The sequence below is a fragment of the Pelobates fuscus genome, chromosome 7 (genome assembly GCF_036172605.1).
Source record: "Pelobates fuscus isolate aPelFus1 chromosome 7, aPelFus1.pri, whole genome shotgun sequence".
In the NCBI taxonomy this organism is placed as follows: domain Eukaryota; kingdom Metazoa; phylum Chordata; class Amphibia; order Anura; family Pelobatidae; genus Pelobates; species Pelobates fuscus.
In genome coordinates this window covers 77,643,874-77,788,052 of record NC_086323.1, presented here as the reverse complement: position 1 = coordinate 77,788,052, position 144,179 = coordinate 77,643,874, and the positions used below count along the sequence as shown (strand labels likewise).

Below are 144,179 nucleotides of genomic sequence, written 5' to 3'. Positions count from 1 at the left end.
TTACTTGGCCAGTCAGTTTAATGACAGGAATGAATAAGTAGATAACTCCCTAATTCCCACGGTATTAGGGAGCTATCTACTAAAAGGCTGAAAGACCTAAATTGGTCTTTCAGCCAAATTTACTCATACTAAGTAAAGATTAAAGAGTAAATTATGCCCCTACCGCGAGCCTGTGGCTGCTCACTGTAACAAAAAAAAAATAAGCCCCCCCGGCCCCCACCCCTGAGCGGCGGGTGGGGGCCCCAATGTAAAATAATGGGGGGACCTATTGTCCTCCCCCCGGGCCCCCACCCTTGAGCGGTGGGTGGGGGCCCTAAATCAGAATAAGGGGGGACCTAATGTCCTCCCCCCTGGCCCCCACCCTGAGCGGTGGGTGGGGGCCCTAAATCAGAATAAGGGGGGACCTAATGTCCTCCCCCCTGGCCCCCACCCCTGAACGGTGGGTGGGGGCCCTAAATCAGAATAAGCGGGGGGACCTAATGTCCTCCCCCTGGCCCCCACCCCTGTGCGGTGGGTGTGGGCCCTAAATCAGAATAAGGGGGGGAACCTAATGTCCTCCCCCCTGTCCCCCACCCCTGAGCGGTGGGTGGGGGCCCTAAACAAGAATAAGGGGGGGACCTAATGTCCTCCCCCCTGGCCCCCACCCCTGAACGGCGGGTGGGGGCCCTAAATTGGAATAAGGGGGGGACCTAATGTCCTCCCCCCTGACCCCACCCCTGAGCGGTGGGTGGGGGCCCTACAGTAAAATAAGGGGGGGACCTAGCCTCCTTGCCCCTGGCCCCCACCCCTCAGCGGTGGGTGGGGGCCCTAAATACTAATAAGGAGGGGGACCTAAGGTCTTCCCCCCTGGCCCCCACCCTTGAGCGGCAGGTGGGGGCCCTAAAAAATATCCCCTCCCCCCCAGGTGACTAGGGGTCCCCAAACCCCTAGTCACCCACTCCCCCCCAATAAAAATTATCCCCCTACCTACCCCCCTAACCCTAAAAATAATGAGGGGGGACCTTTAACTAAGAACCTGTAAAAAAAAAAAAAAAAACTTACCATTCGATGTTTTCTTTCTTCTAAAATCTTCTTTTTTCAGCCCCAAAAAAGGCCAAATAAAAATCCATAATAGCCGACGCAATTATAAAAAAGAAAAAAAAAAACGAGCGCAAAAAAATAAAATCCATCTTCACCCATGGGGGGCTCCGCACAGACTGAGCTCTGCAGGGCAGGAGAAGGCTTATAAAGCCTTGCCCCGCCCTGCAATTAGGCTCAGAGCACTGTGATTGGTGGGTTTAAGCCATCCAATCAGAGTGCTCTGATAGGTAAATGAAGAGACTGACAGGTAAGTCTCTACATTTAACTGTCACAGCACTCTGATTGGTTGGTTTGAAATCCACCAATCAGAGTGCTCTGTGTCATTTTACACAGCGTGGGAAAGTTCTTTGGAATTTTCCCACGCTGTGTAATTTGACTCATAACTCTCTGATTGGTGGATTAAGTAACCAATCAGAGAGTTATGAGACAAATTACACAGCGTGGGGAAATTCTAAAGAACTTTCCCACGCTGTGTAAAATGACACAGAGCACTCTGATTGGTGGATTTCAAACCAAGTGTCAAAACGTTGCTCCGGGGCCTCCTGGCGTCAAAACCAAAGCAGTAGGCCGTGTTGGTTATAATGCTCAAAGTAACCCTTTTAATAACTTAATTTATGTTGAATGTCTTAACTGATCAACTAACATGAATTACAATTAGCAGTCTGCATTCTAGAGACTGATTCATAAATGCCACTATCCTAGCAATGTACAAAATTGCTGTTATACGAGTACAGTAACAAAGAAGGAGGTTTCTTTTTTTTTTATAGAAGTATAGCTTTTACACTGTATATAAACAAACAGGTTACATTTACAAATGGCAGTTAAATGGCTTCTAGCCTTGTTGACAATACAGCACATAAAATGCTTTTGTGTTTTTTTTTTAGATGTTTGGGGAAACATTTTTAATTTGCATTTTATACTTCCTGCGTTCTGCTCTAACAAAATGCAAAAAGTAGAAGGTGGAAATGGGCAGTTATTCACTAAAGTGAGACTTTAAAGTAAATTTCAGGCCAAAGTAGCCGAACCTGAAGCATTGCTTACTTTAAGATTTTTTTTTCTAGTTTTGCTGTTTTGGCCTTGAATTTGAAATTGACATTGAATTCTCACTGCAGAAAATAACCCTGAGGGAGATCCTCCATGCATACCCTTCCTTCTATTAGGTGTATTACAAAATGTAACCAGAAAGTATATATTGAACAAAATAAGGAGATATGTTTCTAGCCCTAATAATGTGGGTAAGGAAAGGCAATTGTAACAACTCAAACCACAGTCTCTCTTGTCCTGGTCAGAAAGCGGGTCTCTACAGATGGAGGAAGCACCGTCTAGGGGGATCCTCAGGAGCGTGGTAAATATGGAACGAAAATAAACACAAAAAAGAAGGCTATATAGTCTAGTAAATTGGTGGTATATGTGAAAGGCAAATAAAGTAGATATGCACTTACAATAGGCAGAGCGTGTGTAAAGCTCCTGGATCTGGGACTATAGGAACTATTGGGAGGTAAGCTGTTTATTGAATAGAAATGTTGTTGCTGTTCTGACCAGCTTGGCGTTACATACTCTGTTTTCTTCAAATCCAGGAAAAAATAAGCGTTTGAAGCAAGCAAAAGATGAGGCAACAGCAGATATCGACCAGTATAAGATTAAAAGAGAGACCGACTTCCGTCGCATCCAGACTTCGGTGAGTGAACAGTCCGTGAGAATATAATGAGATATATGGAAATGCAATATAAAAAAAAAAAACTCAATAACCCTCAGCCAACACACTCCACACCATTACATAGTTACATATCTGTGTGTGTCCGTCCCAGATGACAAGTGTCATGGGATGGTGTGCCTGCCTACTGCACATGTACAAGAAGTTGACAAGCAGCCAACCAGGACTGACGGTGCCCAGAGATGCCCAGGAATAGGTTTGGTCAGTCCTAAGTGAGCTTAACAGATCATTGCTACCACTGAGAATTTTGCAAAACACAACAGACAACTGAAATGTAGCTATGGCTTGTATTTTTATTTTACAATAGGTTTCATATTTAATTACAAGGAATAATTGGCTATTTGGCCCAGCCAGCGTATGGCAAGTTAATTACATTACGGCGGTACCCTGCACATTATGGAATAAATAACCAAGCTTGCATTCATTCTGCATTGCTGGACCGCTGAATCTAACTGTGCAGCTTTGATCACCCCAATAAAGTGACGGGTTTAATAACTCACATGCAGTGAGCTTTATGGGAGCTCTTCCTCGATATGCTTAGGAGCTTAACACAGGAGAAAAAAATATGTACGTGTATACAGGTGTTCCAGATGGTAACTGTTCTATCTGAACCAGAGGTATTGGGAGATATGTATGTACCCCTTCAATGGAAAATAAATCATTTGCAATTCATGCCAAAATTTACAGTTAAAATGTAAAACACTCAGGAGTATCCACTAAACACCAGATTTGGTCTGGATAGACCAGTGAAAATGGAATGGCAAATCTCATATTTCCAGAAGCTAATTTGGATTGGAATTCAGTCAACAATCGGTTGGATGCATTCGGTTTCTAGTTTAAAATCTCTGCTTTTCACATCCGAACTCTATACAAAATATGTGACATGGATTATGTACACAGCGTTGATTTTAAACTACATAGAGATCGAATTCATCCGGCAGGATTTACATTCACAAATATGTATTCTTAACACTAATGTGTCCCTCTGCTCCCATGCCCCCCCCCCCCCCCGCCCCCCACTCCCCCATCCATGAAAAGCATGAAAAGGTTAGAAACCCTTCCACTCACTTACCTGATCCAAGTGCCTCGGTGCTGAGTCAAGCTCTGCCTCCACCAATGTCAGCTGGTTGGGGGGCCTAATGTGCACATTAGGCCTCCCCCATATGAACGCATTTGATCAATGCTTTCCTATTGGGTTATACTTGATGCTGGATGTCTTCATACAAACTGTCAAACTCCATGAAACAGCAGGAGGTGCATCTAGTGGCTGTCTGGTAGACAGCCACAAGAGGCAGTATTAACTCTGCTATGTAAACATTGCAGTTTTTCTAACCATATCTTACTGTAATGTACATTGTTTTTAAATCCTCCGCATCCAAAAAATATTACTTAGTCGACATTGTTGATTAAACAAAAGAAATCCACTTTGCTGTAGAGATGCCTGACATTTGGCACGCCAGCTGTTTCTCAACTATCTAATTTTGTGGCTGCGCATTATGGGACATGTAGTCCCCGGCTGTTGGATTTGCAAAGGTAAGCCATCACTCCTCAACTCTGTTCACGCTTTAATGAAAAACCAGCCTGTATTTTAAGATATGCATGTGGGATTTGGTGTAAATGCCCCTAATGGCTGTCAATGGCAAGTGAAGCAGGAGTATATTAATCAAAAACCTAGAAATGGGTGTGTTACCTAATGGCGTTATAAGGAATAAGAGAAATATTTATAATGAAAAAGTAACATTCTAAGTCCTTGAGTAGGTTACGTTGCAAAAAGTGTTCCTGTCCCTTTTACTTATAAGTGCAGCATGTTGCAAAAATCATCACAGCTACAAGACCACACTTACCACCAAGTAACATCATAACAGGAAGCTACGCGTCTAAAGTCCCTTCACCTTATAGACACACCATACAGGCCTGCAGTACCATTGACAAATTCTATCATAGCTTTATATGAAAGCAACTGTGCTACTTCCACAACATAAATGCAAAACAGAGAAAAAGTATTTAGCAATCCAGAGAGGAGGAGAAGAAACACCACTTTCTTTGGTGTTTCTCCTCCTCCTCTCTGGATTGCTAAATACTTTTTCTCTGTTTTGCATTTATTTTCTATAGGGGTTACCCCCCACAGCTAGTAGCAACCTGACAATCTCTCTCTACTCGTTTTTCTCCTTTTTACTTCACATGTTTCAATCCTGGGAAATTGTAGAAAATGCCTACATTTCAGATGTGTGTTTGTTTAATAAAAAAAAAAAAAAAAAAAACTTTTACAAAGAAATCATTTTGGGGGGGATGGTGTAATTTAATTGTCAGTTTACTAAAGTTGGGTATTTAGTGAATTATTCCTTCAGTGTTTCTGTAAATATGTATAAGGGTGACTGCTAACAGTATAAATAATATATAATGTACTGTTCCCTTTTAACAGATAATGGGGTCTCAGGGTAACTTGGCAGTGAAGATAGAGGAACAGACCACAGAAAAGATTCACGCCTACAACGCAAACTACCAGAAATACAGGGAGCTGGTGGTAAAAGAAATGTTGGACCTGGTGTGTGACATTAAGCCAGAAATCCATGTCAATTACCAAGTAAAGGGGTAATGTTTTGGCTTCATCGGCTACAGCTCTGTCAGAGTGATCATTGATCTCCTTTGGAGTGAGAATGGATAAAACCAAGAAGACATCTTTTTTTTTTCCTTATCACGGATCCGGTATAAATGTTGTTTTACAACAATTTAAAATGTTGGACAAATTGGATGAAAATTATTACAAGGGCAAAACTTTGTAGTATACAGAATGTTATATATCTAAAAAATTATCATTATTTTTTTTTTCATATTAGGTAGATTTTATGTTGTTGACATTTCTGCTAAAATAGCTCATCGGCTCAATATAGCTGCTTTTAAAACATGGGAGTTGCACGTCGACACTGTTAACATTTCATTACACTGAGGTCCATAAAATGAGTATTATTGAGTTGGGTAATATATGCCACCAATACCACTGGACATATTATCCTTCTCTTGGTTGTGTAGGTGTGAGACTTGGCGATTTAATGGGGGAAAGGAAAAGCTGGCAGAAGAAATGGAGAAGAGACCACTTAAAACTTGTACACCATCCCAAAATGTTATGAGTTCAGAACTAGCATAGGTACTTCGAAATAAATAGCAGCGGGGTTGCTAAACTGTGCTGTAAAAAAAAAAAAAAAAATTCAAGCAAATTAGACGTGAATTTCAAATTTAAGGCCTAAATAGACAACTTGAAAACATGATTGAAATTAATTTGGATTAGTTTTGCATTCCTGACTATTTATACAATGTGATTACTAAATAACTTGTTATCATGTTGCAAAACTATAATGAATTTTCCCATGGTGTCCATTGACACCTCCATTATACCCCCTAATTGTCCTGTATTCAGTGGCCCAGTCTCAAAATGAGGTCCCTATTTAGCTTGTAGCCCATGGACATTACTGAATTGTCCTCAGCAAACAAAGTGGGATGATGGCTCTCCCTCACCATTCCAGGTTCCTATTTCCCAATGTTGAAGGTATGCTACATGTTAAAAATTTGCGGTCTCCACAATGCCAATATCAGACAATTTGTCAAATTGTATGGACATTTCCAAGTATTTGTATTACCGTAATAAAATAAAAGATAGAGTGCATTCATAATGGCCCAATGTCTGTTATTCTACCTTAAAAAATAAATACAAAAACACTTCTAACAATCACATCCAATAGGATAACAATCACCATGTTATTTTCGATTTTTTTTTTTTTTTTTTGTTATAGGTGACCTGCTAAGCATTGTATGGTATCCTATAAACCAAGAATTCATGCAACTGTTGTTTTGTTTCAGTTTATAGCACACATATTTCATATATATATTCTAATGCCTCGGAGTTAAACTAAAGTATTGACATTTCTAACTGTTGTTAAAATATTTGGCGATGTGTTTAAAATGCATGTGTCCAAAAGAGAACAATATGGGGTAACATAAAATAAAGTACCGTACATGAAAAATATCTAGAGTTCTTTACTGAAATTCTCATTAAAAAATCAATGTATGCTATGAGGTGCCTTTAAATCTTTGGAGGTGTGTGACATCATGTTTGTTGGGGGGAGGATTCCCTCTAGTTTTTTGGATAAGGTTGTGAAATTTACAGTACAATATAATCATTTTTTTCATTCTTTTTTTTCCCCCTATTATTTTGCTCTTAAATGCTTCAATCCACTCCTATTCTTTGCTGTATGAGATTAGGGGAGTATACACAAAACTTGCATTTTTATAGCGGTTCTGCTGTAGAAATATACAAAAAGCAAAAAGTGAACAAACACAAAATATGCAGTATTAGTCTTTCAACACAGCTTAAAACCACCTACCTAAATTAAAACGTTTTGCCTTGAGATAGGTATTTTACATATCCGTGAAAGAATTTAAGCAAGACAGTTTTTTTTCTGCACTGTTTTCCTTTTGAGAATTTCTGGGGTGGTGGTAGAAGACCTGAAGAAGCCTTTTGAGACAAAATAACAACAGAAAACTGTATATTTATAAAATATCTTTCAAATAGTTGTTTTCCAGGAAAAATGTACTACATTTAAATTTCAGATATTTATTTTTCTGATTTAAAATGCAGTGACTGAGAAAAGGGACATATTAACCCTCAAGGGCCAAGATCCTTTATATTTCGATGGCCTGTTTTCCGTGTTGTATATGTGCTAGCCCTTGGTTAGAATGTGTTAAAAATAAGCAGCTGAATTATTTTTTCTGGATTCTATCATGCAACTCATTTCCATATTCTAGTTAGATCCCTAACGAAGACTATACAAGTTGACACTGGGCTGATTTGCATATCCCCTATCTGCTTGCTTTGATACTCTGCCACTAATTGCTCCATATGCCCAAAAGATTGTATTTTCCGCTTTCCACTTGAAATAGCAAAATGCTTTTAACAGTGTGTGTAAAGAAATAAAACGGGAGGTGTGGAGTTTGTGTGTATTAATTAGTTGCTTGTGTTAATTGGTCTGCAAGTGGACAGACAGGTTTATTGCAGCCAATAGTGTTGGACTGCCAAATTACTGGCTGGATGGGCATACTTAAAAGAAAAGAAATTAATTAATTTAAACGAAATTAAAAAAGAGATGTAAAATATCCCCCTCCCCCTACAAAAATGTAAAAAAACGGAAAAATATATTCCATAAAAGAAAGATACATAAAAAAGTTTACCGACAAACAAAAAAACTTTGCTAAAATTGCTTAATAATCTAAATCTAAAGTATTCATTTGTGTATGAGGATGGGATATAGTTTCCTAAAAACAGTAATTTGGGGAAAATAGGTCATTTAGAAAAAATTAATAAATACAAGGCAGCTATAGTTCTAGCCTGGATATTTGAATAAATGTTGTAATTATATTTGCAATACCATGGAATGCAATGCTTAGCATATACCCACCCAGTGTAAACGGAATTGTATTTACTAAACTGTGCAGTGAGTTTGAGAATAAATTTTCAATGTTAAGGCAAAAGTTGCAATTAAAAAAAAACAAATGAAAAACTTTAAACTTGTTGCCATGTTTGTTGCTACAATTCAGTAATTGATCAATCTACTGTCAATGACATTAGCGATTATTCGCTGTCTCCGTGCTATAAAACGTAATTGTTAATGACTGGTAATGATCAGTGGCTGCTGAATGTTTTAACATATCCTAGAGAGGAGTCCTCAAACTCCGGCCCCCCAGATGTTGCTGAACTACAACTCCCATGATTCTCTGGTTATCTACGAAATTGAAAGAAACATGGCTGGTCTCTGGACATTTGGATTACACCGCTATTGGGGTGGGGCATACTTGCTGCTTTTGTTTCCTTTGGCCCAGGCAATTACGTGAAAAATTTAATTACGTAAACACCAGCTATTGGGTCTTCACATCTGGTTTACAGTAGAACACAGAGAAGCTTCTGAATAACATTACATAGAAACATAGACTGTGACGGCAGATAAGAACCGTTTGGCCCATCTAGTCTGCCCAATTTTCTAAATACTTTCATTAGTCCCTGGCCTTATCTTATATTTAGGATAGCCTTATGCCTATCCCATGCATGCTTAAACTCCTTTACTGTGTTAACCTCTTCCACTTCAGCTGGAAGGCTATTCCATGCATCCACTACCCTCTCAGTAAAGTAATACTTCCTGATATTATTTTTAAACCTTTGCCCCTCTAATTTAAGACTCTGTCCTCTTGTTGTGGTAGTTTTTCTTCTTTTAAATATGGTCTACTCCTTTACTGTGTCGATTCTCGTTATGTATTTAAATGTTTCTATCAAATCAGGACTACATACAAACACTGTGATCAAAAGGATCAATAAGAGGGAATATAAACTCCACTACACTCATAAACACCAATAATGGAAATAAATGTGTGTAAATTGTGTGAATGCTTGTGTGGTCATCTTTCTAACCCCTACCCTTTGCAACCACTCTACCTCTACATCTAGACACACATTCACTGACAGTCACACACTCTCACTGAGAGACACACACACTCACTGATTTGACACACACTGACAGAAACATTACCTGACAGAAACATTGACGCACACTCTTAATCACATACACAATCTCACTGATTTGAAACACTCACTGACAGACACAAATGCTGACAGACACACAGTGGTACCCAAAACAAGGAAGTCCAACACTCAGCATTTTAAATCACAACTTACATAATCACACAATTACACACACACACTGCCCCATGCATACCTAGATAGTCACACACAATACAATACACAGACATTTACACTGTCATATGGACACTCTATCAATCACACACAGACACACACTGACAGACACACACACTCACTGACAGATATATTTACTGACAAACACACACACACACACTCACTGACAGATACATTTACTGACAACACACACACACAAATACTGACAGACACGTACTCACACACACACACTTACTGACAGACACACACACTGACAGTCGCACTGAAAGACACACTTACTGACAGACAGACACACACACACACACACTGACAGACACACACATTCACTGACAGATACATTTACTGACAAACACACGCACACACACTCACTGACAGATACATATACTGACAGACACACACTTACTGACAGACACTCTCGCTAACACGCACACAACCACTGACAGAAACATACACTAACACACAATTACTGACAGACACACACACTGACAGTCACACTGACAGACACACTTACTGACAGGCACACACCCTCACTGACAGATACATTTACTGACAAAAACACTCGCTGACACACACACACTTACTGACAGACATACACTAACTGACAGACACACACTTACAGAAACACACACATTCACAGACAGACACATAGACACACACACACACTTACAGACACTTACTGATAGACACATACACACTCACAGGCACTTACTGATAGACACATACACACTTACGCAGTCTTGCAAACACACTCACAAAGTAATTGTATTGCTTGTTGTTCCTACCTTTAGGAGTCTTCTGGGTCCTCTCCCCAGGGTCCAGTGGCTTTCATGCTCTTCCTGCGCCTCTCTCCTCCCTCGCACTTTTAGTGATGCAGGTCCAGAATTATGTGATATTCCAGCTCCCGGCATCACCACAGAGGGTGCGCGAGGGAGCAGAGAGGAGCAGCTCTGACAGTGCTCCCTTGGCACTGCCTGCCTCATTCCTCACCCCGGCTTGGTATATAGCTGCAGAGTAGGCACCTGCCCTCTGGGAGAACCGGCTGGTCACCTTCTGGGCAACCTGTGACAGACCATCAGCCTGCTCCCCGCGGCGCCCCGCACCTCATGACGCTTGTGCGTGGAGCACCCTGTGCACCCGCCCAGGATTATCCCTGTGTGTACGGCACTGCATTACACCTTCTGTCCCTGTGCATCTAACTTGTCTTGTTGTAATTACATTTCTGTTAGTCCAACTATTATACAGCGCTATGGAATTTGTTTGTGCTTTGTAAATAATAACACTAATATTTAATGTATGTATATGTATGACAATTCAACCACAGCTACAATGTATGAAAATATTTATGAATAGATACATATGCATGTGACTGTGCACAGTGTATGTGTTACTACAAATTTATAGTGGAGAGGTTTCATTTCATGTACCAGCTTTTGTTACAGTGACCAATAATTTTTCTATTTAATGTACCAGCTTATGTTACAATGACCAGGTCAAAGTTTAGACCTAAATCTCATTAACAAACTGTGGTAAAACCATTGTTTTCTATTGGTTCCAGCGAACCTGACAGCACTTGAAAAATCTTACTAGGAAGAATGGTCCGATCTTGAGGCATTTTAATGCTCAACGCTCAGAGTGTCAATGTTTGGCCACAATCCCTAACTTTAGCAAATCAACAATTGCCTTGCTGACATAAAGGATTCTTGTGGCTAGAATGATCACACATGATCCAGAATCCTTTACTGAGATAAATGAGGAATTGCACTCAATGCTTTAATTCTGAGCCAGGGTGCAACTAGACCTGGACCCAACACCAAGTCCCAAATCCCAATATAGAGAAACAAGAAAGATATAGGCACTCTAAGGTCCAGTGAAGGTAAAATGTATATGAGCCAAATAACAAGCAGCAATGTTTCGACCTGTGAAGGTCTATCTCAAGCTTGAGCTTTCTCTATAATGATCCAGAATCCTGTCTGATTCTGGGAGTTAGCAGCAGAACCTAAGCTATTTAGGTACATAAACTGACTATATACATCACCTTATATATTGTTGTCTATGGTTTATTCTTTTAATAGATTTGTTTGGAGAATATGTTGCAGACTTGCAGTTATTTAGTATTCTAAATTGCCTTGTATTATTTATTGCAAATCTAATACATTATGTAAGTTTTCATTATATAGCAGAGTATTTTTTCCCTTTGATTCTGTCAAAATCTTTCGCCATATTTTACACTATTTAAAGAGCCATCAGCAGGCCATAAAGTCACTTAGAATGTCTAAAAATATCAAAAATTCTCCAGCCTTTGGCCCTGCCAGTGCATCTAGAACCATTTTATCCATCTCTGATGCTGTGGAATGTTGAAGATAGATATTGAACCTGTATAATCTATTCTGTCGTGATTTGCTCATTGGACTGTTTACAGGAGGCCCAGGTGAAGTTTCTATGCGGTTAGACATAGAATCACACATTTGGTTAGAACTTTAGTATAGTTTCAATTTATACAATTTCTAGTCATTCAGTAGAGTTAGAAGGGCACTGTGACTTTACAATGTCCCAAATGAAACATGGAATCATCATGTGCATAGATTCTACTCAGAAACATGATAAATACAATTTTAGGAATTCAATTCCTATGGGATATGGATGCACAAAAGGGAAAACACCCAATGAACAAAAACTGAGAATGTGTGAGTGAAGAATGCAGACAGGCATGTACAGTATTACAAACGTGTGCAGGACTGTTGGCTTCCAAAACCATGAAAATGTGTAGTGATTTAGGATCTGCTTTTTGTAGTGAATAGCAACATTTGAACACTAGATGGAGCTCTATATACACTATGTTTTCATTCTTGATTTATATGTATATATGTGTATGAATAAAAAAATAAAATTGTAAGGAACTCATGATCTTTCTAAAAAGGGATCTAGTTACTAAAAAGTTGGTATATTGCATGTAACAGTTATAATAGAATTAATTTGTTAAATTTAGTACAAAATAGTCAGGTTGGAAAGGAAATCATAATTTTAGTTTTGTATTTTTGTGTTTTATTTAATCTCCAATATTTTTTTTTATTTTTTTTTTTCAGATGATTTAAGTCACCCTGGTCTAGTATGTGGTAAACAAAAAATCTCTAACGTTTATTAAATCAGCAATAGATAATACATAGAAAAAAATTCAATGTTTTAAATTTCACTAGGGTAGGCCAAAACTTGTTATAAATGTACCTTTATTTTTTAATTTGTGACAAATTGTCCAATATAAGCCTACATTTTTAAGTTTTTAAATTTTTTTTTATTTCTTACCTCAATTCACTTGCTTAAATCTTTAAACGTGTTTCTTTATTTGGTATATGTGTATTGTCCCAGCCTAACCTCCTGCCAGAATTGTCATGCTATAAAATGATTGTCCCTGAGTTTATAAATAATAGTGATATGTGGGGTTTAAAGGTTACAACCCCTTTGTTCATGAAAGGGTTAATGACAAGAGTGCACTAATTAGCATTCTGGAGCAAGTCCTGGGTGATCTGGGACAGAGCCACAGACATGTGGTTATCAGCAAGGGGCCAACTTGGCTTATTAATTAGGAGTAAAGGGGAGAAAATATGTTTATATAACCAAAATACAATAAATGCATGGATGGATAGTTAGATGATAGACAGGCATCCGTGATGGACAGACAGGAGGGCAGATGGGCGGACGGACAGAAGGACGGATAGATATACAGACAGACAGATAGATGTTGGGTTTTATAAATAAATTCAAATAAGTATAATAATATATTCAACTAATATACAGTTAAGGAATAGTCGCTGAAAAGCAAACTAATGATAAATAGCTAAAGGAGGAGTCTGAATAGAGTGAGAGGGATAAATCATGAGACATACAGAGTAAAATGCAGTTCACATTCATACATACATACATATTGTGAGGGAATGCATAATGGACATGGATGGATACCAAAAGACAGCACACACCACACTAAAGATATCAGGGTAGTTATTTTACACATAGGACACGTGTTTATGAAATGTCTCCAAAGGGTACACAAGCTTAATCCTAGTATTTACCAGGACTGTCAGCTGTACAGGAGCTCCCAGTCCCTGCTGAGTTTCAGAATATATTTAATTAACATTTACTTAATAAATAATGGTTATGTTGGCCTTATGGCATTGGTAATTAGAAACCCAGCAGACACAGGCCGTCAGAGCTCCATAGACACCATTTGTGATACTGTAATCATACCCTTTTACTAACAGCGCTTAACAAGGCCTGTGACACTAAGTAAAATACAAAATAAATGAGTCATGTCTTTAGTGTATCTGCAGTTCTAAACCCACAAGTCATGCATTCTCTTTTCTTTTTATAATCATTTTTTTTAGATACTAATTCACAAAAACTTTATCTTTTTATAATCACTTTTCTGTTTAACCTTTTATAAACTATTTCAATAAACTTTATTGGTAAACTAACAAGCTCTTCATTGCGTGTTCTGAACCTCTGACATACCACCCATTATTTGAAATAGACAAAGGTGGACACTTTTGTTTTAGTGGTATGAGAGTGTGCAGAGTTGTTCTGAGAAATTCTAGGTGATTTACTAATAACAATTTATGCAACTGTTTGAAATTTAGAACAAAGCCTGTGTGAGTCTTATTTACAGAGAATTGCTTCTAAACACATGTATTGTAGTTTAAAGACACATTACTGTGAGAATCATTGCTGTTGAGCTCTGTTATACATTCAGACACACTAACAATATGGAAATGTCACTAGAAAAGACAGACCTTAGGATATAAAAGAGAAACAGGGAGATTTAAGCCCAGATAGGGACTGCCACTCCTAAATAGGGAATCTTGGGAGGTATCCGCTGACCATATGTTTGATGGTATGCAGCAAACATCCACAGAAATGTACCATAAAAAGTTATGCCACAAAAATGTCTCAAAGACTAATTATGATGTAATTTAAAAAATATGCCAGTTTTTAGAGAATAGGTCAGTGGTTTTTCAATTCATGGATACGAGAACTTTTGGTTTTGTGTGTTTGTTTTACCTCTTTTATCTATTATTTTCAATAAACTATGTGGCTTGTTTTATCATAATATGTATTAAATAATTAACACTTGTTGATGTATAATTATTGACCACCGATTCCTTTAGTGCAGAGAGCTTTGCATGTTTATTTTTACATGTTCGTTTTACCACTTCTGCTTTTTATCAGCACTAAGGAGTGAATTCACTGAATCCGGAATTGTGAGTAATTAGCAAGGACACTACAAAAATGTGAGGCCATAACAGCGCAATTGGAGAATTTCTTAAACTCAGCTTTTTTTCCAGTTTAGCTATGTTGGCCTAAAATATGAATTTCAATGTAATTCCTTTAGATACACCTCTGATCATGGCCAGCAAGAGTTCATGCACTGGTTCCAATCACAGTATTCATTAACTGGCACCATGCTGACTCAAAAGGGGGTGTCCCCTTCCCCAAAAAAAGACAATTGTATTTATGAAATGAAATTGTCTGGGTGCCTATAGTGCCCCTTTAAAGTGAAGTCTGGTCCTACTGTGGAGTGTGAAACTGACATTATCAGAGTACAGGTGTGCAGTCGCATAACCCATAAGGTAAATGTAGGCAGGTGACTAGTGCTCAGTACAGTGTTTAAGATTCAGATACATTCCCCATTGTATCAGAGGTGCATAGTTATGTCCACCTGCACAGTACTGATAATGATTGGCGATAGTCAAGCAATAGGCAATAAATGTCCAGCTCAACTGAATTTTCCGCAGCATTCCCTTTTATAGGGGGAAGGATCCTGCTATGACCATTTACTTGGAGATGTACTTGGTGCTTCTCATATTTAGTAACTCCCAGCTGTCGAGAATTCCCAGTTTCATTTATGCCGAGAATTCCAGTACATCCAATTCTAAATGGTTGAAGCATGCCGATATCAGATACCTTCCCAGTGCCTACAGATCCAACCAATGCATTTCCCCAAATCATAAAAATCAACATCAGACATATACATATAAATTAATGGTTCATTAATGAGGTGCAGAAAACATAATGAAAGGTATGTAGAAGACCAGGGAGGATGCCAATATGTGGGTATTGTTAGACAGACTCACAATGGGTCATCCTTCCGGGTACAGGAAATGAAAAAACCCACTGTGGAGGAAACATCTTGGAAAACACAACTTACTAATGCCCACCCCTCAATGCTTGATATTGGTGACAGACAGACAGACAGAGAGACAGAGAGACAGAAAGACAGACAGACAGAGAGACACAGATAGTCTAGCCTAGTTGGGATAATCTCTTGCTATTTAATTTGCCCTCCGTTGGGTAAACCTTGCACATGGTACCATTTCCTATAGCAGGGCTTATCCTCCCCCTATGCTCCTTACCCACAGACATGGGATAGTGATAGAGAAGAGGATTAATGAATAAAATGTCTAGAAAGTTACGACAACTTGGGCTGGAAACAATACAGCAACATACTGCTACACTGTGCTCAGTCAGAATTCCAACTGCTCCCTTGGAGTGAGCACCAACACCCTCCAACATACAGTTTGCTGGCAGCTAGCAGGGATTATTGTGAGATGAAATGCTTGGATTATTAAAAATTATGACATCTGGTCTGCCCACTGATTGAGTAGATGGAGGCTGTAGAAGAATGCAAAGATGGTGCCCACTACACCCTAAATCTCGGAAAGGTATAGCATCTATGGGATGATATGGAAAAGACACCTGAGAATTAAATACGTGTTCCAGTATCTTAGATCTTTTTACAGAGAAGGACCTCTACAGGTCTAAAAAAAAGTCCTACGTACCCTGCCACGAAAAAGTCACTTCAATCGATTTCAGTTCCAAATGATATTAGTAGACACTGATATTTAAAGGGACACTTTAGTGACCAGAACAACCACAGCTCATTGTAATTACTTAGTTGTAATCGATTTATTTAAGAAACACTGCTATCATGGGTCCACATTTTAGTTTAATTGAACACTTATTTATTTGGTTAGATTTTTTTTTTGTGTGTTTTAATTCTAAAATCTGTTGACATTTTTTTACAGACTATAGACAGATATCACCATAATAAAATGGAATATAATTAAAACAAATAATTTCGTTTTTTTTTTGTCAAAGTGTAGCGTGCCACCCAGTATCTGGAGCGATAATTAGAGAATAAGACTCTTTATAATTTCCAAGCCATACACACAGCAGCCGTCCTGCTTAGCAGACAAGCCACAGGTTGACCTAAGATATCACTTAGTCTCTCATTAAATAAACCATTTTGCATTTTGCATCTTCAACATGTTATTGAGAGGGGTTGGAGAACTGCCCCACGTCACCTTTGCATTGAAAATAATGAGTATTTATCGCTGATTTCCTTCTGACAGCCATTGGGGGCTCCTGTAACACTGAGTTACCCAGCTTCCAACTCCTCCTTTTCTCCAATTAATGGGATAAATTCTGGTAATTAATGCTTATTGCCACAAAATGACAAGAATAAAGCATGCTACTTCATTACAGAATGCTGTGCTCTCATGCCCTCATAATGAATATATAGTAGAATTCGGTGCATAAGCTAAATGTAAATTTACCGAACACAGTTCTCTGTATAATAGTGTTGTGTATAGTAAACACAGTTCTCTGTATAATAGTGTTGTGTATAGTAAACACAGTTCTCTGTATAATAGTGTTGTGTATAGTAAACATGCTGTGATGGATAATGATTCACAACGCACTGTCAAGGTGGCCACGCTCGTTGTATGGACCATATAAATAAATCATAAGAAAGGCCTACCAAGTGCTGGAATGTGCCAGTCATACATTAGGATAGGAAACCAGACACATTCTGCCCCTTTTGTTCAACCTCAAGTATCCATGTAAACTACTAAAGCAGTTTGCAGAGGGTTTATACACCAAGCCGTGGGAAAATGGAGAGCAATACACAAGGTAATCAGAGGAATAAAAGATAAAAACCTGTAAAATATTATATTATAATATAATAAAAATCAGATCCAACATGAAGTACTTTGTGTTACGCGGCTATTACCCTGACATTATCCCTCATTATCACTCCTTCACCCTTCTAGTTCCCTGCCGTGATGCTTCTTCGCCATCTTAGTTCTGGACCTTTCTGTCCTTTGACCCTGTTAGGTATCTAACTTTATGTTCCTTCACCTTTAAGATCCCTACTTTATTGTATCTTGACCCTGTTAGGTACCTACCTTTTTGTTCTTTCACCCACTAAGCTACCTACCTACGTTTATGTTCTTTCACCTGTTAGCTCTCCACTTTTATGTTCCTTTATATTTAAAGGTTTACGCCAGTGACCAATTCTGCTTTTAGAAGTGATCATGGTGGTAGGAATCTGTTTGAAACGCTGCACATACAGAGTTATTTGCACTTTTGTGCTGGGGATTAGTTACACCTGTTCCGTGCTGCCCGATATTAAAGGGACACTATAGTCACCCACCGGAGCCGCCATCAGAAATTTTGGGACCCCTAACTCAGCTCAGGGTTTGGGCCCCCTGGGGCCCGCCTCCAAATACCGCCCACAGGGTCCGCCTCCAAATACCGCCCAGAGGAATACACACACAGACACAAACACACACACTGATACAAAAGGACACAGATACATACTTACAGACACACATACTGAAACAGAGATAAACGCATACAGGCATACACATACACAAATATACAGACACACAGGCATACATAGTGACAGACAGACACATACTAACATACATACAAACACATGCATGAGGACATAAAAACACATACATGCATACACACTGACATACATACAGACACAGACATACATACACACATACAGACATACATACATACATACAGACATACATACATACAGACATACTGACAGACATACACACATACATACATTCATAATGGCATACAGACATACATACATACATTAAGACTGACATACATGCATATATACTGACATACATATTAACATACATAATTACATACAGACATACATTGATACTGGCATGCATACATACAGACATACATTCATATATACATACATACATACAGACATACATAATGACATACAGACATACATTGATACTTGCATACATACAGACATACATGCATACATATATATATCATACATACAGACATACATAATGACATACAGACATACAGACATACACTGATACTTGCATACATACATACAGACAGACATACATAATGACATACATTGATAATGACATACATACTGACAGACATACAGATATACAGACAGCTCGGCAGTGAGGGAGAGTCGTGACCACTTCCTCCCAGCAGCACTTGCTGTGGCTGCTTTTTTTTTTTTTTTTAAAGGGGCCCGGTCGTGCTATACCACGGCGCTGACCGGGCCCCTGAAGATATAGGGCCCATCGGGTGGCCCTAAGTGCATGGGCCACCTGATGGGCCCCATTAGTGTGCGGGCCCCGGTGCAAGTGCACAGGCGGCAATTCCTGTCACCCCCTGATGGCGGCCCTTGTCACCCAGACCACTTCAACTCAATGAAGTGGTCTGGGTGCCAGGTCCCTCTAGGGTTAACCCTGACTGCTGTAAACATAGCAGTTTTAGAGAAACTGCTATGTTTACATTTGGGATTAAGCCAGCCTCTAGTGGCTGTCTTCTGGACAGCCACTAGTGGCGCATCTGCTTTCCTATGGACACTTTGAATGCGCGCGAGGCACTGCCGCGCATGCGTATTCCGCTCCACTGACGTCAGACGGGGGAGCTGACGTCGGCGGGGGAGGAGAGGTAAGGGAGCCCGGCTGTGGAAAAAGGTGAGTAACTGAAGGGGTTTTAACCCTTCAGCACCACGGGAGGGGGACCCTGAGGGTGGGGGCATCCTCAGGGTACTATAGTGTCAGGAAAACCGATTTGTTTTCCTGACACTATAGTGATCCTTTAATTCTGAGCAAAAATTACATCTGGCATCAGCATGCACTGGATTATCAGTAAGTTCTATCTTCATTTCACAGCTTTTGGCAGAGTGGGTGGACAAATTCACTAGTGCTAAATGTGGCTGGAATTATAACTTGTATTGAAAAAGACTTAGAGTAACCCTTTAACAAGTTTACTTTTTTTCCCCTCATCCTCTTAACTCCTTAACTTTTTGTTCCCTTAAAAAACCCTGTTAGGTACCTACCTTTTTGTTCCTTCGCCCACATATCTCCATTTGTTTGTGTTCCACTTCCGTCACCATTTTAACCCTATACCTTTCTGTCCCTTCACCGTGTTACCTCCCTACTTTCCAGCACATTCTCCCTGATAGTCTCCTAGGTATGTAACAACAACCTCCCTCCTCACACCCAGTATGCCTCCTTGATCACAATGTTTAACAAATGTATAAACTGACCTGTTAACAAACGGCTTCATTGAACTACTACAGTATAATTTAATTGCCTTCTGGACCCCAAACGATTCCCTTCTAACCAGTCCCTAGCAGTCTGCTAAATCTGAACTCATTAAATTCTTACTTTTGTTTTCTTCTTTCCACCCATTTCTTTTTACCCATCACCATCTTCTTGTCCTTCATAATTGTATCTTGTCTATGCATACAATGACTAGCTACATATCACTAAAACATTGATCTCACCCTGTATAAAGCTATTACAACAATAATAACCATTTGGGATTATTTCTTTAATGTAGAGCCTTTTCTGGGTCACTATTGAATATTCATCTGGTTCATTCGAACATGCCCCAAAGTGTCCAAATTGCTTGATGAGCAATAAAATGTGTCCTACTGGGTCTACATTAGTCCAGAGCTCCTGGGTGATATCACAAAGGAACATTACATTCATTATGCATTATAGGAGTAAAAGGGGCTATTTTAACCAGGACGATCTGGATAAAGATGCAGTTGTAAAAGCTAAATATTCCTCTAGTGCAACGGGTTTCTTTGATAGATATGTCTCGTAATACATCTCTGTGTAGGTGCACTGTTATGGCAAAGTGTATGTCTCGCTGGTCTGCTAGAGATCACAGCTTGGATCTGGTGAGACTTTGAAGGGTTTATTTACTAAAGTGAGAAATGAAAGTGACTTCAAAGTGAATTTCAAATGTAAGGTCAAAATCGCCGAACTATAAAAATTATCTGTCAGTCGTGCTTTCAATACGGCCACTGTGGCCTTCCATTTCAAATTCACTTTCAATTCAATTTCAATTCTGACTTTTTTTTTATAAAGAAATCCTTGAGCATAAATAATGGACCTTCTGAGTTCTAACAGGCCTGCGTATGCAGCGTTTGTAAATATCAATGTATTTGAACATATTGTTGGCTGTTTTAAAGATTTTTTTGAGGAATGCATGTGTGTCAGGGTCTCTGCGAAATTCACATCCATAGCCACATCAAAGGTTAGACCCTCGAAATCTTAGGAAATATATTTCTTTTAATTGAAATTTCAGGTCTAATGAACCAGCACGGATACAGAATATGGTGGAAATGGTTGAGATCCATTTTGATTCCTATGATTTTCAAACTGTCCATTTAGTTTTGTAAAATAAAATGTACAAGTTGATGACTTGTTATCGAAAGCATCATAAATAACCTCAGGTTTGGAAGATGCCGAAGTCCTTCACCTTCTCAACTAGTGATAAACAATTTATTAGCCCCATGACTAATAAAAAGGGGCAGACAGGACTCCCTGGAGATGGTGAACATACAGCAATGTGCAATAACATAATATCCACCTTGTTACTCTTCTATTCTTGGGTTAATTTTCACATTTTTGACATGTTTGCAATTTTTTTCTACATTTCTCTGTAAACATAACCCTGGGCTCTTTTAGCATAGGCATGGTTCACCATACTTACTGAATAACAATTATTCCATTGCAGTCTACGGGAAAATTGCTATTCAGTAAACTAGAATCTAGCCCATTATAATGTGTTTATATTTTATTGTATTTCTGATTTATACATGATGATAACTGTATAGTGTTGCAACAGTTAATTACTTAATAAAGCAGAACCCACTTGTATAATTTTGATTTGACAGGCGCACGCCGCACCACGATGTACTATTGATGGCTGGATGTCAGCACCAGCGATCGGACTCAGCATAGAGGCTATGTGAGGACCTCCAGCGTCGCCTAAATCCCCATAGGAAAGCATTGAATAATGCTTTCCTATGGGGAGGTCTAATGCGCGGGAGGAGAGTAGGTGGAGCCTGACCAGCGCCGAGGGACATCGGTAAGTACCTGAAAGGGTTTTAACCCCTTCAGCAACTTGGAATGGGGGTGGGTGGGAGGGAGAGGGGCACTCCAGGGTCCTGCAGTGCCAGGAAAACTAATATGTTTTCCTGGCACTAGAGAATCCCTTTAATGTTTCTCTAACGAATTTCGAATCCTTTATCCTATTTGTCATTAGATAGATAGATAGATAGATAGAGAGTGAGGGGAAAAATTATTTGATCCCCTGCTGATTTTAAACGTTTGCCCACTGAGAATAAAATTATCAGTCTATAATTTTAATAGTGTATTTTAACAATGAAAGACAGAATAACAAAAAAAAAAAATCCAGAAAAACGCATGTCAAAAGAGTTATAAATTGATTGTCATGTCAATGAGTGAAATAAGTATTTGACCCCTTCGACTTAGTTCTTGGTGGCAAAATCCTTGTTGGCATTTACAGAGATCCGACTTTTCTTGTAGTTGGCCACCAGGTTTGCACACATCTCAGGAGGGATTTTGTCCCACTCCTCTTTGCAGATCCTCTCCAAGTCATTAAGGTTTTAAAGCTGATGTTTGGCAACTCGAACCTTCTTCTCCCTCCACAGATTTTATATGGGATTAAAGTCTGGAGACTGGCTAGGCCACTTCAGGACCTTAATGTGCCTCTTTTTTAACCACTCCATTGTTGCCTTGGCTGTGTGTTTTGGGTCATTGTTCTCACCCAAGATTTGATGGTACATGGCCCCATCCATCGTCCCTTTGATGCGGTGCAGTTGTCCTGTCCCCTTAGCAGAAAAACACCCCCAAAGCATAATGTTTCCACCTCCATGTTTGACAGTGGGGATGGTGTTTTGGGGGTCATAGGCAGCATCCCTCCTTCTCCAAACTCTGCGAGTTGAGTTGATGCCAAAGAGCTTGATTTCACGGCGTAGTGTGTTACCAATTGTTTTCTTGGTGACTATGGTCCCAGCTGCCTTGAGATCATTAACAAGATCCTCCTGTGTAGTTCTGGGCTGATTCCTCACCGTTTTCATGATCATTGAAACTCCACAAGGTGAGATCTTGCATGGAGCACCAGACCGAGAGAGACTGACAGTTATTTTGTGTTTCTTCCATTTGCGAATAATCGCACCAACTGTTTGAAGATGGTCTTGTAGCCCATTCCAGCCTTGTGTAGGTCTACAATCTTGTCCCTGACATCCTTGGACAGCTCTTTGGTTTTGGCCAAGGTGGAGAGTTTAGAATCGATTGATTGCTTCTGTGGACAGGTGTCTTTTGTACAGGTAACAAGCTGAGATTAGGAGCACTCCCTTTAAGAGAGGGCTCCTAATCTCAGCTCGTTACCTGTATAAAAGACACCTGGGAGCCAGAAATCTTGCTGATTGATAGGGGATCAAATACTTATTTTACTCATTTACACAAAATATATCCAACACTTTAGTAAAACAATAATGTGATGGAAAAACACACTTATCTTCTTAGATAGTGGTAGCCCTCTCCAGGAATATCCCAGACAATATTCCTTTAATATGGTGCAAGACAATGACAAGCGTATTGGAGAAAGTGGCTGTAGATCTACAAATATAACACAAAACAAAACATAGCGTAATACTGTTGTGAAAATAATAAAATGCGCAAATATAATGAGCACTCACAAGATGTAGTGGAATAAATCGCAGAAGGGTGCCTTCCCTGATGGTATGGGGGGCTACAACCAGGACACCTCTTCTTTTAGCAAACTGCTGCAGGTGTGGAGAGCCGCACTCAGGATACAGGTAAAAAACTGCTTTTATTTATCCAAAATTTAAAATAGAGCTAAAAAAGCCTTAAAAATACAAAGGTTGCTTAGGATTGATCCTACATGTTTCACCCAAAATAGGGCTTCCTCAGGGAACCTCCCAAAATTTGAAGCAACATTATACTAAAAACAATAAAATAATTTAACAAAGTAACAAAATACTATAAAAGGTGTCTTTTATACAGGTAACGAGCTGAGATTAGAAACACTCCCTTTAAGAGAGTGCTCCTAATCTCAGCTCGTTACCTGTATAAAAGACACCTAGGAGCCAGAAGTCTTGCTGATTGATAGGGGATCAAATACTTATTTTACTCATTGACATGTAAATCAGTATATAACTTTTTTGACATGCCTTTTTTTCAGGATTTTATTTTTACTCTATCTCTCACTGTTAAAATACACCTACCATTAAAATTATAGACTGATCATTTCTTTGTCAGTGGGCAAACATTCAAAATCAGCAGGGGATCAAATACTTAGAATGCCCTTTTGTGCTGGGATCTCCTTCTGAATAACTGCATAACAATCATAACCTTTGTTATAATATGTTGCAGCATTTGATTTCTAGCTGCAAAGCCAAAAATCACTGTATACAGGTGGGCATTCTATAAAGTTAAATATAGTATACCTGCATACTAGCACTTTGTCATTTAATTATCAATTCCAGCACAGCCAGATACAGGTAACATTTTACAGGTGAGACAAATAGCAGCACAGCTTATGCAATAAATATACTAATGCAGAATAAATCTCTGTGTACCAAAGAGCTTGCAGTCTAATTATAAAACACAATTTCCCCTGTCCCCTCTGGCCTTTCAGAGATTAAAAATGGATCTTGTCTTCCCTATTTCAGCAGGAGGAGGACATCTTTTGAGGCAGAAAGTTTTCTTTGAGTATGTTCTCGTCTTATTAATGCTTAGGGAAAAGAAATAACCATTCATTATTCATATCCATCCAGGGAAAGGACATTGCAGGACTGGATAAATCCTCACCTAGGTGACAGGAGGTGACAGAGGCTTCAGTTTTATGGCTTGTGCCCTGTCTGTTCATTGTGCTGTGGGCCAAGCTAGAAGAGAAGGCTGCTCACTAATGACCGGTGTGATATACGTGTAACTGCAGATTCTGTGACATGAAGAGGCCTCTGCTGAACACTGTGTTCTCTAGGAAGGATCAGAAAAGGGGACATCTCACGTAGTGCTGCATAGCAAGAATTGGAGAGGGCGATATAGCTGAAACTCAATATCACGGGGGTTCTTTTTTTAATAGGCCTGGAAAAAAGCAATACAGGAACAAGTTTACTTTTTTGGTACACGGCATTGAAATTGGGTCACTTGGCTCAACGTTTGCCTGTCCACCCTTACACATCCTTACATATCTATAGTTCCGAAAGGTGTTTTCTTTCCTTGGGTTATACTAGGCCGACAGCCTGATTCTGTTGTATTAGCAGTTACACAGTTGGTTTGAGTTCATTGGTCTGGGCCTAGATGGAGAAGCAGATCAAGTGCGATATGAGGTTATACCAGGAGATTTAAAAAAAAAACAAAAAAACATTTTTTTAATCCCTATGTACATTTAAATAACTGGAGTTTTTTTAGTATCATTCCAATGGCCATTTGAGTGTAAGCTCACCTGCCACGTCAAGGCAAAACCTCTTATGTCAGTACTACACTTACAATTCACCTTGCTGTCTTCAGCTATAAAGTAAAATCTCTAATAGGACAGAGAGGGGCATTGTAGTACAGTGCCATATTTCACAGTTTTGTTTTGTTATTTAAACAATACATCTTACTTTTATATTATGAGGATGGGCTACATCCTCATAATATAAGTTTAGTGTCCAGAGGAGCTTTGGGAAACCAGTGACAACAACAACTTTTATCCTTTGCAGGGGGCACCATTTTGTTTGCTGTTGAAATTCCAGGGACGTCTTTAGAATGGAAAAATTTCCACTTACTGGAAATTTAACTAGCTGGCATTTTTAACTATGGGCATAAATGGCTCACAAATTGTATATTATTATTTTTTTTTTTTATATATATAGCGCCAACAAGTTCCGTAGCACGGTACAATGGGTGGGCTAACAAACATGTAATTGTAACCAGTCAAGTTTGACGCACAGAAACAGAGGGGTCGAGGGCCCTGCTCAATGAGCTTACATGCTAGAGGGAGTGGGGTAAAATGACACAAAAGGTAAGGGAAGTAGATTGTAGATCGGTATATGGTCCACTGTGGCTATCTCAAAACCAACCTTCACTTTGTTACATTGTGCAGTTGCAGATATAAAGTTTAGCAAGTACGGGGTAGTTTTACAATGAAGAAAGTCAGAAACTCGGAGGCAGGGCATCTTAAAAGGAAGACAGGAGGAAGACAGGAAGACTACATAGGAAGGTATGAAGATGGAAAGATGCCAGGTTGTTGGTAGGTAGGTAGGTAAATCAGTAGAAGCTTCAATTATTATGGTCCTGGCATAGTACTCCTGTGACATCAGCAATAACACATGGATTCTACTTACAATTATATTTAATATTGTGTATTTAAAAGATAGGGGATGTCATTGAAATGTTATGAAAATATGAGCAGTATGAGGGTCAGGGTTAGGCACCTTATGGTTAGGTCTGTTCCACAACACGTTGAACCAAGTTACACTGGTGGTGGCACATGATACGTAAAAGTTACACTTCTGAATATTGGGAATGCACACGCTTTTTACTTGGATCCTTACTTGGTGCCACGCATAACGAGGGTGGCATTACCTTATTTCCAGTGAAAATAGACAATAGTTGAAACTTTGCCTTTTTGTATGCATTAAGGTCTGCACTAGATTTACCGTTGTATGCCTGGAACACTCTTTCTATTGGTAGATCTGTGTCACCAACAACTTGGACACAGGAATTTGTGGTAATGACCATGCATGGTGTTGTGTATGGTGATTCATCAAACTGTCACTTATTGTCTGGTAGTAAACATGTTGTCACATCAGTGTCTCCTTCCAGATGGTAAATTTGCCAAATCAGGTCTGTTCCTCCTATACCAGTATATAGGTATTTACAGCCAGGTGAGGTTTGGTTAGGGCTGCTTAAACAAAGCGATTTAACTCCTAAATGGCAGAGAATTGAGCAGCGAGACTTGAGGGGCGTGACCTAAATACCAAAACTGCTTCATTAAGATAAAGTTGTTTTGGTGCTTAGAGTGTCTCTTTAAACATCAACTGGTCTACGATCCTGTTACATTGCACATTGCTGTGGAATCTGTAAGAAAAATAAGATCAGTAATAATATATTTCAACCATTAATGTGCACTGTAAAAGCAAAACAAAAAAAACACATTATTTTTCAAGTCACTTTTCCTTTAACTCCTTCGTTTCAGATGCCTTACCAAGACAGTCATTATATAAAGGAATAAAGAAATTGGGAACATGATTTATTTTATTTTCCAATTCTATTATTTGGGTTGTTGTGTATTTCAGTGGGTATTTTAAAGAAAACAAAGGATATATCTATAGTCCTTGAAATATCTCTGACGACGTATCCTGAATAATTATCATGTCAAAATTCCAATCACATACAAGTATATTTCCCTTAAAACTCTCCCACTCAGGTCTCCTTACTCCGAAACCATCTCCTCGCTCTCTCCTGGCCAGCAGGGACCTCTGAAAACGGTATTACCAGTTTCTGTGTATTTTTATTAGCCTGGTGGAACAATAAAGTCTGAAATCTTGGTAAATATGCATTGTGTGAATGGATTATGCTGACTTGAATAACTTTACATCATGAATCAATTGCAGCACAAGGTCCAGCTCTCTCATTAAACCTGCCTCGGTGGAGTTCGTACTGGCTGCTATGTATTGATTCTTTGTTTATAGTGTACATAGTGGTCTCGCAGTGAGGGAAACCCTCCGGTTTTCTAAATCTTACAACACTGAAACACATAAATGTATGTGTTAATAGGTGTTAGCTGAACTGTAAATGTTAATAAGTGAACTAGTAACAGGTTAGTACAAGATGATTTAAGATCAAGGCATGGAGCAAAGCTATAAAAAAATGTATATAATGGTTATATTAGCATTTGCCTTATTTATTTATGAAAAATGATCATATGTGAATACTATTTATATTACCACTATGTAGTAATGCAAATCCTGATTTAACACAGAGTATAATAACTCTATGACTTAATACAGTATATGATCATTGCATAGACCTGCCAAGAATAATGTACATTGACGTTGTGGCAGGCTTATGCAATGTATGATCATATACTGTAACGGAACCCCTATTATTTTTTGCCTGTGAGCTTTCAAATTGCTGTTTAGTGAATGAGTGAATGTGTTGGATCTTGTATGTTATGTACACAAACACACAAGCTATTCACACTCATAGGTCCTTTATGTAATGTGCTCTATGAAAATAAATGAAGGTTACATCAAAAGATTGACATTTTGGCCCACCCTTGGGTCTTTATTAAGATCATACAGTTGTGCTCAAAAGTTTGCATACCCTTGGAGAATTGGTAATATATGTACCATTGTTAAAGAAAACATGAGTGAGCAGGCAAAACACATTCCTTTTATTTCTTATTCGATTTATATTCAACTGTAAGTTATAACAGAATGGCACGATCATAAAACAAATCATGGAAACAAAGAAGAAAAATGAAATGACCCATGTTCAAAAGTCTGCATACCCTTAGTTCTTAATACTGTGTTTTCACCCCTTTAGCACTGATGACAGTGTGCAGTCTTTTGTAATAGTGGAGGCCCCTAATCCTTGCAGGTGGTATAGCTGCCCATTTGTCTTGGCAAAATGCCTCCAGGTCATGCAAAATCTTTGGTCGTCTTGCATCACCCGCACGTTCGAGATCTCCCCAGAGTGGTTTGATGATATTAGGGTTGGAACACCGTGATGGCCACTCACCTTTTTCTCCTGTACCATTGGAGGGTCAACTTGGCCTTGTGCTTAGGGTGAAAAACATCAGTAAGTCACCACCATGCTTCACAGTGGGATGGTATTCTTTTCACTAAATACAACAACAAATGATACCGCACTCTAATATATAAAGTAATTATGTAAAGCAGATACTTGCAAATATAAATTTATTAAATATGTAGAGATAATAAATATCTCAGAAAATAATTCCTATAATAAATAATGTACATCCCATCTCACCATGAACACCTTAATAGCAATAAATACATGAGTCCATCAGCAGAGCAATGTTGAAAAAGATGTATATAAAAAAAGGATATATCCAAAATATGAAAAAAAGGAAAAAAGGAAAAAAAGGCAAAAGAAGAAAAAAAAGAAGAAAAAAAGAAAATATTTACAGTCCGAGTGTGTACACACTGATGGTTGTATATAAATATCTCTCCAATCTCCAATGCTCTATGGTTTGATCTCACCAATATTTGAAGTTGGTAATTCTTTTATTGACGATTAATCCAAAGATAGGGCATTATCTCCGGTCTGTGGCAAATGAAGAAGTGTCCAGTCAGTCCTCCTGTGTCTGCTGAATGAGGTAGAGGGTCTCACTGGGTCGTCGGTGGGGTGCTGGGCTGCGCGCTCGGGATCCGATGATCCCTTCAATGGCCCTGTCGGAAGAAAGTGTAAGGTGCTTTTTATATCCATACGGCGTGCCCGCCCTCTCTCACGGGTAGCGCCAATATGACGTCATATGTTGTTCGGCATGGCTGTGCTGCGTTGAATAGAGCTCTTAGAACAACTTTATTGATACTTTTACAAACCTACACTTTGTCCCAACTTTATTGACAAATACATAGACAAATTTAAAAACATTAATAAAGTGAAAATAAAATCAAAGGTTATATTGATAGATAATCTTATAATTGAGGAACATACAGAGGTATGGCTAGTCACACTAGACGTCCAGTCATTATATACATCAATTACCCATGCCGGAGGCATAGGGGCAGTAGAATGGACATTAGACCAAGATGACACACTAGCAATATTCTCTGATACAAAGAGATATATCTTGGAACTATTACAATTTGTCTTAACCGAAAATGACTTCCTATTCGAGGATAAGTATTATAGACAAATAAAAGGGACCGCTATGGGCTCGAATGTAGCCCCTACCTATGCTAATATGTATATGAATAGGCTGGAGGAACTGTACATATACACCACTCCATTGTTCAAGAAATGTATTACATGGAAGAGATTCATAGATGACGTGTTTGTTTGTTGGGGCGGGACAAAGACACAACTAGATACATTTTTCAACACTTTGAATATGTTAGACCCCAATATCAAATTCACAATAACCTGTGATACAGGGTCCGTACCATTCCTCGATACCCGGGTACATTTGGTTGACAATAAGTTATACACCAACATCTATACCAAACCCACGGACAGGAATAATCTCCTTGAATATTCGAGTTATCATCCACAACATCTAAAGGATGGTTTACCGTATAGCCAACTCCTAAGAGTTAGGAGAATAATTTCACAAGAAAATCAAGTAGAACCAGGACTAGATTTGATCTGTAAAGAAATTATTGATAGAGGCTACCCACCAGATTTAGTTAACAAACACAAAGAGAGGGTACAATTCATGAATAGGAGTGTAATACTTAACCCCATTAGAACCGAAAAGAAAATTGAGAGAATACCCTTCATATCTCCGTACACTCCCTATAGTAGGGACATTAAAAATATTATTTTGAAACATTGGAATATTTTTGAAGGAGATATTAATCTTCCAATCGAGTTTGCAAATCCTCCACTGTTCTCCTATCTTAGGGCACAGAATTTGAAGGATAAATTAGTTCATTCAGACATCGGTAGCAACAAAAAACAACTGAGATTTTTCTCTGAACCAAAAAAAGGCACTTTCCCATGCCTGAACTGTAGACATTGTAATAGCATCATCAGGGGTGGATATTTTGCCCACCCACTATCAGGTAAACAATTTAAAATCTCTGATTACTTTACATGTAACTCTGATTATGTGGTGTATATATTGAAATGTCCCTGTGGTTTTCTTTATGTTGGAGAAACTATAAGACCAGTTAAAGAGCGCATTGGAGAACACAAGAGAGACATCAGAGCTGCTATACAAAAGGGAACATGTGTTAAACCGGTGCCTAGACATTTTATACAACACGGTCACAGCGTTAATCAACTACGCTTTCAGGTGATCGATACTGTCAAGCCCTTACGCAGGGGTGGTGATAGACAAAAGGCACTCTTATGTAAGGAGACCAAGTGGATTAGTATCTTGGAAACATTACATCCACAAGGTTTAAATGAGGACTATGATCTGAAACATTTCTTATAGTAATCGTTCTAACTGTTGAACTCAGTATTATATGCTCTTCATGTAGCACTGGGTAACCATTATAACACTATCATTTTATATTTTCAATATCAGATTTTGACCAAGATTGGTCCGCCTGGCTCTCTGTCTCTTTCTATGGCTCTGACCATATTGACCAACGTTGGTCCGCAACCCGATCAGAAACGGGGTCCACATTCAGAATAACCACGGATATATTTCATGGGTTACACCACTGGTGAGTATGTCTCTTTTTTTAAGTACTGGGAGAAGTGGCAAACAGTTCATCTCTAAGGGTATGTTACAATGGTACAGTTCATTATAAAATAGAGAAAAATATATTTTTATTCCAATCATAGTTTATTCATGTATCAAATACGTTTCACAGCAAATAAAATATTTTTGTGTTTTTGTACATAATTGGACGAACACCCTGAGATACACCACCAAGGATTAATCTCTGTCATGGGAATAAGGAGATGTGTCTTTAAATTTGATAAATTTCACCAACAATTGTTTTTCCACATGTCTTGCCCTGTGGAGTAGATATTTCCTTTCATTGAATTATTTGTTGTACTTCCTTGCACTTTCTTGGCATAAGAGTCCCAGTAACAAATCAATATTGCACTTTCTTGGCATAAGAGTCCCAGTAACAAATCAATATTACATAGATGCTATGTTTTGGGTTGCAGTTGCATTCAGAAATATAGATACTACACAGCTTTATGTCTATGGAAAGTTTAAAAGAAAATTTAATGAAGGGACTATGTCTCTTTAAATGTAGTGGTGAGCGGACAACGGTCATATTATCCAACCGTAAAATGGATACACATAATCTGTGAAACACATTCCCCTTCCAGTAATTTACTCTATATAAAATATGCTATTCACTATAACCTTTGATTTTATTTTCACTTTATTAATGTTTTTAAATTTGTCTATGTATTTGTCAATAAAGTTGGGACAAAGTGTAGGTTTGTAAAAGTATCAATAAAGTTGTTCTAAGAGCTCTATTCAACGCAGCACAGCCATGCCGAACAACATATGACGTCATATTGGTGCGACCCGCGAGAGAGGGCGGGCACGCCGTATGGATATAAAAAGCACCTTACACTTTCTTCCGACAGGGCCATTGAAGGGATCATCGGATCCCGAGCGCGCAGCCCAGCACCCCACCGACGACCCAGTGAGACCCTCTACCTCATCCAGCAGACACAGGAGGACTGACTGGACACTTCTTCATTTGCCACAGACCGGAGATAATTCCCTATCTTTGGATTCATCTAATCGTCAATAAAAGAATTACCAACTTCAAATATTGGTGAGATCAAACCATAGAGCATTGGAGAGATATTTATATACAACCATCAGTGTGTACACACTCGGACTGTAAATATTTTCTTTTTTTTCTTCTTTTGCCTTTTTTTCCTTTTTTTCATATTTTGGATATATCCTTTTTTTATATACATCTTTTTCAACATTGCTCTGCTGATGGACTCATGTATTTATTTTGCATAGTGGATAGAGGGCTCTCTACCATATAGTGTCTTTTGGCACGCACTTAACTGACATTGTCGGATTGTATTGGTGTCTATTTTTGGATTGTTTAGTATATTTATTGCTATTAAGGTGTTCATGGTGAGATACATTATTTATTATAGGAATTATTTTCTGAGATATTTATTATCTCTACATATTTAATAAATTTATATCTGCAAGTATCTGCTTTACATAATTACTTTATATATTAGAGTGCGGTATCATTTGTTGTTGTATATATTACTTTGAGGTATCAGGAGTGGGTTACCCAGATATCCAGCACCTATCCAATGGAAGAGTGCCTGTACACTCCCTTTTACTTCTTTTCACTAAAGGCCTTGTTGACCCCTCTCCAAACATAGCGCTTATGGTTGTGACCATAAAGCTCTATTTTGGTCTTGTCATTCCAAATACAGTGTGCCAGAAGATATGAAGTATGTCAAGGTGTTGTAGGGGATATTGTAACCAGGCATTTTTTGTGGAATTGGCGCAGTAAAGGGTTCTTTCTGGCAACTCGACCATGCAGCTCATTTTTGATCAAGTATCGTCGTATTGTGCTCCTTGAAACAACCACACTGTCTTTTTCCAGAGCAGCCTGTATTTCCCCTGAGGTTACCTGTGGGTTTTTCTTTGTACCCCAAACAATTGTTCTGGCAGTTGTGACTGAAATCTTTCTTGGTCTACTTGACCTTGGCTTGGTAATAAGTGATTGAACAGTACTGAGTGGCATTTTCAAGGCTTTGGATATCCTTTTCCTTCTTTATAAACTTCCATTACCTTGTTATGCAAGTCTCTCGACAGTTCTTATCTGTTCACCATGGCTAAAAAACTCATTGAGAATTTATACACAGACACTAATTGCAATTTAAAAAGCCACAGGTGTATGAAATTAAGCTTTAATTGCCATATTAACCTGCGTGTGTCACCTTGTGTGTCTGTAACAAGGCCAAACATTTAAGGGTATGTAAACTTTTGATCAGGGCCATTTGGGTGATTTCTGTTATCATTATGATTTAAAAAGGAGCCAAACAACTATGTGATAATAAATGGCTTCATATGATCACTATCCTTCTATACAATAATTATTTTGTATGATCAGTCATATATTTAAAAACAAAGCCAAAGTTTCACAATTTCTGCCAGGGTATGCAAACTTTTGAGCACAACCGTATATAGGATACATACTCCATATATATATACATATATGGAGCACTTATCCCAGGCAGTACTCGGATATATATGACAGTCTGCCCAAAATTAGTGGAATATGCACTCTCAAATGGCACGTCACATGGGACATTTTAATTATGGAAGCATTTTAATAATGGAAGCAGTGGAGACTGGTCCATACCCCCATTAGGTTCAAATATATTGGCATTCTAAGGACCTCTGATAAATGTGTGCTTGAATAAAACGTGTCTGTCACAATTATATCTGCAGTTTATTCTTTTATTGGTTACTGTAGATGCCGCTGGTTTTGAACAGAGCATCAACAAGTCAGGGAGGGGCGGGAAGCTTCCCAGCCACCACTAAATGGCAGATGAAAAGGAAACAGACAACTCAATGCACAATACATACAGTGACAGTCACTGCATGAATGCAACACACACACAATGACATCCATTCTGACAACTACACAGTGACAGCCTCTCCACATACAACCCACATTAGCCGCCCAACACGCAGCCTCCATATTCATTGAACACATATAACTACCCCAAAAAAACCTCTATGCACAACACAACACAACACAGAGTCTCACCACACACATTCTCCCTAGTCAGGCAAGAAAAAAAGTGACTGAAGGGAAATGCATGAATTACGACTATTGGGAATTAAATATGCTGCATTTACTCTAGCTCAGGGGTAGGCAACCTTCGGCACACCAGATGCTTTGCCAGCATTATGGCTGTTAAAGCATTGTGGGCGATGTAGTCCACAACAATCTTGTCCCTGACATCCTTGGACAGCTCTTTGGTCTTGGCCATGTAGAGTTTGGAATCTGATTGATTGCTTCTGTGGGCAGGTGTCTTTTATACAGGTAATGAGCTGAGATAAGGAGCACTCCCTTTAAGAGAGTGCTCCTAATATCAGCTCGTTACCTGTGTAAAAGACACCTGGGAGCCAGAAATCTTGCTGATTGATAGGGGATCAAATACTCATTTTACTCATTGACATACAAATCAATTTATAACTTTTTTGACATGCGTTTTTCTGGATTATTTTGTTTTGTTATTCTGTCTCTCACTGTTAACATACACCTACCATTAAAATTATAGACTGATCATTTCTTTCTCAGTGGGCAAACGTTCAAAATCAGCAGGGGATCAAATATTTCCCCCCCTCACTGTATATACATACATCACTGCAGCAAGGGGCTTGTTAAACTGCTGGCATGATAGCATTTTCAGGAAGTGAGCAACAAGGTGTTCAGGGGTGTTGGTGTGTTCCAGGCAGGATCATATTAAGATGCTCTTAGGATGCTCTTGTTAGTCCCAATCCAGCTCAGTTTGCTGGAAACTCTAAATTAAGTAGCAGTGACATTACAGTCACTGAACAAATGCGAAACCAGTAATGGTAGAACCCTATCACCAATAGCCCAGGATCCATGACTTTTTAACAATGTACATTATTTAAAAATAAATGAAATTGTAGTTTTGTTCTTTCATACAGGTGCCCATGTGCAATGTGCTAGGGAATGTATAGATTCAATATAATTACGATAAAACGGGTTATGAATAAATATTGCTGAGGTTGCTATCACATATACATCTTTTTCGGCCTTTTCTCTAGTGCGCCAAAATAGTTTGTCTATCCTTCATTTTATTCCTATTGCTGATTTTTTGCACATCTTTCTTCCTATAATGATTTCATCATTCCTTATATTCACAAAAAAAGAAATCTAATAAGTAATAGATTTGAATCAAAAAGGCACGTTCACAACTTTATTTATACCTTAAACAAAAAGAAAGAAACAATGAAAACTGCTCTCACAGTGGTAAGAATATTTATCAGAAAAAAAACACTCATTCTTATACATTGTGAAAGAAATTTTTTTTTTTTTTTTTATAATTCTTTATTTTTCTTGTGCATGTTTATACAGTTAACATCTTGCCTTGCTATGCCACAATAGCTTGAGCAGGCCAGTTAGGTACAGTGGAATTGACATGGCATTCGATTGACAGCACATTTTTTATATTGATATCAGAAGTAACAGTTATGTCAAAAGAAATGTGGTTTTAAACTATAAAGTAAGATAATTCAAGCTTAGTCTCACGTAAGATTAATTATGTACTATTAACGTTTACACCATTATGCATTAACGTCGCCTTGGATCCCTAACATAGGAGGCTTAATAATAAGATTAGCAGATTATAGTACAGTAAGTAATAAACTCGCCACAACATGAAGTTTACTAGTTATGAAGTACCCGTAGATTATAGTAAGTAGTGATCATGCCAAAACATAAAATTAACTAGCTATGTGACCTCAGTAGATCGCAGTATGTGGTAACCATGCTATAACATGAGGTTGACCTACTATGAGACCTCAGTGGAATTTAATAAGTGGTAAACATGCCATACATAATATGAAGTCAATTAGCTGTGAGACATAGTAGTAGAGTTTGGACTTACTAAAACATAGTAAGACGTGGAAGTTTATGCTAGACAGTGTGTCTGACCGTTAACCCTCATTAGTGGACGCTTGGTTAGGGCTCATGTTGTAAGTAACTAGCTAGGTAATAACATATATAACGTGATATACCACTGGAGTTAAATCTTAACAAAAAAAAAAGAAATATATAACATTACGAGTAAGGGTTACATATATATCAAGCTAAAATGAAAATGAGAGTCCGTAAAGTTCAACTCTTACATGAGTGATCACAGGCAGGGACAGGTAAGGTGTTTGCATATTATAGCAAGAGTAAGCCAAGTAATGAAGTGGAGCTCCTTCCCCCGAACAGCAAATGAAAGGGTATGGGGCAGGAGGGATTGTTAGGGGTTCCACTCGCTTCCTTCAGCCGATGCCGCACATAGTCCAGAGTCGGTGTGGCTCCGCTTTCCTCCCTCTTTTTATTCGGTTTCTCTCCCCAGTGGGCTGTGAATGAGCTCTCCGCTGGTTTCGTCCCCCTGGGTTTTGTCTCGCTGCGTCTTGGACAGCGTCGCCGTGGGCTTTGCGGATGGTAGCGTGCAGGTTTGTACTTTGCCGGTCCGCGGTTTCTGGGACCGCTGAGTGAGGGGTAGATCCGAGCTTGTCCCGTGGCACGGGTCGGTGGAGTGTGGTAATCGAGTGATCCGGCTCCATTTCCCGCCTCTTTTTTGAGCTTTGGCGCTGATTTATTTTGGGAGTCGCTCTGGGTTTGCGCGGGGGATGCCATTGCAGGGTGCGTCGTGTGGACGGGCGGATCCACGCCACCATCTCTCTCATTGCCTTCCGATGAGGTTGCCTTCTGGCTTTGAGCTTTGCCCAGAGGTAAGAGCATAGCAAGCTTATAAAGTCCCCTGTGTGCTTGGGTGGTGCGATGCGTGGGTGCTTGGACTTAGGCCGCATCCGCGACGCCATCTTAGTTGGGTCCTGTAGTCTCCGTCTGTTTGACGACTGAGTCGCTTGTGCAGGTATGATTGTGGGGGTATTCGTCCCCAGCGGGGACCGGGATGTCCCCCACCGGTCCATAGGGGGGGTTAGCAGGGCTATGACGGGTTCCCGCTTAGGAGTACGCCCCGGGCCAGGAGATCGGTCGTCTTCCTCAGGCTGCAGGCTTTGCTCCGGTTTAGGCCGCATGGTCGTGTGAGGCTTTTCCGTGTTGTATCGGTGCCGGGGTTGTATCGTTATGTTCCCAATGCTGTTCTGTGACTGATCCCGGTCACCGGTTGCCGCTAGTACTATTGTATCAGTCGGTAGCTTCACACTTTTGTCCGTGGTTGCTGGAGCTCTCAGACTGTGCGGCTGGCCATCTTGGCTGTCAGGCCCCGCCCCCGTGAAAGAAATTTTTGATCAGAAAAAAAATAAAATGGAACACGCACAAATAAAATGGCGGAAGAGGCACAGTAAGGCCTAATTAGAAGCATGAAGAGAAGTGAACATGAAAAGCCCTGGAAAAATCTATTTCAAGTAAAAGCTAAATTCTAATACATACATTGCAAAGTTTCATGTTTACATTACTGTGCCTTTGGAATACAAAGATAAACAACTATGCAAAGTGTGCGCTGCGTACAAATTCCAACAATGTACAAGCTGACTGACTTTGCTCTCCAGAATTGAGGCATGTGCCTTTTGGGAGTTAAGCAAAGCAGGGAAATGGCAGAAAAAGATAGGATTCAATTTATGCCTTTAACAACATGTTGGCTAGCACAATTGCAATTCTTTGTTGAAGGCAACCCACTGTAAGAAAGGTAGGTAAACTGAAGCATTATAGTCCTTTAACTATGGATGCTTTCGGAAGAAAAAAATTATGTTATGGCGAGGAATCAAATCAGGATCTAAGAAATAGGCAATTCAGTTACTGAAAAGGAGAGGCGCGTCAACCAAAAAGAGGTAATGAAGGCGTTAACAAATGAGTCATTTTACACTATAAATGGCTCTCTGAAATTCAAAGCTAAAATGCTGATGTGAGGAGAAATAAATATGGAATCTTTCGAGCGAATACCGAAAATTGGTCTTAGAGATAAAGAGATACTGCGTGCTCGTACATTATGTTAGAACTCCAGAGGCTAGTTTAATGCATTGTAGATCAGTAATGAAAAATTGCATTTCTGCTTCAATAAATGAAGATGTCTATGCAGAGCATTTTTTAGACATTTTACTCTCTCTGCGTATGGATTACATTAAACTAGGATAATATTTTATGTTGACTGTTCTCCAGAGTTTACTGAATCACCTTGTGGGTAAATGGTAACTAAACATTGGGTGCTCATATTTGGCTAAATTTAAAGGCGCACTTAAGGTGACCACGCACGTTTAGTGCAATGTGTAGGTTACATTACTGTTATTTATGGTAGGTGCCTCTTTTTTCTCTCAGTCCTATTTATTTATTCATTTTTTATTATTTTGTCTGCCATCTTTTCTGCCCATCTCTTCTACCCTACGGTTTCCTGTTTTGCTCAAACAGTAAAATGATACACGATGCCATAACCTAGCTTTCTGGGAGTTGCAGTTTGACGGTTACGTTTCTACAGCATGAAGTAGACAACTGAGTAACAGCTCCCAGAAACCCTTGCTGTGCCCATAAGGTACGGCTTATGGGAAACACTCCGCACATATATAGATAATTTCGAAAAAAAATAATCAGCCACTTCCTGGTTTGGTGAGAGTTCATTGCAAATCCTGTACAACCTGAAGTTTCATGACTCATGCCAACACTTCAAAGGCATATTTTACCATGTTACGACAGTGCCGCATCAATCGCTCCATGGCACAGTGCAGAGCAGAAGTCCAGGGATTAACACTGTGGACAAAATGACAGATTGGTACAAAAGCTGTTGGTGTTGCACTTCAAGCAGCAATTAGGCTCTTGGTGTAGATTCAAGTCATAAAATACTGTCCAACACAGATCCATGGAGTTTTCACAGTAGTAGCTGAGTGGAGTATCTCAGTATATCACTATGATACTAGGGAGCAGAGAGGCACAAAACACTCTGCCTGACATGGTAGCTAAGAATGATACCCAGCTGATGGAGGAGTCTGAAAGCAGGCATAGTATATCAAAGTAAAACTTGGATTTTCTTGGGCAGTGGAGATACATCATCAACATAATATTACTGCACTCGGGACACAGTACAGACTGACATGCTCTTCCTTCTTGTTACTTCCTGATTGCATAATCTCCCATTGTATTATCATTTGCTTTAATCATTATATAATTATCTTGTCACTAACATTTACAGTAAATACACCCTCTATTGTTTTAGAATACGACTCACCCGTTACTGCTTCCAGCCACACTGTTGTATTACATAACAAGTTTCACAACATGTTGAATTTATATGAAATATATGCATGTTGCTTTTTTGGAGTGGGGGTGGGGGGTGGAGGGGAGATGGATTTAAAATTGCATTTTCCAGGAAAGGGAGATCATAGGAGCTCAATAGCCGATTAAACAGGCAATAGGCCAGAAACAACTGCTAATTGCTGAATTAGTGGTGGATGTAAAGATAATACTGTTTCAACATGCTTTAAGCCAAGCTCATAATGTTTATTCTGATACTTGTTGGAATGCTGTATTTGCATTGGTGGCAAATCAACACAAATGCCAAGTTGCCATGAATGCATTTTTGCTTTTGTAATTAACATTTTGTTAAAGTTTTTAGAGCAGCACCATTAGCAAGTTACCATCAGAGCCACAGAACATAAGTTGCCCCCACAGATTAAAAAAAAAAAAAAAAGTCCTGTAAAAAAATATAACAGGTTTCATCTATCAGCAATAGAGTGGGCAGGCTAATAAGAACGTGATCATGAGAGAGACAGAAGAGAGGATAAAGTTGTAAAGCGATGACAGAAAAGAAAAGGTAAAAGGTTGGACAAGCAGGCCTTTGAAGGTGGACCCTCCTTCCAAGTCTTGGCCTAATACATTGTTTATTTAAATGTCATCACTACGGGACTTGGTGTAGGGTCCCATTAAGTCTTTGTGATAATTATCAAACAAGGAGTTCCATAGAGACCTAATCCTAGCGCTGGACCACCAGGCATGTCGGTATGTATGTACCCTCTTCCCACTGTCCCAAAAGCAAATAGAAACCATACCCGATTGAACCTTAGCTAACAGAGAAGGGTGGATATACCAGCACGCCAATTTGTAGCAGTTCTCTTTTATCATAGTGGAAAGGGTAGTGTTAATGAAGATGTCAGTCCAGTCGCTTCCCCTAGGTCATGTTCCCCTGTGAATGTGTAGTGCGGTCGCGAGGGGTAGGCAAGTGAGAAACATGTGAGTGCAGTACTCAGAACAGGCCTGGTTTCTTCTGCGATAGTCTACAATTAAATTCAGAAAAAGTACATTTCCCCCTCAGTATGGACCCATAGAATGTGAGTACAAAGTGAAGGAGTTGATTTGTCCTAAAGTATTAGGGGGGTTGAAACCTATCCACAATATTCTCAACACCACCAAATTTCGAGTAACCATATGACAGATTTCTGCAATGTACAAAGTTGTAGGAGGTGGTCGAACAGCCCATGACCAAGGGGGCTGGTGGACAATCTCCACATAGACGCCTAAACTGTGCTCCCCAGAGATAGGGGGTAACCCTACTAGTAACAACCAATAAATGAAAAATCTATGGAAGCTCCCCTAAAATAGGGTACTCTCCTTGTTGGGGGCTTCCAGAGACCTCTGTAATGCCCTTCCATATTCATCACTGGAAGGAGGTGCAGATTATAAAAGATACAAACACATGCCTTGCAACTTACTAGGCTTCAAAGCATGAAAACGCTTGTACAATGGAAGCAAGCAAATCATTTTCAATGACATCTGGATTCAGCTCTGCCTACAGACTGGAAGCCTGTTGGAAATGTTTGAGTGCAGATATTATAGAATTGAGTGGAACATGCCTCCAATGAACATCCTATAGTCCTTTTGAATATAACACATGAAACAAAAAGCATTTAGATTCACATATCACTTAACCCCTTACAAAACACTATAGTTCAAAACACTATTTAATACTACATTTATTTTTGGTAGTGAATTAAATCTATCTGTACACCTACACACAAACCTTACAAGGTTCCTAACCTAACCCTACACTAGGCCTGCCTCAGAGGGATTCCCTCTGCTTATACACTACTCGCATTAGCAGAGGGATTTTGCAGCTTACACATTACAGAGTGCTCTCTGCTGTGTGAGTACAGCAGAAGGGGGAGATCTCCCTCTGAAGCTGCAGAGCCTGCATGCAGTCCATGCCAAAAACACACATTTCTGGGCAGCTGGAAAACCCCAACAGTGATCACCATCTGCAGGGGGAATTTTCAGACCCTGATGTCCAGATCAGGCTGGGGATCACTGTGTCTGTTGGGAATGGCCTCAGTGATTTGAATGGATTTAAAGGACTATATAGAGCTCTCACTTTGAGCACTGCATACAGCTCATCTGTCAGTTTGTGGCAACTAATTTTGGCACCAGCCAACAGGGGAAAGCACCATTCATTTTAGTGATACCTGGGAGCAGGGATTTAACCCTACTAACACCAAAACTACAGGGCGTTTCATGCCATCCTAATGGTGTTAAAACCCACTATTTTTAGGTTGCCATAGAACATTCCAACGTCGTGAAGGAGTAAAAATGTATCCGTCATGCTACATACCTAATTGAACAAAGGGGAGAACAACTGATCACCACATTCTGCAAGCATATGTATAGATGATAATCTACTACAGAGTAACTTAAAAATCATAGATTTTAAGAAAACCCATTAATTCATCATCACAGAGGGTTATGCCAATGGCACAGTTGCCATGAGACAGACCGAGTGAAAGAAGAGCAAAATAAACCTTCCTCTGTGTGGCTTTCCTGCACTCCATCACAGCAAAATCATTGCATGATTGTTCCTCTAGCATCATCTCTTTAGGAATATAAGAACAGAGTGAAAGATATCAATCTGTTCAAACCCCAACGGGTTGAGAATTGTGCTAGCATGTCAGCATCATGTGCTAATCATTTGGGAGATTTGGGAGGTAGGAGGTAAATAAGCAACATGGGCGCTATTTTAGCGGAACACCCACAAACTCAGCATTCTCACAGCACCAATGGCGCTGGAGAGGTGGTAAGTATAAGCTTAAAAGCTTCTAAACCAATTAAATATATTTTCTTTACGATAAATTACATTTATTGCCGAGAGAGCTATTCCTTTAAGAACTATACCTTCTAGTGAATTTTATATACACACTTGCATAGACAGAGGTTGCACTGTATAACTTGAATGTGTGGAGAAAAATAGAGATCCATCGCATAGAACATCAATTGAACGACATGAATAGTAATTGTTAGTTTGAAGCGAACATTTAAATTCTATCAAACATACTTCCTGAGGTTGACCGCAGGGAAAGCAAGATATTCAATTCTTCCTAGGCCTCTGAAGATCTTGTTTTTTTTTATTTTTATTCTGAAAATGGCTTGCAATTGGAATAACTCTGCAGTGTAATATAAATATATATATATATATATATCTATATCTAATGTATTTATTACACAAACAACTATCTTTATATACGTGGATAAAGATATATAAAAAGATAAAAAAAAAAAAAAAATATATATATATATATATATATATATATATACACATACAGACAATTTTTTCCCTTTCTTTCTAATCTGGCCTTTCATCCCTTGAGGGAAGAGAGAGCAGAGAGAAAGGATATTGTGTCCAGCAGAACCTGGGAGAGGGTTTTGGATCAATAGCTGCATCAGCGTGATTCTGCTTAATGAAGGTTTCTTCCACCGCGCGGCTTTCTTGCTAATAACAGTAGGTATTATGGATGGCCGCGTGGAGCAAAACATCTGTAGGAAAGACAAAATAATTGCTTCGTTTTGCTTTATAAAGGATTACGAAGAATCAAAACCCACAGCAAACCGTTTTACTTTGAGGAAGTTTAAGGACAGCTTTTTATACTCCCCTCCTTCTCCCCCCTTCTCGTGTTTGTATTGAGTAAGATAAATCATTAATATCTCACCGCGGGGTGAGGAGTCGTGGTTTGTAATACACAATGAGCAGTAGCTTTGAGGTCAATGATACAGTGCAGGGAGATGTGTATGTACAAGGATATGCCAAGTGCCAACCCCAACTGACATGTGTTTGTAAATTCTATGTACAGGTTTCCTTTTCAATCCAGACATTGCCTATTTAATCTAGAGAAACAATACGTTTCAAATATTCTCCTTAACAAAAATATTATACGTACACAAAAATATTCAAATGTATATATGCACTTCACCTCCAAACCGATAACTTAATTTTAAATTGGGCGCTGAATGAATTTGATTAGTTGATTGTTCGAAAATCGCATAATATCCCCATAAATTGGTGCACGTCGAATGTTTATTTAACCCCTTAAGGACCAAGCTTCTGGAATAAAAGGGAATCATGACATGTCACACGTCATGTGTCCTTAAGGGGTTAAAAATAATTGGTAAAAGGCAGTTAATTGGAAACAATCCAGCATCTCAGACAGTAACATGGGCCAACAAACCAATAAATAGCACTTTAAGTATTAATATACAATATCTCACCTGGCACACAATAATAAAGTATTCAACCAGGAAAGGTACATTAAGATATACTCTGGTTTCCAAGTATGTCCTGGGGGTGGTTACTTTTGCCCAACATCCAAGGGATAAAATTGTATTAATCTTGTGCCTGAATGTTTGTGCTCTATTTGATTGGAGAAAAAAAAAAAAGTCCTTTTATGGACCAGTCATCATCACAACCTAGTCCGTAGCACATTGAATGCCCTGCTTATTTACCATGAGAAGCTCTACTGAGCCATGTGGATTCCAAATGAGAGGAAGGATCAAATTGTTATGACAATACAATGCGCTTAGCCCTTAACTGGTTAAAATAAAATTTATTCTTTAAAAAAATGTGCACATTAGTTGTACGTTAGCAACATGTAACGGGATATTATATGCAAGCATGTTTTAATATTGCATATATATTTCTCATGATATATACCAAACTCCAGATGCTGTGGACGACATCTCCCATAACATTCTAACAGCCATAATGCTGGCAAAGCATCAGTGGAAATATAGCCCACAATATCTGGAGTTCCTAAGGTTGCCTACTCCTGGATCTATTCAATAGCTCAGTGAAATTATTCCTTATTACGTCCTCTATTGTTCAAATTAAGGTCTCCTTTCAGCCCCCCCTGTTAAAAATGCCTGCTGCCTCTTCTTACAGCTGTTTGGTATTCTGTGTAACAACTTCCTATAAAACTTATCCTATTCCCTGCGACAGCTCTTTTCCTACCGTTCACCTCCATTGTTTCATATAACCAATCTCTTTAACATGTTGCTCCTCCCATTACTGCATGTAACCTCTCCCTTAAATCATGCATGGTTTTTTTCTTCATCTTCAGTTGCTATTAGAATTGAATATTACAGAACACATTAACAAAATAAGAAATGCCACATCATTACCGTAGAAATGTATATTTTATTTATGATTTATGATTGTACAGTAAAATAAGTTCTTAATAGTACTCTAACTAAGGCTCTGTAACACTTTATGGAAATGGGCAAACTAGGAGGGGAAAAAACGCATACAGTATGATTTAAACAGACAGTAATCACATGATATGCACGTTAGAATGTCAGGATATACATTGTACAATGAAAGCAATGTAATGACAGCTCAGTACAAATAAATATAGAAGTTGAACAGTGACATACTTATTAATAGATTTATGTACATATCTGTGTCAAGGTGTTCCACCATTTTGCTGCCAAAAGTGTACAACGCTGCAGAGAAATACATTAATCTTGCAGCATTGGAGGGGTTAAGGATGTTTAAAATGTACAGCCCTTCACATAAAAAAAATAAAATAAAAAAAATAATGTAAAGACAAATCAGTCTTAAAAAATATACACTCTGCAAATTATACAAGTATTAGTCTTGCTTCTTCGGGGACGGAAAATGCCATTTTAACACTTCCACAAGACTAAAAGGTAAAAAGTGAAAAAGTTATAAAAAAAAAAAAAAAAAAAATTATAGAAAAACAGTATACCGGACTATAAGCCTACTCCTAAGTGTGTATTTTTTTTTTACATTTATGGCATGCACCAAATATATGCAGCCATGAAATCGAAGGACAAATAGCAGCCTGCATTACTGGATGGGAGAAGAGGAGAAAAAAAAAAAAAGAAAAAAAAAGAAAAACACAACCACCATTGAATAAAAAACACATTTCAAATAATACAATCTGGAATATGTGTTAAACTATAAATAGGCATAAATTAGCTTTCCATCATTTCTCAGGTTGGTTAGAGAAGGGGACAACGTGGTAATAAAAGGTACTATGTAATTAAGCATTATATAGTAAAATTATTTATTTTTAGAAACTATGAAATAGGTCTTACTTTCTATCCCATCAACTTGCATCTGAAATGTATTCATAGCCAATTTACTCAGGGAAAGCAACTTTGTTCTTAGTGTCTAACATTGTGATTTGGGTGCGTAAGCAATCATACCAAACATGTTATGAGCACAACAGAGTTGCCAATCTGGTATTTTAACCTACTAGTTGTAATTTAGTTGTCAACTGACTGTATAAACCACAATTTGTTAGGTCATCAATCTTTTTAATTTCTCTTTTAAATGTTTTCTTGACGACTTGGATCTAGTAAATTGCACTTTAAATGCCAGGGGATTATTAAAGGATTGTATTCAAACAGCAGCATTAGGGAGATACAATGAGACTAAAAAGAGGGAGACATTTGCTGGTCGGAAGGAAATATCTTTAACAAAATATCAATAACTAAAAACTTGTAAAATATTTTTGTTAGGTTTTTCAAAGAATGCTATATGAAAAACATGGGAGGCAAAAAAAAAAAAAATAATATAGTGGCCTGATTTGGCAATTTAAACACAGATGTAAAAGAGGGATTGAAAAATAAAATGCTATTGAAAGCCATGAAAATTAGTTTTCCTGCCAATAGTAAATTTTGGTCCTACACTGTATTTCATAAAAACAAACAAAAACAAATTATATATTTTTCTGAAAGTAATCACTCACTTACTTTTAGGGACATTCCAAGCATTACATGATGGAACATACTTTTATTTTGCATTTTATGTACATTTATAATGCTATACCGGCCCCATTGTCTTTCACTTTCAAGAGTAAAAGATGAAACACTTAGCAGGAAAAGTACTGCTGTATGTTAACCCAGAAGCCTCTGCATCGTAAGCTCTTTAAAGGGGAATGAGAAGCTTAATTTGCTAAAGAGGATAACATTTCATTTTAACTAACTAGTGAGTGGCTCTCCATGAATGCATGTATATGTATATTTTCACAATTGCTTAATATTCTTTAAAGTGAAATTAAGGGAAGTCCAGAGAATAGTTATCTACAATTTCTTAACTGAAGAGCACACCAAACCACTTTTATTTATTTTTTATTTTTTTTATTGAACATAGTTTTAAAATATTACAATAAATTGGGTAGTAAATTTATCATGGAGTACCCTTTTAATAAATGCAGACTACATTAACGTGTGTGGACAAAAATGGTATTTCATATTCATCTTTGGCTTTGAGAAAAGGCTTTGTCTATGAAAATATATATATATATATATATACACACAGATGTATAAAAACAAAAAAACTATTTTACAAAAAAAAAAAGGAGCAGTAAAAATAAACAAAATTGCACATTAACAAGAACAGAACTAACTATAGATGCTAAAAAGGCACAACGCATTGCAATTACAACCAGGGGAAGGTTTAAAAAGCAAAATTAAAAAAGATAGGTTATTTTTTGTGGCAGAAATGTGTATATTTATCAAAAGGCACAGATAGGGTTATTGTAAAAGGCACTAAAGACCCACCCCAACCCCTCCACGTCTAAGAGGCCAAGTGATCAGCCAGACAGTTCCGTTTGTACAACAACTAAACTTTCAGTTAAAACTTCATGTTTGCAGGTGATATGAATTGAGATGGTTGAGACCTTTAACCCTTCATGTGCACAGGGGTAATTGCAATACAATAATGCAGTGCCAAACAGGTTAAAGATTAATATCAAAGTCTTTGACCAACATAATTGGGAGCATTTGAGACTTTTCCCTATTGAAATATTCTTTATTAGAATTCACCCTTCATACAAAGAACAAAGACATTTGTGGCTCTTCCAGGTAAAGTGAACAAACTGCAGCAATACCAACTAATGACATATCTGCATACACACACTGCCAAAGTAATACTTACTGAGACAGGCGAGTGGACGTCAAAGTCCAGAAGAGAAGGTCTACAGCATCTGTTTATTAAACTTCTTCACCAACAAGGGAATCGTACATTTTAGGACATTGACATATCTACCCTTTGCTGGTATGGGATGTTACAGACCCCTCCAGTAACATAAGAGTAATGATAATGGGTTTAATATTTTGAAAGAAAACAAACAAATAAAAACAAAAAACACGTGATCATGATTGACAGAAGCAGGAAGACTCCTGATGCATCATTTAGCTGCTGGCGGTCCGGGCATGCATACGCTTCGCCACCTCGTAAACATACGTTACATCTGGTCTCTTCTCTGGGTCTGGATTGATGCAAGTATTCACCACCATCCGCAGCTTTTGTGGAGAAGAGGAAAAAAAAAAAAAAACATTTATGGTTATAATCTGTACAAACTGCAAGTACCTGCAATTCACTGTTATGTACACGTTAGTGAGACCTACACCACGTCTAGGAACATGTTATTCCTTATCACAACAGGATACAAGTTCTAAACCATTCAAATGACATATTAAGGAAAACTGGACTCATTTTCCTGACACTATATAACCCTCCCGCTGGGCTAATGGGGTTAAAACCCCTTCAGACACTTACCTTTATCCAGCACCAGGCTCCCTCGGCGCTGGTGACCCCTCCTCTCCCGACATCAGCTCCCGAGTGGAGCGGAATGCGCATGTGCGGCAAGAGCGGCGCTCTTCTCAATGCTTTCCTATGAACGTTCTGCACGCGATTTTCAGAAGACAGCCACTAGAGGCTGGATTAACCCTGAAACTGCTATGTTTACATCTGAAGGGTTAAAACCTGGGGGACCTGGCACCCAGACCACTTCATTGAGCATTAAGTTGTCTGGGTGACTATAGTGTCCCTTTAACAATTTTCAAATGTTAGCTTAATGAAGTGGTCTGGGTGCCAGGTCCATCTAGGGTTAACCCTGCCTGATGTAAACATAGCAGTTTCAGAGAAACTGCTATGTTTACAAATGGGTTAATCCAGCCTCTAGTGGCTGTCTCATTGACAGCCACTAGAGGCGCTTCCGCGCTTCTCACTGTGATTTTCACAATGAGAAGACGCCAGCGTCTATAGGAAAGCATTGAGAATGCTTTCCTATAAGACTGGCTGAATGCGCGCGTCTCTCGCCACGCATGCGCATTCAGCCGATGACGGCAGAAGGAGGAGGAGATTCCCCAGTGCCGAGGGAGCCCAGCGCTGGTAAAGGGTAGGAATTTAACCCCTTCCTCACCCTAGAGCACAGTGGGGGGGGGGACCCAGAGGGTGAGGGGGACCCAAGTACCCTACGGAGCCAGGAAAACAAGTGTTTTCCTGGCACTATAGTGGTCCTTTAACTGAGACATCTGCAAATAAAACAGTTGGAAACTTTCCCAACAGTATTGAATCCTTTGGAAAGCTTATTAAAGTGAGGCCATAATAAGATTGAGGTTTTTTTTTTTTTTTTTTTTTTTTTTTAAGAAGGGGTATGCACTGCAGGTAAAAACACACTTATATACCAACTCTGCATATCACAGATTCGAACTGTCTATGTGATGACTGCATTCAGCAATTGGCCTGAATAGATATGCAAATCATTTTAATTTTTAAAGGATTGCACATAAAATACTATTAAGTATTTTCTTTAAAGGAACACTTGAGGCACCCTGAGCCCTCCCAATGAAGTGGTCTGAATATAGTGCCCCTGTCTCCTTAACCCTGCAATGTAAAACATTACAGTTTTACAGAAAATGCAATGTGTACATTGTAGGGTTAATACTACCTCTAGTAGCTGTTTCCCACATAGAGACTAGAGACGCTTCCTGCAGTTGCACAGAGTTTAACGCCACTAAATAAAGCTGGAAGTCCGGACGCTTTGCATGAGAACATCCAGTGTCTTGAAAATCCTATTAAAGGATTTTTAACCCTTTCATTGTGGTGGCTTGGCCTGGTGCAGAGAAACACTATTGTTCGGAAATACAGCTTTGTATTTCTAAAACTAAAGTGTTCCTTTAAGTTAAAGGGATTCTATAGTGTCAGGAAAACAAAGTCGTTTTCCTGGCACTATGTCTCGTAGACAGCCACTAGAGGCGGAGTTAACCCTGAGAGCTAATTATTGCAGTTTCTCAGAAACTGCAATAATTACAACTGTAGGGTTAAGGAACATTGCAAACAGACCATTTCAATGAGCTGAAGTGGTCTGGGTGCCTATAGTGTCCCTTTAAGTCAATCAATAACCAGTTTTAGAAGACTCTTATAGACAGACAGACATTTTACCCTATTAGGGCTAAAGTCTTTTTCATACTTCTGGTTTAATGATGACTATGTAGTTGTATGAGGTTTATTTTTAAAACCTAATCCTTGAAATACTTGGCTTTGGAGGCTGGGGTGTGTTTTAAAGTTTTTTGGGCTTTTGGCCAATTCAGCATGTACAGAAAACAGGGGTCAGGGTGAGGGTTGATTCTTACTTTTTAGAATGTCCAAGATCAAGTAAACACTGTAGACACAAAAGTCCACAAGAGTCTAACCTCAATCAATGTGCACCACAAGTCATACGGATGTAAAACACAAGCAACCGAATGTGAACCTATATGTTATACAGGCTAAGACAAATCCGCCTCTGTGTAGGTGACAAAATGCATTCATCTTTATATACCGATGTTTATGCCCCTGCGTGGGAAACTACTTACTATAACACAAATATGTTTGATGTACGTGTTTAAATTGTGATAACAATAAAAATATTCAAAACAAAAGTGCACAAGACGTATCCCTCAGTTGCTTACTACTACAATTTAGTAAAACTGGCTTGTATTAAGTAATGCATGGAGCTGAGAAGATATGATTAAGGGGAAACACTCCAGCTTATAAAAAGTGCAAATATCAAAAGAAATTAGCAACTTTAAAAGACAGCCAGAAGTGCATCAAGCTAAATATAAACTTATAAGAGAAGCAGTACCGCTACTTCCTGTTCGTTTAGCTGAGCGGAGCTAAAAGCTCATGAGGCAGGCAAATGCCCAGAGCACCTGCCTTGCAAAGACTTCTCTTAGAGGTGCATTGGGGAATCTGATTTTCGAAAAAAGAAAGTCTAAGCTAGGTAAGAAGAAGACTACTTGTAAAGACTGCAGACAAGAGAACTGCACCATTCGCAAGCTGGTTTTAGATATATCCCCAATAAAAAAAGTTCAATTAAATGGATACATTAGTTTCATTGGGGGAGGCTATATCTACAAAACAGTGTTTTTTTTTGTATCTGGGAAGTGGAGTGTTCCTTTAAGTGTCAAGACAAGATGACGGGTGAATGTTCATAATAATACCAGACACCCAACAGAAAACACATGCCAAGCACACTACACAGACTTATGGATCAAAGTGGTTCAAAAATTTCACTTATGCCATAATTTCTGGACTAGGTACTTCTGAAATATTGAGTTACAGATTTTAAGACACTCAGGCTAGTTTTTTCCTCTGCCATTACCTGTCCAAGTACTTGAATGTATATTGTGCCTAATGTAAGGGCTAGGAAAGACTGCTGCTTCCAAAACGTAGGGGAAAAAATAAGCAGTAAAACCTGCCTATATTGATCAAAGAATTGGACTATAAATGGATATATCTTTGGATATAGAATAAGCAACAGAACATTGGAGAACTGGTTTTGCAAAAAAAAAAAAAAGCAGTCTGGGGTGGACAGTTATCAATACTTGTGTTATCCAGTTGAAAAAAATCTGACCCACCCCTCCCACCCAAAAGAAAAACCGCACCACACAAAACTTCCGAGGCACAACATACTACAAAGGGACATAGTACATTTTTATAAATTCCTACAGATTAGCCATTTCCATTAGTCTAACTATACTCTTCCAGATGCATTCATGGAATACAGTATTCCAACACTGGAAGAAAAAAAAAAAAAAATACATGAGCAAATGCTACACCACCTTGCAAATATCACCAAAAAATCTGAAATAACTTTGGCAGACTGGAAGCATTAATCTCTGTAGCAATTCAACATTTGTTTTCTTTTGGCACACCAATTGGGGAAGGTGGAGGAAGAATGTCACTTTCTATAGATCACTTGTGAGAAGTAATCTTTGTTTTATTTTATTTGGTTCCTGTTACTGAATTTTAACAACAGGACAGCATACACGTATACATTGGACTAATTGTAGCTTACTGTAAAAGATCTCACAACAGTAAAATATAATGAGGATCAAATCACATCATCTATGAGGTCTACAGTTTGGTAAAATTTGTAGATAATCTTAAAGCCATGCTGTAATCAGAAAATGTGAGCTTTAATGTGAAACAAATCACTATTATTTATAGAGCTCCAACAAGTTCCATAGCGCTGTACAATGGGTGGACTAACAAACTTATTTGTAACCAGACAAGTTGGACGCACAGTAACAGCTGGGTTGAGGGCCCTGCTCAATGAGCTTACATGCTAGCGGGAGTGGGGTAGAGTGACACAAAAGGTAAGGTTAGGGTATAAAAGTAGGTTGCTAAGATAGTATTCATTGAGGGCTTAGTGTTTGTTCAGAGTTCATATTTACTGTACTCTTCAAAATGCCAAAGTATCCATAAGGACAGTAGAAAAAAAAAAAAAAAGAAATCAGGCCCGTCATTCAAGAGATATAAAAAAAAAAAAACACACGTTATATACTTTTTTTTACATTTTCGGAATAAAATGTAAAGAAAATAAAAACAAAAAACTTTTCCTACCCCTCTATGGTTTCCTGCCGGTTACCTCCCCCCCCCCCCCCCCCCCTTCTTAGTGTCTTAATAAATTATGGAGAGGCAGAGACTCTGCCACTACTTTGAATTTTAGCAGCGAGGGAGTTAATTTAAGGTGAAGACTTGTATTTTTCTATTTTTCTGACTGTGGCTTTAAAGTGGAAACTGAGCATTTTTGCTACAGAAAAAAAGTGTCTGTCTCTAACTGGGAGAAGATCTTCTGTGGGGCATGAGGTTTTTGATTTGTGCCCCTGGGCACTGACTCCGTATTCACACTTAGCTGCAGTATCGTAGCCCTGCAGGCAGGACCGGCACAGCCGCTCTACTGTGTGGTACCCTCATTATAATCCCCCTGAAGGTCGCCATGGCAACTGCCATCCTGAAGCATCCCTATACCTTACTAATAAGCTACCATGTGAAATGCAAATGCGGACAGTCTGAAAATTAGTCAAGGAGAATAGGCGATGAGGATGCAGATATGTGAAATATTCATGTGCAGAATGAAAAAGTAAAAGTGGGGGGGGGGGGGGGGGAGAACCACAGAAGAGAAGGGGGAGGAAAGGAGGAGACAGCGTGAGTGTCAGAACAAAAGGCTGCCCCTGACACTCATCCCATCATTGTACATTACAACTAGCAGTCAACTGCACAGAGACGAACAGAAGCTAGCTGCATACATGGTCGCTATATTTAGGTGCTGTCACTGCATGTGTGTTTAAAATTGAAAGAAGAAAAAAAAGTGTTTACTTTGCGCTGTTAAAAAAAAATACAGACCAAAAAAAACTGTACATAAAACTGTCAAAAGACAGTAAACCAATACTAGTAAACGTTCCAATTGGTTTATAATTAGCACTGGACTGATTATGTGCTTGGGTACAATCTTAATAGCCGTGATGGATTGCACCTAAATGTAAGCGGGTCTGCTGTACTGGGAGACAGGATGGTTAGGTTTAAGTAGACTGAAAGGACAGAAAGGAGATGGGCTTCTGCTCAGCACAAAGAGGGTGGATATCAGAACAGAGGAGGTATAATAGTATTAGAAATTTACACAAAGTACAAGAGACTCGTGATAATATTACATGTATGCTTACTAATGCAAGTAGCCTAAATAAAATGTGGGACAGAAACATGACTGGGCACTTAACTTAAATGGTTACACATTTTTTTTTTAGGAAGGAGAGAAAAAACAAGAAAGGTGGTGGAGAGTGTGAGTGTGAGTGTGTGTGTGTGTGTACCAGGAGTTAAACACAAATATTAAACAAGTGGAATGTGACAAGCTCTCTGGGTAGATTTCTGCTTGGGCAAAAGAAGGGTAACCAATTATTGGTTGGGATATGTTATAAACCACCCAATGTTAATATTAATGATGAAGAACAGCTGCTAGAGAAAATTGGAAAAGTTTCGGAGTAACACAATTTTAATTACCCGGTCATAAATGGAGATGGAGGGACTAGTAGTTCTGGAAGGGAATCAGCTTTTGTAGCCTGTTAAATTACAACTTCATGTCACAACTGGTATAAGCACCAACTAGAAAGGTAGCTTGTCTGGATCTGGTTATAACAAACATTCAAGTAGGGGAGAACCTCTGAAATAATTATCACAATATGGTGTCTTAAACTAAAGGACCACTATAGTGCCAGGAAAACATACTCGTTTTCCTGGCACTATAGTGCCCTGAGTGTGCCCCCACCCTCATGGACCCCCTCCCGCCAGGCTCTGGGGAGAGTAAAGGGTTAAAACTTACATTTATTCCAGCGCCGGGCGGGGAGCTCTCCTCCTCCTCTCCGCCTCCGATCCTCCCTTTCGGCTGAATGCGCAAGCACGGCAAGAGCTGCGCGCGCATTCAGCCGGTCTCATAGGAAAGCATTTACAATGCTTTCCTATGGACGCTTGCGTGCTGTCAGTGAGACAGCCACTAGAGGATTTGGAGGCTGGATTAACCCCATTATAAACATAGCAGTTTCTCTGAAACTGCTATGTTTATAAAAAAAAAGGGTTAATCCTAGAGGCACCTGGCACCCAGACCACTTCATTAAGCTGAAGTGGTCTGGGTGCCTAGAGTGGTCCTTTAAGCTCAAAAAAGCAAAAAACAACCCCAACATTTTTTTAAAGAACATAAATAAAAAAAAAAAAATCAAAGTGTCGGTACACTTCTGGGTGTGTTCGTTGACAAAAAAAAAACAAAAAAAAACAGGGAAAGGCAGACATTTTAAATAACGATTTTTCCTCAGTATATATTAAGGAGGAACCTAAGGCAAGAGACATACAATTGATTGCTGCACAACAAAATGTGCTTGGATGATTCAAGACAAGGTGCAGCAACTAAAAGTTAATGTAAACAAAGCTCTGGGGCCCAACGGCATTCACCCACAAGTACTTAGTGAGCCTCGTGTGGAAAGAAGTGAAGCTCTGTTTTTTAATCTTTGAGGATTCTTTTCTTTCAGGAATTGTACAGGAGGATTGGAGGAAGGCAGATGTAGATCAGATATTTAAACATGAACATATTTGCCTGGACATTTGAGCCATGTGAGCTTAACTTCTGTGGGTTGGTAAAGTATTTGAAGGGTTAGTAGTAGAAAATATTCAGAAATTCATTGAGAAGAACATTGTTATTGGCAAAAATCAGCATGTTTTAGAGAACATAGTTCATGTCAACAAAATTGCATTCTATGAAGTAGTAAGTATAGATTAGGGCATAGCAGTGGATGGGATCTACTTGGATTTTGTCAAGGTGTGTCAGAGTGGATATGATCGCATTTTACAAATATAATGAGGGCCAATACAAACTGTTGTCTGGTAATATATTCATAAACAGGACTATACATAAGACACAAGGTCACACATTTATACTGGAAGAAAGGAGATTTAGTATGAGTCAAAGGAAAGTTTGTTGTTAAAGTAAGAAAAAAAAAAAGGATGTGGAATTATCTGCCTGAAGAAGGGGTTTTGTTAGACTCTGTACAGATGTTTAAACAGCAACTGGGTGAATACGTACAAACACAATATACAGGGATATCATTTTAATTAGTGGGGTAATAGCTTCTTGATCCAAGAAGAGATCTTACTTCCATTCTGGGTTCAAGAAATATTATATATATATATATATATATATATATATATATATATATATATTTTTTTATGGTTTGCTGCAGAATTGTTAAGCATTTCAATTAGTGTTTTTTTTTTTTTTGCCTCGTTTTGAATCAACAGTAAAAATAGATGTGAGAAAGGCTGAACTTGATGGATGCATGTGCTTTGAGTTCTGGGAGAACTCAAAAGCAGTTCTATATGGTTTGACAAAAGCTAGAACTGCATCTATATCTTTTTTGCACCATAACAAATAAGGTGTAGTGGAGTTCTTATGGTGCTTAGAGTGTCTTTATAAAAGTTGGAAACTTGATGCCTTCATACAGATTTCCACCTGTGAATAAAGGTAGCACTAGCAGGATAAACAGCCGTCTGTAGCTGGGTGATTCATTTAGATATTGTGCCTGTGCTTCTAGCATAAAAACGTTAAAATACTCTTAACATATTAGACCACAAAATTGGCAAAGAAATGTGGGAAGAAAATACACATGCGGTCTTTCTACCCACACAACACTGTACAAATGTAACATTATAGAATCGCATTTGAATTTATCTGAGCCATCACAAATATCAAATACCTGTAGTCAGCACTCATAATTTGCAACAATTTTGTAAAACACCCAAGCGTCTACACAAACACAAATATGCACAACACACATACATTTAGAAAATTACATACAAACCTGCATTCTAGTATGGCAGAAAATGTTCGGGCCATCAACACTGAACATCGTTCACACAAAAACATCACATGCCACCTTGAAAGAATAGGACTTATTCCAAATTAGCAAAACACAATTAATATACTAAAATTAGGTTCACCTCTTCGGAATAGTGGTCAGAGGGTAAAGGAGGGTAGTCGCATTGTTCTATCTTCTTACACAATGAATACAGGTTCATCTTGTCACCATAAAATGGGCTTTGCAATGCAGCCATCTAAGAAAGGCACAGAAAAAAAAAAATATTTAAAGTTATCCTAATGCATTTAGATTTTTTTATTTTAATTTACTCATTGCTGTAATGGACATGATTCAATAAACAAGACAAAAAAACCATTTGCAGTCATAAGACATTAATGCCTCTGTTATTAAAATATCAGACCCCTCTTATCAAGAGTAGGCAACCATCGACACTCCAGATGTTTGGGACTATATCTCCACTGATTATTTGCAAGCATTATAGATGTAAGAGATTTTGTGAGACGTGGTCCACAACATCTGGAGTATTGAAGGTTGCATACCCCTGCCCTATATGTTAATAACAAAGCAGGTGGCTGGTAAAGACTGTCAGGTATTTGGCAAGTCCTCATTTATGATGAAAGATAAAATACATGTTCAAGAAACAGACAAAATAATGTACATATTAACAACCAGTTCAAATTAGAGGAGTGAAGTTGGTTTTTCTTGAAACAAAGGGAAAAAATATATCTTTGAAAATTACAAAATATGGAATTCAATAGAGGGGAATATTTTTTCTCCTTAAGAAACATCTTTTACCAATGTTGGTCTAATGGGTTCACAGCCATCCCTTGAACCCTTCCAACTACATGAACATGGATGTGACAAAAACGAGAGACAAAAGGTTATGCCCGCAGGTGGACCACATTCAAGGTGGTTCTAGATCTGTAAGAGCAACATGATCCCCTCAAGAACGGTTGTAGAGTGTTATTACTGACTGCATAGTGTAAAATAATAAACTGACCAAAAACCATCCAGAAATACCCAAACTGGTATCAAATGTATTGTGAACCAAAAAAAATGTAAATACACAAAACAAAAAACATATACATACATAAATAACATACATTATGAATATGTGGAATGATACTTCTATTTTCGATGTCTTGAAAAAAAAAAAAAGTTACCATGTATGATTAATCATCGCAAATCATTAAAGCACCATAATCACTTCATCTTAAAGACACTAACCATGCAGAATTTTTCTAAAAAGGTTTCATCCCAGTGATAAACTTTTTCCCCCCTTTATGTGTATTAGTTTCTACACACAGCTCCTTTTGCCCATCTCCCAGGAAAGATAACTGACTCACTTGTGTAGTGTGCAGGGAACTACGATGCAAGCTGCAATGTTTGTAATTTAGGACATATTGAGTGCAATAAATGAGTTTCCTGTCCCTGCTAGACTACCACCATCATGTTCTGTGATATTTTTAGCTGTGGCTGGTCAGAGTTTAAATACAAATGTTATGTATCTGAATAGCGAGGCAATCACTTGATAAATATATTATGTGAAACATAACTCCAATAAACCTTATCCAGTGGTTGGCTGAGCCGGATCAGAATTTTAGCACAAAAACAGCTTTTTAGAGCAATCCATTTTAAAGGACACTTTAAAACTGTCCTTAATGACCACTAAAGGCACCTAGACAACTTCATCTCAACGATTAGTTCCGGACGCAGTGCTCCTTTTCGTTTAACTGTGCAATGTAAAGCATTGACGTTTAGTAGATACAACAATGCACTTGCATTGCAGGGTTAAATACACCTCTAATGACTGTCTACATGACAGAAGGTAGAGGCACTTCCTCTGAGAGAACAGAGCTTAACTTGGTTCTTACACCTAACCTCCATTTCACTGGAGGGGTGCAGTGCTGGCTGTGCATGCGCTTTTCATCCCCACTTCTCTTGTATGACAAAAGAAAAGCATGTTCCAGGAGGCAGATCAGGTGGGTGCAAGAATTCAATCTCTCTGCTTGTAAATTAAAAAAAATTTGGGAGAGAAGAGGTTGAATCCAACAAAAGAGTACTATAGCATTAGGAATACAGGTTTATATTCCTAGTATTTATTTAAACCAATATAACCCTAATTCATACATTTCATTAAAACAACATCTCTCTTGGAAGATTTGGACTAGATATATGCCCTCAATGTCTAACCTATAACAAGCATTTGACTGAAAATGGCCAGAACCAACAAGGAAGTAATGTGCACTAAGTCAGTTCTGTAGCAATAATATTACAAATACAGCATAGAGTTTCCATTTCAGCATTAAAAAAAAAAAAAAACACAATATGGACACCTTCACTATGAGCACACAGGTACTGAAAATATAATTTAAAAAAAATACTGACAGTAATGATAAACAATATATGATTCATACGCAGACAAAATTCCTCTGTTACACCAATATACAGTCTTCTAAAACAAGAAGCATTTAGCCTTTTAATAAAATGAACTCTATAGGCACCCAGACCACTTCAGTTCATTGAAGTGGTCTGGACACAGTGTCCCTTTTGCACTTAGTGCTGCAATGTAATACACTGCCGTTCCAGAGACACTGCAATGTTTACATTGCAGCACTAAGTCTGCCTCCAGTGGCTAACAAATAGCTACTAGAGGCGCTTAATGGCGGTTTACGGACTTTGATCCGGTAACGGACGCTGGATGCCCTAACACTCTGCATTAGGACATCCCTGTGTCCCTTGATGCAATGCTTTCCTTTCGGGTGGCCTAAAGACCACGTGGCACACTCTGCAAATGCACATTAGTGCCCACTTGTCGAGAGACATCTGAGGACCCAACGCTGATAAGTAGATCGATATTTTGTTTGTATTCCTGGCATTGTAGTATCCCTTTAATATATTTTTGTTGCATAAAATGTATATTATTGTATGGCAACCAGAATATTTTCTAAAGCTATTTTGACTATATGTTAAGATTCTACCTCTGTGGTTGGGATTGTTTTTGAAATGGGTATACAATTTTATGTTAATCAAAAGTGACAGTTCTCTTTCATTATCTTGCAGAGTACAGCAATTTTATTGACCCCCACTATCATATGAAAACAGTTCAGAAAGCATGATACAAATATCCACAAATGAATATCTTCCAAAGGTCTGACCACTTCAAATATTTAGTTTAAAAAAAAAAAAAACAACAGTTTTGGTATGGAAATTCCTAAAACCTTTTTGTGCTTGCATTTGATTTATCCTGTTCATTGATTGGGTATTTAAAGGAACACTTTCCGGCTACCCATATTAATGTATTGGTCATGTATCAGTCACCCAAAGGGTTAGATTTGCTTTGTACCATTGCTTAACATTCTAAACATATTAACAAACAGATTTTATACAGACATGAAGCTGTGCATTGTATCAGATGACAGTGAAAGATTGTATGAAATGAAGGAATAGTTCTCTTTTATTTATGCAATTACAGAGCATATGCAGCCATGCATTGTCCTCAATGTGATATTTCCAGGTGTGAAAATGAAAAGGCTACCATATTAAACAGTGCACACAACGGTACCAGTTTTTCTTTAAAACACACAGTTCACAAACTGAAATTAGAAAGGGATGAAACCGCGCAGGTTTTAAAGATTGCCAAGCTTTTGTACACGTGCTAAGTAATTTTGCAAAAAAAAAAAAAAATGGGATTCATTAAATCATGAATTTCTGCAGCCTTTTATGAAATGAAATGTAAAAACCTTGAGCCCTCAATACACAAAAGGAAGAAGGGAAATAACTAATCCTCTCTAGTGTTTGTGAATAATGGGTAATGCATACTGTATAAAATAATATGCAAAAAATATATATTGGACTTAAAGCAATCGGATGGTGTAATCAGAGCTGGTGTGACAGAGAAAAATGTACCAGCACTGTTGGCCATCTTAATTCATTAATAAAAACTCATGTGTATCCTGTTGAATGGAGATGCTGAGAAATTCTCATTTCTTTAGCATGACACAGTTAATCATGGAACAAAAACTCCGCCTAAAGATTCCATAACAAAGTAAGTCTGCTCCACATGTAGACTACCAATAATTTAGTAATTAAAGTAATAGTTTCATTTCTGGCAATTGGTGCAAATCTAGAAGAATTTTATATTTTCAGCCATGAACTCCCACCAGAGCAGAGAGTAGATGAAATTTCACAGACAATCCAGATTATTTTATAGCTTTTAAAGGAAGAATTGCATACCTTCCACAAACTCTGTATAGTACAGGATTTTAGAATTTACAAACAGTTAATCAATTTCCGTTTATTGAAAATAGCTTTGATTAAATGCTATGGATTACATAATTATTTTTTGTATTGTGTTTTGTAGATTGACTGAGGTTGTTTAATAACTTGCGCTTATAAAAACAAAGGAAAGCAGTAGTTTGATTCACAGATATGTTTCACCTATTAGTCACAGTAAGGTTAACGGTGAGGCTGGGACATTGCATTACAGATCATAGCTAAACACTTTTATCTTTGTATCTGATTGTACAGTGTTATGCATTTAGTGCAGTATGTCTGGTCTATGCTGTGAATTTTAATTGTGCTATGCTAGGCGAAATAAAAATAAACAAACAAAGGGAGCTGTCTTAATCATGAGTGAGCTGCTTCTGTGCTAAATACAGGAGTCCACCGCTTGGTGAGCGAGACATGCAAATGCCTCCTTGAGTTTCTTGCCCTATCATCCGATTCCCGGGTTGTCGGATTCCCGGGTTGTCGGGGGCATATTCCCCATGGAGTGGCGCGTGTTGCGTAGGCATTCAAGCGGTCCATCTGCGTGGCTGGAGCTATTTTGTGGAGGTCTGCTATTCAAGATCCCCAGTCTCTGTATCTTGGCTAGGCCCCAGTTGGCTGCCGGTTTTACCCTCAGGGTGTTGGGCCCTAGGTGCTTAGATGTACCTCGGTTCTTGGGCCTCCGCCTTGCAGGTATCAGGGTTCTCCGGTGCCTCAGTTTTCTTTTCGTCAAGGGGGGCGAGGGGGTTTGAGGTGTGTGAGTCTCTGATATCGGTGCTTCCAGGGTGTGGACATGCTTTTGTCTTGCTTCTATTGTCGCCCAGAATTTGGCAAGAATGTCATCCAGCTTGCTCAGGGTCGAGGCAAGGAGGGTTTCAGCTGTGGGCGCCGCGATTTTGGGAGCCGCATGGGCACTCGCGTGCAGTAGCAATGCGTGGTCTCCTGTGACCGGGATGACCCCCCCGGTCCAGAGGGGGGAAGGCGGGGGAGTGTTGCTGTGAGGTACAAGATGTGGCGCCTGGAGAGCGGCCGTCCCTCCGACGCCAGTCAGGCTTGTGGGCCGCAAGAAGCCGACGTCCGGTGTACCGGGTCAGGACAGCGTCAAGATTGGTACCGTTGGAGTCTCCCAGGTCCTCAGGGTGCTCTTGACCTGTTTGTGCGCTAGTATGGCTGAGGTAGCATGCGCTTAATTTGCAGGCTTTGGTGAGGAGCTCGCCCTGCATGCATCCGCTCAGCCTGCCAGTCAGGCCCCGCCCCCCAAAAATTGATAATTTTTAATTTCATCATAATAGTGTTCAGACTAATTTGCTGGCAATTATTACGCTTCAGTCATAATTTTCTTGCTGCAACCCATCATTCTCAGACTTGTTTTGTATATGGACATTATAGTTTATAGCAGCAATTCCAGTTTTTAAAGAGGAAAGGGAGCACACAATTCTACCCACCCTCCAGTCTTCTAAAACGAGGATTACATAATAATTGGATATACCACATTCTGTAATGAATAGCAAGGTTTATCTGGGAACAACCTGAAATATATTTTATAGGCAGATAAGGACACTGACTTGACAACACAAACTCAATGCCAACTCTATCATCTCAACACAATGAAGTGCAATCTCCATGTCAAAGATCAAAAAATCAGATGCCGAGTAAAGTTCCAGTAATGGAGCACAAAGCAAGCACCAGGCAGTGGAAGCTCTAAACCTAAAGAAACAGGCAGACATATTTGAGGGGTACAATGTTACATTACATATGCTTTTGTTAGAGCCGCATGTATAAGGCTGGTAAATTACTTAATATGACTAGTTATTTAATATGTTTACTAATAGCTGGCCAGTCGAGACTGGAGTTCTCATATGATTACTTGTAGATAATCTTTACCAAACACCCATCATTTCTACTTTAGACTCAAAGTAAAGATTAAAAGCATTTGGTGCAATCTACGACAAAGTTATTCCACTGAAAGCCTCCCCAACTATTTGAGAAGTAATACTGTACTAAGATACATAAATGATAGTCTGGTCATCATCCCCAGCTCCATTATACCTTCCTAGGGGAGCAGAGCTCTGTTGCACAGAGAAAATATATTGCTCCTTGTAGTAAGCATTGTACAGGAATCATACAAAGAAAGAAAGAAAAAAGGAGAGAAGAAATAAAGAGAACTCAGATGACATGGCTTGATAAATAGCAAAAGGAAGTCAGTATTACTTTCTACAGTTGAGAGGAATGCCTGATCACAAATGCTCTTCTATTGCATTTTTGTGCAACTGACCCAGTGCACGTGTTTCCAAAGAGCATCATGGGGCGATGTAATCCTGAATAAGGAAGTGCTGCAGAAGAAATTAAATTATTTTGTACAGCTCCAGTTACATGAACCAGTATTTGCCATTCACTGCCAGTAGAAAGGGATCTGTTCTTCAAAGATGAAGTTACTGCAAGACAGCCACAACTGATTAAATGAAAAACTATCCATTCTACCCATATATGTGTCCCATTGATTTACATGCATATTAAACCTTCAAAAGCATTAAAAATGTCTTGTAAGCAAAAAGTTGATCATTCATCATATGCGTTACAGTAGCCATTTGTGTTCTATACCTCCATTTAAGTTACAGAAATTCCCTTTCCCACTGTATATAGATGTATAAAGCTGTATACACAAAGTATGGATACATAGTCAGGAAGTTTAGCTAATGTGACAAATTAAAAAATGGGAATAGTTCTAGTTACCTTACCACAGTCGACTATTCAGAGTTTGGGGAAAATAAACACAAAGCCCAAATGTTTAGAAATGAGCAACAATCAAAACCCTCAAAGCATCTTGTTAATGCCAGATGTTTGATGAGAATTCCCACACTTGTTCAAACGGACAGAAAAATTACATTCTCAAACAAACACTGTTTAGGACCATGGTGCACTTGATGTAATAAATCTTGAAGTCAACAATTTTAGGATTGCAAAATTTGTGTGATGTGATTAATTTGACAGGCATAGCATACCCAAATATTGTTAATATTTGGGTATGATGTACAGTGTCCATGATGTACCAGTTATTCATAAAAGGATACTTTGAAACAGGCTAATTCAAACACATGTTTACACATGGTCTGTCCAGCCCTTGTTAATATAAAGAGAAAGGTCTGCGCGATGTAATCTGGCCGCCAGGGAGAGTGGACTGGAATGCGCATGTGTGAACGACAACTTCACTATACTAGTCAGTGGGGGAGCTAGACGCCGTTGAGTGAGCATGTGTACTTTGTGGCCGTCACAATCAAAATGACTTGAGTAGAGCAACGGGTCTGCATCAAATTTTGCGTTAAAGGGACACTCCAGACTACTTCTGCCCATTGGAGTGGTCTGGGTGCCAACTGCCACTAACCTTAACCCTGCGCGTGTAATTATCGCAGTTTTCATAAACACGAAAAGTGTGTTATAACGACGCTGGACGTCCTCACGTTGCCGAAATCCCCATAGGAAAGCATTGAAAGCATTATTCAATGCTTTCCTATGGGGAGGCCTAAAGCCCGTGCACGGGAGGAGCATAGGTGGAGCCTGACCCAGCGCCAAGGAACATTGTGCTGGATACGGGTAAGTCACTGAATGGGGTTTTAACCCCTTCAGCAACTTGGGATGGGGGTGGGAGGGAGAGGGGACCTGCAGTGCCAGGAAAACGGTTTGTTTTCCTGGCACTGGAGAGTCCGTTTAAGCCTCGACATTCCTCCGCGGTAACTATTTGGATGACTCAGAAGGCTTTTGGGGACGATGTAATGAGCGTTGGGCAAACAAAAGTGAGGTACAAGCGCTTCAAAGATGGCCAAAGATTTGGCGCCCCAAATCTAAAATCACCTTTGAAAGGGAAGAGATTTAAGATCGTCTATGAGATTCAAGTAACTACAATGAGGCAGCTGAGGGGAGAACTGTATGTGGTCCCAAGGTGCCTACTTTGAAGGGGACTGAGGTGTCATTGTCCTATGTACAACGGTTCTTGTAAGTTGGATCTTCTTCAATAAATGTCTACTTTTCATATTACACGAATGGATACTTTCCAGACAGACCTTGTATATTTATTGCCCTTTACTTTGCTTAGTTTACTCTAATAACTGGAGAGCCCCCATATACCAATCTAATAAAGCACCTTCCGTTTCAGGAGGAATGGGAGCTTCATAGCCAGAATGTACAGTTTTTAAAAATTGCAGGAGCTATGTAATCCTATTTAAAGATGATAAAACTAAAATTTTATACAACCTTTAGCTAACGAAGTTATGTGTTTTTATTATATTTATTTGTAATTCCTGGCTTTTCCCCAAGTACATTGACACCCACAATGCAGTGTCACATCGTAACACTAAAGGAATGCCTGATTACAAATGCTCTTCTATTGCATTTTTGTTCAACAGACCTAGTGCACATGTGTTTCCCAAGAGCATCATGGGGCAATGTAATCCTGAATAAGGAAGTGCTGCAGAAGCAAGTCAGCATGACCAAAAATCCCTAATAAAGGTTAGGTCTGCAACTAAACTGCAACAAAATCAGACGGTCATGGAGACAAAATGGGACCAACCTTGATCTATAGAGGTAAAGTGAACCCTGTGTATATGCATTTCATAAAAAAACACACAGAGAGGGTGGATTTTATAAATTTTAAATCAGTGTAATATGGTAGGTGTCCAAAACCTTGCAGTAAATTGCTTATACATCACATGGATATATATATATATATATAATTTATATTGTTAACCAAAGTATTTTATAGGCAACCACTGAAAAGTTCTTCTCCAGCATTTAGATATTGTACACAGCTATTTACTATACTGTTTTGTTAGACATAATTTGACACGTATAAATATAAACGAACCAAACTTGCAACATTAAGAAAGGCAACATCATATTAGATAATACAAATATAAGCCAACATTTGTGCAGCTCTATGCCATTTAACCCATGCCTGCTAAAAGCCATTCAAAAAAAAAAAATGTAACCCACTATGCAGGAAAGTGGCCTATAAAAAATGCAAGATGCTTTCTTAAATCTTCTCTCTGGTTTGCAGTGTCCCAATAGTGAATAATGCCTTGAAGGGCGCTTGTCATCGAACAGGTTAATGTCACACGTTGTAGGTGGAAAGGAAAAAAAAATAATAAAATAACACGCAGAACGTCCCCCGGAGGAGCCAACCGCGACTAGTATATTTTCATGCATCTCCTGCTTTGACAGATGAAAAATGTCAACTGTCCTGTTTTTATTTTGAAGCTTTATGCACTATTCATCTGCTTCATTAGTGTATCTTCCCGACTTCTCTCTGACAGCTGCGCTCTCTCTCTCCCCCCCACCTTCCTCCACTCTACCTCAACTCCCCCCATCTCTCCCCCCCCCCCCCTATTTCTCCTCTCGGCAGCTGAATTTTTCAGGCTAATTTGATCTTGCACACTGAGCCGATCTTGGGGAATGATTGACTTGCTCTTCTGACCTCGCGGCCTGATTAGTATTCCTGGGGTGTCTTGAAAGGACAGGATCCCACAGTCTGTCTTTAAGGCTGGTGGCAGTATATTCCTCTCTCTCGCTTTTGCTTTCTCTCAGCATGCTGTGTTGAAAAGCCACCAACTTACAACCTTGTCAAGAATGCAGTCGCTGTGCTTAACAATAAGAAAAAGGGAAAAAATAGCATGTAATACCTATTTTCACATGTAAAGGTCTGTGTTCTAAAAATTAATCTCCATCCTAATTGAGGCTTGCTCGTTTGCATATCAATTAAAACCAGAATTAGAGGGCCTTATTTAATTACAAAGAAATTTTGCATTTGCAATTTTCACCATGTCCTCATCTTCATTAATTCCAACTTTGTGGGAATAAAAAAAAAAAAAAAAAAAAAAAAAAAAAAAAAAAAAAAACAGCACCGCTCTTTTCATATGGAAGAAAAGGTCTAATTTTCTTGAGTGCAAAGTGAATTTTTGGACACCATGACCTCTTCAATTGCATGTGCATTATAAAATGGAAAATAAAAAGGACCAGGAATATTACTAATAAGCTGAAGCGCAAACAAGAATTAATATATAAAAAGACAATTAATTAAGATGAAAGCATAATTGAAGATTAAAAGAGAAGCACTTTAGTCCAAGGGTCAATTAGACTACTAGCAGGAAAGCAAACATTGTTAAGTATATACAGATGATCACAGAGGCAGCTATGTACTATCACTGGTATGCATGAAAAGACTTCATAGAACAGAAAGCCCATCTTACAACCAGGGAGCTGCCAATTTGCAAAGGTACCAGACTGACCAAAATAATGAGACCTGCAATTAATTACACAGTGCCAAGAGTCCATACTCATTCCTTCCCCCCCCCCCACCACATTTTCTAGGGAGTGTGTATAAAGCAAATAAAGGCTAAGTTTTACAAAATCCTCTTATAACAGAACCTAAATGCAGTGGTCATTTGCTTTATTTATACTTTTTTTGAAGTTTGTGGTTATTAACAACAGAGTGCCTCAAATTTCCCTACGACATAGTCAGACAAACAAAGGACTGGCTGAGAAACGATGATATTTCAGTGGTGGGCCTCCGGGATCGGAATACTGTGGTCTGCAAGTTCGCTCACTGGGTGCAGTAACATTCCCCAGGCAGAAGTAGCATGCACAGTAAAATACCTTTATTTCTCCTGGTCTAATATTAACCACTCAGTAGTTCTAAAAATCTAGAAATGTCTCCAAAATCAATCATCCAACCGGACAACATTTTTGTTTTTATTGTTACAGTTAGCAAAGCAACAATATGTTATTCCCAAGCAATGAAATGATGTCACACTTCATCACGTTGCTGCTCTTGTACCTCCCAATCCATCGCTCAATCTGCTATGTAGATATCAACACTCTAAACAGGGTAGCATTTCAAGCTCCATCTCTAGACAAGTACACCTTCTGCCACACGACTACTACTCTGTAAAACACATCCAGTCCTCCTTCCATTTCTTCTAAACCCTACTGCCCTACCCCCCCCCTCCCACCTAGACCCCATAGAAGAAGCAGTAATTTACAGGAGTACATATATGTGCTTTTATGGCTATAGTTTCTTATAAAGTAAATAAAACTCATTAGAACATTTTTTTTTTATATATAATAAACCAAGCCAGGCAGCAATTTATGTAGAATAGTCAGCGAGTCACACCCGCAAACAAATGGATAACCATATTTCTGGTCTTTCCGGTATGTTAAAAAGGTAATACCAGTAAGCATCCCTAGCAAAAGAAACATTCTTGACAATCAGGTAAGACAAACAAAAAATATTGTAATTCTGGAAGAGCACAAATTATGTTACAGTAAATCTAATAAACGCAGACAGCTATTTGCGGAGGAAGTTTTCACACTGTGTCTTCTTGTCATTCCTGTTGGTCAATGGTAATTTATTTTGTAATTACCATGTCGTCATATTTCTATATATTTCCCTAATTAAAATATACACATTGTTTTTCTGTGTTAGCCTTACTCTCAAAAGGCTTTTAATGGCCAACATCTTACTAGGGTTTTTTTTTTTTTATCTTCTAGGACTACAGTTACTCACAGATCTTTACCTAGGATGCGCTTTCTAAATGTGTGCCTATGCATTCTTGGTTCTTGCATGTTAAAAATGCAGCACTGTCTTCTGCTGTAAACTGCCTATTCTGATATACAGCACTTATTAAATAAAACCATTTATCTGATCCAGACACACCCTAATAAAATGTGCATGTAAGGACATGCTTTTTTTGTTTTTATTTTATGGACCTGCACATTTTAAAACCATTGTAGGACACATGCTGTTACCTTTAAAATATACTAATTAAGTATGTCATACCCGATTAAATAACTACCGGTATTTAAACCAATATGAATGTCCACATAGGCCAACATTAACCTAGGAAATCTGTGTTTTAGCATCATCTTTTTGTTCAATAATGACGTTAGGGATAAGAATTTTTAAAAACCACTAAAGTCACCCAAGACGTCAATGAAGTGGTCATGTGATTTTTCTTTTTGATTTTTTTAAAGACTGCAATATTTACATTGAAGGGTTAAATAATTTCTGACGCCACTAGAGGCACTTTCTCCTTCAGAACACAGTGAGACTCTGTCCAGGAATCAAATACTGCTGATTACAGTGTTGTGTGCAGCGTTTGGCCGCGCATGCCTAATTTCAATCCATTTATTCTTTATAAGAAGCAATGGCTTGGAGGAAATCACGAGTGATGTCATCCTGAATGCTCACTTCACCGGAGAAGAAGGATCTGGAGGCTTCAGTAGAGGAGTCCAAGTGCTGGAAGAAAGGGCGAGTAGACTAACTTAACTTTACAGAGCAATAGGTGGTGGACCGTGATCTCTTCGCTCTACAAGAATCTTAGTCCAGAGATAATGGTTATTTCCGTGACTATAGCTTCCCTTTCAGTAAATGGATGATTACCCATCTACTGTTATATAATAGGGTAACGTTTGTAAGATAACCAATGTTATGTGTCACAAACACTGTTTATGCTCTGTTTCCCATTGCTTTTTCCCCTCCTTTTTATCATTAGCAATTATTTAGTTCAAGGCTTTTGTTTGGAATAGCCCTGCAGTGGACCTGACCATGTCCAGAATCTTCATTTGTTTTAATTCACAGCCTTCCTTCCTTAAAGGTATTCCCAAATTTTTCTTGGCCATTATAAGCATTGGGCTCAAACACTCCTAGTACTGAAAGGTAGCTTCAATAACCCATGTAATTCCAGGCAGATTTACAAAACCGATGTATACATTTTTGAGTCTACAATAAACAGATTTTGACAACAGAGTTACAAAAATAAAAGCTACGTTTCTACAACAGATCTTAATGGCTCATCAATCTCCTTTGGAGAAAATACATTAACATTAACAGAATCAACGTTTGACACTATTTTCTGTGTGGCAAACAAAAGTCAAATAGCAGATCAATGTGTTACAGCAAACTTTCTCCAGTAACCAAGTGGTAACAAACAACTGGAAACAAGTTACATGACCATCCCAATACAGTATTGCGTATACTTGAAAACAGTAGTGGCTATGTATGAATAATAATTCTGGAGCAGTATTCCGAATGGGTAGCAAAAGGCAGCAATATTACTTTGGTTTCCATGACAATTGTACCATGTAGATATTCATACTAGAATCACACTTACCAAGCAATCCGTACAGAAGGAAGTGTATAGTTCTGAATGCCAGTGCACAATCGTGTACACCAAACAACATCTTACATTTAAAAGGCGGAGCTGACCAGCGAGCTAAGCGGACACAATCAACATTAGCTCCCGCCGCCAATTGCTAAAAGGCGGAGCTGACCAGCGAGCTAAGCGGACACAAGCCACATTAGCTCCCGCCGCCAATTGCCAATATTTCACGAAGAGGACCTCAACCTCTTGGAAGCTCCATCTCCACCCCGCAAATACCGGGGACAGGTCCAGCGACAGCCAGAATCCTCACTGGCTTCGAAGTCATACCTTGCAACCATGGTCTCAGACCTAAAGGTCTACATCGCCTGAAATAGGAGTACTTCGGGAGGACCTGGGCACTCTGACAGGCAGAATCAAGGTCATAGAAGAGGAGAACCACGACCTTAAAATTCAACAAGACTCCTCTAGGACGCAAATAAATTACCTCCACTCTACTTGTGAGAACCTGGCAACCGGCTGCGCAACCTGAAGGTACAGGGGGATCCCGGACACTGCGGCTGAGCTGCCACAATTTGTAAGGAGGCTGCTCTCTACAGCTTTAACACCTAAACAGGCAAAGGGACCACAACTCAACTTTAGGGACTTTTCCGCCTACCAGGCCAGACACACGCTAAGTCCCACACACCTAGAGATGTCATGTGCTTCAGGTTCCGAGGTGACAAGGAGGTGTTCCTGAAAACCACCAGGGATCAAGTGCCATATATGTTTGAGAAACTCACTCACCTTTTACCAGGATCTGAGCCAACCGACCCTGCAATAGCATGCAACACCGAAGACCATGACGTCCAGCCTGCGAGCTGCATCTATCTCCTACAAATGTGGTTATCCCAGGGCTCTCATAGCCGAAAAGGTTGTCTAGAGACACCGACTGACATCCCACTCTGAAGCAAAGACTTTCATGCGATCACTGGAACGCTCGGCCACTACAGCCTCTAACAACACTATGTGGCTGTGTTCACCCCATCGGGCTTCTCAGCCCCGGGCTGATCACCCTCTGAATGGGGTTGTACCTACCTTGCCACAGGCCTAACCATGGTCTATTTTAATATCATATGCTTAATTACTATGCCTCAGTTTATTATCGATTATACTCCTTTTTCTTCTTTTTATGTTCGATGTTTGCCTCACCGCTATCAGACGCTCACAGCGGTATTCACCTGACACAATTCATGTGGTGCTCCAAGTTGGTTCCTTTGTGCATCCCCCCAAAGCTCTGGGGTCATAGAGCTATTAACTGCCCGAACTTATTCATTTGCCACGTTTGCGCAAAGACAGCACTAGAGCCATCTTAAGTGCCCCAGGTAGACGGACTCACAGGGCTACCGCCCAAGATTTCATATTGCGGGCTACCAATGCACGCTTGTATGGACTCCATAGGAGCTGCCTCTCGATGGCTCTCCACTACTGAGGCAAAGCACGCCACCCATTCTCCTTACCCTCAACTAACCAAAAGGCAGGATCCCCCCCCAGCATTCACCACTGTCCAGTTATGTCCCATAGAATTGTATTGACATGACTTTTTCTGAACTGTAAAAAATTAAAGTTATTCTACAGGGAGTGCAGAATTATTAGGCAAATTAGTATTTTGACCACATCATCCTCTTTATGCATGTTGTCTTACTCCAAGCTGTATAGGGTAGAAAGCCTACTACCAATTAAGCATATTAGGTGATGTGCATCTCTGTAATGAGAAGGGGTGTGGTCTAATGACATCAACACCCTATATAAGGTGTGCATAATTATTAGGCAACTTCCTTTCCTTTGGCAAAATGGGTCAAAAGAAGGACTTGACAGGCTCAGAAAAGTCAAAAATAGTGAGATCTTGCAGAGGGATGCAGCACTCTTAAAATTGCAAAGCTTCTGAAGCGTGATCATCGAACAATCAAGCGTTTCATTCAAAATAGTCAACAGGGTCGCAAGAAGCGTGTGGAAAAACCAAGGTGCAAAATAACTGCCCATGAACTGAGAAAAGTCAAGCGTGCAGCTGCCAAGATGCCACTTGCCACCAGTTTGGCCATATTTCAGAGCTGCAACATCACTGGAGTGCCCAAAAGCACAAGGTGTGCAATACTCAGAGACATGGCCAAGGTAAGAAAGGCTGAAAGACGACCACCACTGAACAAGACACACAAGCTGAAACATCAAGACTGGGCCAAGAAATATCTCAAGACTGATTTTTCTAAGGTTTTATGGACTGATGAAATGAGAGTGAGTCTTGATGGGCCAGATGGATGGGCCCGTGGCTGGATTGGTAAAGGGCAGAGAGCTCCAGTCCGACTCAGACGCCAACAAGGTGGAGGTGGAGGTGGAGTACTGGTTTGGGCTGGTATCATCAAAGATGAGCTTGTGGGGCCTTTTCGGGTTGAGGATGGAGTCAAGCTCAACTCCCAGTCCTACTGCCAGTTTCTGGAAGACACCTTCTTCAAGCAGTGGTACAGGAAGAAGTCTGCATCCTTCAAGAAAAACATGATTTTCATGCAGGACAATGCTCCATCACACGCGTCCAAGTACTCCACAGCGTGGCTGGCAAGAAAGGGTATAAAAGAAGAAAATCTAATGACATGGCCTCCTTGTTCACCTGATCTGAACCCCATTGAGAACCTGTGGTCCATCATCAAATGTGAGATTTACAAGGAGGGAAAACAGTACACCTCTCTGAACAGTGTCTGGGAGGCTGTGGTTGCTTCTGCACGCAATGTTGATGGTGAACAGATCAAAACACTGACAGAATCCATGGATGGCAGGCTTTTGAGTGTCCTTGCAAAGAAAGGTGGCTATATTGGTCACCGATTTGTTTTTGTTTTGTTTTTGAATGTCAGAAATGTATATTTGTGAATGTTGAGATGTTATATTGGTTTCACTGGTAAAAAATAAATAATTGAAATGGGTATATATTTGTTTTTTGTTAAGTTGCCTAATAATTATGCACAGTAATAGTCACCTGCACACACAGATATCCCCCTAAAATAGCTCAAACTAAAAACAAACTAAAAACTACTTCCAAAAATATTCAGCTTTGATATTAATGAGTTTTTTGGGTTCATTGAGAACATGGTTGTTGTTCAATAATAAAATTAATCCTCAAAAATACAACTTGCCTAATAATTCTGCACTCCCTGTATTGATGACGCTAGAATGTTATATGCAGCACACTGCCTTAACTATTGCTTGACAAAAGAAAACAAAAACCTGTGCGGTATCTCAGATATGTCTTGTAAACTTTTGCTCCTACTCTTACGATACGACTTGCAATGTGTTTTTATTTCCTTGTTAACATGCAACGCACTACAAAATAAAGAATAAAAAATAAAAAAAAATTAAAAACGTATTACCAAGTCCTTCAGTTAGCTTTATTTTCACACTAGTGTGCAAGTGACATTCCTTTAAAGATTTATTTTTGACAGCGATTAATATTATGCACATAATATTAGCAGGGTCCAAAATATGCATTCTCCACCAGTGTTAATTTTGTCCACTAACAATTTTAGTAAAATTGTAGTCGACTAATTATTTCGAGAGTTTAGTTGGATAAAATTAGACTAAAACACTTCAGATGACCAAAATACAACTAAAACGGCATTTTAGTAAAAAGACTGACTAAACTAAATTGAAATATGCCGCCAAAATCAACACTGCATAAAGGGCCTGTGGAAGGGGCAGAAGAGAGAGAACCAGAGCTCGGGAGAAAGACCTAGATGGGCTTGGCGGACACAGACAGGCTAGTGAAAGGGCAAAAGAGAAAGAGAGAGGCTTTAACTAAACGCAATAGATTTTAGTCAAGTCAACTAAAGTCTACTGGAGATTTAGTCGACTAAAACTAGGCTAAAACCCATCTAAATGCATTAAAATACGACTTTTTAGTCAAAAGACTGACTGAAACTAAATTGAAATTTGCTGTGTTCTCCACTAGCGAGAACAAATTCAGCCCTAGTGATTATAAACTCTGGTTAATGTACCATGGATCTCGCAGGCTTGTAGTGACAAGTAACTTGTATGCCTGACTAGTAATGTAAGATGTGACATTTTGAGCCCTAGTATTAGCAATTGATTTGGCAAAACAACTTCACTAGACTCTTCCCATGTCACAGGGAAACACGTTGCAATTAGTATTGATTAATATTATTAGTTTGTTGAACCATTGTGGATCCATAGAAATAGCATGGGGGCCCAGTGCTATGAACAATCCAATGGTTAAGAACCACTGGTGTATTAATTGTCACATTACTGTAATGAGTCAACCTGTTCTATGAGTGCAAGAAGCCATTTGCACTCCTCTTCCTACATTCATTTACATATTTATTGAACATCCTTACCTCATACAGCAGGCATCCCAAAGACCAAATATCGGATTTAAAATTATATCCGTTCTCATGTATCCTCTCCGGTGACATGTAGTAAGGGGTGCCAACTGAAAGGAAAATTGGGTTTAAAAAATTAAAGCGTGTTGAGAAGAGAACATACAGTAAATCACATCAACCAGTTCTGTATGGAAACATTAAAGGGACACTCCAGGCACCCAGATCACTTCTGCCCATTGGAGTGGTCTGGGTGCCAACTCCCACTACTCTTAACCCTGCAAGTGTAATTATTGCAGTTTTTTTATAAACTGCAATAATTACCTTGCAGGGTTAACTCCACCTCTAGTGGCTGTCTACTAGACAGCCACTAGAGGTCACTTCCTCCTTCATAGCACAGATTATCTTTGCTACAGCATCGCTGGACGTCCTCACGCTGTGCGAGGACCTCCAGCGTCGCTCATTTCCCCATAGGAAAGCATTGAAATTAATTTTCAATGCTTTCCTATGGGGAGACGTAAAGCGCATGCGCGGCATTGCCGTGCATGCACATTAGGTCTCCTCGGCCAGTGGGCGGTATCAGTCTCGCCAACCGGCCGACGCAATGAAGAGGAGGAGCGGTGTGGAGGAAGAGACAGCGGCGAGGGACATCGCCGCTGACTCAGGTAAGTGACTGAAGGGATTTTAACCCCTTCAGTAACCGGGGATTGGTGGGTGGGAGGGAGAGGAGACCTGCAGTGCCAGTAAAACGGATTGTAAATAAAATAATAAAATACAATAAATAAAAAATAACTTTTTGGAATGATTTAAAAACATTTAAAAAAAAAAAAAAAAAGAAGCTGCAAAATATATCAATATACTGATATAAAGCCAAATAAAGTAGAGACAGAGGGGGGACAACCAACCATATAAAGGTTTCTAAAACCTGCCATTAAAAAAAAAAGTGACTAGAGTTTCGTTACTAGAGGTGTTCAATATTGCACAGCCGCTTCAGACAAACCAGAACTCCCTCTTACTCCAGTGTACCTTTCATATATGCAACATCACTATATGAAGTAACATATATAATAAAGATATATTCATTATAAAAAGGTGTTTAAGCTAAGCAAAAAAAAGGAGTAAGAAGGAAAAACAAATCATTTAAAAAAAAAACAAAAAAAAAAAAAAACACCAAAGCAGAAAAGGAGTGTTTTTCAAAACAATAGAGAAATAAATGTAAGTGTCGATGATGGTAGAAAGGGATAAACAGCCATGTTACAAATTTGGATGTAGAATGTTACAATGACAGAGCACTCTCCACCCGAGGAGAATTCAATGCCCATATTCTTGTAAACCGCATTTTTCTCCACTGGAGTCAGATTGACACAAGATCAATTAATACCAGGTTGTCCTTTTGTTTCTGGCTCAATAGCAAGAACAAATTGATTTATGAAAACTGGTCTTTCTGGACTTAAAACTCTTCTTGCATATTATTTCCACCAGCTTGGTGGAACATCACTCACCTTAAATTACATTTGGCCACTAGTCATTTATAAATGTGTGGACGACAAGTTCACATAAGGCACGTTTCTTAATTGAATTTAATAGTGGTGCTTGCAAATTTGTCATTGAATTAACAGATTAACAGACATAATTGCCTGACTTTTGCTCCTGTATTTGTGCAAGGAGATGTTCATACATCCCATGCCACAATGCATCTCAATGCACTGCCGTAGCTGGAGTTTATTACTGTGCATTCACACAATGTATATATAAAAACTTCATGGAATTTACAGTATCCAAACATTCAACTAGTACCTTTAGGTTAATATTGTGCCATTCTAAGTTTTCATTTGCTTGACCCTTATCCATACGTAACTGCAAAGGATCATGAATAAGTCACTATTTTAGTAAATTAGCAAATCCTCAAAAGTTCCACCAAATTAGCCACTAGCCATTTCGCAGTTGAATAATAATTGAAAAAAAATTCTGAAACAGACATTACACAACGGGGGATTGGGTGCTACCAAATTTCATTTGAAGTGTCACATTTTTGAACCAATTAAAATAGGCTATTTTATGAAGCCTTTGTAATTCTTTTTCAAATCACTGCTGGCAACATTTTCTTCCTCCGCTGCTAGTCCCATGAATTTCTCCCCTTTAAATTTTAACGATGTTGCCATAAAATAAATAATCAGTAGTTATGGTGGCAGCGGGCTCTTTTAATGTCAGTTGCAGGGTCAGAGGTCGTCATAACAGGAAACTCCTGAAAGCTACGTGAAATTAATAGTGTGTGCCCCGACACAGGTTAATAAGGCTTTCCGGAGGGGGCCGTGGGTTTCACAGCTGACACATGGTATCACACAGGGCAGTAAAACACCGGCTCAGGTCCCGTGCCTCTCAGGACGGCTTACCTAAAGAATGCGCAGCTGTGGTTTTGGAGCTGAAGAAGCGGCCCAAGCCTAAATCCCCCAGCTTCACCACGCCTGTGGCTGTTATAAACACATTGGCTGGCTTAATATCTGGAGGAGAAAGAGCAGGTCAGTCAGCCAGACAAAACAAACATAATCAGCAGGGGACACCCCTTATTGGCATTTTTTTTTTGGTGTATATATACACAAAATGTATTTATTGTGTGTGTTTGTTATTGCTAGAACACAATGCATATCATGATTGGCTTCAGTGGACATTCTTCCAAATTCCAGCAGTTTGTTTTTTCCTCCTTAGAAACATTTCCAGGGCACTTGCTGCTCTGCTTCCTCTTATGTAGGGATCAGGATCATAAACAGAACCAGTAACAGCATAGGAAACAAGCTCCACTGCAGATTTATGGGAACATTTTAGACCTAATCGAAATATGGCAGGCGTTTCCCCTTAAGGAGAGTTTATCAACATTTTGATTTGATATTAAATACAAGTTTAAAATGAAAAATAAGATTTATTTTATTTTACAGATTTTTGGGTGTTTCTTCATGCAAGGTATACGTATGAACACAATGAGCTGATAATGAGACCATACAACCTTGATTGCAAACACAGGAACTGGATTAATTATCCCTCAGATGAGAAAAAGAAAATTCAATATTACTTTTATTTAATAATACAGATCAGTCTCTAATATCTGATCCATTCCACCAGCAATAAGATTCACTTCTCCCATCCCATTCTTTCCTCTTTATTTACATTCTGTCTATTTATTACACCTTCAATGTTTTTATTTTACCACAACCTTTTGTCTTTGCTGTAAATTCAAAGAACAGAGCGCACAAAGCAATACGAAATATTTTAAAGTGGAGTTGGGATATCACTGGAAGTGACCATCCTCATCTCCGTATTTGCTTCACTCTATACCCTTCGGTATCAGCTATTGAAGCAAATACGGAGATTAGTAGTGCATTGGAGGCAAGTATAAAAGCACACTTAAACCCACAGAACGTTTGTGTTTGATGCTATGTTCATGCCTGATCATTAACAGAAAAATGCCATACAAGCACATATGCGATCGGACATTCCTTAAATAATGCCGTACGTACGAAATATGCCTGTGTGTAAGGAACTAGACAGGACAAATTAATTTATTTACTTTATAGAATATTGAGAAAATTATAATAGTAGTAGTACTACTATATGAAGGAGACTGTAGAATCTGTCACGGCTTTATCGCATTGAAGTGGTTATAGTGTCTTAAGTCCTTCCATTCAGAGCTAAACAGTTTAATGCTAAATAAGAGTGGCCAGCAGCTCATCTCCTCTGTGCTGCTTGAGAACAGGAATTATTAGCCTGAGCAACAATGGGTGGGTGTGATTGGCTGAGAGTGTCTGCCGACTGATTTCAGTTTATCAAAGCATGTACTTAAAGTATGACTTGGTATAGCTAGAAGGAAGTGTGCAATCTCTGTCTCAGACATACTTCCAGTACGGGCCAGGCTGTGGGTGGCCTAGAACACATATTTAGTGTTCAACTCCGCAAAAAAGGTTTAAACACTGAATGGAGGGACAGTGTGGTCAAAAAGTGAGGTGATACCAGTTTGGCTGTTACCTCTATGCATGACCCGGCGGGAATGCATATGTTCCAGCGCACTGCAGAGCTGCACAAAATACTTCCATACAGTCCTTTCTGGGATCAACCTCTTCTGTTTCTTGAAATGCTGAAATCCAATTAGAAACAGTGTTAATTACAGTGGTTTAAGTGACAGTGGCATGCTTCAATAAAGTAAACGGTAGTAAATTATCCACATATTCAGTACTGCACGTCTAAATAAATTAGTGCATGCATGCAGTTTCTGTACAAGTTCTCTCATAGCATGTGCATGCACAGAAACTTCGGAGGAAGCAAAGTTGCAGGGTAGTTGCGCAAGTAGTTATGGTGAATGAAGTGTTCCTTTAAAATCAGGGAGATAAAAACGAAATTCTTAGCAAGACGTACTTATTTTTTAATACATTGTGTCTAATAACCTTGGATTATGTTTAAATTGTGGGGCTTGCAGGTGAAACATACAAAGCCAAGAAATTCCACCAGGCAAGGGCAGCATAATAAAAGTTTGTAAGAATTAATGAGAAGCAATAACAAGAGCAGAGAAAGGTGCATGTTCCGGTGAGCAGAGAGGGCATTTGGCATTATATTCAGGGACAATAGCTATAGGGATACGGGAGGTTGTGATGTTGTCAAGGCTGTGCTACAATATTCAAGGCAGGACCAAGAGGTGCATGCATTATAGATGTATTTGTGCGTTAAGAAGGTGAAACCGAGAGGGTTCGGAGGAAACATCGACATTAATTTGAAAGTGACTGAATGTGAAGAATGAATGAGCAGATGACCCCTAGCCATCTGACTCCAAGTGTTGAAATTAATGTATAACAGGCATCCATTGCTGTGCGTAGATGCTAAAGGGAAACTTGAAGCATGTGAATATGAAGCAGGTGACATAATGCCAACGAATGGTACCATAAGAGTGCTGAAGATTAGCATGACATGGTATGATAATTCATGGAAATTTGCAAGGAATTTCAGTGTCCACATATTGACAAACAACTTGTAAGAGACGTTGTTTAGGCAGGCAGACATTCAGCATACTTTTACTTATTAATAATGGTGAGCATCAAGCTGATCTGCACTGGACTAGCAAGCCTTCCTGCATACCAAGATATTATAAACATCTAAACGCATACAATATTATATTAAACGCCTTACAGCAATAGAAAAAGTAATGAGAAACAAAAAGCTGAATCCTGCTTTCATAGCTGTACACAATCCAGTTATTGCTCCTGACAGCAGACTTAAGGGTTCTTCTCCATCAACACGTCCTTTCCTGACAAACCCATAAAATGCTTAGAGCGTTAAAAGAACACAATTACTATTAAGCAGATAATCTTATATCACTACAAATATCTGATTTTTTCTTCACTGGTGAGAATTCAGACATGGTAATCTCCAAACCAACTGCTGCCACTGTTATTTTACAATCGCCTCTTCACCTTCCACATCCAATCCATTAATAAATCCAGTTATATGCTAGTCTGGATTACTTCCTTCACGCAACTGAAACACTACGTCAATATGCATTATGTCGGACATTAATATTGCAGTACATTCATAAGTGTGATGGTACATTCCCAGTTGTGGAAGGGTGCTTAACTTCTTAATTTAACATATTTATTAGTAGCTTCAAAAGTCTAGTCACTAACTCCTCCAGAAGAAAATTCAAAAGCAATGAGACATGCTTCACCCAGTTGTCCTTTGAGATCTCAAGTTCCATATTTTCTCAGTTCACAAATCCTTACTCTTAGCTATGGCCTTGCCGGTCAATCTCCAACATGTTCTACCTTAAACCACGCTCAAACACCTACTAAGCCAACCTATTTAGAAAGGCTTAATATTTCAACACACACACAAAAAAAAAAAACTTCTGCTGTTTTCTAGCACTTGTCTTTAACGTGTTGGGCTCCACACGCCCAATTTTCTTCTATTGGCTGAACAGTCATTTTTTAATTTTCTTTACAAATCAGTAAACAGGGGTGGATGTCTAAATACTACTTGAACCATGAGGATTAGAATAATCTGCAAAGTATAAGGATGTAAGGAGAAGAAGAAGCAGAAGAAGATGATTCGGATCCCCCCCCCCCCCCCTCCCCCAATTAACATAACCGATTTATCAATTCATAGATAAATTTATGTATTTAACGTTTTTTTCTAAATGGGTAGAATATTTGACACCTCACTATATTTCACCTGTGAATAATTTTCTCTTCAACTTTAAAGAAGCGGTTATGGATCAGATCAGTGGAAGAGGTGGTGAATGCAGACTGAATGGTTATTTGCCAAATTCTTGGGATGGATATAGACTTTGCAGAAGATAAAACAAGACTCTAGCACAGATGCTCACATGCATTAGGATACAAATGCTTTCTAAATGACTGCAAGAGCAACTGTAATGTTGTTTAGATTCCTTTATCTTACAAGACAATCCCCCATTTTAAAAATATTGAATGATTCCAAAGATAATATAGAGCACAATTACAACTCAAACATTTATTTAAAATAATAATAAGGGGGGAAATTATAAAAAAAAATTATAAAAAAAAAAACAAAAATAAAAAACAGCATCTATATTGGCGTGCAAGCAAATACATTAAAAAATAAATGAGAAATTATAACCTATTAACTGAAAGTTAAGAGTTTCTTGCTGTTGCAACAGTTGAAAGTACGTCAGCAATGCCATACAATGCACACTGAGGTTTAAAGAGGCAGTAATAGTCTTAAACGAGTGGCCATTTTCTGTACATGAACATTTAAGAGGGAAAAGAAATTGCAACAGAAATGTGCATGCAAGTGATGGCCATCATCTATTTCTATAAGAAAGGCTGGTGATAGTTGGACAGAAAGCTAACAAACACAATCTGTTCTTTGCTACTACTTATTAGAGAACAGTAATTTTTCCCCTGACCACCAGAGCATGCCATAGAAAGGAAGCACAGGTTTATTATTCCTTAGATCAAGCATGTCAAACTAGTGGGCCGCATGCCGATTTTAGCCAATTCAATGCTTTCATTTCCCCCTATGGGAAAGCATTGGATTGGCTAAAAATAGGCCATATTGATGATGTCACAAAGGGGACAGAGCCAGCACCTGGAAAGAAGGTGAGTTTTAAACGGGGCTAAAGGGGGGGGGGGGGGGGGCAAGCCACCCTAAATCCCTAAATAGTGGGTTAAACACTAAAGGGTCAGGAATACATGTTTGTGTTCCTGATCCTATAGTGTTCCTTTAAGTCAAAACAATATGGAAAAATATTTTAAATATTAATGGTTTTGATTGATTAAACAGAGTGAACCATAAAATAAACCAATATTGTTGTATGTGCAAACTGAAAAATTCTGAAGGGTGATGATACAGCTCCTGGTGACTTAAAAACACTTTCTAAATTCCCAGTGGTTCTCTCCTTTGAAAAAGTTTACATTGAAAAATATTAAACTGCATCCTGTGTAAATGTTTCTACCCGTGATAGTCGAATTAAGCAGAAAGCCAGCGTGTAGTCTGTGCAGCCCTTCATCTTGGTCACACATCAACCTTGATTTTTCAAACCAAATTTACACATCACAGGATGTTTGATGTCAATAAGATGGAAATCAGCTTGTTAGTGCATGAGATCAGGTCATTACTGAATCAGTCGGCTACACCTATATGCACAAACACACACAGAAGTATAACGGTTTTGTAATTTTGGAAGATGCATACAATTTTTTTTTTTAGGTATGACTATTTTAAAAAGCAGGAAAAAAAAGTTTGATGGAGTTTTCAGGCGTGTTTTGGCGTGGATCAAATCCAATCTTTACAGGGTCAAAAATAAATTGTGGGTCAAAGTTGTAGAATTGGAGCAGCAATAACCAGAAAAACACTTGTTTTTTTCTATTGTGACTGTTCCACTTTAGAACCAAAATCCAAGGATGCACTATTTACTTCCACTTTAGAACAAAATCCAAGGATGCACTATTCACTTACCTATTACTTATCCAAAGCTGTCTTGATGGGTGAGCATGGTCATCTAAGATTTCACAGTTACGTTTTAATGCAGGAAGCAAATCTTAATCTTAAGGTACCCGGCCTTGTAAAAGTTTTTGTCCAAATGATGGAAAACAATTTGACAGCTACACTCTTCCCAATGACTTATCAAAGAAACGCTATAAAAGGGACACTCCATACTCCTAAAGCACTTAGTTTGCAAAAGTGCATATTATTTTTGTTTTAGATTATAAAAAGAAGATTTTAATAAAAATTGGCACTTTTATAAATGAACATTCTTTTTGCCCCTCACCCTTCCCCCACACTGTCAGCCTAGTAGTCCTGTTACTTCCTGGTTTGTTTAGCTCAGTGGAGCTGAACTAAAGAGGAAGCAACTGCCTAGAGCACCTGCCTTGCAAAGACTTCTCAATAACTACATTGGGGTGTCTGTGATTGGACAGCCACAGAAAGTCCAGGTGAGATTAGAAGGGAGTTTGCAAAGGCAGCAGACAAGAGAACTGCACAGTTTCCATAATTAAACACATGTCAGCTTTCATTTGGGGGATATCTACTAAACAGTGATTTTATTATTTTGTGTTTGGGCAGTGGAACGTCCCTTTAATTATTTGAGAAACAAGGGTTAGATGCATTAGCAATAAAATTAGATATTGCTTGCAAAGTAACTCCTAGACCTGCATTTTATTGTTTTACCATCATTTACATAAACCAACAATCCAGAAAGCTCTATGAAGGCAGTGAGAACATTTATTTCTAGTGTATATGGAACCCACAAAGTTTTTACCCAGAAAATTGTAGGTAGATGTACCAGAGATGGCATGCACGTAGAATTATTTACACAGTCACAGCAATAAAGGTTGCAATGTTTTGTTTTTGTTTGTTATGAAATTTAAAAGATGGACAGGCAAATTGAGGCATGTTTTGTCCCATACTATTTTATGATAGCTGACTGAATGTGGAGAAACATTAGGTTACATTTTTATTCTTAAAAAAAAAATGAATAACAAATAAAATTTAAAAAGTTATGTCTGGCAGTGACTGAAATTTGTTAAAATAACATAACAAAGTAGCACTAGATTACCCAGGAGCAAACAACGGATTAGAAAGCATTTGTTTGGTTGTTTATGCAATCTTTATTTAATGAACCCAGTTTAGCACAAAAAACAAAAAACTGTACTTGTAGTGAATTTTCAAAATGAAAGTGAGTAACAACCCTTTATATTTATCAGTATTACACAGATACAATAAATGCATTGTGCTGACAAATCACCCCCTAAAATACAACAAAAACACATATCAATTGAAAGGAACAGAGATTTTCTATATTATTCATCTTTGATTGAAAACTGGGTTTATCACTAGAGTGCTACCCGTGAGGAATTTGAAGTGAATTTCAATATTTAGGGCAATAAAGCTGAATTGAAAAATTCTCCAAGTCAGCTAGATTTTCAGTTTGGCTTTTTTTTGTATAAAATAAGAAATTCACATGGAATTCCTGACAATATGCACTTGAGTGGATAACCCAGCAGCCAGGTTTTTAGTCAGTAATGTGGTAACCAAGCCAAATGTCATTGTAACCGCTATATTGCCGCAGCTGACCACTCACATTAAGACAGGGTTCAATGCACAAGAACTGGGGATATTACAGCTTAATTACAAATGCGTGCAGTGAAGAAGGGATTAAAATAATAATCATAAAAAAACAGAACAACAAGAGTTAGTATGGTAATTAGTAACACAATAGAACACCCAATAATAGATCTTTGGTAATAGAATGCACACATCAAATAAAAAATTTAAAAAGCTGAAATCATGTTACAATAACGCTGTAGCAACATTGAATATCTACAGTAATTATCATTGGGATTTCCAAGAAATTAGCACTTACTGATCAGGAAGATGATAAACATTGAAAACATGAAAATTAAGAAAAGTAAATATTAGAAAGGTTTTACCTTTATCATATTAGAAAGGTCTCCAGCATCTGCTAACTCTAAGACTATATTCAACTCATTATCTTCAATGAAGGAGGCATAGTACTTTATGACATTTGGGTGATTAAGTTGCTGAAAAGAAAAGTGGGGAGGGGGAGAGAAAGTTTTCAAAAATCACATTTCTTCACACAGTATACTTGTAAAAATAGACAGATACAAAACAGCCATTGGATTATGTAGGGTTTCTCAATGTTCTTCCTCACAATGATTAATGGAAGTCAAGGGACTCTTCGATTTTTGTTATTGTAGCCTAAAACATCTTGTTTAGTGATGAACTTAATGTTACAGATCTGGGCTCTACTAAACCACTTTTTTTTTTTGTTTTACACCAAAAATAAAACTAAGTATCATAACTGCATATGTGGAAATTATAATTAGTTTCTCATATTATCCCCAAAAGTCTCTACCATTTTGTCCATGACAAATGTAATTAGCAAAATAGTAACGATGGTCCAGGCACGCAAATTCAATCCAGTGGGCAGAGTTATTGGAGCAAAATCAAAACAACGGCCCTGTTGTGGGCCAAAACATTGTTTCGATTTTGCTCCAATAATCTGCCCACTGGATTGAATTTGAGTGCCTGGACAATCCTTACTTTTTTGCACATCACATTGTGAGGATTGGCCAACCTCAGGCCTGGTTACACCCTGGGATCCAGGAGAGTGCGGTATCCATATTGGTAATTATACATGACAAATTTAATGACCATTCCAATAACAAATGCATTAACGACAGCACACGTATCTTAACTAAAACTAGCAATAAACAAGTAAGCAGATCATGGCTAGAATGATCTGAACTAGTAAAACTGGTTAACAAAAGTTGCACTGTAAGATAAATCATTCTGCGTAAAATATAAGAGCAAAGTCACTTTAATGCAGTTTTATCTAAAGATGTAAACATCTTTCTTCCCTTATTTAAAGATGCTAAGTTCACAGGAGATGTGAAAAGAAGTGGTTCAAAGCCTTGATGTGGCACATGGAAAAGGGGTCCCGCAAGACGAGAGATATAGCTAAAAATCATCAAAGCACACACAAAAAAAAAAAAATTCCCTCTACAAACAAATCTAAGGGGTGCTTCAAATAGTGTTTACCTTAAGGAGGTCAATTTCTTTGATACAGTCTGCTCGTGCCTTGGCATCCATCAAATCAAAAATCTGCAAAGGATGAAATAAAGTTGAACATAGGAGCTATTTAGATAGGCACAGTAAATGTGGAAGCACTCTGGCAGGGTGAATATAATGGCAGCTATTAGATTATGTAAGATGTTATGACAACTTGCAATCCATTTTACCAAAATCAGCACACACAAAAAAAAAAAAGTCTTGTCATTTAAATAAGGGAAGTAAGAAGGTTTCAAACATTTAGCCTTTGTTCCTATAAAATCACTTTCACATAAATCAGTCCTCCCCTACTACATACAATATATAATGTGGTACTCTAAGTACCATAAACACTCAAGGACATTGTAGAGGTTATAGAGCCACATCTGTTGACCTTGGCACCCAAAGACCTTCCCTTTACAGTCACAAAGAAATCTGTAGTGGCTATGGTGCTTAGAGTTTCTCCATAATCATCTCTTTGCTGGGACAAACCAATTACTGTATTTTAATATGATAAACTTGTGAGCTGTCCAGGCAAAGGAACTAGCACACCTTATGGATGGACTGACTGCGTCCCATGTGGGTAACATTATAAAATCTGTTTCAAGTCAAGCTGTCCATACACTGTGTAATCCAGCAACGACAGAGTTAAAAACAACAACAACAAAAAATATTTAAAAAACTTTTACTATGTACTTCATGTAATCGTCAGAGAAATTATGGTAAGCATTTTTTTTCCATTATAATTTAAGTATTGTAAAGTTTAACCCCTTAAGGACCAAAATTCTGGAATAAAAGGGAATCATGACATGTCACACATGTCATGTGTCCTTAAGGGGTTAAACATAATACTGACTGCCTATTGGAGACCATATGTCAAACTATCCTGAAATTCAGGATTGCTTCTAAAAGCCACTATATGGTGTCACTTGCAAAACGTTCATGTTCAACCAAACCTTGCTCCATATCTATCACCTCCTGTGGGCACTTAACTGCATATTTGTCAGAAATGGCCAAACATAACTAAAACGTGTATGAATGACAAATTTCGAGTTTTAGAACTAGATCTATTAACATTACTTTATTTTTTTTTTTTAAATAAACCATTTAAGAACGGTCTCAGAAATCCTCATGAAGATATATACAGTACCAGCGCTTAATTCAAAAGTAGTGTTCCAAAATTCAAACGTGCAAGTGTATGACACGTTATTAAAAATCTTATCTGCTATCTCACTTATATGTGCTACCTTCCATAACACACAAAACAAAAACAACAATGAAAAAAGTATAGTGAAGCACTTATTGAGTGAAAAAGTGAATAATGGTAAAATCACACTTAATATCTTATAAGTGCTGTATAATGGGCTTTTTTGGATACCCAAATAGCCTTCAACATAAAATAAGACCAAAACCTTTTTTACAAATATTTTTGTGTAAGAATGACAATGGAACACTCACATGTTTTAGAGCTGATGAAGCCTTAGGCGAAATGCGTTCTGGAACATTGATATCGATTTGGACATATTTTACTTTGCATTTACTTATACTATGTTTGTATATATTAAATTTGTTGCACTTTGTGCATAACTCTACAATTCGGTTCCTGCATCATTCCAAGGCCCATAGCCATACAAAAGGTGGAAAGTGAGCCTTATCTAGAGGCTCTTTACTTGCGAATACCCTGTTTTATATTGATTTTTACTATAATACGATAATACCAGAGCTTGGTGTGATAGCTCTAAAACATGTGAGTGTTCTATTGTCAATCTTACACAACAATATTTGTAAAAAAGCTTTTACACTATTGGGTATTTTATTTTAACGGATACTGGGGATCAAAAAAAAAAAAAAAAAGGTATTACGTGTAATTTTACTATTATTCACTCAAAAAGCACTTCACTATATATATATATATATATTTTTAAACCCTCATGTCTGGTGGCACCAAATTCGATCTATACATTGGAAACATTTTCACTGCGCTTTTCTAGACAAAGCTGTAAATTTTCTAATATTATTCAACGATCTGCTGGCAGCTGCCACTCAGCCTGGAGAGGCAGACTATGCAGGATTTCAGCAAACATATGCAGATGTTATGCAGATGAATAAGAGATATGGGATTTTGAGCCCAATAAATGCCAGTAAATGAGAAGTCTTGGTGGGATAAGAGAGCCAAGGAACTCATTTTCATATTCTGATTCTGCCTGGTCATTATGCAGATAAATCACGTGATCTTACTCAAGCATACATCCTAAATCCATTCTCTTTCATTACATTTAATTTTAATAATGCAGTTTGGCATTTCTTTGATATTTTTTTATTTTTTTAAATAATGGAATCACTATAGAATTGTGTTTATTTATAAGAAATGAAGAAGTGTGTGAATACCCAGACACAAAACTTTCAGTCAACCAGAGAGAAAAAAAAAACACAAAAAAAACAACATACTCAAATTAAAGCCATTGATTTGATCAGTGAGATTTTTAAAAGTAATAAAATGGGTGGCGCCAAAGCTCAAACCAAACAGTAAAGAATCAATTTAGCAGACCTAAGCTCTAATCAGGTCTTAAATGTGTTTCCGATGATTAGGATCTTCACGTGTTCTTCTTGAAGTACAGCAGGAGTAATAAATCGAAATGTGTGTGTGAGTCAGTATTCCAATAGGAATGAAGTTCCACCCATAAGCAAACGATGGAACTGTAGGATTACTGCGAGGTAGACTTGTTATTTCACTCATGATGTTTATGAGTCAGAGAGGACTTCAGTATACAGGTGTCATCACTATAGACTAACCTAACCAAAGGACAAACCATGTTTTTTTTTTTTTTTTTATTTCCCATCTGGCCTTTTTTCCCCATTTGAAAAACTAATAAATATTGTCAAAAAAGTATTTGAGGGATATGGCAAGGAAGAGGTTCGGGTATGAGGAGGAGGAGGTGGTGGTTAGGAAAAGGTTACTAGGAAGTAGTGACATGAATGAACACACTGATACCCCAAGAACACGTTTTTGCACAAATGCTTAGATTTCATGTTCTGAATCTATAGTAAATACTGTGAGCTTGTAGAGTTAAAATAACACTATAGGGTCAGGAATCCAAATGTGTTTTCTAGACCCTACAGCTTTAAAACCACTATTTTTTAGGTGTCCCACTGTCCCTTTACCCCCTTAAAAAAGTAGAAAACACTTATTCCAGCAGTGTGTGGGTCTGTCCCCACTCCGCCTCCTTGGTGGTCATCAGAATTGACAAACTAATCCAATCTAATACTTTCCTATGGCAAAGCATCGGGTTGGCTGATAGTCCGTGCTGATGTCAGCCAAGGAGGCTGTGGGGGAGGGAGGAGCATCCGAAAGCCGCAATGGCTCACCAGCCTCTCCTCATAGACATGCATTGAATCAATTAATCTCTATGAGGAATGCTCAACATCTTTATGCAGAGCTGCACTGACCCAGGAAGCATCTCTAGTGGCCGTGTGAGTGACTGTCACTGGAGGTATCCCTAGGCAGCAATGTAAACACTGCATTTTATGTTATTTATATAGCGCCAGCTAATTCCGTAGCGCTGTACAATGGGTGGACTAAGACACGTAAGTGTAACCAGACAAATGGACACACAGGAACAGAGGGATGGAGGGCCCTGCTCAATGAACTTACATGCTAGAGGGAGTGGGGTATAGTGACACAAAAGGTATAAGTAGAAGTAATGAAATAGGTTGCTAGAAAAGTATTCACTGAGAACAAAGTTTATTTTTGACAGTTACAGCAGAGGAGTTATTGGGGGGGGGTGAATGAAAACCTGCTAACAGTTTAAATGATATGCTTTCCTGAAGAAGTGTGTTTTCAAAGATTTTTTTGAAGGAGTGGAGACTGGGTGAAAGTCTAACAGAGAAGGAACGGGAGTTCCACAGAAAAGGTGCAGCCCTGGAGAAGTCTTGGAGGCGAGCATCAGATGTGTGAGTACAGACATGGGACATACTTGTGTATTAGGGAGGATAGGTAGGTTGGAGCAGCATTATGTAGGGACTTGTAAGCAAGCACCAGAATCTTAAATTGAGCCCTATATCTAACTTGAAGCCAATGTAGAGGCGGGAGGCGCAGCAGGACAGGAAACTGAGCCTCGCTGCCACATTCATTATATATTGCAGTGGTGCAATCTGGGAACACATAAGACCACTGACAAGGGTATTGCAGTAGTCATGGCGAGAAAGAACAGCATGGACCAGCACCTTAGCTGCGTCTGGTGTTAAATAGAGGCGAATGCGAGCCATGTTTTTGAGATGGAAGCAGCAGGATTTGGCAATCGACTGGACATGAGGGGTAAAGGAGAGGTCGGAGCAGCGAGGTAGAGGTAATGGTGGCGCCGTTGGCTTGGAGGGAGACAGACACGGGAGTAGCAACACTTGAGGGAGGAAAGACCAGAAGCTCTGTTTTGGACAAGTTGAGTTTAAGGAAGTGAGCAGCCATCCAGTTGGAAATCGCAGAGAGGCAGTTATAGACACGAGTCAAGATGGGCGGAGAGAGGACAGGTAGATTTGTGTGTCATCTGCTTATAAATGATAATGTGAGCCAAAGGAGCTGATGAGTTTACCAAGGGAGGCAGTGTAGACTGAGAACAATAGGGGACCAAGGACAGAACCTTGGGGAATGTCAACAGAGAGGGTTGGGGAGAAGAGGCAGAGCCAGAGGAAAAAAATCACTGAAAAAGCACTGGGAGAGGTAGGAGGAGCACCAGGAGAGAGCAGTATCTCAAAGACCTTGAAACATAGAAATTGTTGATGATCAACAGTGTTAAAGGCAGCAGAAAGATCAAGGAGAATTAGGAGTAATTGCCGCGAGATTTAGCAGCGATTAAATCGTTGGATACTTTGGTCACAGCTGTTTCAATAGAGTGACGAGCGCAGAATCCAGACTGAAGCGGGCCAAGCAGAGAGTTAAATTAGAGGCAGTCAGTCAGTCAGTCAGTCAGTCAGTCAATCTCGCATAAACAACTCTCTCAAGGATCTTGGAGGCAATTGGCAGTAGCGATATAGGGCGGTAGTTGGATGGGGAGCTGGAGTCGAGGTTGGGCTTTTCTATGAGAAGGCAGTGTTTACAGCAAAAGCCTGCAGGGACTGACTATAGACACCAGAACAACTACATTAAGCATTGTTCTGGTGGTTATAATGTCCCTTTAAGATTTTTTTTCTTTTTTTCTTTTTAGACCTGGCTAGTAGCTTAGGAATTTAGGGATTTTTAGATCAATATGTAGACCATGGCAATCTGTAAGAAATGCTAATTTATCACTACTGCCCAAGCCATCCTTTTAAGATATTGTGTGCAGTCAAACACATTAGTAAACGTACCTGTACTTTCTTCAAAGCTACAGGAACTCTATCTAGGAGACATGTGGCTCTGTACACTTCACTAAACTGGCCCCGTCCAATCTTCTTCTCGATCTGAAAATTGGCTAGTGTGTTATAGCCCATTTCGGGTCGCAACGGTTTCTAAAAGTAAAAAAATAAAAAATGTAATTCACTCAACAAACATGATTCTTGTAACAATGTTTAATTACAGAAAAATATTACCAACAAATTGTAACAAAAAAAAATGTAAAAAAAAAAAAATAGAAATGTACAGAAATATATGCCAGTTTGGACTGACAAACTGCATCTCATTTACCTTAGCATTGTAATAAGTCTTAATACAATATTAGGAATGATTATTATACATAATATTTTAAAGAGACTGAATGGGTAAAATGTAACAAAAATATATGTGACAGACTCGCCATACATTGTGCAAAGTGTCACTATGCCTGTGTTAATCATTGGGCGGCATCAGCATTATTCATGTTTCGAGAAAGTTTGTGTTTGTCTGGAGCCACATTGCTGCAAAACACAGATGCATAAGGGAAAAAAAAAATTGTAAAAAAAAAAATCTAAACCTCTATTTGTAGTTTGCTTAGCAGATTGTAAACGGTTAAACTTATTTATGCAATACCCACCTCCTGTTTCTGTTAACCTTAAATTGTCAAATTTTGTTTGTAAACACATTGTAAAGCACTGCTGGATACGTTTTTTTTTTCTTTACAAATAATGATAATTAATAATGAAAATGTGTCCTCCTAGTAAATGTTACCTAGTATAACAAGCCAGAATTTTAACAGGTCAGTTGAAAGCTGTTGTGTGTAGCTTATAAAAGCAGATATATCGAGGATGATTTTTTTAAAAAAAATTTTAACAGAATAAATGACATTAATGTCTATAATTCTGCATTTTGCTTTTATAAAAAAAAAAAAATGTTGTGATCTGTTAAGAGATGTAAAAAAGCATTCGGTTTAAGAAGGGTGCATGGTACACTAAAATATACATACAGAAAATTGAGTGCATCTTACAGCACTTTTTGAAAGTTTTGAAGTATTTGTGTGTTACAGACAAGAAGTCAGATTAATATGCACAAGCTTAGACATATGTGTTAAAAGCAAAGGAAAAAATGTGATTAGACAACACATAGCTTTCTTTCCCCCCCCACTTTGAGAGCACATTTGAACTTGACAAAGATTAGCGTGAGTCTCTAAGACACAGTGACAGCAGCATGCTGAGCCCAAAGTCTGGCTAATGTGTTTTGGCATGCGAGTTTGTAATCACACATTTACATATGCAATGACCTATATTTGCATGTCAGATCACACACTGTCTGACTTGTTTAGGGCCGGGCGCCTCCCTGCGAGAGGAGGCCAGAGTGGCTGTCCAAGGCCAGAGGGCCACGGGTTTTCTCTGTTAGATAGGGGCGAAACTGCCTACCCTGATTAAGTTGATGAGCCCTGAGCATTAGACACTTCATTAAAGGTAATCTGTTTAACAGTGGGCAGTGTATGCAAACTTCACAGGCCAATTCTGGCGTCTGTCTCCTCCCTTCCCCCACATTTCACCAACTCTTTCCTTAGAAAGGGCACAAAGGTTGCAGACTGACAGTTTGTCATATCTGTGCTGTCACACGATTTTTGGAAGAGAAAATTGTGCATTACTAAGCCTCTTTATTGTTTATCAGATTCTGGGGCGTGGGTTCCACAAAACATTTATATATTTAATAATCTCCACATTTAAGAAAACCTGTTGTATTTACTTAGGTGCCGTATTTCTGTGGTGCGCAAAGTTTAAATAGACAAAAACACACAACCACTTCCATAAACAAAAGGGGTTTTGCTGGAATATCATATTCTCACAACAATCTACAAACAAACATACCTGGCTCATTTTCAGTTTATGGACCAAAAAAGTTAGGAACTAAATACCTAGTCCTAGCCACATACCTACTTATCTCCTCCTGAATTGTTTTATTAGTATCCTGAACATTTTTAATTAATCTATATTAAATGTAGTCAAAGCAACTCAACAAAATCCAAAATCTTGAAGACTCAAGCAGGAAATACCTAACTATATACACAAAAAGGTAGAATATTGCTCTATTTGACACTATTTTGAAAAATGTAGGAATAGCCTTCTAAGGAGAATGACACTAAATACACCAATTCAATCTGAAGGGTCAAACTCAGCATCTTTTAGAATTCATGCCCATATGCATTTGACTAGAAGTCAAGATTTTGTCGTTGTAAAAATACTGACTGTTGAACCTTTTAGGTTTATCTTCTGACAACAAAAGTTGGTTAAACTGTATCTGAATAGCATAAGTGACACTATACATCATTGGTTCCAGGAATAATTAGAAAGTAATTTGTTACAATGTATAACTTAAGTAAAAGCTACAGATCACCCAGGGAAGAAAAACACATAGCAGTCTTCCAAGCATCTACTAGATCACTTTCAAATTCTCCAGACATTAGTAAAATCTACCATTCTGAAGAAAAATTTAAAATTTTAAAACCGCTAGAAAATAACAAGTATTACAATAAAATTCCAATAAACCTGCTCCAACCGAGCCCAAATTTTAGTTAAAAATACAGTAGATCTGGATTGTAAGACTGCTCATAGAAGCATCCCCCTGTTGAGTTAATGAGGACTCTAGGTTTTCAGCTGAACTCCTAGGAATTTGGCATGAAATTTGGTAGCTCGAAAATCATATCCAGTCCAGCTGTGTGTGATCTCATGAGGAATCCCATTGCTTTCCAATGCGGAGTCCAGGGGCTTTACAGCATAGATCACTTTAGTGAATGCTAGACTAAGTATTTGTGCACTCATCAGATAACCAAGTTGGAAATAAGATATTGAGAAGCAGACGTCTCATTTCCCCTAGGTGAGCATTATGTGGTGGTAGAAAAAGGCTTGACCTGGTAAAACCGGTACATTATTGACATTATTGTAGAAAAATGCAGAGCTAACACAGACACTAATCATCAAAACTTAAAACAGCACTGTCAGCCCCCCCCATGAGGGTGTTATCAAGATGAAAGGTGGAGGTGCTGTTGTGGAGTTCTCCAATTTGTGAGACAAAGGTTCTGTCCATGGAGGCTGCCGCGATGTTGCAAGATCCTCCATAGATTTCAACGTCGTAATCGTGCACATGCGAGAGGGTACAACACTGGTCCAGCATACAAGGAGAATGCAATAAGCTAAAAAGAAGCCATTAGATGAAGATGACAAAGGCATGTGAGACAGCTTCTCATAAGTAAAACATTCCTTCCCCTGCACTCACGGGCAACCGCACTACAAGATGAGCAGTCACCATCAGGGATCTTTGCAAAATATGCAAAGACCCCACAGAGTGAGACAATTTAATGTAGTGGTTTTGGTGAATAGGTTTTTTTCTTGGACGATATAAAACACTTCTGTATCTGAGAAACAGCAAAGTCTACATTTGACAAAAAACACCTCTAGTGGCCAAAAGCCTCCAGATGCAAAAATGCAATCAATGCTCATCTATGACAAAGCATTGGATTGGTGTAGCACAAGTGTCGCCACGTAAGCACTCAATGTCCCCAATACTTCTCTTTGAGAAGCACTGGACTGGAAACAGTTACTCCAAGCACCATGAACACATAGGTGATTCAGTGATCTTGACTTGAAACACAGAGAGATGATTAACAAAAAATCTGTCTCAGGATAGATTTGGAATGGAACTTTTGGATCACTTTTTCTTTATCTTAAATTAGATATTCCGAAATTATTAATCCAGAACAAATTTTATCTAGATAAAGAACAGTTTTCAAGTTATGCTGCCATTTTGGTAATTAAAGGAAACCTACAGACCCAAAGATATATTTTTTTTCGTACTGTAGGTCCCCTTGTATCACAGTGACCACTGTCAACCCTCCTTTGGTGGTAAGAATTAACAGTAAAGATTTCTCACTGCATATGTAGTACAGAGACGCCTCTGCTCAAGCCACTAGCTCCGTCTCCAAAACGTCAGCATGCCTACCGACATCTTCCACAATCTCATCCAATCCAATGTCTCTCATATGAACGCACCAGTGAATGAGACACACATGCAGGGCCAAATACCACACTCCTCAAATCAAATGCTGCTACGAGCTGCAGTTGATTGCAGGACAGAGGTTTGACTCCGTTCTGGAGTCAATGCCTAAAGAGGATTTCTTCCTGGTGTATTTAACATTTAATGTAAACGTTGCGGTTTCAACAAAACAGGAAAGTTTTACATTGAAGGGTAAAATAAGTTTTTTGTTGTTGTTGTGGTGACCCAATGGACTGGGTAATGTTTGAATCCAATGAACTGGGTATTCCTTAAATCTATGACTTTCTATGGACACTTTATTGGAGGTAAAGGACTCTCAATTACATCCCTTTGATGGGTCATCATTGTATTACGTTTGCCCAGTCTTCTATTTTGGTAGCCAAAACCTGTAAACAGATGCAAACTTTATTTGCAGGCTAGTATGATCTTTTTGGAGAAGCCTTTATAACAAAGAGCTAGATTTTCAGGCAGGGCTCAGTTTTAATTGTCTTGCCTTTGGCAGGTGGGAATTGAGCCCTGGCAAGGGAGTTCAGATTGTATGCTTTGACCCCATACCACATCCACTTCTATCCTAAAATGTTTTCACACATCCCACCAATATTGTAAAATATCTACAGGCAATACCAAAGATTTAAACAAGAGGGAAAACCAATTATGGCAATTAGCACAGTATTTACTTATTTCTGAGCATTCCAACTCAATCATTTTGGTCTGGATAGTTTGTATGGGGGGGGGGGGGGGAATAGGGTTGGAGGGGTCCAATAGGAATGGGAGAACGTGCAAGTGCAGATAGGCTTATGTGCATACGCGAGCCAGTGGAAATGTGTGTGGAACTACGAGAGGAAAAGTAAACCGTATGGTTGAGCTGTGGGGGTCCAAAGGGGTGTTTGGGCAGACCGAACGATACCTTGCCAGTCAATACCCACCCCCGTATAAGTCAGATTAGATTATAAAATGCTAGGATCGGTTTACTGCTAACCTGAATCAAAACAGCATGGAAAACTTGGAAGAAAAAAACCCCCAGGAATTCTTAGACTAACTAAAACAGCAGGGACTGCCTTATTAGTTATGTCAGCTTAGCATGTTGTTATTACTAGATTATGTTTCTATAACATACACACTGTTCTTGACATGCCACATATTGTGTGGGCATCCTCTCATGCTTATATGTTCTCTTGTTGTGAACATGTCATTCTATGCTTGAATACTTTTCAATGCAAAAACAAAAATGTAAAAAAACAAAACAAAAAAAAAAACACAACACAATCTGTGATGTTACTTGCCCACCTGACTGCCAACAAATCAGCTTGCTTCCATCTCAGGGTGATTGTCAGCAGCGACCCAGGGTCCCTCCTGTTTCCAGTGCGTGGTCTTCAATCTGCATCACACCACCCCTTACCACTACCACTCCTATCCCCTTGGTACCCCTCCCCATTCTATTTATTGCTTTATATTTATGCCTTTTTTCCCCTTTTCTATCGCTCCATTACTCCCTCCTATTCTCTCTTACCCGGTTCTCTACTTCTCTGCTTTATTGTTCTGTCTTTCCATAATTAACTAAACGCACTTTCCGTCTCTCGTTGCAATGTTCCCACTATTATGAGTAAAGGCCACTTCCCTTCACTTTTGCAGGTATCCTATGAACATAGCTTACCGGGAATTAGAAAGTAGTTCGGCGGGGCAGGGGGAGACCCCTTCTAGACATTATGGAACAGGTCGTCCAGTCGATCAGATGAAAGTTAAATAGACACTGGGGTAAGAGACGGCCGGGTCCTATCCTGGGGCTTTTATGAAACATGAGCACGGGGGATTCATGTACCTACAACCTGTTGAATATGAGAGATCTGATAGCTCCACAACCAGCCCGATTAGGCCATCCTTCAGTCATCTGAATTATGCATATCGAGACCACCATGTTGATATAAGCAAAATATTTAGAGCATTTTCATACTCTAGCATATAATAGTGGCAACACGGAGAACCACGGATGGTAGAGATGCTCCTGTGTTTCATGTCTCGGGGGTCGCCCTGTCTCACGAGGCGCAAAACTCAGTACAAATACAGCAGTTTGTCTGTGCTCTATATTATTGTGGGATACATTTCTGATTGCAGTTCTAGAAGTTGTTGGCCTATAACCATATGTTACACCTTCTATAATGAGACGTCTTTAATGTACCGGTTATACATTCTTTGCACTTCTATTCTGAAATATTTAAAAAAAGGGATTGGAAGCAAGCTGACTTTTTTCTTTTTGTCAGTTACTAAAAGCCGTATGCATTACACCTCAAATGCTCAGATCACCTTTGCAAAGAATAACTTAGTAAAGTTTAATTCATGAAACGGAGAACAAGTTCTTTATGCACTGTACAGAATGGTATTTCAACAAACATATTCAAATCAAAAGTCAGCTCCCAACAAGTTAAAGGGATCCTATACTTTCCTGGCACTATAAGGTTAATAGGTTCCCCCCTCCCTCGCGACTGAAGGGGTTGAAACCCCATTCAGCCACTTAACTGAATCCAGCGCCGATGTCCCTCGGCGCTGGGTCAGGCTCCGCCTGTCACGAACGCACCCTACTTTAAGAGCGTGCGTGATGTAGTTGGGGTGGTGAAAGGGTTCACTATTTGTCTGCACTAGACCGGAAATAATAATAAAAAATCCCCTTAACATCACCCACACTTAACCATAATAATATAAATATTACTATTTTAACGCTGCCACAACCAAGACAATTTATAAATGGGGTGCCTTGTTCCCCCAGGTAACTTAATAATAAAAACCCACCAAATAAAACTTAGCACAATATGTATGTTATTGAAAAACACTAATTAGTCTCTTCAGGTAACGCGATTCTTTACTAGACAAAGGCAGAACTTTATAAAAGAACATTTATTATGAGCAAAAAATTGTCTGAGTGCATACACAAATATAGATGAGAATCAAATTAGTTACACCAACAACAGATAAAAACAAAAGGGATAAAATAACAGAAGTCCTAATCACTTACCCCTTAGGTTTTCAAAGTAAAACTTCTGCCCAAGGTGTCTCTGGTAAGGTAGATGGTGACTCACTCAGAATTAGATTCTGGCCCCCAAGCAAGTACAATACACACTTCAGTATCATTAGATATATACCCTGTGGATTATCAAGCCTTGCCCAGAGGTGGATAAAAGGCATGCCTATAGTAACTATAAGTAACCACCCCCTTGTGTTCCAGACCAACATCAATACAAATGGAAACATGTGGTTCTATCTCCTCTTATGTACTTGCATCTATGAATTTGTTTTTCAATCCATAGATATGTCACACTCCTTACTTGTGACCCACTATAGCGGACATCACAACCCCTTCCCCTATGGTTTAGTTACGCAAATCATGTTTGGGCTTGATTAGAAGATTGTACTTGTCCCATTCTAAATATAATAAAAACGAGGCTTAATTATTAATCTGTAGGTAAGTAGTAATGTTTCTTTTGGATATGATACTGGAACAAAGGGCCAATGGTCATTAACATATCAAAGGACCCCCTAAGAGGGAATCTAGACATATTACAAATTAGAGAGTTAGTTTATATTTAAACCAGACTTCCAGGCCACTTATGTGTGACTTCTCACACCTTGCAGAGCCTTTGATTAATCAAAGGATTAATCCATATGGTAAACCATCTGACCCATTTCACATTCCTATGCAATTTACATTACCCCTTCTGTCATCTGACCTCTGCCAAATGGGCAATTTATATATGCACTACATAAATTACATTAAATGGCAATATTCTATAGTGCAACAATGAATTATGCACCCTTGACATGACAGCACCACGCACCTCCCCCACCGACGTGCATTAGACCTCCCCCCCATAGGGAAGCATTATTCAATACTTTCCTATGTGGAAAATCTGATGCTGGAGGTCCTCATGCAGAGCGTTAGGACGTCCATCGTCAGATAATGAACCAAAAGTCCGTTTGGATTCCGGAAACCCTCTAGTGGCTGTCTGGTAGACAACCACAGAGGGCAGACTTAGAGCTGCAACGTAAACATTGCCGTACTCTGCATTTAAACATTTCAATTAATATTAAACATTCTTTTTTTCTGTGGAATTTTAGATTTTATAAAGATTTTTTTTTTTTTACCTGCAAGGATTTTTCCCCATTATTTGAGTTTATCTTTTTACAATCTGTCTAGTTTCACTGCATACTTTGGTATCCTTTCAAAAGACTAAATAAACCTTCTTTAGGGAGAGCAGTCTCCAAACTATTTATTTGCATTTTTTTTTTTTTTTTTACACAGCCCTAGAGCAATGAATACAGGGGTTGAGTAAGACATTATGTCAATCATGCAATGAAAATAGAACTCCAAGGTGGGCAAGTCCACATATGATTAAACAAGCAGAAAGTCTTCCAAGAAAAATGGGAAAACAAAACAAAAGAAAAAAAAAACCACACCAAACCCTTTTTATATATGGACATAAATGTACATACAGTGGATAGCCTCCCTTCCCCAACTTACCTGTGGCTGGAACGTAGTGACAGGTTGTCCTTGCATGGCCTGACACTGCTTCTCCATCCTGTCAGTAAGACGCAGGAACCTCAAAGCTCTACAACAGAGCACAAACAACCAGTATATAACACTTTATATAATGAATACAATATTTACCCAATAAGAAGTATTCTTCTTTTACCATTTGGGGCTAGGTATTAACAGTGTAATGACCACGAAGCAGGGGTCGTATGACATCTCTAGATGACTTTTATACGCATTGGGGAATTCAGAACATAGATCTCAGTCTGTTAAGGGAGAGGAATTATAGGGCCTCTTTATGGAAAAAGGAGAGTTGTTTCTGGTCTCCTGTGGTGTGACAAACATTGCAGATGTTGCATGATTCATAGTATATACACAGTGATATCAAACATCACAACATTAAGGGAGGACCAACTTCAATTCCATCCTTTGCCAAGGGACTGAGATGTAGGGTCCGACATCCCAACTCATGATTGCAGTCCGAAGACACCAGAGTATATTTCAAAATGTGGAACAGGAATATAATTTTTTTTTTTTTTTAATTATACACTTATATACGAATACCCAATGTTTAGCATTAAAGGAATCCTTTTGTTGAATAATGAAAGTAATAAGGCACCACTTACCAATGATGGATCTCATGTCAGTAAAAACATTGAGATAAGTGACAATCCTGGAATTTATGGAGGCTATATCCCTCTAGCAGCCCCCCCCTCCACTCCACTCCACTCCACTCCCCAACCCCCACATATACAAAATATTTAAGCTAGATAGATGTCAAATAATTTGTGTTTTGTTTTTTTATTTAATATCTTTATTTCTAAGTACCATCCTCCCATTGTAATGGAAAATACATTATAGCAAATCTGGCATTCCAAAGGGTTTAAAAGGTTCAAGCTCACATTTTAAATCTGAAAAAAATATATAACAAAATTATTATTTTTAATATTATGTTAAGTTTTCCCCTACATTTAACAAATTACATGTGAGGCCTCTATAATATAATTAAATGAACAAGTGCCAAAGCCACTACATCTAAATGTATTGATTTTAGTACATAGATGCGGTTACTTTTATGAGATTATATAATACATTAATCTTTTTGAGAGAGAGCGCAATGTTTACATTTGGCTAAAAACATATCTCTTGCTTTTAGGGGTGATTCCACCTTCAGATCCTGAATTTCATAGGTCACATAAGGAATCATCACACACAGCAAGATGCTACTGAATGCACAGGGAAACACTGGATCCAAGCAAAGGAGTGTCAGATCACTGGCACTGGGGAGGAAATAAAAAAAAAAAACACCCTTTTATCCTATGACTGGGCACCTCTTTCTTTGTTGCGGTCACAGTTATAAAGCTTTTTTGCAAAAACAAACGCAAACAAGAATGTAATGCACACACTAAAAAAGAGGGAAAACTTCCTGCAGGGTTCTCCAGAGAGGGAGGACCAATCCCTGAAAACATCAAATGGAAGAAAAATATCCAGTCGCACCTAAGGTTTCTTTTAAAAGGCAGTCTCTCTATTTGAAACAAGAAATTGGAGACAACGTTACGGCTACTCGCTGAGCCTTTACCAAGTCTGACTTGATAAAAGCTCAGAGAAGAGCCGAAACGTTGTCTCCACAAAAAAAAAAAAAAAAAAAAAAAAAAAAGACTGCCTTTTTAAAGGAACCTCAGGTGCACCTGGACATTTCTTTTCTTCCACAGTTATAAGCTTTGCCCTTCGCACCTTGCATATGGAAAGCATACAGAGAAGAGGGAAATGAAACAAGGTTTCTGCAATGTATGCCCTCAATTGCAATGTATGCCCTGCTGGTGCCAGGACTGAGCTAGGTTGACGCAATGCAATCGGCCTCCCCAACATGATGATGATTCCTCTTCCTCATCTAATCCAATGAATAATGAAGCTCTGTAGACAAGAAGCACATGATATGCTCCTCTAATTAAATAGTCTCTATGAGGAGCATTAAGAACAGACTGACTGTTATAGCACGGAAGCACCCTCTAGTGGCTGTCAGGCAATACTTTAAAGTGCAGGAATAAAACCGCCAGTGGAAATGCCCTCAGGCCACTTGTGTAGCAAATGTCGAGAGTCATTTTAATACTGTAATTCTTTGGAAAGTGAATGTGCTCTAAATTATGATCCGTAACACTTCTCAAAGGGTGGGGTGATAAGAGTTTGGTCCTACTATACAGGAATGGATTCTAAATATAAACAAAAATAACCCGACCAAAAAATTAATAAATTAAATGTTTAAATATCCTCTAGGCTGTGCCATCAGCATTTCCATCTACGTCGCACAATTCCTAGTAGTCTTGTTTGCTTGTTACATGTGTTGTATTGTTTAGTACTGTATATCAAATTATACAGCAGCAGGGGCTTACAATGGATGCACTTGGACTCAAGCTCTCTAGTGACACAGAATCAATAAATCGACCATCAATAACTGACTGCAGATTTATGTGGAAGGCCTGACCCATGCAAGTAGTCTTCCATTCAATATCACAGTTCTACTTCAAGACTAACTGACTTATCTGAAAGTGCTCGCCGGAGTGAACCTCCACAATGCATTCAAGTCAAGGGGGACATCGTCCCATGACTGGCACAAGCAAGGCTAGGGTTTTAAAAACAAATACATTGCACAGGGACCAGAATGTACCGCTTATATCTCACACTGACAGGAGAGATTTATATGAAAGTTTTGTGTTATACTTTGTTTTTTTTAAGTGCAAATTGCATACATCACGGCTGACTCACAGAAACTCACTGTAATAAATATTTAAACAGAACAAGTAAAAACTGAATAAACAAATTTCACACAGGGAAGAAAATGGCTCAGCAGCAAAATGTTTAACACACAATTACCAGTGGCAGGTCAATTAAAATGATTTAAGAGATGAAATTGTGTTGTGGGTGAAGCAGCACAGAAAGCAAAGGAACCATATCATATAGTAAAGGCATAAAAAGATCAGTGAGAAGGGGATTCATGCAGCAGGATCTTAAATAGACTGAAGGGCAGCAAACCAGATAAGCATGAGTGTAGGCGGTACGTTAAACACACAAACAAGCTCATGGCCAGGCCTTTGTCACATCAAATTTCATTTTGTCAATGAGACATTAGCCCAGGGCTTGACAAATTATTATTTTTTTTGAATCTAGGAGCCAGCTAAAAAAAAGTTAGGAGCCAGATTTTAAAATACAATTCTTAAAAAAACATGATAGTCACCAGGACCACTACAGCTAAATGTAGTGGTTCTGGTGTCTATAGTCTGTCCCTGCAGGTTTTTCAATGTAAACACTGACTTTTCAGAGAAAAGACAGTGTTTACATTGCTTCCTAGTGACAGTCACTCAGACAGTCAATAGAGGTGCTTCCTGTGTCAGTGCTGCACAGTGTGCAACACCTACATTGAGTTTCTCTACGCTCTGCATCGAGGCGCTGAACGCTCCCCATAGAGATGCTTTGAGTCAATGCATCTCTATGAGAAGATGCTGATTGGTGCAGCGTTTTGCAGCCAATCCTTTGGCAAGCTTGATGAGGCAGGGCCAGTCGAGGGGAGACCAGCACGTCATGGTGGAAAACAAATGTGAGTAAAGACAACATTCCCTTGCGAACAGAAGGGGTCTGGTAACCTAAACACACACACCATGACAGACAGACCCATACCCACACACACCATGACAGACAGACCCATACCCACACACACCATGACAGACAGACCCATACCCACACACACCATGACAGACAGACCCATACCCACACACAGACAGACAGACAGACCCATACCCACACACAGACAGACAGACAGACCAATACCCACACACAGACAGACAGACAGACCAATACCCACACACAGACAGACAGACAGACCAATACCCACACACAGACAGACAGACAGACCAATACCCACACACAGACAGACAGACAGACCAATACCCTCACACACACACAGACAGACAGACCCAGACCCACACACACAGACACACCAATACCCACACACACACACACACACACACACAGACAGACCCAGACCCACACACACAGACACACCAATACCCACACACACACACACAGACACACCAATACCCACACACACAGACACACCAATACCCACACACACACACACAGACACACAGACAGACCGATACACACACAGACAGACAGACCAATACCCTCACACCCACACACCCTCACACAGACAGACCCACACACCCTCACACAGACAGACCCACACACCCTCACACAGACAGACCCACACACCCTCACACAGACAGACCCACACACCCTCACACAGACAGACCCACACACCCTCACACAGACAGACCCACACACCCTCACACAGACAGACCCACACACCCTCACACAGACAGACCCACACACCCTCACACAGACAGACCCACACACCCTCACACAGACAGACCCACACACCCTCACACAGACAGACCCACACACCCTCACACAGACAGACCCACACACCCTCACACAGACAGACCCACACACCCTCACACAGACAGACCCACACACCCTCACACAGACAGACCCACACACCCTCACACAGACAGACCCACACACCCTCACACAGACAGACCCACACACCCTCACACAGACAGACCCACACACCCTCACACAGACAGACCCACACACCCTCACACAGACAGACCCACACACCCTCACACAGACAGACCCACACACCCTCACACAGACAGACCCACACACCCTCACACAGACAGACCCACACACCCTCACACAGACAGACCCACACACCCTCACACAGACAGACCCACACACCCTCACACAGACAGACCCACACACCCTCACACAGACAGACCCACACACCCTCACACAGACAGACCCACACACCCTCACACAGACAGACCCACACACCCTCACACAGACAGACCCACACACCCTCACACAGACAGACCCACACACCCTCACACAGACAGACCCATACACCCTCACACAGACAGACCCATACACCCTCACACAGACAGACCCATACACCCTCACACAGACAGACCCATACACCCTCACACAGACAGACCCACACACCCTCACACAGACAGACCCACACACCCTCACACAGACAGACCCACACACCCTCACACAGACAGACCCACACACCCTCACACAGACAGACCCACACACCCTCACACAGACAGACCCACACACCCTCACACAGACAGACCCACACACCCTCACACAGACAGACCCACACACCCTCACACAGACAGACCCACACACCCTCACACAGACAGACCCATACACCCTCACACAGACAGACCCATACACCCTCACACAGACAGACCCATACACCCTCACACAGACAGACCCATACACCCTCACACAGACAGACCCATACACCCTCACACAGACAGACCCATACACCCTCACACAGACAGACCCATACACCCTCACACAGACAGACACATTATTGCTTGTATTGATACCTGTGGGGAAGTGCAGGCGGGCGACATGCCTGGGGATCGTTCAGGTTGGCAGCAAGTTGGATGATTATGGTGGCAGGCGGCATGCGGGGTGGTCATGCAGGGCAGACAGCTGGCTGCATGAATAGTAGGGTGAATGTAAAGTGTCTACTCTGCTCTGCTCCCCCGCCCTCAAGCACCGCTTAGTGAAACCGGGTCTCAAGCTGCATGTGAGGGAGCAGATTCACGCTCCCTATTCACGCCTACTATTCACGCAGTCACCCCTGCCCACCCTGCAAGCCACCCGCCTCGGCGGTAAGGAGCTTGCATATTCCAGGCGCCAAGGCAAAATTCCTAGGCGCAATGGAGCCTGGGATTTGTCGAGCCCTGCATTCGCCCATCGATGTAATAAGGTGGACAACTTGCCAATCACATGCAATACAGCAGGATCACCAAGAGAGGCAAAAGACAAACCTTTCCGGAGCATAAGTAGATAATGCAGATTGTGCATATACTTAAAAACACAAAACAAAATTAAATTATATAGTCTGGCTTTTGGTGGTACAGTCCGGAATTTAGGGGTCCCTCTTCCGCTATTCTGATTTAAGACCTTGGTGACCCACATTTAGGAAAAATGGAAACAGTTTCCATGGTGACTAACCTATACAAACGCACACAAACCGTACATATAGTTCTAAGATTAGAAAAACATGATGCAAACTGCCAAGTTATTTATTTTTAAATAGAATTCCTACAAATATTTATTAAATAGAAAAATATATATCTCAACCACTGGTCTAATGGTTTATTTTTAAGGTCTCCAGAAGCCCTCAATGACATTAAGTATCCCTTATTACACAGTACATACATACTCGTATTTCTCATTCCATACGCCTACACTAGTTTATACAAGCTGCCGTACAGTGCACCTCAGCTCAAAAAGACTTGTGAAGAACATCTTCCAGCATTTCATTGGATTTTTATTTTTTAAGGAATATCATTTACAAGAAATTGATTCAGCGTATTCATGTTTGTCCAAGGCAAAGACAGAAATAAACACATCGCTTCATCCTGACATAGTGAAATCCAACACTTCAATTACATTTTTAGTTCAAACACACACTCCCTGCCTTGCTATGGCTATTGTTATAACGATCAGTGGAAAGTGCACATTTATAGCTCTTCAACACTTGCTACTTGCTAAGAAGGGTGTCATATTAATGGCAAGGCACTGTATAACAGAGGCTAAAGCCGTCATTATGGCAACAGAAATCTAACTGCTTGGGAGTAACATGGGTTACTGCAAAATGTTTAAAAAAAAAAAAAAAAAAAGGTTACAGATCAATTGGGATCACAGGTTTTATAGTGTAAAAAAAGTTTCAAGTCTGTTCAAGAGTTTGATCTTTTCTATGGGCTCAATCATTTTACCATGGCCACCTGTGCTCCCGTGAGGCGATCCTAAAAATTGGTATTGGCAATTTTAGGTAGATGTACTTGAAAACAAACTGAATTCAATTCGGATAAATGTATTGGCAATGTGCAGTTTTGACAGATCCAATACTCCAATAATAAATAAATGTATAAAAAAACAAAAAAACAACAACATGATTAGGGACAGAGCAGAGTATTCAATGACCTAATGACTGGACAAAACGCCACAAGTACTCGTTTTGTGAGCACTGGAGCCCCTTGTTATGGAATACAAAGTAATATTAAAAGGTGGTTGGTAGCCATATGCATGTGAGTGTAAATTTACAAGTCATAGCACAGTGTGCATGTGGGTGTGACATTTCAAGACATACATAAGCTATACCCATGCATCGACCAGCATTGTCAGCCTTCCACCATCAAAATGTCCCTATACAAGGCACCCCAGTCAGATTGCTTAACTGGACCAAGAAGCCACGTCTTCGTCTTCCTCTCACTTCATATTTGGACATATGGCATTCCTGTACACCAAAGCGTTCAGGCAACTTAATGTCACTTAACATAAACGTCTTGATACAAGTGTCAGACATGCATTACAACACCTAGCAACCAAGTCACTCTGGCAGAGAGGTGCTTTCTAGATTACCATTGCTTACGTTGACACAAGTAGCAAATTGAGGAGGAATTTATCTGTAACATGTAAGTAATTTCATTCTACACTGCTGCAAAAGAAGCATTTAATACATAGTAATAACAAGTAATGGATAAGTAATAAGTGAATGACAAAAAAAAAAAAATATATATATATATATATACACACACACACACACACACACACACATAGCATAACCAAGATAGATCACTATAGTGGTTATGGTGCTTGGAGTGTTCCTATACTTCTATCCCGGTCTTAAAAAAGTTACTTGACAGATCAAGCCTGCAGGGTCCGTGGCACACTCACCAGAATTATTATTTTTTATTATTATTATTTTTGTTATTGCTATGATCATAGCAAATATGCACAGATCTATTCTGAACACTCAGAATGTAATAGACATTCATAAAATGAAGTGAAAAAAATGATTACATTATAAGAAGCATTGGACACACTTCTACCTATGTTACAATTAACTAGCACCCCTCTAGTGTTGATTTACCACACACTATGGAGAATACTATTTGATAAAGCCCAAGACTACAGGCAAGCTTTCAAAGATGCTCAAGTAGGAGAAAACCAAAACAAAAAAACTTAAATATTCTGCTAGCACAATGAATATATAGAATTTTGTTCTTTAAAAAAGCATTAAGTCCTACTGATCAAGAAAGGCACCCTTTACTTAGCACAACATTAATTATATAGAAGCGGCAAGTATGCTAGCAACTTTCCTGGACTGTAAGCTATCTAGTTTGGCCTCATATCTTTTAGGATTAACTGAAAAACAGATTTGTTGAAATAGTTGCTACTTAAAGGACCACTATAGGCACCCAGACCAATTCAGCTTAATGAAGTGGTCTGGGTGCCAGGTCCCTCTAGGATTAACCCTGCCTGCTGTAAACATAGCAGTTTCAGAGAAACTGCTATGTTTACCTATGAGTTAATCCAGCCTCTAGTGGCTGTCTCATTGACAGCCGCTAGAGGCACTTCCGCGCTTCTCACTGTGATTTTCACAGTGAGAAGACGCCAGCGTCCATAGGAACGCATTGAGAATGCTTTTCTATGGACTGGCTGAATGCGCGGGCGGCTCTTGCTGCGCATGCACATTCAGCAGGTGAAATCAGAAGAGGGAGGAGTGCCAAGGGAGCCCAGCGCTGGAAAAAAGGTAAGGTATTAACCCCTTCAGCGCCATGGCAGTGTGACCCTGAGGGTGGGGGTACCCTCAGGGCACTATAGTGGCAAGAAAACGAGTGTTTTCCTGGCACTATAGTGGTCCTTTAACTCCTTAAGGACATGACATGTGTGACATGTCATGATTCCCTTTTATTCCAGAAGTTTGGTCCTTAAGGGGTTAATAACTCGGCACATCCTGTAACTAGGATTTACACAAAAAATAAAAAAGTGTATAACATGTGAAGTATTTTGGAAAACCAATCATGTTTCTTGAGGACAAATTTAATGTGTGTGTGTAAAAATTATATAATGTAGGGGGGCGGGGCCTGACAGCCAAGGTGGCCGGCCGCACAATCTGCAAGCTCCTGCCATAACGGGCATAATCCCGATAATACCCACGGAATTGCCTACGTTGGCGGCATAAGGTGGCCGGGGACCGACTCACGACGACAAGAGCTACAGAATGATACCTCTCCGGAGCCGATGCGATACAGGAAGCCCAATGCCGACCATGCGGCCTACACCAGAGCGGGGCCTGAGGTCCGGGGGAGGCTGTCGATCCCCCGGCGCGGGCCGCGCTTCCAAGCATGAACGCATCACAGCCCTGCTTTCCCCCCCTCTGGACCGGCGGGGGACATCCCGGTCCAAGCTGGGGATGAATGCCCCAGCACCAAAACCTGATCACGCGAACAAAACTACGATCAAACTGGATAGCGAAGGCCACACCAAGATGGCGACTCAAATACAGCCCAAGAAACAGCGCATACTTACCTCCGCACACATATGGGAGTTCTGCGATCGGCTCCGTGCCATCCTCTGGAAGCAGCTCAATACCCGGAGACAGGCCTTCAAGCTGGCGATGAAAGAGGCGACGGATGGGAAACCCCCTCGTGGCTCCGGAGCGGCCCCCCGAGGTGAGCAAAGCAGAAGACCGGCATGGCAGGGAGCGGCGCCAGGCTTGCAGGGCACTAACCTCGCGCCCCCACGCTCCAGAGCGGGAACCGCCAGCGTGCACGATCTACCTCCCTGTCGACTGCCCAGGCAATCCCGATCAAGCACAGTGCAACCAAGCACACAACAGCCTACAACACAAGTCACAACGCTGACCGGGAAGGCAGAGAGGATGGTAACCGGCAGGCACAACAAACAGAGGGTCCAACCACAACCCACAGGAGGGGGCCCGAGCGGACTGTCCAAGGACCTACGCAGCTTACGGCCCGACCGACTCCCAACCTGGCGGGAAACCCAAGAGGCCTACACACGACTCCAACGGATAAGCAGAATAGGCGTTGGCTGACTACAGTCACCACGGTGGACTGAGACGGAGACACCCCGTCCAAGCAATGGAGAGGGACCTGCGCAACATTATGGATTCAGTATTATGCAGCCCCATGGTTTTATTTTTTCTGTGTTTTCTAAATTTTTTATACGCTATATTTTTCCTTCTGTCTTGCCTATAAGTGCCTATAAATATGCATATGGTGCTCAAATAGTATTTGCAGAGCCGATAAGCGACTATCGCCTGCGCCCCTTATTATGGGCACAGTTAGACTGAACATTTCTAATAACACCTGACTAAACACTAACAGATTTATACCCTATATTTCACAACATACTAGATGTTAAGAGACCATTGCCTGTTCCTCTTATTCTTCGCACAGATAGACCTCGCATACCTCAAACTAAAATGGTATAACTACTAAAAATGGTATAACTACTCTAACAGTTTCATATCTGGTACCTTGCAATGTGCTAAACGTTATGCGACTCTTACCTACCCCTCCTATTGTTCGCACAGGTAGAACAATCTTGGTTTCTACTCGTTTACCCACAGACCCACGCTTTGCGTATCACTGTTGTTTTATAACATAAAAATGTGCAGATATACTACTTGCCATGTTTGAAAATGTTTGTTTGATTATGCGTGTAATTGCTGTTGTGGCAACACACGTGCGTTGTTAAAGCATGCACAACAAACAAAGAATTAAAAAAAAAAAAAAAAAACTATATAATGTATACAATTAAAGGACATGTCAATCAACAGACTGATTTTAGACTATGTAATGTTGGCCAATCACAAAAGCAGCCAACCAGTAATGGCAAGTGTATGTTGAGAGAAAAGAAAAGCCTGCAAAAAAAGGAACTAGATGTTTAGAGTTCAAGTTGTGTGTATCCACTTTTAGCGAATAATGATCAGACCACACACGGACAAATTAGAGGTTATGTTAGACAATAGATGTTAGGACAGATAAGAGCGTACACATTGCAACAGAATTCTAAATGTCAGAACTCTTTTTCTGAAAGTCAGGGAATGTCCCAATGAAATTAAAATATGAGTGTCACAGGGGATGAAAAGTTACCACCTGAGCCGTGCGTATAGGCGGTCTCTGCATGATCTGGTAGTGCAGACAGCTTAATTGCACACATGCTCTCCCACACAGCCATCTTGACTGACTTGAGAATGTCACACCCTCATGGCACTGTGAATCAGAATAAAGCAAGTGAAAAGGTCTGCTTGTGTGCATTTAAAGAAAATGCGCACATCTCCACAGCAGAAGAGCTCCGCCAATGAAAACTGATTACTTGCACCATAACCACTATAGTAGTTATGGTGCTTAGAGCTCTCTCTTAGAGCTCTCTTAATCAAGTAATTAACTTGCAGAAGAACGCAGAAAGTTTACTAAAATGAAGCATACATATTGTGGTACATGGTGTAAATGCATTATTTTTTTCTCCACAAGCTCATTCACTTTGCCATGCACTTTAGTTGTACAGTGAGGCGGGGAAAGTATTTGATCCCCTGCTGATTTTGAACGTTTGCCCACTGACAAAGAAATGATTAGTCTATAATTTAATGGTAGGTGTATTTTAACAGTTAAAGACAGAACAAAAAAGAAAAATCCAGAAAAAAACGCATGTCAAAAAAGTTATAAATTGATTTTGTATGTCAATGAGTTAAATAAGTATTTGATCCCCTATCAATCAGCAAGATTTCTGGCTCCCAGGTGTCTTTTATACAGGTAAGGAGCTGAGATTAGGAGCACTCTCTTAAAGGGAGCGCTCCTAATCTCAGCTTGTTACCTGTATAAAAGACACCTGTCCACAGAAGCAATCAATCAGATTCCACCTACACACCTACCATTAAAATTATAGACTGGTCATTTCCTCTGTCAATGGACAAACATTCAAAAACAGCACTTTTATCCCTCACTGCATTCAGCTATGAAACTTTTATGGTTTTTCTTGTGCTTGAACAGCAGGTAAATAAATATTGAATTTCAAATGTAACACAATGTCAGAGATAGTATTACCTTCGTAAGATGTTTTCAGTCCTTGTATTTCACAACAGATGTTGTTTCACACTTTATCCTAGCAACTTTTCATGTCATGTTAACAATACCATCACAAAACAGTCTTCAAACACAAAACTAAGCTGTGTGCTCAAAACTCCCATGACTCTTGGGTGGCAACAATGGCTCGAGTATGGATCAGCAAAAATACACAGAACAAAAAATAAATAAAATAGTTACCTGTGCACTACTTCAAATCCCTTACACGAACACTTAAATGGCCATTTCAGTGGTCCGGTTATTTAAGTGTGTGTAGAGATTCGGGATAGTGCACAGGACAGCAGCACAATAAGCCAGTCCAGGACTAGAATGCTAGGCTGGCTAAAGTCAATTATGTTCATATTCCAATAGCTAGCATGCCATTTACTGACTGGAACAAAGGGCCAATCCTCATAACATAATCTCTACAGCGAACTGTAGTTGTTATGGTGCTTGCAGTAACCCTTTAATGAAAAAGAATCCATAGCTTTGTTGAGACTTAAAGGCACATATATTAATTGCAAATTAGTGAGAAGGTGAAAACTTGCAAGCAAGGGAATATGTATACAAAATCCTGTAGTCTGGCATTTCTTAATATATCAAGGCTTTATACAAATTAACACTGGTCACATTCCAAGCCAGTGCAAAAGGAGCACAGACTAAAAAGGTAGAAGGTTAGTTTCCAGAACTGGTATTCTGAGGAACTCGGCCATTCAAAACGTGAAATTGCAACATATAACAAGAATAAGTAAAACATGATCTTCTAAAAGGATATTCTGCCTTCATCAGAATATATTGTTCTCACCTTGCAATCAAGAGAGAGTTGAGATCATTGAGAAAACATGCTTTTCATGTTTTCTATAACTAAATACCGGTAAATGTAAACAAAACAATGCAAATTATGTTGTTATAACACCAGTCTAAAAGCAAATGCATATATTCTTTAGAACTTACAAATGTGGAATATAGGAATGTATAAATACTACAAGTGGATACATCGGTTATTTCACAAAAATTAGTTGGGTAAAATCCTCTGATTTGCCATCTTCCTATCTTTACAGTAATATATACGCCCATAAAAAATATAAACTGTAGAAGAAATTCTTACGGTATGCCTGGTAGCAAGACACTCAAATAGTAAGAGGGTTAAATCATTTGTAATGTCACCCAACATCACTGTGGCATAATATGATCTCTCCATTTATATAGCTTTATCATAATCGTCAATTACAACTGCCATAATAGTGGACCTTACTAGATGGCTGGCTTGCACTGTATTTATAGTAATGAGCTGTAATTCCTGCTGAAATGTTATGTTGCTATACAAGCAACAAGAAAGAAAAAAAAACATAAAATAAAATTGTTAAGAAGCAAACCAAAGAGTGCTTGTAACCACACAATTTCAGGTGTCAATTTTCTACGGTATGTAAAACAGGACTTTGTCTAGCATTGTTTGTTACCTGGAATTATAATTGCAAACATTATATGCTGCAGGCAATCATTGTCAAATCTTCAAATAGTGTATAGGTGTATGTGGTCTATTATGCTTAGAGTGCATGACAATGACACTGAACTCAATCAAGAATGTCAAACACACGAGAGAAGAGTTTCTGAAACCACAAAAAGTGCCAAAACAGAAAGGAAATGTTTTATTTAAATATCTAAAATAAATTAGGTCCAGGCACTCAGAATTGCTGCATGGAGGCAGGTTTATTTGAACAAAAAGTGCAATGTTTCGGCCTACATAGAGATTGCAGTTTTTGTTCCAATAAACCTGCCTGCCTTCCTGCAGCAAACCCGAGTGCCTGGATCAAATTTATTTTATCTACTAAACTGGGTTTTGCCATGCCTGGCCCTGATAAGCACCTGGATTCCCAAGTGTAAGTGTGGTATACTCAGTTTGTGAATTAGTACAGTTATTCAAATATCTAACCAGTAAAAAGTTACTACGGGTAACTTTTGGTACTCGATTGGTTAAAGGAGCACTCCAAACATATGAAGCACTTCAGCTTCCTATATTAATTCCAGTTAATTAAAAAAAAGTGTTGATTTTTATGAGAAATCAGCACTTTTAGAATTTGATTATGAAACACCACCTCCCTATATGTCAGCCCACCAGGGAGCTTTGCTTCCTTCTTCCATTGATTCCAGAGATAAAATAATTGATTGTGCCTGCCTCTCCGCATTCCTCCGCAAACACCTTACCATCAGACCAGCATTCTTGCAAAAAGTGTGTACATGAGCTCCTATTTATGGAGTGGAGTTTTCCTTTAAAGTCAAATGGTTGCATACATCATGTCCATTTCAGCCCCATAGGAATTAATGAGTATGCATGCCATCAGTAGAATTTGCTCCTGAAAGACTAAGTATGGAAATCCCCGTTTACCTTGCATCAGCCAATCAGCAGAGATCTAAATATATCTGTTTAAATGGCAGACAAACTAAGACACCTGAAGTCATAAGTTTGGCTCAGAGGGTAAAAAAGTGACAAACTAGGAATAGGCCAATCCCTTGTTGATGGTCATTCACTCTTAAGCAACTCCAATCATGATCAACATGACTGGGTGTTATTTTACAAAATGACAGCTACACAGAACGCCAGATTGCCAACAACTGTATAAATGAAAAATTAACCTTTTTGATACCTCATTGCTGTTATGCTGGCTTTCATGCGCATTAAAGTTAGTCTGTGGCATCCACAACACCCATTATGCACCTGTACTCTAGGAATTGTGGAATGTTGTGCTGGTTATGTATGATGGGGCAGCTGCACACACAAACACTCCCATGAATGCAACAATGATATATTGGGTGGGGATGAGATACTCAGAAACTAAATGTATCTTCTAATCTATAGATTTTCTTCACAATTTTAGAAGTACAAAATACAGACTGAATATTTGTCTAAAGTTAAACTTGTTATCGAGATGATTTGTGAATAACAGTTTCACTTTAACAAAGACACCAAAATAGGGTTCAAATAAATAGGAATGTGTTCAGGTTCTGTATGGACTTTCTATATATGTCCAATTCCTTGATGTGGGCACAATAGCATAACACTACTCAGGATTTGCCTTTCACTATAAGACAATATCAAGGCCTCTGGATGTCAGAACTGCACAGACAGCTTTCTCACAAGCAACTCCATCGTGACTAGAGGTCATATGAGGACAAGAAACTAAAAATAATAAAATCCAACATGTGGATTAAACAGCTTTAGAATGATTTGTGTTTCTATTGGCAATTTCTCCCCATATTTAGTGGGCAGGTGCACAAATGGGTAATTCACTAAAACAAGAACTGTAAAATTTAGGCCAAAAAAAAAAAAAAAACCAGCTCAACTCAACTGGAAAAATGTTTCAGTTTGGTTATTTTGGACTACAATTTTCAATTCTCTTGTCAGTTATCCATAGTTTGGAAAATGAATGGCAGCTACCAGCTAATTAACTCATACCTCTGCATTGCCTGAAAAAAATGTAACGCCCTGTGTTATTTTATTTGATGGATATTTTGTAAATTAGGCATGCAATAGGAGTCTAGAAATCAGAGAGAGGGAAATATCTGCTTAAAATGGCATGGTCACTCCCCCCCTCACCTCCTGTAAATAGAGTATTTCATAAAGAAAATCTTTGGAAAATACTCATTAAAATCACTGAAATTTCAACCCAGTCAAGAGACATACTGTGACAAAGTAGGGACTACTTTTCTTAGTATTTTTCCTTTGCCTGACACTGGGTGGAATTACCGCCATCAAGAATTGTCAATCTCCCAGCTGTCACCAGTGATGGCTACAAGAAATTGGCTAAAAATATTGATGGTGTAGAAGGATCTCCCATAGACCTCAGCGCTGTACTCTCGCGCATGCACAAGAGTTCAGCAGTGATATCAGTAGCAAAAGAGGATAGCGGTGTCCGCAAGGCACAGGTAAGAAACTCACCTTTTCCTGCCTGGCTGCCTTTTGTGTAGGGAAAATACTAAAACCAAACAAGCCCCTGTCTCTGTATAGCTTTTGATCTTTTCAGTGAAATTCCAACACAGACAATCTAAGTATTTTATACAGATTCTATTTCTGGGGTGGTGGGGAGGGTGACATTAAGTGAATATTTATGTTTTTGTATGCCTTTGATATGTTAAATATCAGACACTACCAATTTCTGTAAAAATACACTTTAATATGCTTCTCTCTTTTTATTTCCTCAACAGAAAAGTATATAAACATGTGCATATGTGCCATTTAAGAATACAAGGGCAGGACAATAGATTTAAGACCTTTTAATTGAGTAGAGTGCAAGGTGATACGGGAGTTTGAATGTCAAGATCTGCAAAGCTGGTTTCTGATTTTTAATTTATTTTTTCTTAATTCCCTTGTTTCCTAAATTAAAAAATATCTGACATCCCAAAGAATGTCCTGCAAACAAGCTAGTGGTTAAAATGGATTAATAAAAGTGGCTAAAGAAGGTAAACTTAAATTGTACGTAGACCAATAACAGCCAGCTTGCAAACTTTATTTTCTAGGTGTTTATAAACTATATATTTAAAGGGCCAAGTTATTATACCTGGATATAAATGCAATAAGGCAGCAGACAAAAAAACTGCAAGCCGTTGAGTTCATGGATGGGAGTTGACTGTCCTTTTGTTGCAAATCACTAGCATTTGAAGAAACATGCAAGCTACTTAGCAGTTGAATTATATGCATAGATCCTATGAGTCAAGGAAGCTTAATATTTTTATATTACCAACAAACCTGACTGTTTGAAAAAAAGAAAAAAAAAAAAAAACTATTTAAAAAACAAACCTGTTCTTCCATACAAATTAAGAACGTATGCAAATGTTTGTTTCTTACAGTTTATCGGCCATCTGAGACTTACCTAAGGTCAGACAGCCCTTCCACTTCTCACATACCAGGAAAAGGCCCCAGTCAGGAACCTCTCATTCTTTTCTATAAGGACTGATATTCTGATATTATCCATTACAACACACTCCAGCAGGTGTTTAATGAATATGTAGTTCAGCCATCAGCTGCATGCATGAACAAGAGCACAGCACTAATGTGGACTCCTAGCAGATGAAGCACTAGGAGCTGAAGAGGATCCACCGGATGGTCATGTCAGCAGATCCAAGGGACGGATTCAGGAATATAAAACTTGTTTTCCCCTGAAATCCCAGGTCACTGCACAGCAAGCAGTGATGTCACTATCAGCAGTCTTTGCAAAATATGCAAAGACCCCAGAAGGGGACAGAGCCACTTTAAAGGAACACTCTTTTTACATGTTCTTTTTTGGTGGTATAGGAAGTTTTGGTTTACAACAGATTATTGTGAAGAAAATAGACTTTGAATTCGGGACTTTTGTAAGGCCATTCGTTATTTTTATGTTTTATCTGTTCGGTAGATTAAACTACCGAACACCGACCACCCTCCTGGCTCATTATCTACAAAGGGAACTGCCGATTGAGCGCTCTCTCTGGGTGGCCGCCATTCGTATAGCCGAACACCACGTGGCAGAGAAAACCGCGGCCATCTAGTTTGCACGAAAGGAGGCAGCAGGACTTGGTCATCAAGTGTCTGGAACTAAAATTGGACACTCGACTTCCCGAACACCGCTAAAAACATACGAACGCCTGCTTCCTTTCCACGAACAGCTAGCAGAGCGCCGTTCAGTAGTTTAGTTCCCACAAACAAGGGGAACAATCGATCCTATGAGCCAGGGGGCTCAGTTGTGCTTTTATTCGCTTATTTGACTTTTTCTAAATAGACCGACCGCACATACTGAATTCATGGAACTGTTTTGGGCAGGAGCCTCGTGTGCGGTCAGTAAAATATGACTTCCATACTTTTCGAAAACCCCTAAACCGATCTGGGTGATTTTTGAATATGTTGGTCACCCAGATCAGGGCTATCATGGGATGTCATTTATGGATACCATATGTTTTAGGGTATGTTCCAAGTTTTGGGGAAAATGTTTTTTTTCTGCCTGGAGATAATTGGGTTATCCTTTAGCTTACCTAATTCTCTCACAGGCAGAAAGGAGGGGATTGTATGCTTGCAGTGGGTGTGTTTCACTTTGTCCATGTAATTCTATTGGTTGTAACTTTTGTGTCCCGATGCCCAACAAGGTCCGGTTCTTGAGGAATAGACGAACAAGGTACCATAACTACCAGCGTTCGTAACAATTACAAGCTAGTGTCTGCAGCTATTCCAAACTCTCCCCTTCTTCCCCAGCAGATTTCAGTGTCGATCAGCTCTGAAAAGTCTTTGCAAGGCATGTACATTGAGCAATTGTCTGGCTCATGAGTTTAGCTACACAGAGCTGAACTACTAGAATGTATCAGGACCAGATGTCTGATAGTCTGGGAGGTGTAAGAAGGTCCATTTATAAAAGTGCTAATTACTATTAATTTAATAATTATATATAATTAATAGTAATTAGCACTTTTATAAATATATATATAATTGAGAGGGAGGAGACACTTTAGCGCCTTATAATTAGTTGTGTTCATGTGACAAAGTACAATTTCTCTTAACTGCCACATATACAAACGCCAATACGAAATTCTCACAGGGTTTTGCACACAGTGGGATACAAGACATTTCCAATATTTAACAAACCATAGTATATAACGTATCTGTTACATCGAAGCTAGCACATGTAGCTCAAGAAAATTACCAAAATCCAATAATAAGTAGTGTATGCTAGGCTCTATAACTCCATACTTTTACCAGAAATGTAATGTATCCGATAATCAAGACATGCCTTAAAGCTTGATTCATTATTTGCGACAGAGTAAGATGTTTATCCTACTGAAGTACTGTATGACTGCACTAACCTCTTATGGAGCAAGAAGATTAGATCATTACAGCAACATATAAAGTCCTATGGCAGCATGGAATGTACTGCTAGTTAAACAACAGGCAGCTCCATACAACACGGTGTTCACCTAACTTGTGGCATTCCACTTCGGAACCTTTAAAGAATTTGGGTTTCATATAGAAGGTTGCAAATTATAGTGAATTGAAAACTGAATTGCAAAATTTAGTCCAAAATAGAAGATTTAGAAATATTCTACAACTAAAAACTACAGTTGCAGGTGAGTTTGAATTTTGCAATCTATTTTTCCATTCAGAGTTTGGAGAATAGAAACAACAAGATTGTTTACAAATAATTTTACTGTATCAAGTCCTCAAGGGATTAATACAGGAGGTAAAACTAAAACCATAAACAGCTTTAACATAGTTTTTACACACAGTGGCCACATCTAAGCTGGGCCACTTGTGCAATGTAAACCTTGTACTGCTCTGTGGATTATGTTGGTGATACACAAGCAAACAATATGACAAATACTTCCCATGACATAGTATCTCACGCACAGCACAGAAACAGGTTAACAATATACGCTTAACAAGATCTCAACTTGGACCTGAAGTGACAGAACTCAGCTGGCTGGCTGAGCATTGTGGGAAGTGTAGTCCAAATGTCTGAAAGCCCTGCTCTGGAGCCTGTGTACCATCGTTAAGTTGCTGTCAGCCCCCTGTCCTGGTTTGAAGTAATTATGAACTAATAGCACAGAGCTGGAAATGCTATAAACAGCTCAGTGGGTGAGGAGTTAACTAAAATAAATAGAAAGTGACAAGCAGTGTTAATAGCACGGTTAACCCGTTAGATACTCTCAGAGAGGAAGTTAGAGGCCATGAGAAGTTTCTCACCCCGAGGCCAGTCCTGCCCGCCGCTCACTGTAGGTGCCCACCCCGGACAGGTAGACTCAGGACAGCGCAAAGAGCTCCGAGCCGCAGACCTCCTCACAGCGGAGTGCGGCCTCCTACTGACTGCCAGGACATCCCGGCATACACCGCGACAGACAGGAGGCGGGGGAGCAAAGGGCGACGGGACAAGAAGCTCAAACTAGAGAGAGAGGCAGCGAAGTGACGTCCCCGCGAGGGGGCGGAGCCGGAGTCCGAGAAATGTCGCGCCTGGCGTAAAGATGGTGGGCGTGTCCCGGGTTGAGGGATCGAAGCAGTCACGTGAGGGCACGGCAATCTAAACTTGGGATTGGTCGGAGGTGAGCTGTGTGGGAGGGGTGTTAAGACTCTCTGGTGGGATGGTGCGTAGCGCTCTTTGAGTCATATAGTAAGTAGGCGCTCAATCTGGCAAGCATTGTACGCAGGGGAAGTGGGCTGCTGTATCGATTGGTGATGGTAGAGATGGGTAGGGGAAGCAAAAGTGGAAAGAAAAAGAAAAGGAGCAACAACAGAGACTGCGGGTGATGCACTATATATACACAAATAAAGTCATGGGAGAATTAAAGGGACACTCCAAGTACCATAACCACTACCGTTTACTGGTGCCTCCATTGGAAGGAGTCAAACTATAAGTGAACTGTTAACTTATGACCTGGGGTAAGAGGATCCAGCGGATGTCCACAGACGCAAGGGACAGCCACAGTCGTGTTGGCGGACGCGAGGGACAGCTGATGGTCATGTTGGCGGACACGAGGGACCACCGACAGTTATGGTGGCGGACGCGAGGGACAGCCGACGGTCATGTTGGCGGACGCGAGGGACAGCCGACGGTCATGTTGGCGCACGCGAGGGACAGCCGACGGTCATGTTGGCGCACGCGAGGGACAGCCGACGGTCATGTTGGTGGACGCGAGGGACAGCCGACGGTAATGTTGGCGGACGCGAGGGACAGCCGATGGTCATGTTGGTGGACGCGAGGGACAGCCGAGGTCATGTTTCAGCCGACGGTCATGTTGACGGACGTGAGGGACAGCCGATGGTCATGTAGGCTGACGCGAGGGACAGCCGACGGTCATGTTGGCGGACGTGAGGGACAGCCGATGGTCATGTAGGCTGACGCGAGGGACAGCCGACGGTCATGTTGGCGGACGCGAGGGACAGCCGATGGTCATGTTGGCGGACGCGAGGGACAGCCGACGGTCATGTTGGCGGACGCGAGGGACAGCCGACGGTCATGTTGGCGGACGCGAGGGACAGCCGACGGTAATGTTGGCGGATGCGAGGGACAGCCGACGGTCATGTAGGCTGACGCGAGGGACAGCCGACAGTTATGGTGGCGGACGCGAGGGACAAAATGGATACAGTGTCATGGAACTGAACACAGTTCAAAAAACAGACATGGTTATTCACTAAAGTGAGAATTCAAAGTAAAATGCAAATTTAAAGCCAGATAAATGTTTCTGTTACAGTTATTTGACTTTAAATTTGAAATCCAGTCCAATTATCACTGTATTAAATAGCCTTGACGGTGTCATGCATCTGAATACAGAGGAAAAAGAGACAACTAAATGCACATATTAAAAAGCAAACTACATTGGTTAAAAAGTCACAACTAGGGCACATCATAACGAAAATGGTACACCTGTAAAGAGAGCCACAGAATGGACAGTTGTTATAAAATGTACACCAGGCAAAAAGAGACACTATGTGAATACATCATAAAGGCAGCTGTACTCGGGGGGGAGATGAAAGGCTGTGACATGGACACATAAAGAAAACAAGCCAAATAAAAAGGCCAATTTCATGGGAGGGTTACGTAAATTGCATTGAGGACGTCCAACGTCGTTTAGGCGACCAAAAGTGGCCTATCAACCCGGAAGTCCCTCTAGTGGACAGCCACTAGAAAAGGAGTTAACCCGAGCAGGTAATTATTGCAGTTTATAGAAACTGCAATAATTACATGCTCAGGGTTAAGGGTGATGGGAATTTGCACCCAGACCACCTCAATGAGCTGAAGTGATATGGGTGCCTAGTGTCCACTTAAGGCATAAATCAAAGCAATGAAAAATCTTCTCTTTTTAAGAGACTAACTAAACAGAGGTATTTCCTTTCTAACAGTACTGGCCAGTTAAGCTGGTTCCCAGTCACAAAACAATAATTAAACAAGACAAAGTTTTTATTACCACTCAAGATGAGCTTCATACTCATGAGTCTTTGATCAGTAGCTTAGTGAGAAAATCTAAGCAAACTAAATAAGACGGGATAGTGTTAATGAAGTAACAGCTTAAGCTGCTACTAGTATTAATTGTAGAAGCAGGGAAAAGTGCCCTTTCCATACACTGGCTTATGTGCCTGCTCTTAATTAACCTACCCCAGTGACCTTATCACACGGGTTAACACCAACTATACCCCTGACAATGCATTTTGCAACGTTGTGAATGATTTAGCTAATTTTATTTATGGATCTGTCCAAAGTGGAAGTGGAACTTGGACCAATCAGGTGTGAAAGTTGTGCATGAGTAGTGTAGGATCGAACAGATGATATCTGGCCTCTGGTTAAACAGGAACATGTGTTAAATATTTTCCATCTGCTTTATTACTGAGCCATATAGTTAGTATACCATGAGATTGAGTTATTGAGCCTCTTCTCCCTCTGTGCAACCACACTATCTAACTTCGTCTCTGCACATGGTTACAGTGCCCCTTCCTTTGCAGGTGATATCCAATTTTCTTTTCCAAGACATTGTCTGCTAGATGTCGTCACATTTTCTTTAAATCAACCCAGCCAAAACAGAAGTAGTTTTCTCTAACTCACCAACCACGTCTCATTATTATTGCTCTCCTTCTAAGCATCTCACCTTTACCGGCAATTTGCAACTTAAAGGCCACCTTTGACTTCTCACTACTCATTGACAAACATATATCTACTGTTTCATCAACTACATTTATCCAGAAAGTATCACTGATTCTAACATTCTCCTCTGGAAAAATTTCTTCTCTAGTCCCTTATTGTTGCCAGGCTTGTTTACTGTAACTCACTTCTACTTGGCTTTCCACAACACTTTATCATTCCTCTTCAATAAATCCAAATGATGCTGGCTGTATATTCCTTTATATACCCCATTCTGCTCATGTCAAACACATACAAAAATGGAACTGACTTCCAATAGGCCAGCAGTCCATAAAATGCCATATATCTTAAAAGAACAATTTCTCTTTTAAACTGGTACAGTCACCTTCATAATTGACAAATTCCCCCTGACGGTGACATTGCTACTGGGGGTCTGATGGCCGGGAGCAGGGAAAGGTAAGATTTATTTAACGTGTTCCTCGCGGACGTCGCAATCTTCTTCCAGCTGGTCCCTTTTGAGCCAGGAGCAGACTTCACTCTCTTGTACTCACCCTGCTTTGCCTCGGTATATCTTTTGACTGGACCAGAAATACGATTTTATCTTTATTTTTTTTTATTTTTTTGCAAGGGTAGGCGTCTTTGCCGCTTTAATATTATATGTATTAAGGCACTAATGATAAAAAATATATCATGTAAATCAGAATATAAACACGTTATTAAACAGTATAAAACTTGCATTTAGGGAACAGTCCTTCTAAAAGAATAATGATTCTCCAGATTTAATTGTGACCTTCGAGATTAATTGGATAGTGTTTAGTCTACGATTAGAAGTCAAAAGTGCAGAGAATGGGACATGTCAGAGATGTGTGGATATCCACTTTCAGCATGAGACACTGCAGGATTTAAATACTACAGTCAAATACCATTTGTACACAACATAATATTTATAGAACTCAGACAGTATGCTCTGTGCCAGGTCACATATTTCAAGGGCTCATACAAGCACGTCATTACCCAGACAGGAATAGTAAATAAAGATTAAAGACATCATTGGGTATTCTGAGAGCGTCACTTCATACTCCAATCATTGCACTGAGACCAATTGCTTTAAAAGCTATATGCTATGCATGCATTATTTATTTACGTTAGCAACTTAAAGGACTACTCTAACCCCTTGTTATTGTCAAGATATTTTATTTTAAAATGCCTTTTTGGGCACTAATAGTGTGTCCACTCACCTGTTTTTAAGTAAAATGTAACTAAGACTTACGTGACACAATATCCATCCTTTCTTCTCCGTGGTCCGATCATAAGCATTTGATTGGACCAATCTCCAATCTCTGAGCGTATGCGTGCACCCTGAGTAGGAGGGCATGGGGGGGGGGATATTTGGATTAATAAAAAAATACTTAACTGTAAATGCAGGAGCGCAGGGTAGGAAGCAGATATCTAGGTTTCCCATTGCAAGTGAGTTGCCATACACAGATTTAACATTATTAAGCCTGGAACAGAGTTTCAGGATGCCTAAAATATGTACTTTTTGATTAGATGAAGTTGTTATGGTGACCGGAGTGTATCTTTAACCCTGCCTCATCTGCCCCACCATCTCCGTTCTAGAATAGAACCTTCCTGCTGGTTACTGTAGCTGGTACATATCACTTATTCTGTCCCTGTAGTAATATTCCAGTAACACAATTGTTTGGGTACTCAGGAAGTTGTATTTTCATTAACAATTTGCTTAAATAACATGTTGACTCTCCTTCAGAATCTCCTTCTCTTCCCATAAAACCCTTTGACACTCCGCAATCCATCTAAACTAAAAGGAGTGTGCCAGTGACTGTCTACACCACACTGCAGTTGTAGATTGATTGAGATCTACGTGTCGGCTACTACTGATCTACAGAATATTAATATATTATACTCAGCAAAATGTACACCATTTCCTTTGTGTGACTCCCCATTGCGTCTTTGTCATTTGCCCTGTTGTACCTGTTTTTATCTAAGGCTGGTTCTCTCTTAATATCTATTCCACCATTATGTCCTACTTTTCTATTTTTGTATTTGATTGATTTCTATGTTTAGAATGCTATGTTTTGTCATCCCTTTTTTTACCCTGACCTGAACATAGTGATCTCATTGATCCAGTATCCACATGTGGTTATTGATTTGTATTGTTTGCAATTCTTCCCTTCGTGCCCAGGAATGCTGTCCCACCTGGATCATAGTTTTCAGTTTTATATGGACTTTGATCTTGTCTTACTGTTGCGCTGTTTACCTGGTTTCCCTTGAATATTTCTTCCTGCTGGACTCATTGGAATGCTTTGTTGATGAGCTCCAATATCACCTCCCAAAGCTTCACTGACATGCTCCCTGTGACCATCTGTTATTGTTCCTAGCGTTAACAACTTCTCTTGTATTCAGAGTACATCAGCACATTGATTTAACCCATAGAGGATCATAGCAAAGCCTGGAAATGTACATTCACCATTACCACAACATGCCTCTAATATTATGTTTATTGTTTTTAATTTTGTTGTTGGCTGTGAGCGGTGGGTGGGGGACCAAATGTCTTCCCCCCCCTGGCCCCCACCCCTGAGCGGCGGGTGGGGGCCCTAAATTGGAATAAGGTGGGGGGACCTAATGTCCTCCTCCCTGGCCCCACCCCTCAGCAGTGGGTGGGGGCCCTAAATACTAATAAGGGGGGTACCTAATGTCCTTCCCCCTGGCCCCCACCCTGAGCGGCGGGTGGGGACCCTAAACTGGAATGGGGGGGACCTAATGTCCTCCCCCCTGGCCCCCACCCCTGAGCGGCGGGTGGGGGCCCTAAATACTTAAAAGGGGGGGAAACCTAAGGGCCTCCCCCTTGGGCCCCACCCCTGAGCGGTGGGTGGGGGCCCTAAATACTAATAAGGGGGGGACCTGATGTCCTCCTCCCTGGCCCCCACCCCTGAGCGGAGGTTGGGGGCCCTAAATGCCAATAGGGGGGACCTATTGTCCTCACCCACCACCCCCACCCCTGAGCGGCGGGTGGGGGCCCTAAAAAAAATGTCCCCACCCAGGTGACTAGGAGTCCCCAAACCTCTAGTCACCCCCTCCCCCCCCCAAAAAAATTATCCCCCTACCTACCCCCCTCACCCTAAAAATATTGAAAAATATTTAACTAAGAACATGTAAAAAAAACCAAAAACTTACTGTAACGGACCTTTTCAGCAGACAAGGGGTTAAAATCCGTTTAGGCGATATGCCCCTTTCTGAGAGACAGGCGCAGCTACTGCAGAACACCAAACTCCCGAACTGAATACAGAATAGCACTCCAAACTGGAACCTCACGAATAGCTGCTAGCAGACGAACAGGAAAAGCATACATCAGCTTACACTCCTAGCAATCAGTCTCCAACAGCATACAGTGAATCCCCCCCCAAGAACGAGACAAGGCTCCGTGTTGAGGGTCAAGCAGTGGTCTGAGGTGCTGGCACACCCAGCCTGGTTTTTATTACAGTTGTGCACATACAGGACACACCCAGGGGGAGGCATAAAATAACCAATCAAGTAACAGTACAACCCACACATCCCCTCCCCTCAGATAAACAGTTAACATAATTATTACATACAGTAAAAATACAGTTTCCACACATACTCTGTAACTTTAAAACCATACATCACATTCACATAAAAATACATATCCACAATCAATCCATTCAGGGGAACAACATATTAAAAATTGGCATAAATCAGACCAGGGGTTCAAAAGTTAGTAAAAGTATTGTTTGGGCCCTGGCTGGCAGCATGGCAAAATCTGGCTCACACAGGTTTTACAGAGGCCTCTATCCTGGAGACAATGGGGGGAAGTAATCCAATTATCCAGGGATAGAGGCAGACTCCATTGAGCACATGGTTACACAAAGACAGTAAAACACATTAAAATACATAAAGTTACTTTTTATACATAACACACAGACACGCACAAAACTACCGAATAGCGCGCAGATCCTATTCACACAGTTCAATTGCCATGGAGCTAAAGTCTTTCCCATAGTCTTTCATTATATGAATAGGCTCCATGGCATAGCTATCTGGGGGTATCACCGCTCACACAGGGCAAGTACCGAATGGCCCCACTGTGTTTAAAGGGCCAGAATGAGTGACATGCACTCTGTTAGGGCCGAATACGTTTTTTAAAAGGGCCCAGTCTCCCAGGGACCATAATCACATGGCAAGAGGCTGGCAAGCAGTCCTCTCCAGGCCCAAGTGGCGAAGGGCACTTCGTCACACTTACCATTCGATGTTTTCTTTCTTCTAAAATCTTCTTTTTTCAGCCCCAAAAAAGGCCAAATAAAAATAATAACCGACGCAATAAAAAACAAAAAAAAAAAACAGTGCTAAAAAAAAAATCTATCTTCACCCATGGAGGGCTCCGCGCAGACTGAGCTCTGCAGGGCGGAGGAAGGCTTATAAAGCCTTGCCCCGCCCTGACATTAGGCTCAGAGCACTATGATTGGTGGGTTTAAGCCATCCAATCAGAGTGCTCTGACAGGTAAATGAAGAGACTGACAGGTAAGTCTCTACATTTTGAGATCTTGTTGGTGTTTCCACCTTCCAAGCCTCTAGCCTGAGTGCAGCGCTATACAGATCTTAGAAGTAGGTGTATACAACTCACCCCTCTCTATTTTCTTGTTTAAGGGGTATACATAAAAAACAAAAGAATATACAGAATAATTGTGCAGTATTGTATATAATCAGTGGTTAAGTATTTTTGTGAGATTAAAATTACTCACATTTTTTTAGAGCCTTTAGAGATTTTAGGCTCTAAACTTCCAGGCTTCCGTGTCTTTAAGGTAGACAACTTTAACCCCTTTTGTTCTTTTAAACTTCTTGCCTCTATTTTTCTCCACAATATGGGTATAAGAAGACAGAAATAGGAACTGGGTGTAGTATTTTCAAACCTTCTTAAGTGAATATATAAATGTTTGAAATGGTGCTCACCTTTTCTAGAGCCTTTAGTCACTGGCTCTGAGTTTGCAGGCTTAGTGTCAAATTGGGGTGACACTTCCCCTTACCGGAAAAAGTGCAGGATTCAATAGTTAAAAAGTATCTAGATTTATTCCTTACTACATTAAAATTCAATAATAGTATACACAAAAGACTAGAAAATAAAAAATCAATATATATAAAACAATGAGTCAATACTCTGAGTAGTCTGTGAATCCTCTTGCCAAGACGCGTTTCGCTCGAAATAGCTTCCTTAGTTGGCTGTGGTGTTGTTCTGCTCGTTCCGGTTTTTGTTTGGTTGAAAAGCCCGCCTATAATTCAATTAACCAATCCGTATGGGTTTGCTTCGTAACGTCATTTCCGGTCTGGGAGGTTGCGGTACGTCACTTCCGTTCCGGACCGGCACTTTGGGACTTCAGATCCCATGATGCTTTATGTGCGTTTGTGTAATTTCCGGTATGAACCGTCGGCGTAAGAAGCATACCTTCGATCAATTCGCTCAAAATGTAAATATATCCACCAACCAGACCTCAAGCTATCTGTTTTTCCTGGTGTTTGTTGTCTTAAGGTGGGATATTGGGAGTACCCACAGAGTGCCTGTATCAGCTAAGAACTACACTGTATTAATTATAATAGGGGCCTACTATAACCACACCGTTTTGTGTCCATATTTCTTTTTGTATTTACTCCCCTTTGGTGTGAGGGCAGCTGAGAATATGTATCTTTTTGAAAAAAGAAAAAAATATTGCAATAACATTGATGCTATGTTCGACACTTCTTCCATGAACCAGAACCCAGAGAGTAGATCAAGTAACTATGATCTACAAGAATGCCAAATTAAACTCACAAAATCAATGAGTAAAGAAGTACGCATAATTTGGGAAATAGCAACACTTGAAAAATATATGAGAGAAAAAATCACCCCAAGGGGCTTAAGATATAACAAATACCCCACTTTTGATAAAGGGGAAGAGGAATTCATGGAAGAATGGCAAGAAATGCTAGAGTCCTTCTCATTTACAACTATGGAAATTATTATTAAAAGAAGGAAACTAACATTATTAAGATTAGATAAAGAAATTAATGAAACACACAATGGTTTATTGAATCACACATCCCCTGAGGAGTATGAAACAATAACCAAAAACATACAAAAACAAATTGAAAAAATTGAAACAGAAACCATAGAGACAAAAAAAAGGAAATATAAACGAGATAGATATGATTACGATAACAATCAAGTAAAAACATACACCACTAAAATTAATTACTCTGATATACAATATCAAAGATACCCTAGGCAAAATCAAATCTCTAGAAATATATGAAGCTATGCCGAGGTAGTTAGGAAGGAGAACCCACAAAGAGGGGACAGAACACCGTTTAAACGAGCCTCTTCAAGAGAAAGACATTTTTCTAATAGGAGAACATCACATATCAGACATCTAATAAATGACCCTAGACCTGCAAGACCTACTCAATTAATAAGAGAGGAGGAAAATAAAAGAGGAAGAAGGAGGAGTGAAAGATCACCCATAATCACAAGAAACAGGAAAGAACCCCCCCCCCAAAAAATATACCACAACATATAATAGATTTAATATTTTATCATGCACCCAAAGAGGAGATGATTTTTTTCAGGAAGGCCGACAGAAAGGCAAATACAAAAATACCCAATGTCCTCAAGATACTACTCCACCCCACAGGTCCCCATACAAACGACAACGGAATCTAAGAGGAGAGGAACTAGAGGAGGAAAGAGACTAAATAGAATAAGAAATATATCCCAACCTAAATCAATGATTTTTAATCTGACCACAAAGAATCTTACTCCTGCTCAACATAAAGTACTAAATAAGGTTTTAAAATTTGTCCCAACAAAGCCACTAGACAAATGTGATTTATTTATAGATCTAAACAAATTTAAAAGACAACTATGTTTTAAAAAAATGCTTCATGCGAGTGGATAGACATCTAGAACAAGGAACAACAGAACAATATGTTCATACTAACCTTAAAGAAAAATCAACATTCTTCCCTCAAAATTTTATATCTAAAGAAATCACTACATTTGAACAATCCGTTATGAAGGACATAAACAATATTAAACCCATAAACAAAAAACAGATGAATCTTAGTAAAGAGGAATGGGCAGCACTAAAGACATTACAAAAAAACAAAGAAATAGTAATCAAACCTGCCGATAAAGGGGGAGGGATTGTAATCATGGAAACACTAAAATACATACAGGAAGGTAAAAGATTGGTAGAGGACCCATATACATATCAAAAATTAAAAGGTGACCCTACAAATAATATAAAACAAAGATTTAAAACCCTGATAGATAAAGGAAAAGAAGATATTCTAAACGAAAACGAACATAAATATCTAAACATAAATATACCCAAAATACCCGTTCTGTACCACCTCCCTAAAATACATAAAGATTTGATTAATCCACCAGGTAGACCTATAGTCTCAGGCATAGGGTCGGTATCCAGCAGACTGTCGGAATACCTGGATAAATGTTTACAGCAATTGTCCAAAAAACGAATAGCTATTTAAAAGACACACTGAACATCATACAAACATTGCAAGAAATAAAATGGGAATCAAACTTATTTTTGGTAACTGCCGATGTCGGCTCTTTATACACTATTATTGCCCATAAAAAAGGTATAGAGACAGTAAAATTATTTTTAAATGAAAGTGGTATATACCCTGCGAAACAAATTAATTTTATCTTAGAAGGAATAGAACTGATTCTATCAAATAACTACTTCTGGAATATTACGGCTAAGATGGGGGGCGGGGCCAGGACCTGAAACGGAGCGGACGCCATTCTCGCGGGCTCCCACCTTGTAACCCAAAATCCGCCGAAATCTTGGAACCCGACGGCCATCCGAACCAGAGCACGTCGGAACAGAGTCCAGGCCCACATACCGAACCGGCAGATGCCTTTCCGGTACACGCCGAAGTCCGGGAGTGCAAAACGCAGGCCTAAGGCCTACCACGCGCCAAGCCTGCACGGCCTCGAGCAGCTACTCAGCGGGACATACCTGCAGGGTGATTCCGATCCGGAAAGTGACTTCGAGCCATACAGGCCGGAAACCCCCGAACCCATGGGGAAACGCTCGCAGAAGGCACACATGGGCCCAGGTATGACACAGGACATCGGAACCTTGCTCCAGAGGCCAGCACTGCCCACAGCCGCCACCACGATCCACACTCCCTCCACCTCACCGGCCCACTCCTCAACCCAAACTGACACAGCACTCACTATGCCGGCAAAGACCGCAACAATGGGAGACTCTGATTTTGCCACTAAACAGGACCTACAAAACTGGGTCAAGGACATACAAAAAACGCTAGCTGTTGACGTGGGACGCCTGAAATCCGACATGCACAATGTCAAGGAGCGCGTCCAAACCACGGAGCAAGACATCACGCACCTCAAAGCCGGCATGGCGACCATTCAGGATGCCGTGCATCAACTGCAAACCTCACAACACAGCTTGACGCTACAAATGTCCGCCCTGGAAGACAGAGCCAGGCGAAATCACGTAAAAATTAGGGGTATACCTACAGAAATCCAGGCCGCCGAACTGCCGCACTACGTCCGTAGACTCTTAACCACCATCCTGCCACCGGCAGTTAATCGTACATTCGGGCTAGACGGCGTATACAGGCTCCCAACCTCATCCAGGATGCCTAACATGCCTGCCAGGGATGTCATATTACGATGCGCCTCCAACCACGATAAAGCACAACTCCTGGCGGCAACCAGAGGTAAAACCCCCCTGACCTTTGAAACATCCCAGCTGTCGTTCTACCAAGATCTTTCCAGGGCCTCGCTACAGTGGCGGAAGACACTATCACACTTGTGCAACCTGGGAGTGCCCTACAGATGGGGACCACGAAGATCCCTGCTAATCCCCCACAATGAACTCACTCACACGATAACATCGGACGAAGAGGCGCCAGCACTTCTGAAAAATCTTGGCCTTCCAGACTTACCTGCCACCCTACCGCCAGAACCACAGTACGAGTTAGGGGATCCAGCCACCAGCAAGCCGTTCGTCCCACGCGAAAGGACAATGTCGAGCCCCCAGACTTGACTACGGCAACCGGAGGACTCACAGAGACCCACGCTACATGACCGACACTGCTGGGCATAGGGCACTTCTTAACCCTCCCGCATATTAACCTCACCATCATAAAGGCCACTGGACTTTTGGGACTAATCGTCCAGTGTTTCTTTCCTGTTTTTCCTCTTTTTTCTCGTTTTGTTTGTGTTTCAATCCCAAGTGTACAGTTTGAATCCTGCGTGAACAGGACTCATTAATACCCCAAACAAAGCGCAGCACGTGGGTTCTAAGGTGGTAATAAGCCTGTTCGCTTAAACTAATGCAGCGGAATTGTGACTATTCGTTACTGTTTATGCCATATGTACATTTACCATACTCATATATAGCATGTCTTTAACTGTATTGGCTATACAACTCGACTTGGATTTAACTTTTACCACAACAGCTGTTTAAAGTCGTTAAGCACGTAGATCAAACATGGAACACATACTTACACATGCACACCTGTATTGTATTGCTTGATCCTGTTGTCAGTTTGCAAGACATGTTTACTCAGACTAGCATATAAGTCCGAGAGGGAATAGTTACTTTGCCCAGGCGTGCCATTCAACTGTTTTAAAGTTTCCGTTTTGCTTCTGGTAACAGAAGCTTAGACCTTCTTGCAAGATAGTACATGCCTGCTGCACAACGGTTAACTATCAGGTAGACTACAAGACAATGACTACACTAGGCTTAACCAGCATGCTTAACATTCTCTATGTACACATACAGTTAAGACGCAGAAGCTTAGCATGTAACTACATACTCCGCAATTAAACAAACAAACCGCACTCTCGTGTTCTAACAATTAGCATATTGTTTATTCTTTAATCGTACTGTTACAAGCGTTGCCTCAGTGATGTTTTAATAATTTTACATTATTGTTATGGGCATGCCATTAACCTACTAAATATAAAAAGAGGCCAACAATTATCAGAGATGATATATATTGTACTGTTTTCTCCCCATCCTGTATGTAACTTTATCGTCTACCCTTCTTTATTCTGTACCCCTGCAACTTTACGCCTCAATAAAAGAAAGATTGACAAAAAAAAAAAAAAAACTACTTCTGGGTTAATAATGATTTTTATTTACAAAAGGTCGGTACAGCGATGGCGACCAGGTTCGCTCCCAGCTATGCAAATCTCTTTATGGCATTCTGGGAACACATTTTTATTTCGACCAACAATCACTGGGAAGCGAACCTGGTCTCCTTCAAAAGGTATATTGATGATATCTTTTTTATTTGGAGAGGCACGGAAGTGAGTCTAAAATCCTTTCTAAACTTTCTAAACACTTAACGATTGGGGAATCATTTTAACCTCAGATTATAGTAAAGTTAATGTTATTTTTTTAGATTTAACTATATATATAGACCAGGATCAAATTAAAACAAAAACATATTTCAAATCAGTAGATGTAAATAATTATATATATCTCAATAGCTGCCATTTCTCCCCATGGTTAAAAAATATTCCTATGTCACAATTCCTTAGAATTCGCAGATATTAGCACTTTCCAAACCCAAGCTACAAAAATAAAGGAACAATTCATGGAAAAAGGGTATGAGGAAGATCACCTTCAAACAATAATGGAAAATGTAGGACAAACAGATAGATCCCAACTCTTAAAATACAAACGGAAAGACAAAAATGAAACACATAATGTGTCTTTTATCTGCAACTACAATCAAGATAGTAGGACGATTAAACAAATCGTAAATAAACATTGGCCCATTTTGAGAAATGACCCAATGTTATACACAATTTTACCAGATAGACCGAGAATTATACACAGAGGAGCACCACATTTAAAACAAAAATGAACCCATAACCACATTAGAGATAAAAAATCCAACACCTTCTTTCATCAAGAAGGTTTTTTTGGATGTGGCCACTGTCTGGCATGTAGGAGCACTAAAAGTGAAAAAAGACACCTAACCAAATTTGAGGACCCAAAAAACAAAAAGGAATATAAAATAAAAGATATGATAACATGTTTCTCTAAAAGAGTTATTTACATATTAAAATGTCCCTGTAATCTTATGTATGTTGGGAGAACTAAAAGACCATTACAGGTCAGAATTAATGAGCATATACGTAACATCAAAAAGGGATTTGACAAGCACAGTGTCTCAACACACTTTAAAGAAACACATGAGAGTAACCCCCAATTTCTAGATTTCTTTGCAATTCAGAAGATAGAGCTAAATTGGCGAGGAGAAGATGAGATAAAAAAAACTGGGCAAAATTGAGACAAAATCGGATTTTTATCTTAAATACTTTAGTCCCATTCGGTTTGAATGCCGACTTCGAATTATGCCATTTTCTGTAAAAAGTAAAAATTAATTTTTAGCCCTATTTGGTTGGATTGCTGTCCTTGCATTATGCCATTTTCATTTTTATATAGTTTTTATCTCCTATATGTATATTTTTTATATATATTTTTTATCTATCATTTTTTTTTTTTTAAATTCTTTATTTATAACAAGGTGACACACCAACTTCACAATACACAGCATAAAACATCACAATGGTATAGTCTTTAGTGCGATCCAGCGGAAGCCTTGAGCTAATTATGCAAATCAGATCTTGTGTAATTCTTGGCCTCGTTGGTATATTAGGCACATTGGTCTTGAAGTGTCCGTGTATGAGCGCGGTGTCTCTCCAATTTTCCAATAACATAAAATTTAAAGAGAACAAAAATGGCTGCGGTACAAGATATATCTCTCCGGTACACATTTATATAAGATCCCAGCTCTGTCCGGTGCACATTACACAGGGCCTCTATACAACCCAGTCCGAAGGGATACGAAATGATATAATAGCGCATGACTAAGAATAGTACTGGGTGATACCGATCTCTATTCAGTTGGACCAAAATTCAGCCACGGTAGAGATAGAATTAGCAATGAGAGCCATTTAAAGAATAAAAAGTAAAGAAAGGAAAGAAAGGGAAGGATAGAGGACAGTACAAACAAGAAAACCGGGGGGGGGGGAGGGGAAGTTTGGAAAGATCAAAGGGGAGGGGGGGGGGGGTAGGGGGAGATGTAGTCACTCAAAATAGGAGCAATCACCCGACCTCAGTACCAGCCGATAGAGTCTTACCCTCCGTTAGCAGTTCAGGAAGGGGGGGGGGGGTCCCAATTCATTCTCATTTAAGGGAACCCGACACGTAAGCGTCCGGTTCCCCCATAGGTGTTGGAAGAAATGAGAGCGGTGGTCCGGGTCCCCCTTCCTTGTTACCTAATCACCCACGCCACTGTCTATCCACGGTGCCCACACTCTATCAAACCTCGCCGTCGTGCCTCTGACCTTAGCTGTGAGTTTATCCATAAGGTACGTATCCTTAATCTTTTGTATTACCTTAAGGAGAGGGGGGGGGGGAAGGTTGAAGCCATACCTGGGCCATTGTACGTCTCGCCGCTAGGAGTACATTATTCAGCAATTTCAGTTCCGTCCTGGTCCAGCCCTCCATAGGCCTGGCCAGAAGGAAGACCCATGGGTCCAGGTCTACCTCCCTACCGAAGATATCCTTCAGTAAGTTCGCCACTTCCTTCCAGAGTGGCGTGATCCGAGGGCACTCCCACCACATGTGTAGGTAAGTCCCTTTGTGACCACAGCCCCTCCAGCAAAGATCCGTGGATATTCTGTTCATCCTACACAACTGCACCGGGGTGGTGTACCACCTAAACATGGTCTTATATGCTTGTTCCTGTATTGATACACAAATAGACGAGACTGCGGCAGCTTCCCATATCTCCTGCCAATCCACCCCTTCTAACTCTTCACCAAGATCCGCCTCCCATTGGGCTATGTACGTAAGGTCCCCCCATTCCGACGTGGAGGAGCTCATTTGTGCATATAGAGCTGTTATAAGGCTCCTCGGGAACTGTGCCCTAAGGCACATAGCCTCGAAGAAGGTAAGCGGTTGCAATACGCTAGATTTATTGTTCGGGGCCTGTGCAAAGTTCCTGAGTTGTACAAAGCGAAAGAAGTCAGAAGGGCGAAGATCTGCCCTGGCCATTAAATCCTCAAACTGAAGCAGTGACCCACCTTCATAGAGTTGGCAAAGGCGTTGGACACCCGTTCCCTCTATTCCTATGAAGTCCCTGGCGTATAGTCCAGGGGGGAAAGCTTTATTTCTGAGGTAAGGGGTCAATGGGGATGTCCGAGAGGACAATCCGTATTTGACCGATGCAATGTCCCATATCTTCATCGAATTTGCTATGGCCGGACAATCAATTCGTGTAGTCGGTCTATGATCACGGGGAACCCACATAAGGAATTGTGGCTTATCAGGTCCCATTAGGGATGACTCAAGGTCAACCCATCTCCTTTCATCTGGAGGGGTGTGCCAATACGCTATCTGCGCGAGTTGGGCAGCCAAGTAATAAAAGTAGAAATTTGGCAATCCTAGGCCCCCCCTTGATTTTGTTCTATAGAGGATATTACGGGAAACCCTATGTTTCCTGTTTTGCCAGATAAATTTCCCTGCGGCTTGTTGAAGCGGGCCCAAGTCAGACTTGGTGAGTCGAACTGGGAGAGCCTGGAACAGGAATAAAATCCTGGGGAGGATGTTCATTTTTACCGAGTGGATTCTGCCAATCCATGAAATCGGTTTATCCTGCCATCGTTCCATATCCGAGATAAGAGTGCGAATCATGGGAGTATAATTCTGCCGAAATAGCTGGGCGGGGTCTGCCGTCAGGTGTATCCCCAGGTATTTAATGTGATGTCTTTCTATACGAATATTGTGGTCATTTCCTATTCGAGCGATATCAGACTCACTCATACTTATGGGTAAGGCGCATGACTTAGGCAGATTCACCTTATATCCAGCTATTTCGCCGAATGTCTCTAGGACCCCCGCCAGCGCGTCCATTGACTCCGTCGGTTCCGTCAAAGTCAGCAGAACATCGTCGGCGAACGCAGACACAACATATCTCTGGTCCCCCACAGTGATACCGTGAATTTCAGCAGTGCATCTCACCTGTTGTAATAGAGGTTCCAGGGACAAAGCAAAGAGCAGGGGCGACAAGGGGCAACCCTGTCTAGTCCCGTTGCCCAGGGCAAACGGTATAGCCTTGGAGCCCGCTATACGGACCCGAGCCCGGACATCCGTATATAATGCCCGAATTGCCGTAATAAACGTAGGCGGGAGGCCAGAATGTTGTAGGACCTCGAATAGGTATGGCCACTTAACCCTATCGAAAGCCTTCTCTGCGTCAAGTGACAGGACCAGTGTGGGTATTTTCCTCTGTGCTTGCCGCCAGAGAAGGTCGATGTTACGTCGAGTGTTTTCGTATAGCTGTCTACCAGGGATGAAACCCACCTGGTCTGGGTGGATCAGCCGATTCAAATAGGGGTTTAGGCGGGTCGCTAAAATCTTGGCTAGAATTTTAGAGTCGTGGTTTATCAATGATATCGGTCTATAGTTCTCCGGGAGTGAGTCGTCCCTGCCCGGCTTTGGTATCAGGATGATGTCGGCCAGCGACATGTCTCTGTCCGGAACACCCCCATCCATTAAATCGTTAAACAATGCCTCAAGATGCGGTACCAATTCCTCTCGGAACAACTTGTAATAACCACCCTCAAAGCCATCCGGGCCTGGGGCTTTATTGCACTTCAAGGATAAAATTGCCGCGTCTATTTCGTCGGCCGTAATTTGAGCTCCCAAGGAGAGTACGTCGCCGCCTTCTAGTGTTGGTAAGGCCAATCGATCAAGGAAAGCTCTCGCTTCCCCGATCTCACGCTGTTGTCGTTCCCCGTCTACTACACCAGAATGGTTATATAAGTCGGAGTAATATGCCGTGAATACCGACGCGATATCCGTGGGATCCGTACAACGCCTACCCGCAGCGTCTTTGATGCTCGTAATATGAAAGTGACCCTGTCTCGGGCGGAGGGACCTAGCTAACAACGTGTCCATTTTGTTAGATTTTTCGTAGAATGTCCTCTTAGTCCAAACCACTGCCCTGGCTGTGTCGTCTAAGAGTAACTCTCGTACTGACATTCGCACTTTCTAAACGTCCGCCAATGTGATAGCTGACGGGGCTGACTTATGTTTCTCCTCCGCCCGACCCAGGGCCTCTAGAAGGGAGGATAGTAGTTGCAATTTACGTTTCTTTTTTACCGTCGCTTCTCTGATAAAAATACCCCTAATAACCGCTTTGTGGGCGGCCCAGACCGTAGCTGGCCGGAGGTCCGGGGTTGCGTTCCGGAGAAAATAATCGGATAATTCTCGACGGACCGTTTCCACCACGGCCGGGTCCTGTTAAAGCGAAGTATTCAGCTTCCAGGACCACGGAGATGCAACGCATAGGTTATCCATAGTCAGTGAAATATCTGCATGGTCTGACCAGGATATAGAACCGATCGTGGAAACAGAAGCTTTGGACGCCGCGTGCGAATTAACTAAGAATAAGTCTATCCTAGAATAAGAATCATGGGGTGTGGAATAGAACGTAAAATCACGGTCATCTGGATGGTGGGCTCTCCATATGTCTATGAGGCCTGTACGCTGTATAAAGGTGCGGAGTATCTTGTCCTGACTCCCTCTACCGTGAGATCTCGGTAGCCCACTGCAACGGCTCCGGTCAGCTGCCGGGCACGGGGTGGCGTTAAGGTCTCCGCCTACAATGATCATGCCGTGCGGTAGGCTGTTGATCATTTGAGCCAAGGCGTTCCAGAATTCGGCCGATGGAACATTAGGGGCGTAAATATTGAGGAAGTGGATCGTGTGGGAGTGTAAGCTCCCGGAGAGCAGCAAATAGCGTCCCTCCGGATCGGCTGTAACAGTCCCTATCCGAAAGGGGCACCTATGATGAATTAGTATAGCTACTCCGTTCCTCTTGTTAAGAGCTCTCGCCTCATGTACAACGCGGAACGTGTGGTCCCTCAACATTAGTTTTGCTGGCTTAGGTATATGCGTTTCTTGTAGAAAAGCAATATCAGGGTTCAGGCGTTTAAGTTCCCTAAACATAAGGCGCCTTTTACTCGGGGCATTAAGGCCTTTGACATTCAGGGATAACAATTTCAATGGCATTGCAATAAAGGAGGGAGTTGGCTTGTCACAGAAGTTGGATCCTCTACGGATCCATCTCGAGCTTGCAATGTGGGTATCACAACATCTCCCCCCACCGGGGTCCGAGCAGGGAGTAGGGGTAGGAAAGTGTAAGGGGGATGACAAGGGGTGAGAGGACAGTGAAGGTAGGAATAGAAAGAGAGAGAAAAAAACAGAAAAAACAACAATAGCCTGGACTTACCTATTGCCAGGACCACATGGGAAATATGTCCAGGCGTTTCCAGGGAACCAAAACGGCCCCAGAACTGCCTCAACATAGACCAACCACGAATAGCACCCCCAGGGTGCCAAACTATCCCCAATTGGAGATAATAAACTGTTGTACATAAAGACATATAGAAAAACCGAAACAGAGGGGGAGACCCGTTAGCCGTTCCCAGGCGGTTGTCAGTTCCTAAAGAGGAGAAGCACATTCAAGACTCCCAAAAATCCCGCGAGTGCCAGAGCCGGGCACCCATATACCTCTGAACCCGCCCCCATTCCCCCGCCCCGAAACTAATAATATGTAGAAACAGACCCCGGCTGAAGAGTGGACCTAGCAAAAAATAAACATAACAATACAAGTCCTTGCGGACATAGCGTGAACCAGGTCCCACCGCCCCATCCTGAACCCCCTCTGATAAGAGTCAGAACTTAATGCAAAAGGATAGTGGACAAAAATAACCCGAACACCAGGGATACGGTTACCCGCTGCCCACCACCCGAGAAGCCCCGGAAGCCCGTCTTGAAAAACAGTGGGCCCCCCCAGGTCCAAACCTTTGGGAGGGGGGGGGGGGGGCAGCAAACAGAAATAAAGCAGCAATAATATATCGAGAAGCGTTACCCGCCGCCCGCCGCCCCATTCCGATCCCGTTCCCCAGAAAAACTGTGAATACTTGTAAATGTAAATGTAAATGTGAATTTAAATTGCCCCCATCCCCCCTGGACCAGGCCCAAGAAGCTAAAAATCGTAGTATAAAATACAATGCACAGTAAGCCATACTACACAGCGTCTCCGATGAAGGGGGAGGGGGCAATCGATATACAACACATACATAGCGAGAAGAAGAGGGGAAATATAAAACATATCACCCGCCTCCCCATTCTGATCCCAGTCCCCAGGAAAAACCATGTTTAAATAACTGTAGGCCTCTGCACCGAGGGACCTGACACAATCCCCAAAATCATGAGGAGAGAAAATGGTGGGCAGTCCCGAAAAAAGGTCCACCGGGAGAGGGGTTGCAACGAGTCAGGACATGGGAACCAGGGCGAGGCCCGGGAGCAGAAAAAAAAACCCTAACCCTCCCCATAGTAAGCAATCCCACCCGGGGGTCAAGGAGCCCGCTACCCCAGATGTGCCTCGTATAAAAACCCAGTAACCCGGGCCTGCCGCCATCAGGAAGGTCAAAAATCAAAAGCCCAAATAAGCATTTCAAGCGGGGCCTAGAAATCCCCCGCCCAAACAACCTGATCCCGCCCGCGAGGTCTTACCATCTGGAAATATAGCCCGCCGCTCGGGCATGGCGCCAGTGTGGCCCTCTTCCTCATTCATCAGATGTGTACCATTCTCGGGGGAGAGCGACTAGAGCCTCCGCCGCCCCCTTCGAAATCGGGAAGTCATCCGGGGTTTGGATCCCCAGCTCTGACAGGAACTTCCTCGGGTCACCGTCCGGGAACAGAAGCTTCGTGCGGCCATCCTTAAAAGCCATCAGCCGGAAGGGATGACCCCAAGCGTACTTGATGGTGTGGCGCTGTAGGAGTTCCGTGATCGGGCGCCAGTCCCTGCGTTTCTGCAGCGTCAGCGGGGTAAGGTCTTGGTAGAGAGTGAGATTGGCCCCGTTATAGAGGATTTGACGATCTCTGCCATGCCTCATCAAAGCCTCTTTAGTTTGAAAAGACAAGAATTTAATTATAACGTCCCTCGGGCGCCGATCTTCCGTTCTTCTGGCCCTGAGGGCCCTATGCGCCCGTTCAATATGCCACAAGTGCTCTGGGATGTCGGGGAGCAGCGGCCTGAATATCTCCAGAATGACCTCTGCCAGGGACCCTTCCCCTTCTTGTTCGGGTAATCCCCGGAGGCGGATATTATTGCGCCTTGTTCTGTTCCCCAGGTCGTCTATAGCTGCTTCTGCAGTAAGTAGTTGGGAGGTGAGGTGGTTAATTTGAGCGGCTGCAGCGTTATGGGCTAGAACTGTGGATTCAACCCGCTGCTCGAGCACCGCCGTCCGCACCCCCAAAGCCTGTATTTCAGCTTTCACCTCTGAGGTGGTACGAACCATCTCAGAGGCAAGGTAGCTACGAACCTCCGACAGTTTCGCCAATATTTGGCTGGTGTCGGAATCCGATGCCACACCGCTTGCTGGGCTCGCTGGAGAGCGGGGCGTCGTCTGGCCTTCTCGTCCGCCATCTTGTGTGCTTAGTCGCACGGCGCGAGAGGCCGCAAACATCTCCGGTACTACAACTCCCGTTTCTACCGCCTTTTTCACCTTAGTTTTCGTCGTTCTCCGGTCCATCACTGCTCCCACGACTATTTCGGCTTGATCAGGGGTTTATCTCCGCTGTTGTATGCTGTTGGCACCGTGGTCTCAGCGGAGCTCTACCCGGACACGTCCAGCTCGCTCGGCTGCAGACCACGCCCCCTCTTATCTATCATTTTTATGTGTTTTAGGCACTTAATTGTAAGGAATATACATATATTTAAGGTGATCATATATAACTTAACAATATGTAAAAGAATTTCTGAATAATTCCCCCTCAGTCTCTTTAAGACACTAATAATTACAATCCTTATAGGTTTTATTCATTTATTTATCTATTTTCAAATGTTGATAACAATAACACACACAGAAATGTCATATATGATTTTTATCTTTATTTATTTTTTTCTTTCCCTATTTGTGGATATATTTACATTTTGAGCGAATTGATCGCAAGGACATTAAAATAACTTTATTAGGTATGCTTCTTACGCCGACGGATCATACCAGAAATTACACAAACGCACATAAAGCATCATGGGATCTGAAGTCCCAAAGTGCCGGTCCGGAACGGAAGTGACGTAGCGCAACATCCCAGACCGGAAATGACGTTACGAAGCAAACACATACGGATTGGTTTATTGAATTATAGGCGGGCTTTTCAACCAAACAAAAACCGGAACGAACAGAACAACACCACAGCCAACTGAGGAAGCTATTTCGAGAGAAACGCGTCTTGGCAAGAGGATTCACAGACTACTCAGAGTATTGACTCATTGTTTTATATATATTGATTTTTTTTTTTCTAGTCTTTTGTGTATACTTGTCAGGGTTTCTTTGCTGTTTTAAACAGCAAACCCTTCTGTTTCAGTAATTGAGTTTGCAGCTGCAATTACTTGAGCTGCTTCTGCTTGTTGCCACGGTTACTCACCTGTGAGTAGTAATCAACCCTGCTGCTAATCAGTTCTGCCTATTTAAGCAGCTAAGCCCAGAACCTCCTTGCCCTTGCGTGGTTTCCTGTTTCCCAGAAGTCTCCTTGTTCCTGTGTTTCCTGTTTGATCCTGGTTCCTGACTCCGGCCTTGTTCCTGACTCCGCTGCTCTCCGTGCTCCTGATCCTGGCTTGTCTGACTACCCGCTCTGGTGACTGACCCCTGCTTGATTCCTGGACTTTGCTTTTGTTTATTATTTGTTATTTATTAATAAAGGTGTGTTTGCATCTACTTCTGTCTCTGTCTGGTTCCTGGTCCCTGACATTACGCAAGGGCCATGAATACAGATGGTACAGGCAAGACACCTATACCTAACCTGCTTACCCAGTGGAACCAGCAGAACCACCATTTGGACCAGTATGCCCATCTGGATCCAGTACCCGGCCAGCCTGCGATTGCGGCCGCCTCTGCCTCACTTCCTGTTCTAGCACCGGTTGTAACCTCCAAACCTGTAGCGGCTAGAGAAATGACTGGGTCTGTCCCGCTCCCTCAGCATTTTGGGGGCGACCCAGCACAGTGCAGAGAATTTATAAATCAGGTTAAAGGATACCTTGAAACCCTGCCCCAGGCATTTCCTACAGACAGTGACAAAGTTCACTTCATGATTTCTTTGCTGTCTGAAAAGGCCCTAGCTTGGGCAAAACCTCTCTGGGAGGCGGAGAAGCCCATTATTTACAATTACCCTGAATTTGTTGCATCCTTCAATAGGGTTTTTGATATTCCAGCTCGCTCCACCCCTACTGCCGAACTACTCATGTCTAATTCTCAGGGCACAAAAACTATTGTCGAGTATGCCAGTGAATTCCGTACCATGGCAGCAGAGGGTGGCTGGAACAACGAGACTCTTGTGGCTGCCTTTGCACAAGGTCTCTCCGATGTGTTTAAAAATGAGATTGCAGCCAGAGAATTACCTAAAGATCTCGAGGAACTGATATCATTTGTCACCCTCATTGATATCAGACTCCGAGAGAGATCCTTATCCAAGGAGCGCCTGCGGAGGCCTCTTGTAAATTTGACACCGAGCTTTTCTTGCCCACCCGAACCTCCCTCACCTCCCTTGCCTCCTGGTCCTGAGTCCTCTGTCTGTGTGGAGCCAAGGCGGTTAGGCTTCTCACGCCTCTCGGCCGAGGAGAGAGCCTTTAGGAGGAGGGAGGGCCTGTGCCTATACTGCGGACACCACGGTCACATGTTAAAGTTTTGCCCGATCCGTCCGGCAAAGGGTCCGTACCCAAGATACTGTCAGGGGCAGATCTTGGGTGGTCTTTCTGCAGACCCAGAGATATGTGTGCACAAACCCTTGGTGCCTGTTATCCTCTCCTGGTCTGATTCATCTATTGAAACCCGGGCGTTACTTGATTCTGGGGCTGCAGGCTTGTTTATAGATTGTGCATTTGCAGCAAAGCACTCTATACCCTTACAGTCTCGCAACTCCCCACTAGCCTTCGAAGCCATCGATGGCAGACCAATACAGCCAACCCACGTGACCCAAGAAACCGTGCCCATATCTCTGGCTGTAGGGGCTCTACATCATGAGACGACCCAATTCCAGGTCATTTCCTCTCCATATTACCAGGTTGTTTTGTTATACCCTTGGTTACAGAAGCATAACCCCACAATTGATTGGCGCAAAGCTGAGATATTATCATGGTCCCAGCAATGCACATTGTCCTGTATCCAGAAACCGGTCAAAGTTTTTGGCGCATGTTCTGCCTCTTCCTTACCCGCTGAGTACCAAGAATTCCAAGATGTATTTGACAAGGGTCAAGCTAGCGTTCTGCCACCACACCGTCCGTATGACTGTGGTATCGAACTCCAACCGGGTACCAATCCTCCCCGGGGCCGGATTTACCCACTGTCTGTAGCAGAAAATCGAGCCATGGAGGAGTATGTTACCGATGCACTGTCTAAGGGTTTTATTCGGAAGTCATCTTCTCCTGCCGGGGCCGGCTTTTTCTTTGTAAAGAAAAAAGATGGCGAGTTGAGACCCTGTATCGACTATAGGGGTCTCAATCGCATTACTATTAAGAATGCCTACCCCATTCCATTAATCACGGAATTATTTGACCGCCTCAAGGGAGCAACGGTCTTCACCAAACTTGATCTGAGAGGGGCATTGTCAGGGTACCTGAGGCCTCTACCTCTAAAAGAGGTAGAGACTTAGTAGTTTATCCGTCCAAACGAGCTGTTTCCTTCGTTCCTCGCGGTTCATCCAGTCACTTAAACACCGACCGCGAGGAATCCACGTCCTTTTCTAGCAGTACGCTCAATACGTGACGTCATGACGCTATCACGAGCGACCTGCCACTCAAGTGTCCGATATCCAATCGGTACTTGTCAGAGGCGTGTCTACCATCCGGAGCCAGGGTATTTAAGCTTACTTCTCACTTCAGCTCATTGCCCTGTCGTGGTTCTAGCTTGTCTAGTCACTCAGTGCTCTGGTATTCTAGTTTGCTCTATTGGTTTTTACTCGGCTTGTTGTACTACCCTGCTTATCTCTGTTTTCCCTTGACCCGGCTTGTCTCTCGCTTATCTGTCTTCTCGTTCCCTCGACCTCGGCTTGTCTCTGACTATTCTCTATTACTCTCGGTACGTTAGTCCGGCCATTCTAAGGCCCGGTATACGTACCTTTCTCCTCTTTGTACTCTGCGTGTTGGATCCCTGTCCCGATCCTGACATTACGACAGGGCCAATGGATCCTGCAGGTACAAACAGTCAGCTTGGTTCTTCTGATCCCAGGTTTGACGCCATGGAGCATAGGATGGATCAGATGGCTCTAGCACTACAGGCACTTTTGTCTCGTGCTAGTAACCCACCTGAGGAGACACGTACTCCTTCTATTTCTCCTGCAGTCTCAGGTCTAGAGGTAGCCACTGTAGGTGCTTCTTCCCGTATTACCCCACCAGTACGTTATGGCGGGTCACCGGAAAAGTGTCGTGGCTTTCTGAACCAGATTAGCATCCTTTTCGAATTACAACCCCGCTCTTATCCTACAGATAGAGCGAAGGTTGGATTTGTTATTACTTTACTCATTGAGAAAGCTCTGAGATGGGCCAATCCTTTATGGGAGAATGATAATCCACTAGTCTATAATTATAATGCCTTTGTAGCTGCGTTTAGAAGAACTTTTGACCCTCCTGGTAGAAAGGTCAATGCAGCTAGATTACTGTTGCGCCTTAGACAGGACGATCGAACACTAGTGGATTATGCACTAGAGTTCAGGTCCTTGGCGGCAGAAGTTAAGTGGAACGAACAGGCTTATATAGATGTGTTTCTGAATGGGTTATCAGATGTAATTCTTGACGAGGTTGCTAC

General features: G+C 40.3%; 2 protein-coding genes across 3 annotated transcripts in view; one reads left to right on the top strand and one right to left on the bottom strand.

Moving 5' to 3' along the window:
* Positions 1–6,462, top strand: part of ATP6V1G3 (ATPase H+ transporting V1 subunit G3) — a 14,520-nt gene extending 8,058 nt beyond the window's left edge. The window contains exons 2-3 of the mRNA XM_063426107.1: positions 2,658–2,758; positions 5,217–6,462. Of these exons, the coding sequence (XP_063282177.1) occupies positions 2,658–2,758; positions 5,217–5,390 (275 nt within the window). The 3' untranslated portion in view covers positions 5,391–6,462. The remainder of the gene's footprint in view (positions 1–2,657; positions 2,759–5,216) is intronic.
* Positions 6,463–47,135: 40,673 nt separating this feature from the next.
* NEK7 (NIMA related kinase 7) lies at positions 47,136–118,544 on the bottom strand. Of its 2 annotated transcripts, XM_063426105.1 has the most exons (10): positions 118,336–118,543; positions 98,605–98,692; positions 90,029–90,169; positions 84,680–84,742; positions 83,548–83,658; positions 77,618–77,726; positions 75,994–76,101; positions 73,619–73,713; positions 55,946–56,059; positions 47,136–47,658 (listed from the first exon to the last, which is right to left on the bottom strand). In XM_063426105.1, the coding sequence occupies exons 2-10, from the start codon at positions 98,659–98,661 to the stop codon at positions 47,548–47,550; spliced, it is 909 nt and encodes a 302-aa protein (XP_063282175.1). In that variant the 5' UTR covers positions 98,662–98,692; positions 118,336–118,543; the 3' UTR covers positions 47,136–47,547. The 2 variants fall into 2 exon arrangements, with proteins under 2 accessions (XP_063282175.1, XP_063282176.1); XM_063426106.1 differs by lacking the exon at positions 98,605–98,692 and having other exon boundaries at positions 118,336–118,544.
* Between the last annotated feature and the right edge of the window lie 25,635 nt (positions 118,545–144,179).

What these genes read in the sequence shown, in the direction of transcription:
- NEK7 (XM_063426105.1), bottom strand. Translation starts at nt 98,661, where the DNA reads ATGGAGAAGCAGTGTCAGGCCATGCAAGGACAACCTGTCACTACGTTC. An exon ending in TAGCTTTGAAGAAAGTACAG is followed by an intron (nt 84,743 to 90,028) that starts GTACGTTTACTA and finishes CATCCTTTGCAG; the next exon opens with ATTTTTGATTTGATGGATGC. An exon ending in TGGGATGCCTGCTGTATGAG is followed by an intron (nt 56,060 to 73,618) that starts GTAAGGATGTTC and finishes TGCCTTTCTTAG; the next exon opens with ATGGCTGCATTGCAAAGCCC.